The sequence below is a fragment of the Perissodus microlepis genome, chromosome 4, assembly GCF_051167445.1.
Source record: "Perissodus microlepis isolate ML-2025 ecotype Zambia chromosome 4, ASM5116744v1, whole genome shotgun sequence".
NCBI lineage: Eukaryota > Metazoa > Chordata > Actinopteri > Cichliformes > Cichlidae > Perissodus > Perissodus microlepis.
In genome coordinates this window covers 15058735-15201887 of record NC_140464.1, presented here as the reverse complement: position 1 = coordinate 15201887, position 143153 = coordinate 15058735, and the positions used below count along the sequence as shown (strand labels likewise).

The 143153-nt window shown below is 40.8% G+C and overlaps 7 protein-coding genes and 1 long non-coding RNA gene across 18 annotated transcripts; 4 read left to right on the top strand and 4 right to left on the bottom strand.

Moving 5' to 3' along the window:
- Positions 1-1824: 1824 nt before the first annotated feature.
- On the top strand, positions 1825-15136 carry proza (protein Z, vitamin K-dependent plasma glycoprotein a). Its single transcript, XM_084926012.1, has 9 exons — positions 1825-1984; positions 7465-7599; positions 9730-9869; positions 9989-10013; positions 10096-10209; positions 10303-10434; positions 11960-12075; positions 12186-12303; positions 14179-15136. Exons 2-9 carry the CDS (start codon positions 7521-7523, stop codon positions 14709-14711), a joined length of 1257 nt encoding a protein of 418 aa, XP_084782138.1. The 5' UTR covers positions 1825-1984; positions 7465-7520; the 3' UTR covers positions 14712-15136.
- Positions 15137-15141: 5 nt separating this feature from the next.
- Positions 15142-18932, bottom strand: LOC146388603 (uncharacterized). The gene is made up of 3 exons (XR_014800063.1): positions 18013-18932; positions 17750-17829; positions 15142-17316 (listed from the first exon to the last, which is right to left on the bottom strand). It is a non-coding gene; the product is annotated as an uncharacterized LOC146388603 (long non-coding RNA).
- Positions 18933-26936: 8004 nt separating this feature from the next.
- On the top strand, positions 26937-43823 carry gprc5ba (G protein-coupled receptor, class C, group 5, member Ba). Of its 4 annotated transcripts, none has more exons than XM_084926009.1 (4): positions 26937-27804; positions 35904-36923; positions 37127-37263; positions 40384-43823. In XM_084926009.1, the coding sequence occupies exons 2-4, from the start codon at positions 35906-35908 to the stop codon at positions 40426-40428; spliced, it is 1200 nt and encodes a 399-aa protein (XP_084782135.1). In that variant the 5' UTR covers positions 26937-27804; positions 35904-35905; the 3' UTR covers positions 40429-43823. The 4 variants fall into 4 exon arrangements, with proteins under 4 accessions (XP_084782135.1, XP_084782133.1, XP_084782134.1 ...); XM_084926007.1 differs by having other exon boundaries at positions 37127-37287; XM_084926008.1 differs by having other exon boundaries at positions 26938-27804; positions 37142-37287.
- Positions 41899-63476, bottom strand: iqck (IQ motif containing K). The gene is made up of 10 exons (XM_084926011.1): positions 61929-63476; positions 61773-61855; positions 61281-61428; positions 61080-61177; positions 60546-60598; positions 60328-60405; positions 59611-59695; positions 52843-52954; positions 47196-47324; positions 41899-47102 (listed from the first exon to the last, which is right to left on the bottom strand). Exons 1-10 carry the CDS (start codon positions 61936-61938, stop codon positions 47047-47049), a joined length of 852 nt encoding a protein of 283 aa, XP_084782137.1. The 5' UTR covers positions 61939-63476; the 3' UTR covers positions 41899-47046.
- Positions 63477-63599: 123 nt separating this feature from the next.
- Positions 63600-91609, bottom strand: sun1b (Sad1 and UNC84 domain containing 1b). Of its 6 annotated transcripts, none has more exons than XM_084926001.1 (23): positions 87885-88240; positions 85419-85516; positions 76514-76714; positions 74744-74991; positions 73328-73600; positions 73063-73197; positions 72499-72627; positions 71776-71859; positions 70982-71092; positions 70714-70833; positions 70524-70617; positions 69736-69794; positions 69032-69222; positions 68631-68906; positions 68442-68534; positions 67985-68076; positions 67737-67881; positions 67310-67624; positions 67079-67163; positions 65915-66030; positions 65642-65809; positions 65456-65548; positions 63600-65346 (listed from the first exon to the last, which is right to left on the bottom strand). In XM_084926001.1, the coding sequence occupies exons 2-23, from the start codon at positions 85493-85495 to the stop codon at positions 65230-65232; spliced, it is 3222 nt and encodes a 1073-aa protein (XP_084782127.1). In that variant the 5' UTR covers positions 85496-85516; positions 87885-88240; the 3' UTR covers positions 63600-65229. The 6 variants fall into 6 exon arrangements, with proteins under 6 accessions (XP_084782127.1, XP_084782126.1, XP_084782130.1 ...); XM_084926000.1 differs by lacking the exon at positions 87885-88240 and adding an exon at positions 85923-87864; XM_084926004.1 differs by lacking the exons at positions 85419-85516; positions 87885-88240 and adding an exon at positions 91497-91609.
- A 1435-nt stretch (positions 91610-93044) lies between these two features.
- LOC146388599 (uncharacterized) lies at positions 93045-94076 on the top strand. The gene is made up of 5 exons (XM_084924776.1): positions 93045-93168; positions 93271-93306; positions 93468-93617; positions 93688-93806; positions 93902-94076. Exons 1-5 carry the CDS (start codon positions 93099-93101, stop codon positions 94022-94024), a joined length of 498 nt encoding a protein of 165 aa, XP_084780902.1. The 5' UTR covers positions 93045-93098; the 3' UTR covers positions 94025-94076.
- Positions 94077-96337: 2261 nt separating this feature from the next.
- Positions 96338-108723, top strand: ccp110 (centriolar coiled-coil protein 110). Its single transcript, XM_084925999.1, has 14 exons — positions 96338-96544; positions 97261-97471; positions 98089-98217; positions 100585-101746; positions 101907-102028; positions 102285-102462; positions 105485-105594; positions 106254-106370; positions 106508-106609; positions 106689-106805; positions 107148-107221; positions 107304-107369; positions 107489-107548; positions 107693-108723. The coding sequence occupies exons 2-14, from the start codon at positions 97307-97309 to the stop codon at positions 107766-107768; spliced, it is 2478 nt and encodes an 825-aa protein (XP_084782125.1). The 5' UTR covers positions 96338-96544; positions 97261-97306; the 3' UTR covers positions 107769-108723.
- Positions 108724-113580: 4857 nt separating this feature from the next.
- LOC146388597 (nuclear GTPase SLIP-GC-like) lies at positions 113581-133827 on the bottom strand. Of its 3 annotated transcripts, none has more exons than XM_084925997.1 (23): positions 133598-133827; positions 132578-132608; positions 128724-129238; positions 127964-128158; positions 126199-126291; positions 124702-124726; positions 124462-124545; positions 123338-123425; positions 122846-123059; positions 122525-122749; positions 121353-121553; positions 120511-120683; positions 119803-119857; positions 119627-119714; positions 119416-119537; positions 118537-118713; positions 118292-118446; positions 118056-118173; positions 117816-117924; positions 115610-115740; positions 115410-115491; positions 115240-115322; positions 113581-114752 (listed from the first exon to the last, which is right to left on the bottom strand). In XM_084925997.1, the coding sequence occupies exons 3-22, from the start codon at positions 129189-129191 to the stop codon at positions 115249-115251; spliced, it is 2877 nt and encodes a 958-aa protein (XP_084782123.1). In that variant the 5' UTR covers positions 129192-129238; positions 132578-132608; positions 133598-133827; the 3' UTR covers positions 113581-114752; positions 115240-115248. The 3 variants fall into 3 exon arrangements, with proteins under 3 accessions (XP_084782123.1, XP_084782124.1, XP_084782122.1); XM_084925998.1 differs by having other exon boundaries at positions 132578-132605; XM_084925996.1 differs by lacking the exon at positions 133598-133827 and having other exon boundaries at positions 132578-132946.
- Between the last annotated feature and the right edge of the window lie 9326 nt (positions 133828-143153).

Below are 143153 nucleotides of genomic sequence, written 5' to 3'. Positions count from 1 at the left end.
TTCAGCAACTACCACCACTGCCTGTGTGCGTGAGTGTGTTTGATCATCTTCACCAAGTATCGCTAATCACAAAGTTTACCATAAAATATTCAACTGCTCTAAACGCAGGCTCATAACTCTTCGTGAATTAAAGGAATGCCTTTCAAGTCCTTCTGCCGTTGTAATTTGCTGCAGCTATCAAGCATATAAGATTGGGTTTAATTGTGTGCTTTACCTAAAAAAATATTCTCAGCCTCTCTGAAATCGGCTCCTCAAAAGTTTCTGTCTGATCCTCCTGATCAGACACTTCTGTAGCGCCCCAATCTCGACCAGGGCTGTTTGATGTTGTCTGAGCTGATGTGTGTTTGTTTGCAGTTGGACTTCTCCTATTGATCACAGCAGATTGGACCCAGTTTTGTTTGCTCAAGCGTGCAGACATTAGAGGACCTCCTCATTCTGATCACACCGCTGAGAGAAATATGGGCCGTAACAGCAGTAATGATGGGAAAACTCTCCCTTTTGTTTTTAGTCAGTATCAAAGGGATTCTGAAATAGCTCTCAGGTTTCCTTTATACTTTCCGTTTAGCATGGATATAAGCTGACAGCAGTTCAATCAAAGAAACATCACAGAACAAAGATTTACATATATACAAATTCCTATAAATAATTCAGTAACACATATGCTTTAATTAGTTCTATGTATTAGAAATACTAAACTCCTCTAATCTATCACTTTGGCTTGGTTTGAAGCAGGTGATTTACTTTTTTGCTTCACATCCTGCTGAGGAGTCAATCAGGAAAAGGCGTGCACAAGGCATCCTTTTCAGATGTCTGAAACATCTCAACCTGCTGCTTTCAATATGGAGGAGCAGCGGCTGTACCCCGAGTCCCTCTTGATCGGCTGACCTCCTCCTATCTCTAAGGGAGAACCCAGCCACCCTTCAAAGGAAACTCATTTTGGCCACATGTATCCACAACCTCATTCTATCGGTCACTACCCAGAGCTCGTGACTATAGAAGAGGGTCATAGGAATGTAGCTTGACCACAACAGATCTGCCCCAATCCACCTGTCAATCTTACCCCGCACACTCACTTATTAAATAATATTCCCAAAATATCAACTAAGCCCAAAAAAGAAAGAGCAAATCTGTCTTGTTATTTAGCTTCTGGTATCAGTCACTCAAAAACCAAACAAAAAAAGAAAAACATCCATTGTGTGGTTCTTTTGATTGACAGATGGCCCAACACAGGCAGCTGGAGCCTGCTAAGCTTCAGCTCCACTACTTTGAGTCATTCAAAATGGACCTCATCAGAGTGTGTATGTGTGCTGCTGTTGGTGTCTTCTCAAGCATTTCTATTGGATCCTTTGATTACTATCATTGCCTGATGTCAGGTGGAGACTGTCTAAGACACAGACGCTCCACTTCACTTTTGCAGTTGTGTGTTGTCTTAACTTCACCACTCGACGTTGCTGTTTAGGTAGTCAAGCCCCAAAGGTTATGTCACTCATAATATCTTGATGGCAGTGAAACGTGTCTGAAATAAAGCCTTTAAAGAAAAATTCTTGGTATTTCTTATATTCTGTTCAGTATCTCATTTATTAACAGGCATGTGTTTTAAGTTCATCGGCACTATTCACTCTCACTTTGTCTTTCTTCTCCTTTATTTTATTTTTTTAAACTTGAGGCCTGTATTGTCATCGTAGTCGCCTGTGCTTCTGGTGTAGTTTTTGATGGTTTTATCTTCAACTTCATTGCTATCTATCCGCACACCCAGGCTCTGTCTTGTCTCACAGCGCCCTCTGGTGGTTGTTTTCAGTCATCAGACTCGGTACAAGCTGTAAACAGTGAGGGAGTCAGGGAAGGAGTGGGCAGGCGCGGATGTAATCAGGACTCGTTATTTTGGATCGACAGGCCCGATCCGTCTGCGAGGCCGCTGCGTGTCTCAGAACAACCGAGGCGAAGGAGCATCAGCCGGGCCGGCTCCTCCATTCAGTCCGGGGCGGTAAGTACGGAGCAGCACTGCTGCTGTGGTTGTTGTTAATGTTCGTAGAATTTCTCCTTCAGGCCTGCTGAGACACCCCGCCATGAAAACAGTGACTCTGCTACAGTGTAGCATCATGTAGGTGCCCAGCATCCTGTTTACTAAAAGGCGTAGATGCTGCTTTATATCCGTATTTGTTGCAATTCCAACCATGTACCTCTAGAAAGAAGCATAAAAAGCCAAGACTGTACTAATAGAGCCATTAACGTGCTACCGAAAGCATATTGTTGTTTATGTTGGGCAGAGGCAGATGTTTGTTTATAAGTGCATTTTATGGGTTGGGCCCACGTTTGTCTCCAGAGCTGCTTTGATTCTTCGTGTCATAGATTCAACATGTTGACATGATAGCATCACGCATTTGCTGCACATTTGTCAAATGCACATACATGATGTGAGTCGCCTCTTCCACCACATCCCAAAGGTGCTCTATTGGATTGAGATTATTGTGGAGGCCATCAGAGTACAATGAGTACTCATTGTCATGTTCAAGAAACCAGTTTGAGGTAATCAGTGCTTCGTGACGTGGTTTGTTATCCTGCTGGAAGCAGCCATCAGTAGATGGGCACCCCGTGCCATCTACCCCGTGGACATAAAGGGATGAGAAGCAACAATACTTAAGTAGACTGTGGTGTTTAAATGATGCTGGGTTTGTACTTGTGGGCCCAAAGTATGCCTATAAAATATTCCTAACACCATGGCACGATCAGAAGTAGCTGTAAGCTTTGATACAAAGCAGGAGGGATCCATGCTTTCATGTTGTTTCTGGCAAATTCTCACACTACTGTCTGAATGTCGCAGAAGAATCCAGACTCAAACAACCAGGCAATGTTTGTAATGGACAAACTGTAGCCTCAGCTTCCTGTTCTTAGCCAACAGGAGTGACAAACCGCATAGTCTTCTGCAGATGTGCCCAATCAGATACTTCAGAGATACTTTTCTGCATACCTTGATAACAAGTAGTTATGAGTCACTGCTGCATTCCTATCAGCTTGAAGCAGGCTGACATTCTCCTCTGACCTCTGGCATCAACGAGGCATTTTCTCCCAGAGACCTGCTCACTGGATGTTTTCTCTTTCTTGGACTATACTCTATAAACCCTGGAGATGGTTGTGCCTGGCTGTGAGACTTTACAAAATAAGATATGTATTTATTTTTTATTAATGCATCATCACCCAACTGTTTTCCCAATTGTAAAGATCAGACCCTAAATAAAAAGGTTTTTATTCATCCATTTCTTTAATTGTACAACAGATATACTTTATATAGCATCTGCTAAGTTAGATGCTGGCCATATGTGGTCCATTTCTCTACTGCCTCAATTCTCAAAAATTCTAGAAAAACTTTTTAGTTCAAGATTAGAAAAATTCCTTGAAAAACATCAAATAATTAATGTTGGTCAGTATGGCTTCAGAACGCAAAGAACCACTTCAATGGCGATAATTGAGGCAGTAGAAGAAATTACTGATACACTGGATAAAAATAAATATGCAGTTGGTATTTTTGTTGATCTCAAAAAGGCCTTCGACACAATCAATCACTCAATTTTATTGGATAAATTGGAAAGATATGGTATTCGAGGGAAAGCTGGTAACTGGTTAAAAAGTTACCTAACGGGTCGGGAACAATATGTTAGCATAGGGCATTACCATTCAGAAAAACTTGGTATTACATGTGGTGTGTCTGTGAAGGTTCTCAGTCATCCAGGTCATCGTAGTCAAAGGAGCTTGCAAAGAAAAGCGTCTGGACTTCTTTAAGTTACTTGAAGACGTTTCACCTCTCATCCGAGAAGCTTCTTCAGTTCTAAGGTCAAATGGTGGAGAGTCCCAGATATAAACCTAGTGGGAGTTTCCCCCCACAGAGGGACAAAAGGACCCCCTGATGATCCTCTAATCGCCTGAGCCAAGGTGTGAAACTGGGTGTGGGTCCCAATCAGCCAGAGTTTCGGGTGTGTTCATTGTGAAACCTGGCCCCACCTTATCATGCGAATTCCTGAGGTCAGATGGCCCAGGATGTGAGTGGGCGTTAAGGCGTCTGGGAAGGGATCTCAAAACTGGATTATAGATGGCAGAGAGTTGGTGTCGTAAACCCCCGCCTCTGTTCAAAGATGGTCCACAGTGTCCACAGTGGACATAGATGGCTTCTTTCTTTCTTTGAAAGAAGCCATCTATGTCCACTGTGAGCGACCATCTTGGTTTACGACACCAACTGCCAAAATTCTGGCTGATTGGGACCCACACCCAGTTTCACACCTTGGCTCAGGCGATTAGAGGATCATCAGGGGGTCCTTTTGTCCCTCTGTGGGGGGAAACTCCCACTAGGTTTATATCTGGGACTCTCCACCATTTGACCTTAGAACTGAAGAAGCTTCTCGGATGAGAGGTGAAACGTCTTCAAGTAACTTAAAGAAGTCCAGACGCTTTTCTTTGCAAGCTCCTTTGACTATTACATGTGGTGTTCCCCAAGGGTCAGTGTTGGGACCAAAACTTTTCAATGTATACATAAATGATATTTTTGATGTTTCTCAAGTACTTAAACTCATACTGTTCGCAGATGACACCAACATATTTTTCAGTAGCGATGATTATACTGATCTTGTAATGACTGTAAATAGGGAGCTAAAATTAATAAAAAAATGGATGGACATAAATAAATTATCATTAAATATAAATAAAACTAAAGCAATGTTTTTTGGTAATTTAAAATATAATATAGAATTACCAATTGATAATGTGAGTGAAAACAAATTTTTGGGAGTCGTAATTGATAATAAAATTTCATGGAAACCCCACGTCAGACACATAAAAACCAAAATTTCCAGAAGCCTCACAGTTTTGAATAAAGTGAAACAATTCCTTGATAAAGATGCACTTCGTACTCTGTACTGTACCCTGGTTCTTCCATAGCTTACATATTGTGTGGAAGTGTGGGGAAATACATATAAAAATACAACTAATCCATTAGTCACAGTACAGAAACGAGCACTGCGTATTATTCACAAGGCTGGTTATTTAGATCATACTCACAAATTCTTTCTTCAGGCAAAGTTACTTAAATTCCAGGATCTGGTTAATTACAATACATCCATAATTTTGTATAAAGCTTTTACTAAACTTTTACCGGCAAATTTACAAACTAGATTTGAGGCTTTGGAGAATTCAAATTACCCAGAACTCGAACAACCCGTAAAGGTTTTTGTGTGTCTGTATGTGGTGTGAAAATCTGGAACAGTCTGAGTTTACAATTGAAACAATGCAATAATATTCATAGATTTAAATTTCTCTACAAACAGTTGGTCTGGTCACAGTATACTCAATGATGGGTTTTAGTGTGCTCTGTAATGTCTGTTCTCTTACCATTGCTGGTATGGATTCCAAGAGAGGAAAAAAAAAAAAAAAAAAAAGAAGAGTGTGCGTATGTATGTGTATATATACGTGCATGTGTGTGTAGATATATATGTATGTATGTATATGTATGTGTGTTTGTTACTTGTAATTATTACTGCCTGTTACCTGTGGTAATGCAATTTATAATTTATATATTCTGTATTCAGTTATGAAGGCTCTAATTGTTGTTTGCGAGCTGCCGTTTAGATGCTTGTATGTGCCCGGGGCTGTTGATGGGTCTGTATGCAATGATGGGCGTAGCTGCGGGAAGTTTATTGTTTTTTTTTGTTGATGAGTGAGTATAGGGGTGGGTTTTAATAAGTTTTCTTCGTCCCACTCCTTTTTCAGGCAATTTTTGTTTTTTGTTTTGTGCATTTTATGTTCAATATAGGTATTTGTTGTGCCTGAAAATGAACAAATAAATGAATGAAATGAATGAATGAATGAGAGCTCTGAGCCTCTTTTAAAAAAAATAAATAACTATAATAAAAAAGCATAAACTTAAAAGCACATACAAAATAAAATATCTAACAGGAAACAAAAGAACAGAACAAAAAAGCATAAACATTTTCATTATTAATGAAAATGAATGAAGTCCAACCAGATAGTTAGTACCACATAGGGCTGGGCTATATCATACCGTTCACGGTAATACCGGTGTAATTTTGGGCAACGATAGGAAAATGACATTTCGCGATAGAATATGGGTAAAACGCGCATGCGCAGTGCCTATGTTTACATACGCACATGGCGGCGACGCAGAATGAGAAGAGCGAAAGTGGATCGTTAAATGAAACAGATGAACCAGAATTGGTTTGTAAAAATGCTGCAACTTCAGTGGTGTGGAACTGGTTTGGCTTTCGTCCGTCAGATACTCAACAAAGCACTATTTTTGGTAGCGCATGCTAGCGGGCCGTCGTTATTACCGTGTTGTTTGGAAAATACGGCACACTTAAAATCAATCCTTTTGATTTTTCTGAAAATCGACAGTGCCCCTTATAATCCCGTGTGCCTTTATGTATGGATTCTGGTTGTGTTTACTGACCTCGAAAGGATTTTATGTGGTACACGGCGCTCGAAAATCTGTCAAATGTTTTAGTACGACTTTGCTAAGCTATGAACCCACACTGCTTGACGGATTGTCGGAGCATTACGGCTATCGTAGGCAGGAGCCTCGCGGAGTGATACGTACTGTGCTTCAACATAATATTACCGTATTGTGTGTGTATAACCTCTTTTTAAGTTTTGTGGATATTATACATGGTTATGCTGAGGATATGTCGGCCAATTTCCACTGGAAATGCCTTTTGGTTAAACTGTCAGCAAGGAATTTGCACTGCTACATTTTTATATAACTTTAATGCACATAAAAAACAGCTGCTTGTTTAAGTGAAAATACATTGTTGGGGTTTTTGTACTAATAAAGTTGTGGAGTTGTAAAGTATTTTGTCTAGTGTCAATTATATCATCAGTTATATCGTTATCGCAAATTTTCAAATGTATATCGTGATAAATATTTTTGGTCATATCGCCCTGCTCTAGTACCACACACAGCTCCGTGACTGCAGATGTAAATGTTCTTTAACCAGATTTGAAATACATTGTCATATAATGGATATCCAATCAATAATAATTAATAGGATGACTCAATAATAATAGTAGCTGAATAAGGTAACTATATGCAATAGCTTCTCTGTCACAGTGAAAGGAAAGAGAAGCGAGGTACACTGGTTCTTACACGTTATATCTCTAACCAGTTTCTCTAGCAGGTTGGTAGTGCTGTTGTATGCTCGCTTCAGAGAGCTCCCCAAATGAAGTGCTTAACTTTATAAAGAACCAGTGAGCCAGCTGCGGCCACTACTGCGCAATAACTGAGTGAACTACAGCTTCATAACACCCAGGCAGCGATTTTCATTCTTTCTAACTGACTGCGGCCTTCTAAAACATTAAACAGTGCCTACGTCTTTCTCTGCTGCATGTCCTTCTACTGCTTAATGTCTTTTCCCAGAAATCCTCATGCATCAAAAACTCTGCTTGTCTCTGTGTCTTACTGTACAGCGGTCCCTGCATTACTGACACATTGCCTCAGAGCTGGGATACACTTCAGTGACACCATGCACTTCGTGACCACACCTGCTGCGGTGCTGTGTCTGCTGGCTGGGGCATCGGTGGCCATTCACGCCCCTGAGACAGGTAAGGAGGACAGCATGGAGCCAGGGGACTCCACAGAGCTCAACAGCCAGTGGCGGAGCGGGGGGGTGGCTTACTGGGCTTAAGCCCGGGTTGTTTTTTTCAGAAGCCCGGGGTCTTTTGGAGTGTAATTTTTTTCATAGTTAGATGCCTGGCTGACAACTGTATAAAACAAAAAACTACACACAATATTTGAAGCACATAGTGCACACTGTGGGAATTTACGACTGTGCGTAAATCCCCCCCTAATATTGGTATGATCCGAGCTCAGGCACTAAGCGGGGCGGGGCAGGCTGCTGGAGAAACGCAGCCAGGCAGACAGAGGAGAGCTTAAGTTTGACCAGGTACCAAAGCAAATCATTCGTACTGTACAAATAATGTAAATATGACGGTGTATCACGAAAGATTGATATCAAACTGATCACTTGACCCATATTACGTTACTTGCTCTTCAAGTGAATCAACAAATGGCAAAATGAAAAGCCGAACAACAACAATGCTGTTTCTTTAGAGAGTCTTAGCTTACATGTGTGTTTATTTCATATTTTCAGTTGTTACCCTCCACGGCTAAATAAATCGGTTTCAGTAATGCACTGATATACAAGAATGGACATAAGGGGCTTCTTTCAAAGAAAAAACTCTGGTAGTATTTTATATATTATGCTTTGTATGTTGTTCAGTATATTTCTATGCAAAACAAGAGGAACTTCAATACACAGCAGTATATTCACAGTTTAAACCAGATATTTACATACACTTTATGGAAAACACAAGAACATTTTTTTTACTGTACGACATCAATTTAGAGTAAACCTGTTTTGTTTTGGATAAATAAATATTGAAAGATCTTTTGAATTGGTTAAATGTCAGAATAAAGAGAGACAGAGCTGTCTATTTTTTATCACTTTCATCAAATTTAGGAGCACATATACACTAAGTTTATTGTTAATTAATAAGAAAACTGCAGACGATTCCAGTCTGAGCTGAAGAAGCTTCTGATAGGTTAGTAGAGTCCATGTGAGGGTGGCACACCTGTGGATGCATATAAGGCAAAACACAGAGCCTGTTTCTTTGAAATGGGAAAATCAAGAGATATCAACCAAAACACCAGAAAAAGAACTGTGGAGCTCCATAAGTGTGGCTCAATTTTGAATACAATTTGGTGCCATTTACAATTAAGAAATACAGATAGTTTCTCTCTTTACTCTTAAAGTTAACAAATATGTTTTTTTATATTTATCAATCTAAAAAAATAAACATTTAGTCTGATTTGATGTTACAATTAAAAAAGTGTTTGTGTTTTGATCTGAAGAGTATGTAAATATCTGGTTTCAACTGTATATTTGATGATTGTCAGCACAAAGAGGGAGAGAGAGAATGAGGACAGAACAGAGATGGAACAAGAGCAGGTGAGACACACATGTTAGTCAAATGGTTGTTTACCAAAAGTATCACCGTATCATAGGTACTCATGTATCTCGTACCTAGTGTTTCTTTTTAGGTTTGTTATTTTTCAAATTCTATATTTATTAAGTTATGCAGGCTTGTTTGCACAACAAGGCTAAATAATTATATAAACTTTTCTGAATCTAAATAGTGGACTTTGGTAGAATTAAAAAATAAGTGTAGTTCAGGTCTACGATGATTTTTAGTGCTACTATCATCTAGTTCTGATTCTTGTTCTGTCTTGGTTAAGTCCTCAGTAGTCCTGATGTTGAACTGTTGTAGTCCTGTTTTAATTCCAGATCAGTTCTCGGTCTGGGGTTTAGTCCTCGTGTCTTGATACCCCCCCACCACCCCAAAAAAAAAAAAAAAAAATCCCACATGCATACTACCCTTTACGGCTAAGCCCCGGGTGTTTCAAATGTCTGGCTCCGCCTCTGTCAACAGCGGTCAGTTTTAATAAAAAGCAAAGATTTAAAGGTCAGGTTTGTGAGAGCAGACAGCAAATAACATGTCAGAGGGATTCAGTGCTAAGAAAGTCAGGTCAGTCGTTTTATGGAGCACACGTCTTGGCGCTGGGTCAGTGAGATGCTGCTTATTTGGCTTATATTAAGTTAATGGTTAATGGTCTGTTTAGTACTTCTAAGCTATGTTGATTCTTTGATGCTATGACCTTATGTGTCCACTCAGTTTTTTTGGACAAGGAGCAGGCAACCTCCTTAATCTCCCGTCAGAAGAGAAATACACCTTCCACTCTGGAGCAGGCTTGCATGGAGAAGGTGTGCAGCTACGAGGAGGCCAGAAAGGTCTTCCAAGACACATACCGCACGGTGAGCCCACTGTTAATCCCCTCCTCATTTCCTCAAACCTCCTTTGCGCCTCTGTTTGTAAAGAGAAAGCCACTGTGCAGCTCCAGATGTTTACTTATGCCGTGTTATTTCTTCTCCAGGATATCTTCTGGTCAGTCTATGTTGGTAAGTGCATTATTAAAAGGATTGTCCAATACTGCCTATGCATTAGCACTGCATTACAGCTTATTAACTTCTCCGTGTTCAGATGGAGATCAGTGCGCAGAGAAACCCTGCAAGAATGGAGCCATGTGTTCAGACAGCGTTGGAGGCTTTGATTGTGTCTGTAAGTCGGGTTTCACTGGAACCCTCTGCGAGGAAGGTGAGAAGGAGACGTCAGGATTTCGTACATGAACATCATTTTTGATTTGCTTTTCAAGTTCTGCAAGCTTTCCACTTTGTTTTCACAATGCAGACGAGACTCTGTGCACTCTGGAAAAGGACCTGGGCTGCTCGCAGTTCTGTAAACCAGGCTACATATCCTACGAATGCTCCTGCGCCCGCGGGTGGAAGCTCAACACAGACAAGAAACAGTGTGTGCCTCAAGGTACGTCTGTCATGTATCGAAATTACTTTTTTCTGCATGTTCTTTGTTCAAGTTTGAAAAAAAAAAAAAATCTGTGTTTTATGCCTGTGTCTATTATTTACTGAATAACATAGCAGATTACTACATGCCAGTGATTGTGGGTGGTGGAAAACCTTTGGCAGTACATCAAAACAATACATAAAGGTTATCCATCCATCTTCTGCCACTTATGTGGGTCTGCAACAAAAGCAGTCTAAGCATAAATGCACAGACCCATTCAGTGAGCCACCTCCTCCAGCTCTTCCAGGATCACTAAGGCCAGCTGAGATATATATTATAAATAATCTCTCTATTGTGTTCGTCTTTGTAGGAAATAACAGAAATACTTCACCTAGGAAGCACCACAGTAGATATACTAAGGACTCCTCGATGTGGAGTGGTAGTGGCTCCACTCTGTGGCCCTCCTGAATGACAGAGCTCCTCTTGCTGTCTTCAAAGGGAGAACCCAGCCACCCTGCCGAGGAATCGCTTTTCCATTCTTTGCATCCAAAATCTCATTCTTTCTGTGACTACAAAGATTTTGTGGCCGTGTGTGAGGGCGAGAATGTAAATCAATCAACACTTAACTGTGACACTTAGCTCTCTCTTCAGATAAACTCATTTTACTTTCACTGCTGAAACTGCACCAATGCATCTGTCAGTCTCCCCGCTCCACCCTTATGAACAAGACCCTGACATATTTGAACTCCCTCTCTCAGGTACCAGTTTTTCCCTGACCTGAAGTGGGAATCGTGGCCTCAGACTAGGAGGTGCTATCTGTCATTTTTGCTGCTTCACACTTGGCTGCAAACTGCCCCAGTGCGAGATGCATGTCACCTACTAATGAAGCCAGAAGAGAGGTGATGCTGAGGCCACCAAAGGGCAAGTGGTTGAGGGTGGCCTCCACCACTTGGCTGTGTTTAGAAATTCTGTGACCATTTTTACACTGCATAAAAATGAGGTCACACCAGGGTACCGCAGTCGATTTAGCATCTCTGCTTAATCTGACAATCTGTCTTTGGGTTGTGGGAAGAGGCTGGAATACTGGGGAAAACCCACAGGGACAGTAAAAATATGCCACCTTCACACAGCCTCCAACCAACCAGCATTGTTGCCTCAAAGCAACATTGCTGTTATTAGGTACTATGGAGGACCCCTACACCTCCATAGTGCCTCATGAAGAGCTGAATTTATTACAGCACAAGGGTTTGAAGTGAAAATGGCGTTTATAGCAGGAAAAACAGTTTTCTCTTAGAGGGCATGAGACAAGAGACCCATCTGCCCATGTTTGTTTACTTTTTCAGTCATTTTTCTAACATTGTACCGCTTACATGATGCTGTCAAAGATATAATCAAGTCACCCATCCAGCCAGCTCAGATGAAAAGAGGATTTCTGATATTTCCCCACAGACTGCTTTTGACTACAAAAGCTATTGCTAGATATGCCCGTCGTACTTCAAAAATAATGTAGTCAGAAAAAATAATCATAATCATCTCCTTCTGTCAGTCGAGTACCCCTGCGGTAAGGCGGTCCGTCTACAACAGTTGCAAGGCAAATTGTCCAGAATCAGCACCAGCAACCCTGAAGGAATTGCCTGTTCGTCATCAGAATGTCCGTGGCAGGTAGGAGGACACTTGTTAACATAAAGACACAATGATTTCAGTGTATGAGTGTGCGTTTCTCAAAGGTATGAAAAAGAGATGCAGGGTCTTAACTGTCGTGCTGTTTGCAGGCTGTTCTGGTGAGTTCAGAGTCAACAGGTTTCTGTAGCGGCGTCATACTGAAGGAGAACTTTGTCCTGACTACAGCTCAGTGTGCCAAAAAATACCCATCCTTCCAGGTGGTTGTTGGTGAGTAAACAAAGAGTATACAAACATTGGAAGTAGGTAGTGATTGATATGTATTGTACATTTTATAATACATAAATTAGTTTTCTATTGCCCCCCAAAAATGTAATCTAAAATAATAATAAAAAATTGTACATAATATGTATACAAAATGTTTAAGTATAGATTCAAAAGGGGGGTGTTTGCATTTGTAATGATTTCCATTCTGTATGAAGGAAATCAGTAACATATCCTCCTGAGAACCAGCCAATTAGTTTATGTTCTCTGTAATGGACATTTGTTTTCTGTCTTTATATTTTCAGACTCATTTGAGCTATCCTACTAATTCCTGATGTGTTAAATAGAGGACATCTTGGGCTTTCCATTGATATCTCATGTGTTTGGGTGACCTCTTTCAGCTCCAAAGAGGAAGGACATGACATAAAAATTAAATCTGACTATTAATTTTCCCCTCGGTTCTCAGGAGGATAAATAATAACAGTACCATAGATGTTACTGTGTGTGGAGGGACCTATCCAAGCTTTCCTTTCAGATTCAGAACAAATTTGTCTCTTTCTTGGTTTATGTTACTGTGAAATGCACTTCACACACGTACACACACGCACAGTTGTTTGTCGCCAGATGCCACGTTTATTTACAGTTTACATATGTTATGACCGACCACAGTCTGACAGCTCCGGTCTCAGCTGATTTCCAGCCTCCCCTCCGCTCCTCTCCGTCTCACTATAAAAGGGAAGGAAACCATCATCAGTCCAAACGCCATCAGCTGTTCTCACCTGCGTCTCCAGCACCGCCCCGTCGAGCTCACTGCACCACTCCTCCCCTGCAGCCGCGCCCGGGACCACACCTCCGCCACAGTTACATTTCCACCTGTGATGATATATTATCATTTTTTAATGGCATGAAAACACATACATGTCAGCACATTGTATAGGAGCCAGCATGTGCCTTAAAATATAAATATTTAAGTGTCTTTTCAGTCAGCAGACTCAGTATAAGCTGTAAATGGTGGGGGAAAGAGGAGACAGGCATGGATGTAAAAGAGAAGAGTCATCACAAATTAACGATGCAAGCAGTTTTTAATGAGTACAGAAATAATGTAACATTTTAAGAATATAGTCAAGTGAAAAAGAGTTTTCACTGGACTGTGCAGCACTAGGCTGTACTACAGGAATTGAAGGGTCTTTAGTGGCCAGACGCTACTAATAAAATGCATTTGGTTAAATTTTCATCAGTGAGTGCGAGCACCTCTATAAAAGCAGAGGTTTTGGCAGTTTGCTGGTCTGGAGCACTTAGGTATTGTATGTGTTAGCATAATCTGACCAGGAGTGGACGTCAGGGGAAAGCCTGTTCTCTCTAAAAACACAGTGGCAGCACAGTTTATATCTGAAGAAAGCACAAGACTTCTGGAAACAGACTAATAAGATAAAGGTGGAGATAACTGGCCAGAATGCACAGCAAAGACCGACATTTATTTAGCTTACGTTGTCTGCTCAGAACAAATAGCATTTACCTAAATAAACACAAATCCACAAATTGAAAAATTCTACCATTTTATAATCGTTGTTAAATAAAATTACAGAATAAATCGATCAAAAAAAGAAGTTTCCAAAATTGTCACTTTATAAATCATGAATATTACATCAGCAAATTAGTGTGTTTATTTAAATGTGGTTTCTTTTGCTGTTTTAAAATGTAATAAAATAATTATAATCTAATAATTATAATAATAATAATAATAATCAAGCTATTAATATAATTATTGCAACAGCTCTGCACTGAACTCGAGCACAGAAGCGCAGTAAATCTTGTGCTGCATGCCGGTTTTTAGATTTTTAGAACTTTTAACATCATCGCTCTTCCTTATCTCCTGCACAGGTAAAGACAGCAGCAGTAATACTGACCAACAGACGCTGTATGTTAAAGTGATTCATGTCCACCCACGCTATGTGGAAGGTCGCCCTGAAAACGACCTGGCTGTGATTGAGCTCCGTGACCGCATCATCTTTAAAAGACACACGATTGCTGCCTGTCTGCCAGAACGAGACTTTGCTGAGAGCGTTTTGATGGCAGGTGACTACACAACAGTGGTCACTGGCTGGAAGGAACCACAGCAGGGGTCTGCTTTCCAGGGCTCGCTCACTCTTAACACCCTGGTGTACAACAAGCTTCCCATGTGTCTGGAAACTCACGGAAACTTGATGACCAACAAGATGGGCTGCACTGCACCTCGTGAGAACGCCGACTGCACCATGAGCTCCGGCAGCCCCCTGCTCACCCTGTACAGGGACGTGTTCTTCCTCACTGGTGTGGTGAGTCAGCCAACAGGGGCCGACTGCAGCAAAGGATACATCTTCCAGAAGGTGTCGCGCCACCTCGGCTGGCTCCGGCAAAGAATAGGTTCACGTTAGGAGCGGTAGTCAGAGAGCACACTGAGGTTATTGATCATGGAATAGGATAATACAGGTTAATAAATAATAAAACAGGGAAACTGAATATTTTCCTCCTTCTAACTTAGTCTCTTCTTTATCCTTGTCCTTGTGTATTTAAAAAATTTAAATAACTAACATAACATATATGCTGTCATCTCCGTTCCTCTTTGGTGTGTCTCGTTTATCCACAAGGTGGCTCTCTGGTTACATAAAGACAGAAGCGTTCATTACATGTATCCTACAACTACAGCAGAAACGGTGAGAGATGTGTGAATTATTCAGCATGTGTTTTGTGATGTGGACGTACAGTTTTAATAACCTCTGAGCGCTGTACTCGTTGACATGCACCTTATAAGACTATTACTCATCACTGTTGTATGAATGTAATAAAGTGTAACACCACACCTACTGTCAGCTCTGTCATTGTGGTTATAAGAGGTTATAATTATTTCAGAACTTTACATATAAAGGTAAGCTTGAGATGTGCCATAGTTTGTGGGAGATCATCAAACACAAGAACGTGGGCATTACTATTAATGACAATGTCAAATGAATATACAGGACTGTGCAAAAGTCTTGGGCTGATCCCTGTTTCTTTATTATTCTTCAGCACAGTCTGAACTCTCTTATGCTGTTTCTTCTAATTTCTTTAAGGAGTGTTCAGGAATAGGTCTCCAGGTTTCTTGAAGAACATTCAAAGCTCTTCTTTGGATGTTGGATGCCTTTTGTTCCTCTATCTGTTAAGAAGATAGCAGTAATGTCGAGGTCCAGGTTCTGTGGAAGCCAATCCATGACTGATAGTGTTTCAGTGTATGTTTTTTCCATTCAGTTATGCTTTTTACAGCATTGGCAGTGTATTTGGGGTCATTGTCATGTTGAAAAATGAAGTTGTTCCCAATCAGATACTTTCCAGATGGATGCATGATCGTACTTTTCTGTGTTCATAATTCCATCAATTTTGACAGAATCTCCAACAAATGCAGTTCCAAACCACGACAGAGTCTCCCATGTTTTACAGATGGCTGTAGACACTCGCTGTTCTATCTCTGTCCTGACTTCCTCTGTACAAATTGACCAAAAATGTCTAATTTGGATTAATCACACCATAAGACTTGTTGCCACTCATTTACAGTCCAGTTCTCCCCACTTCCCTTTCCTAAGTATCGCTGCTGGAGAGCCATCCTTGCATTGAGACCAACTGAAGGGCCAGATCCATCTCTCAGGTCCTGTTCATGCCTGGACAACTCCTAGGTCAGTGTTAAGAAACACTCCTCTGAAAATTATCAGGTACAACAAGTGCACTGAAAATCTGTAAAAAAGCAGCTAATGTCCAAAGAAAAACTTTGGAAGACCTCCAGAAAGCCTGGAGGATTGTTGCTCTGGCTCCTTGGAAGTAAAATATAAAGAAATGATGGGTGGCTCAAGACTTTTGCCCATTACTCTGTAATACATCAACAACAGCAAATAATCTAAAATTACGAACTAATACTTAAAGTAATTAATTCTTCCACACCAACCACATTTCATATTGAAGCTCTGTGATGCTGTGCTTTGAACACATCTTTACATCAGCATACTAACACGGTAACGGCATGCTGTTTATTATGTAGAACCAAGACTGACATGTTAATTCAGCATATTAGCATACTATTTGCTCATTAGCACTACCCACTCTGGCTGATGGGGGTATCATTAGTTTGTGGCCATTTGGTTAGAAGCCAAAGTGTCATCAGGGTCATCGTCTTCATGGTCTGATGAAGAGCAGGTGTGCTCGAAGCATCGCACCTTTCATGATGCAGAGAACCGGTAAGTGGCTTCTTGCGGTATGCGAGCTTTCAGCCCAACACCTTTTCTGTTTTTTAAACATTAAAGTTGGAAATACAGAAACGCTCAAAATAACAACCACTGCAGCCTGAATTACTTTACTTTGATCAGTGATCAGCACACTATCTCAGAAAACTACTTGACTACATTTATGAAGTCAGATCAAGACTTTTAGTTTCGTTATGAGGGATGATTTACACATTCGCTCGACAACCGAAAGGTCTCTGGATCGACTCCAGCTGGAGATGCAAATCTCTGTTGGGGTTACATCATGAAGGGGATCTGGTGTAAAAACTCATGTCGACCTATGAGACAAGAGGAGAGCTGAAAGTATCTCATTCTTATAAAGAGGAATCATTACCTATCTGTTTGTGTAGCAGGGGAAAACAAGGCGCACATGTGGTCAGGTTGCTTGTCCATCACAGGCTGACAGACAACCACAGAGCTGTATGTATGGTTGTCTGTCAGCCTATGATGGACTAGCATTGCTGGCTGGTGGACCACGGCCCGTTTAGAATCAGCTTGCCTTTGGACTTTAGTTAGGAAGCCAAAGTCCCTGGAGAGAAACCAAGCATGGGAAGGGCACAAAAACATGCATGCTCTGCAAACAACATGCAAACAACCAGATTAGCTATTTAATGCACTACTGTGCCATCCTCAGGGTAGAAGCTCCTCGGGAAGGGAGGAGTGAAGTGCAACATATACTGCTAAAACAGCTCCCAGTCCACACACAGAGTCACCATCTTCCACCATCCGCCATCTGCAAATAAAAAATGCATAAGACACATTAACTGTATGAAAAACAACTTGACAAGCAAAACCAAAATCAAAAGCTCAGAAAGTAGTGAGATTTCAAGACGGGATCTTCCCACGAAATAGCAGGATGTTTAGAAAATTAATTTTTCTAAGGTAAAATATTTAATGGGACCGTGGGGCAAAATTAAAAGTATGTTTGAGAACAAGTACAAAGTCTTGAAGCTGACAGACTTGAGGGAATCAGGGCAGTTATTTTACACGTAAACTAATTTACAGGCATGTTGGTTTGTGTTTAAATATGATGCTCTGGGGTGTGAGTTAAAGCGTTAAATTTGCAGTTTGCATAATTTACATACCACAGTAGCGGACTATTGACAATCTGATAATCTAAACGTCTAATATACCCCTTTCCCCCCACTTAGACAATATTAGCTTACCCTCGCTGTCACATACCCCTGTGTTGTCTGGCAACATTTTCCCACAGAGCCTCTCCCTCTGCAGTCTTCTCACAGCCTCCCTGGTGAACAAGGCCAGGCCCATGTCACAGAGGCAGAGAAAAGGAGAGGCAGAAGAATGGCCAAGAGAGAGGGTAGGAGACGCCACATAACAACAAAAACCTGGCCTGCCACTTTTGATTGGAAGCTTGAAAAGGACAGCTCTGAAAGCTGGGGCCCACGTTGGCTGTTGCTATGGCACTCACCTAGGAGATGGCTCCTTACTCCCAAAAATGGCAGCACTCCTTTTGCTGGGCCGTCCAGCGGAGATTCATGTGAGCGGAGCTCCTTCCTTCCTGAGTCTGGTCCCGCTCTCTCGTTCTGACAGTTCCGTTTATGTGATCGAGCTCACAGAGCCGTTCAAAAACACACACCGAGCAAGGTGTAGGCTAAGGAGTGCAGCTCTCCTCTGAGATGCAGAACTGTGAAGTGTATCAATTACATATCAAACAGTCACTGCATCTTACCCCGAGAATAAAACCTCAAATCTGAGCAAATGGGGAGACGAGGACGTGATGGGAATGCTGAGAGGGAGGAAGATGTTTGAGAAGTGTTGAGGTGCAGAAATGGAGAAGGACTCAAAGATGAAGAGCAGCAGATGAAGAGATTTGCTGTGTTGATACAGAAGAGATGACTGCCATTGTGCTGATGGATTGATGGACTTAAAGTATATTAGATATGAATGAAACATTAACAGGGTTGTTATTACTTAGGGAAGCTTTCACTCTACACAAATCAAACGTTACTTTTATTGGACAGGTTTGCTGTGCACTGTTATTCAGACTACACTGTGTCAGTGGTGTGTGTTTGCATCTGGCCAGGGTACTAAATCAGTAACACCCCCAAACCCAAAGAGCATTTGCATGCTGTGACCCCAAATCCTTGCTAGTGTGTGCAAGAACATGCATGTAAGTATGCATAACACATGGATGCTTTTTTGGGGTTGGGGGGTCGACATCAAATGACAGACTTTAGGAAGGATTATCTGTCTGTGTGGTGTCTGATCCACACACGGGGGGTTAGCATTATGTCTGCACACTGAAGGCAGATTGACTGTGTTAAAATCTGATGGGCTTTGCATGCAATCTGTAAAGGCATCCCTGTGATCTCGTCCAATAATCCCCCACCCCAAAATCCATGTCCCCAATCTTTTCTCACTTCAGGACTTCACACATACGGAGAGCTCTCCAGTCAGATTGGGTGAAAAAAAGGAAAAGAAAAACAAAAGCTTTCCCCCTCCACCCAACCCGCCCCTAACCTACCCCTATGCAAATTCATCCGCACGCCAAACACAGTAGCTTCTACTTCATTGGGTAATTGTGCAGAAGAGTGGAGGTAACGTGAGACCTCGAGAGGTTACAGCTAGGGCTGAAAGAAGTGTTTGAAAGAGAAAATATGAGACAGGCTGTAGACTTTTATATAACTCTGCAGCAGTCTCCCTGATATCAGCTCAGCTGTTTGTCTACAGCCACCCTAGTGCTTCTGTGAGGCTGTTTGTGCTAAATACATCAGCGTGTTCACAGTGACTTTAATGAGGGTATAATGCTTATTATGTTTACCATCATGCTCGCATGCTAACATATGCTGAACAGAAGAAATGCTACAATTATATAGTTACATATACTGGATCTCCCAAATACAAGCAGTTGAATAGGACAAATACTCAAAGCTGAAGATATGTGTAAGGAACCTTCAACAGTTCATAAAAACTACAGAGCTGTCAAGAAATTGCTGAAATATTCCTCAAAATCTAATTTAACTAACAGTCACAGTGAGCCAAAACAAGCAGTGTTATTGGGATTAAAGGGAAAGTGCCAAAAACTGGAATTCCTGTGATGGCCACGCGAGGCTGGATCCAAAACTAAAGACTCATGTTAAAAATGTCCATATTTACAACAGAAATTAACATACATCCAGTTATCAGGGCATCCATCCATTTTTGTTAACTTCTTATCCAATCCATGTTAATCAGTTTAACTTCAGCGGCACACTAAATGGTTTTGGTTACTAGAACTAATTATCCCAGTCACAACATTTGAATCATGGTTAGATTTTAACATTTTGGAGCTGCTACAAGTTTATCTAGGCTTGTAGACATGCCTAATTAAGGATGTGATTGTCTTGATTGACAAGTGGGTGTGATTTCATTTTGTTGACAATATTCGGTTGCACTAAAAAACATTCAAGACGTCTGCTGTTTTCCAGTAAGTGTTTTGGTTTTTTTTCTTTTTTGTTCTTTTTTTCCCAGCTGTCTGAAGGCTTCAACTTAGAGTAATGCCATAATGACAATATCCATCGTTTATATAGAGTCTCTAGATAAACTGTAAACTAAATAGCAACACTAAGAGTCAATTAATAAACTTTTCAGTTCTTATCATTTTGCTAACATTGTCAGATATGTGTCGAACCTCGGATACAGGAGGAACAATGCGGTTTTCGCCCTGGTCGCGGAACACTGGACCAGCTCTTTATCCTCTCGAGGATACTTGAGGGTGCATGGGAGTTTGCCCAACCAGTCTACATGTGTTTTGTGGACTTGGAGAAGGCATTCGACCGTGTCCCTCGGGGTGTCCTGTGGGAGGTGTTGCGGGAGTATGGGGTGTCTGGCCCATTGCTACGGACCATTCGATCCCTATACAACCGTTGCAAGAGCTTGGTTCGCATTGCCGGCAATAAGTCGGACTCGTTCCCGGTGGGTGATGGGCTCCGCCAGTGCTGCCCTTTGTCTCCGGTTCTGTTCACAATTTTTATGGACAGGATTTCTAGGTGCAGCCAAGTGGCGGAGGGCTTTCGCTTTGGTGGCCTCAGAATCTCATCTCTGATTTTTGCGGATGATGTGGTTCTGTTGGCTTCATCGGGTGAGGGCCTCCAGCTCGCACTGGAACGGTTCGCAGCCGAGTGTGAAGCAGCGGGAATGAGGATCAGCACCTCCAAATCTGAGGCCATGGTTCTCAGCCGGAAAAGGGTGGAGTGCCCACTCCGGGTCGGGGATGAGTTCCTGCCCCAAGTGGAGGAGTTCAAGTATCTCGGGGTCTTGTTCGCGAGTGATGGGAGAAGGGAACCGGAGATCGACAGACGGATTGGGGCTGCAGCTGCAGTAATGCAGACGCTGCACCGGTCCGTCGTGGTGAAGAGGGAGCTGAGTGTAAAAGCGAAGCTCTCAATTTACCGGTCGATCTACGTCCCTACCCTCACCTATGGCCACGAGCTGTGGGTAGTGACCGAAAGAACGAGATCGCGGATACAAGCGGCAGAAATGAGCTTCCTCCGAAGGGTGGCTGGCCTCTCCCTTAGAGATAGGGTGAGAAGTTCGGCCATCCGGGAGGGGCTCAGAGTAGAGCCGCTGCTGCTCCACATCGAAAGGAGCCAGCTGAGGTGGTTCGGGCATCTGACAAGGATGCCCCCTGGGCGCCTCCTGGGTGAGGTGTTCCAGGCATGTCCCACCGGGAGGAGGCCCCGGGGCAGACCCAGGACACGCTGGAGAGATTATATCTCTCGGCTGGCCTGGGAACGCCTTGGTGTTCCCCCGGATAAGCTGGAGGAGGTGGCTGGGGAGAGGGAGGTCTGGGCCTCTTTGCTTAGGCTGCTGCCCCCGCGACCCGGCCTCGGATAAAGCGGATGAAGATGGATGGATGGATGTCAGATATGTGAGATAAACTTGGAGCACAGCTGGGGAGGATGGCAGCGTTGCAGGTTTTGTATTGTTTTCATTGTTTTCAGACTGCATGGGTCAACATGCCAAACAAGCACACTCATTTATAGAATACCTCATTCAGCAGTCATTTCCATTGTACCACATATCACACACATACATTACAATATGAATTATTTTTAACATATAAGAGGTAAAAATTTTCAATCCTTTAAACTACTCACAACATCAGACCACCATCCTTTAGTCCCTGTGCTCTGCAAAGTCCTGGCAGTTTTCTCCTCCTGCTATATTCTCTCCTTCCTCTTTTGAGCACTACTTTATTTTTTTCTACTACTCTGTGTTATTTCTGATAATAAAAGATCATCAACTTTAGAACACACCTACAAAAAACAAACAAATTAAGACAAGATCTTAATGAATTTGACAGCACCGGCAATGTTTCTATATTTGCTTTTCTTTTGTCTACTCCCGTGTGCTTCCTGTAGTTGCAGGTCTTCTGAAACCAGACCCAGTCCTTGAAACAGGCTTTAAAAACAATATGTCACTTTCAGCATGTGGGCGCAATGACTGTGGATGATAGAGGAGGAAAGGTAAATCCTGGAGCTGCCTTTATTCCCCTGACCTCACCCTGACCTTGCAAAGGTTAAACCATAAAGCCACTGAGAAACCCGAGGAGCTGAAAGAAAGATCTCCAAAGCTCACTGGGTGAAAACAAGCACACAAAAGTCCCTGTTGTGGTCTTTGAAGAGGTCAGATAAGAAGAGGTGTGTGTGTGTCTTTGTTCAGAGTATCCTGATATCCTGTATTGTTTTAAGATGACATGACTAGTTGACATTTAGATGATTTGCTATTAATCCTCTTTCTTTGGGGCAAGGCTACCTCAGAAGGCCATGACCTCTCAGGTTTAAGGAGGGTTTATGTCAATGTGGTGGACAGATAGGTCTGGATTATGTGCAGAATGTACAACCTTTGGTGATGTAGTTTGCAATTTGCATAAAGTTAAGGCTATGATGAGAGCAGTATTTACAAAATAAATAAATAAAGGAGGGGCTGAGATATCTTAATATTTATTCCAAAGTATTGGTTGAATATGAGTGATGTAATCCAACCGTTAAAAGCCTGTCTTTACAAGGTGCAAAAACCACGCTTCTACAGCAGGCATTCTGTCGAACGTACACATTACAGGAACACTTTTTAATCAGAGTATAGCATCAAGTCAGCTAATCTTCTGGGATATTGATCTGGTTAGTTAAGAAGCAGAGGGGATTGTTAATCAGTTTCAGCTGCTTTGGTGTTAATGAAATTAGCAACAGGTGCACTAGAGGAGCAACAATGACACGACGCCCAAACCAAGAATGGTTGTACAGGTGGAGGCCACTGATATTTTCTCACTGCCCGTGTTTTCTGGCTGTTTCTTCACTAGTATTGCATTTGGAGGTTGCACAGATAGTCCAACTCTTCCACCATGCTGCATTGATTAAGTGCCATTGTCAGAAGGTTTGCTGTGTTTCCCGGCACAGTCTCAAGAGCGTGGAGCTAGGAAACATTATGTTGCCTGTAACATCGGTTTTGTGGTTGGTCGGTGATGGTCTGGGGAGGCTTATTCATGTCGTGATGCACAGACTGCAACAGGCATTTGAAGGGTGAAATCCTTGGACCCAGTGTGCAGTGGGTCCTGGGTTCCAGACTAGCCTGCCTCATCCTTTTTTCACTTATATTTTCATTGTTGTCTTTAAATTCAGCCCTCTGTGGGTTGATAACTTTTATATCTATCAAACTATGTGGCATCCTTTCATTCCATATCAGTACGGATATCCAGCAAGGTTTTCTTTTTCCTACTAAGGTCCGATGTGTTTTCAGGGTGTTCCTTTAATGTTTTTGAGTATATTTTTTGTTAGAAGCATTCAAGGCCAACTCCAAGGATTGGGTGTAGTTATACAGGTAAACCAGAGGAGCAAAACTGTAACAAAACGACACAATATAGATCAACTTCAACATTTCACCTTCTGTTTAGAAGTTATTGAATAAAACCTCATAGATATTTGTAAATATACACAATGTAAGAGTTCAGCCAAGGTTTTTTCCTCACCAGACACCCCACCTAGCACACTTCACATCCTTTGTCCCCGTTTGATATTTTTCAGCCAGTTTAAAATAGGAAGTGAGGCTGGAAACAAAGTGTTCTTTAAAATTAGACTCTTCCCGCTAATTTTGGACACCTGCATCCTGCCATAGTTAATACATCCTGTGTGGTCATGGACTCTCATTTGGACGCTCGTCACTGGAAACAGATGCAACATATGTTCTGTATGTCAGCCACCCTGCTGTCACTGTGAGGCTTATTGTGTGCAACCCAGCGGGGCCTTGACAAGGAAATGCAATCTCTGACCAGCATGGAGGCACTGTAATATACTGTATATGCGATATAATGAACAAACCAATAGGAATTATAACCGGCACAAGGAGGATTATAACTCAGAGTCAGAGCCAAAGTTAGTCTAACTGCCTGTCAGTAATGTTATATCAGAGCACGATTGAGACTCACACTGATCCAGAGTTGCCTTGTCACCCTCTATGAATACTAAAGCAGGAATTTTCCACTGGGTGCTTTCATCTGAGCCTCACTGTAGATGTAACTGCACCTATTCTGTTACAGTCTTTGCTTAATTTATTCAGCAAGTTGTAGATCGAGACTGCGTTTGAAAAAGAGCGACTATAAAGCCTGCACAACATAACGTCAAGACAAATTACTCACACAAAGCACTCACTGTACAACATCAATCACAAACTTAAAGAGATTCAAGGACCTACATACATAACGCAAAAGAATTAACCTAAACTCTTATAATTAGGTGCTATGGTTATTACCTCAGCTGAAAAAAAGATGATAAATAAGTAAATCAGCAACATATAAACCACAACAATTTGAGTTTATAATAAATAATAAATAGACCAAAATCAGGAAATTTAGATTTTGGTTTGAATTTGTTTGAAATGTTGCGTCACATTTGACCTCTGACCTCTCCTTCAAGGTCAACAGTTGGATCTGAAGGGGAATGTGACAATAATGCTATATAGAGCTATTTAAAACTATGTTTCTTACTGCTATTGTTTGTATTGTGAATATATGAGTATACAGGGAATGATATATGGGGATTCTAAATATCACATTACTTATGTATCTATGAAGCGCCTTGAGGCGACTTTTGTTGTGATTTGGCGCTATATAAATAAAATTGAATTGAATTGAATTGAATTGAATTGAATTATGACCTCTGACCTCTTCTTCAAGGTCAAATTAGGTCAAACTTTCATAAAATGCATTTTATCTTTAAAATTTGTCAGGGATTCTAAATATTGTGTCACAGTTTGCATCCGTATCATGTGACATTTGACCTCTGACTTCACTTTTACATTTCATATCTGCCTTTCCTTCAAACTGACCCCAAAATGTGTTATATCTTTAAAAAGTATTGTCAACAGAAACTACTACTTAGGACTTACTAATATTATATAATAAGCTAAAGTTATTAATGTATTCATGTTCTTATTTATCTACTTATCATACAAATCAATTCCTATTATCTGCAATGCCCTAACGCAATCAGCTATCATCTAACGATAATCTTAGTGCACACAACAGGAGGTGCCTCCAGACGCTCCTTATAGCCTTCCTGTTGCTCCCAAAGACTCTCAGCAGCTCCCAGATTATCTTACAGTACTCTAATGAAACTATGTTTAATTTTAGAGTGACAGACAGGTTTATCCCTTGGACTTTTTAGCCTACCACAATTAACGAATTCCTTGAGATCTCCGGTTTTGGCTTGGCAACAAGTTGCCAGAAGATTAGTCACATACATAATTAGTCCCTGTGAGAATAAATCTAAATAGCTGCCTTTTGTGTTGAATAAATAAAAGACTTCTAGCGTGTTAATTACTTAATTTCGGAGTTGATGATAAGTTGATTTCATTCCACATATTTCTGAGGCTGACACGACAGAGGTATCAGTCTTCTCAGCACTCTCTTTTGTGTTTATGAACTCTGCGGCTCAAAATGGTGGCCTAATTACCCATCCCAGGTCCACACTCAGGAATTACATGGTAATAAACCTCTTAATTGGACTATTACTCTAACCAGATAAGGTATTCACATCGGGATGTTCTTTAAAATCCATTTCTTGTGATTAACTAGGTGTGATTATATAACAATTTCCCTGCCTGTTCGCAGTTGTCCATAAAAACAATGAGAATAAAGATGAAATTGATGTTGTCTGCGGATACCGGAGTGAGAGGACCGTTAATCTTCTCAGTCCTTCTGTTTTGAGCTGTGACCCCCTTCCTCTTCCTCCACCCCCTCTTCCCATGCTGTCACTCTCCCAGCCTGCACCTGTCAGATTAGTCTCATATCCTCAGCTGCTACTCCATGTGATACGCCTCCTTACTGCCCAGAGCCTGCATGTCATTTTACTTTGCATGTATTTATGAGTCGGAGTGCATGTGAAAGGAAAAGCGAGGGGGAGAGAGACCAGATAGAGGCCAGTCTCATGGAAAATGTATAAAATCTGAGTGTTGCTGGTTGTTGCTTCCCAGTTTCTTCCTCGTGGTGCAGCAGGATTTGGCTTAGTACCATTAACATGCAGAAGCCAAAATTTAGATGAACACCGCCCCCTAAATTGCTGGATTACCTGCAATCTAATAAAACTAAACCTTTCTCTGTGAACGGATATTTTGCACCAGCTCCACACTGCAAGTATTACAGTCACCTGGTCAGACATGTTAAGCTGCTTGGGGGGGGAATGTTTGTAAAATGGAAATCCTTCCCCATGACTCGCATCTTACAACACTAATAAAACAGGGAATCCAAGAGGAGGATGAGATGGTGGGAGCCAGTGGGGGTGTTCCACCAGTCCAAGCCTCACTGGAAGATGGACTGGAGCAGCTGAGACAACAAGCATGTGATGTGAGCGAGAAATAATAATCACCACAATTTGTTACCGTCAAGATCCCCTAGATAACAAAAGGAATCCCGGAAAGTGGATCGTGTAACTGTAAAAATAAGAGTCACAAAAAACGGTCCACGAGAACAGAAGTCGGAGAGATTTAAAAGTAGTTTTTATATAGGGCTTTTCTACTCTACAAGGAGCACTCGGAGCACTTCGTAAAGCATGCCTCATTTTTACATTTCAATCTGCTTTGATGAATAAATTGAAGAGCAATTTAGGGTTCAAATATCTTTCCCTAGGATACTTTATGGCATGCAATCCCCCAACCTCCCAATTGGTAGATAACCCGGGATACCTAACGAGCTATAGCCATCAACCTAAATGCCATTTCATTCGTCATCCACGTTATTAAGCGTGTTTATTACTACTATTTATTACCTCTATTGGAAGACATAGAGGACATTAGCTTGAGAACTTTATTCTGAAAGGCACAGTCGGAAACGAATTGGATAAGTTGACGTTGCATTGGTGTGTTTTCTGTGAGCGCGGAACAGTGCCGCACCAGCTGGATGTGACAGAGTTGCATGTAGAGGGTCCAATCTGTGCTCACAGGCTGAAACAGTGACAGAGATCTTTGGTGGAGTGGAGTGTGCGCGTGCATGCGCTCGAGTCTCGTTGTGCAGCGTGCTAATAAAGCGTGCACGTGTCAGTGATCAATTAATCTGTCACGGTTACAGTGAACGAGGACAGAGAGGAGACGGCGGGGACTGTGGCGGCTGTGGAGAGCTGTCACTTTCTCTGTGCGCGTAGAAGGATTATCATTACGCACGTTATGCGGAGCGCAGCTTCGGTGATGCGCTGAGTCGGGAGAGGTGCAGCGGGGAGCAGCGAGAGTCAGCCCGGACATTCAGCGGCATAATCAGCGCAGTAACTGGAAGAGGGGGGATCCGTGTTGTTATGGGCATCGCAGGATTCCGACCGGCCGTCTGTTTTATTTATTCCGGTGAACACTCCGACGTTGGTGCCGAATCAAAGTCAAATATGCGCACTGCTAAACAAAGGATTTAAAGGGAAAACGATAAAGAATCTCTTAAATATTTCAACCCTTAAACCCGGTTTGTCTCATCCGCTCTCTTGTTTTTGGACTTCCATTCATGCACATTCTGCCGCTGAGAAAAACAGACACGGGCTGAATAACCGGGTACCTCTGGTGTGGAACCAGGAGCAGGAGGAATCCTCTGGTCTTATCTCATAAGGGTCCATGTGGATGGAGAGAGAATACGCAAACCCAGCGAGCGGAGCTCATTACGAAATGTGACATTTTTATTGTGTTTCCCATCAAACCTGACAACTGTGCACCCGTCTTCATCCTCGAACACCTTTAATTTACGTCGTTCAAGGTACGTGCTGCTCACCATGTCGCCTACAGATACTGATTTTTTAAGGGGAAAAGGGGGGGGGGGGGGCAGGGGGGAGTTATCCTTGTGGAAATGTGTACGCACGACATTTACTGAGGGCTGTTTGGCTGAATACCCTACAGGGAATCACTGTTTATTTGAATGCACCTGCGTCTGTACTGTATTAAGGCCGATTTTTTTTTAAAGGGGGGTTTATCAGCTGAGAAGGAAGTTGCATCACTGACAGCCGTAGAAAAAAAAGGCGATGCACCAAATGCAGGTGTGGGGAGCAGAGGGCAAACATGGGTTGAGCATTTTTGCAGAAATGTATATTCATGCATGATGCTCAGCTCATACTGTCTCGAGCTTAAGGCAAATTAGGTAAAAACTAAAGAAAATGACTGTGAAGCAGTTCGACTGGTGAGACATTTGAGGTTTTTTTCTCACGAGGATAGAAACGCTGCTCTCTTTTAGTGGCAGCGACTCCATTTTCATCCCACAACACACTGGGATATTTTGGGAGTGTCAATCACTCCGCTGTGCTTTAGTTCGGAGGTTAGATGTCATTCTTTTATTTTTGGAATCACACACACATTCCCCCCACCCCCCAGGATAACAATGGCCTTACTTCTGGTCCCTCAAACAAACACACTCTTCTGGAAGCCCCCAGGGATCCTCCCATGTGGTCGTATTGTTAAGAGAGAGGGGGATGCTGAAAAAAAGGAAAAGAAGAAAAGGGCATTCTCTGAATTTGTGTTTGCATTAAGCTGCTTCTTTGGCCAGCTAAAACACAGGGGTGTCCCTTTTAGTAGACTTGAACCTCTCATGCTGGCCTTGCAGACAGGACACAGTGCCCAGGATGTCTAACTTGACAAGAAATCACACTTAAATGACCTCTTGAGCCCAATTAGAAAATGGATCTTTGCATGGAAACTGATGCCAGTTTATGGATTACCCTCCTTATTGATCAGTAGATAGATGATACGCGAGCTCTGAGCGCAGGATCGTGTACCGAGTAAGCTCACTGGCCTGTTTTGGAGTGCTTTGTTTTCTATCATTAATCAATATTCAGCAGGGTGAAGCTGTTTATTGTCAGACTGTGAATTCATGAGTTACTTAGCATCCTCTTGGGGGAAAATAAAGCTACAGTTTGTCCTCCGGGAGGACGCCATATGTGCCGTGTTCAGATGATTGTATACGTGTGTGTGTGTGTTTGTGTGTAGCTTCATGTACACATGAAGCAGCTGACTGTATAAGATGGGGTATTTTTGTCACTTACATGGGAACTCCTTGCTTCTCCTTTTATATGTCCATTTGTGATCATGCACCTCCCACCCTTTCCAACACACACACACACACCCCCACACACGCTCCAGGCAAGAGCCTCGCTCCAATTCTTCCTCCGCATATCCGGCTGTTCCTTCTTCCTCTTGCCTCTCTGATCACTATCACGCTCTCTAACCAAATCTGATCTCCCTGGGCCCCTGTGACCACCCCCACCCTCCAACCCCAGCCTCCTTCATCTCCATCCCGGGTCCCATCAAGTTATCTATAATGGATGCCGCTCATTCGTGTCACACAGAAGCAGAACACGTGACACCAGATGTCCGTGGCTCTAGTTTCAGGGTACACTTTGGGGTTTGGCATGCCTTCACATCTGACCCGTCACCTCACGCTTGTTGTTATTGTCGGAGGGAAAGAGACAAGATAGTCAAGGGAGGGGAGTAAGGGTTGAGATTAAACACTGGCGCTCTTAATTGCCAAGTCAATTAGCATATGGTCTCGCTGCGAGTCCAGTCACATGGTAATGAGGCCTAATTAGGGTGGCCAGGGATGTCTGAAGAGTCTTGGGAGAATACTTACACTGTCAGATTCTTCAGTATGGCACCCAGGAGCTTGGTGTGGCAAATGTATCACGTCTTTTCAGGCTCTTCCTTCGGGTTTTTTTTTTATTCCTAAACCTGTTTATATATGTTGTCTTTGAGGGTTTTTTTCCCTAAACTTTGCCTTTCCAACTTCTTCCCACTGTTTTAGCACCCACATGTACATCACAGTGGAATAACACATTACTTCCCTCATTTTTCTCTTTAAATTTCCATTGTTTTGTCTGTTGCTACCAGCTGGATTATGATCGAGCTCACAAATGTCACAAGACTGTTGACAAACGCAGTCAGATCAGATGATGGAATTCACTTTTGGCTATTTTATGTGAAGTAGGAGGTTGGATGCTTTCCAGCAAATCCACTCCCTCGCATTTGTTTATGATAAACCTTCATCAAAAAAAATGGCGTCATGAATGGGTAACAGTTGACCGGCTACGACAAAAATCTTGTCGGAATAATGAAGAAAGCGTGCTGTACTTGCAGGATCAAAGCTGCTGTAGATGTCTGCAATCCATGCACAGGAAACTCTAGGATGTCTGCTGCTGTGTCGCTGGGATCTCAGGTCTGTTTATTCCAGCAGCCTTGCAGGAAGTACAAAACTTGGAAGTATAGAAATATATATTCATGCACGAGACTCAGCATATAAATTGGCCACATATTGGCGGTTTTCATCATTGAATGTCTGTGACTCTGGTTAAATGCACTGGTAGAGAGGTTGTCTCTGGTCATCTTGTCAAAGTGTTCTCAAGAGAGAAAGAAGACTCTTCGCTATAGGAAATAAAACCAAGTCCAGCCAAGCCAAGTTTAATTTAAAACCCTCTCAGATCCTCTAAAACTGGTTGATGAAAACAGAAAACTGGAAGGAAGAAGATGTTCGAGCCAGCCCTCTCACTCAGAACGTCTTCATCTGTAGACCATTTACAGTCTTAATATACTTTTACACTACAGCACTAGGTCCTTAGAAAGAATAGAATAAAGCTAACTCTCATATTAACTGATTATAATGTACTTCATTTAATAACTGAAAAAGTTACAGGAATAAACACCTGTTATTCAAATGGTCAGTATTCAAGTAATTTATAGATTTTTGTCAATGCACTATCCTGACTTTATTTGGTTTTTTTTTTTTTGCTAGTCAGCTAGTTATTATGTAGCAAAGATTTTTATATAAACAACATTATCATTATTTTAAAAAAGGCCCTGAAAGGATCTAATTGCAACCTTCATAATGTTCTATAAGGATGAATCAGTGGAGAGGGACAAACACGAGTTGCTCTTTCAGACCAGGCTTTCATTCCTGAAGCCACTGCAGGTCTGGGTTCATATTATATATATAATCCCAGCTAATAATGTAAACGTATGCAGTGTTATAAGAAAAGGTGGATAATGCTGGCTTCATTAAGCGGTGTCACCAGCAAGCAGATGCCAGGACAAGACATGCAATTGACCCGCTCACCTCAACAGCTGGATCCGTGCGTTTCCAGATGTATACCTATGCATTTAAGCCCTCGTACAGACACAGATTCATCCCCATTCAGATTCAAATTCTCGGCATAAGACTCAAAAAATGACAATTACTGCGGGTTGTCAAATAGTAATAATCCTCCCAATTATCACAAGGGTAATTAGAAAGCATCTGCTCGTAAGCTACGTCTGATAATTGTTGGAGCTTGTAATTGTACAGGACAGCTTGTTTCTACCCCCCCAACCCCTATCCCCCTCCCACCCCCATCCCTGCCTATCCAGCCTGGGGCAGATCTGAATGACTGCAGTGCTGCACATTTGCACTCTCATGCTTGTATTCCTGTTGCGTTTTAACAGCAACGCTGTAAGGATTTGCATGCTGCATTCTTTCCACAATCAGTGTTGTGTCACAATGTGTTGCCTTCTCACACGCACGCACGCACACACGCACGCACGCACGCACACACGCACGCACACACACACACACACATAGTAAATGCCACCAAGCTGGATGTTGCGTGAACATAATGCCAGTATGTTTATGCGAAAGCAACACATGTAACACTGCTAGATGGGAAATGAAGGGGACTAAGATGGACCTCTGGTTGCCAGCAGGCTTCTTGGCACTGAGGAAGATGAAGCCTGAGAAACAGCAGCCATGCAGCAGAACTGGCAGGAGCTGGATCCTTCCCTCAGTTACATAAGATACACAGTGAAAATAAAAGGAAAGGAAAGCAGGGGGGATGAGGAGGTGGAGTAGGAAGGCGCGAGGGGGCACAAGCAGAAAAGGGGAAATGATGCCAAAATGGAAGCAAGACGGTGCATTAGGGATTAGACACTGGGTAGCAAAAGAGGGGGACTAGTCGAGGTGTACGAGGCGCATCTTTCACAGCACGTCTTCAAATACAGCAAGTCGAGGCTGCTCTGGCTGCTCTGGAGGAGCGGTGGCATTGAAAATCCAACAGAATAGAGGATTTTTTTTTTTAATGGAGGGGAGGGCAGAGATGGCTGTGTGATGAGTGACAGAGAGAGAAACACGTCTAGAGAGCGAGGGGAGGGCAAGACGGCGGCTACATCCTCTGTGCTGCACAAACCAAAAGGCCAGACAGTTTCGCTTCTAAAACCACTCGTGTAAAGCTGAAGTAAAAAAGAGGTGTCTGTAGGTGTGCGGCATATTCTGCGTAGCATTTTGCACATGCACGTCTCGCTGCTTGTGCATGTGTGCAGCCATTCTCTCTGCGCATCCTTCAGCTTTGCAGCTTACCGGTCTGCCAAGCCACTCAAAAAGCAGCCAGAGCAACCATCTGTGCGAGAGGGGGGTGACGAGATGGCGAGCGAGTCAAAAAGTCACGAGTGTGCAGGCCACAAGCTCCAGTCCCTCCGTGTCCTGTTGTGATGTGCACTTGTCTCGAGTGCAAAGCGTTAATGTCCCAGTAATTACAACGTGACAAAGGATGTGTGGAAGAAAGACAAAAAGAAGGAGGAGGAGCAGGCTGCTTGGCTTTTTGAGGATGAGCGAGTGATGTTTTAATTCCTTGGCTGCTCTCCCTTGTTCCTGTAGTTTAGTGACGGAGCATAAAAAGCGGGATGATGTTAGGAGGAAACATGAGTGTTTTTGTGCGTTGAGGCATGCATGATAATGTCAGGTGTTTGTGTATGCACAAAAAGATCCAGCTCTGTATTTTTATGTGTGTGTGTTTTGGTGAGTCATTCCTCTGTAAGCACTGATTGATGTTAATATAGACCAATAATAACCAGCGGCTAAGAGCTGCTGCAGCAAGGAAGGAAGGATGGGATGAGACAACAGGAAATAACAAGCAGGAAATGAGGGAGCCAAGAATTTTATTAATGAGGAGGCATGAAGAAGAATTTTGGAGAGTTTAAATCTCTGAAGGACACATGAAAGGGCTCAAAACACATGAATATGCACAACGCACATATATATGCACACATCTTTCACTGTTATGCCCTCAGGGGAGGGGGGGGGGGGGGGGGGGGGTGAGAAATAAATAATGCTATTTCGCAAACTTGTAAACAACTGCTCTCTTAAAAAATCCATCTTAAATGTATATGAGGCAAGAAACATCAAAAGCTTGTAAATAAATGGATGGTCCAACTATGCAGGCAGGGCGAGAAGGAAGGTCTGGAGAAGAATTATAAAGCAGTACATATTGTGTTTTTCAGTTTCTTATAGAAGATTAATAATGGTTTTTTTAATTTTTTAATTTTTTTACATCTTTATGACCTTTTTTGTGGCAAAATAGGTTTGAACATGGGTGTTATTGGTCTTTTTTAAATTATGTGTAAGGAATCTTAGCTACAGTTTATAATATAATTCAAAGATGTAGAGAATCTGGAGAAATCTCTTTCTGCAAAGGACAAGACAGAAAACTAAAACAGTGGTGACCTTTAGGGCCTCAGCCTGTACTTCATTAAATTTAAACTGCAGTATTAAAAATCACTGCATGGGCAGTAAATATATTTTCTATGGGATGTAAAACTGTACCATTAAAAAAAAAAGACCTTGACTAGTGGGTGCTGGTACAACTCACCAAGCACACCGCATGCCATAGGGCTACTGCCCTTTTTCTCTCTGTCTCAGCCTTAGAGACAGAGTGTCTGTCTGTCCCCCCACGCCCACCCCCATCAAGACCTTGATTAACCACTGGCTCCTCACTGAAGAGAGACCACTTGGCTTGTTATCAGCACACAGTTCAAAAGTCAGCATCCTTGATGGTATGGAGGTACATTAGTGCACATGTCACGGGTGACCTGCACACCTAAGAAGACACCATTAAGACTAAGTGATATATGACGTCCACCCATCCATGTCAAAACACATTCTGCTTGTGTTAGAACAACACGGCTGCATAGGAGAAAAAGAGCGCAGGCAGTTAACCTGACCCATCCTACAGTCCAGCTCTGTAATGCATTGAATTCATTTGGAGCAACACAAGAACTGTTAAGCCTCAGATGATTTATTTGTATTAATACAGCATTTAAATTATTTCAAATCTGCTTGTTTTTATTGAGATTTTAGAGCGCGTCCAATGTTGCGGTCTAAGCTGTGACAAACACGTGAGCAGTCAATTTGAGCTTATTTACACATCCAGCCATTATAAAGCAACTTAATCATTAGTTTAGAGTCAACCTGCTATATTTAAATCTACTGTTGAGTGTCCTTTTGTCAAAGGAGAGTTAGAATGAGCTCTTGTTAGAAGTGTAAAAGTAAATGGCACCGGTAAAGTGGCAGACAGACATCTGAACAATGAGCTGAAAGTCATTATAGAGCAGCAGAGAGCTGCAGGACTCCATGGGAATATGAGCGATGGTTTTTATTTAATGAAAAATATTGATTGTAGCTGGTTTCCTCTTTACTGTCATACCTTACAGGAAAGTCAGAAATGTCACAAAGACAATATGGCCCAAAGCGGGGCTACACTGCTGCTGATTGACTAGACTTCCTCGTATTTTCCAAATGTCTTGAGTCTATTTCTCTCTTCTTCCAGTCTGCTCTATTTAATAACTGGTGTGTTTAAACCTAGTACTCTCCTCTATCGCCCCAACCATATGACTCATCCCAACTTACTTGATATAGAGAGACAGAGGACATGAAGCTGGAAATATCCAGTGTTCACTATGTGGTATGCAAACACTGTCTATTTGTGGACACAGCGAGACGTTCATGGCGGACTCGCACTGTGACTAAAGTTCTCTGAAATAAACAATCCAACGTGCAGCTGTAAGCATGGAGAGGATAGAAAAGAGCAGCGTGCATGAGCCAGCCTGGAAAGAATGCCCGAAAGCTTAGTGACAGCAGCCTGGCAGGAAGATATGTTTGTGCGCGCGGTGTTGTGGCGCCTTTAAATACAGATCAACCTCCTATAAAACACACAGCTTTGTCAGGTGAAACGACAGCGCTGATCATCCCAGCAAAGCCCACAATGAAATGAAAGATTGTGTATTTTTATGTGTGTTTGTGTGGCTGACAGCTGTGATGAATAAAGGAAAAGGGAGACTGAGACGGCATTGATTTTTCAGAGTGCTTATGTGGGTTTTTTTGTTTTTTGTTTTTCCCCTCACTGGGACACTTTTCTCAAAAGTACACAAATGTTTGTACTTGTGCTCGAGGTTCTGTTGCTGTTGTCTACAATAGATTGTCGCCAGGTGCCCTTAGATGCCTGATAGTGAGCCAAACTGAGTGTACACAGTAGTTCCTTTCTCTGTTTCTCTTGTTTTTTTCATAAAAATATGCATGATGCTGCAGCTCCCCTGTCAGCACTCCAAAGGCTAGTGTGCTGGATAAGACTAGACAAATCACACCCCTAAAACTCTGTTGTTGTGTAGGTAGGTTGTGTAGGGCTCTTTTGTATTTTTCATTGCATGGGAGGGTTGCTGTTTTTATTTGAAGCCATTTACCTCAGAAATGAACCCTTTAAAAAACTTCTAAAAAGGTTCAAAAAAGGTCTGGCTAAAGGCTATTATTGGTGAAACAGGACGTGTGTGTGTTAGAAAGGCTTCAGTCATTCACCCTGCATGAACTACTGTCTTTTGTTCCCTCTCTAAAACACAGCAGTGGCCGATTGTCTTTATTGTCACACAAAGGAATGATTGCTGTGGGAATGACTGCTCAGCTCTACAGCTTTTCAAATGTTATTGACCAGAATGACTTACTGACTTTCTCTCCCCTACTTTTCTCCACTCTCGCTCATTGCCCCTTACCTCTGCATCATCTCGCTATCTGTCTTCTCTCAGAGATGGCGTTCCCACCAGTTCTCCTCCTGCTGCTGCTGACTGTTGCTCACAGTGCCAACAGCGAGCCAGAGCCGCTCCCTAGAGGCTGTGGCTGGGGCCTTGTGCGTCCGTACACCCTCCTCTGTGACCTGGACTCCATATGGGGGGTGGCCGTTGAATCTGTGGCCGCCGGTGGGGTGCTGGCTGCCATCTTACTCGCCCTAGTCCTGCTGTGCCGTTTACGCCACATCAGTGAGGGCGAGAAGCGCAGCGGCGTGGGACCTATCCTCCTTCTGCTTCTCGGTATCCTTGGCTTGTTCGGCCTGAGCTTTGCTTACCTGATTGAGCGGGATGAGTCACTGTGTCTTCTCCGCAGGGCCCTATGGGGTCTCCTTTTTGCTGTTTGCTTCTCCTGCTTGCTGGTTCAGGGCGTCCGCCTGCGCAGGCTTGGCAGGGAGCGTCGCAGCCCTGGTGGCTGTGCCCTAACCGGCCTGGCACTGGGTTTGAGTGCCGTACAGGGCATCATTGCTGCAGAGTGGCTGCTTCTGACCGTGCTGAGGGAAGGAAAAGCTGCCTGTCAGTACCTTCCTCTGGACTTCGCACTGGCATGCAGCTACGTGCTAGCCCTCCTACTAGCTGCGCTGACCGCAGCCTCCCTGGCCCTGTGTGGCAAGACACGTCAGTGGCGCTGCAATGCCATCTGGCTGCTGGTCACCTGCCTGATGTCACTGCTGCTGTGGGTGGCCTGGGTGGGCTTCTATCTGTATGGAAACAACTGGCTCGGCAGGTCTCCAGAGTGGGATGACCCAGCGCTGGCTATTGCTTTGGTTGCTCAGGGCTGGCTGCTGCTGATCTTCCATGCCATTCCCGAATCTCACGTCTGCCTGAGACCCCCACCCCAACCCACTGCCCCGGATTATTTCGACACATCCCAGAACTCAACGCGGATGAGGGAGACGAGTTTCGATGATGACACCCCTCTATCTCACAGGCAGTTTGTGGAGAACCAGGGCTATGGATATAACGACGAGAACACTGCAGGTACAGCACAATCTGATACTTTTGAGCAAACAGGTGTAATTTAGCTTTGTAGGAGGAATGTAGGCCAAAGTGACTAATGCAACTCTTGGAAACATTTGTATGCTTGGCTAGTAATAACTGCAGGAGGACATTTCTGCAAGTGTTTCTTTGGTTCCTCCAGACAGTAAGCCGAGTGGTGAGTCAGGGTGAGTAATCTCTGTCAGTCTCTTCCATGCCAGGCTTGAGGAGCGGTGGCGGTGCCGGGCAGCACAGCAGCAACACCGGTGCCAGGCCAAGCGCTCCTTTCCGCAGCAACGTCTACCAGCCCACCGAGATGACCATGATCCTGAACGGGGGAGCGGTGAGTACATCCTCCCAGTCACAGGTACACACCGCTTACACGCCGCTCTCTCATTCGACCACGCCGACAAGACTGCATGCACATTTGTGCGTTCTGGACCATACGTCATTGCACAAGAATGAGGGAGAGGTGTGAGAGTGTGTGCGTGCGTACTCAGTTTGTGTTTGGAAACTCTCAAGCGACTGTGTTTGTTCCACGTGCATGGACGGATTTGTCACAAATGGTCACTCATCTGACATTGATCTGTGTAAGGGTGATTGTAAGGAAGCTTCTGCTTCTTATTCTGCTGTCTGTGTAAAAATATAATACCATTTGTCCACTGAATGATGCCACTGTCAGGTGACCCAGCAAGATTCATTGTGCAGGATGAATGGTCACCATGGCTGGTGCAGGTGAACCGCTTTCCAGCCACTGTGCTATGAATTAAGCCCACCCAACAACACCTCGCATATTACAGAAGTCTAAAAAGCTGAAACGACACTCTGCTGACAGAGATAATTTGTAGTCACTATTCCTAGAAATTGCAGCTGGGCATGCTGATCGAGCTGACAAAGGGAACGGAGAGGCGTCTCCTTAAGCTGCTTTGCATAAAATATCACTAGTCTGCATGAACGGTGTCGTTGTGCACCCCCGTTAAAGGCAGGTAGCGTTTATTTGTACAGCCGGCTCAGGGCGCTCTGAGGGAACCGATTTGCAGAAAGCATGAAATAAAGAACCTTTAACAGCAATTTTAAAGGATACTAAAACAAATACGAGCACAAAGAATTAAATAGAAAACTGCAGGATTGTATTGCAAGGTTGATAATGGTCTAAGTACAGTTTGACATTTTAGGAGACTGGCACATTCCCCATCTTACAGCAAGTAAAACAGGAAAATCAATACCCCTCCATTCTTTACAGTAAATATCAAACATTTGCCAGGCTGAAAGTGGAAACATGGAAACATTTAGCCTTTTTTAATACATTAAATCAGTCTTTGTACTAAATTAATAAGCTCCTGCTTAAACCCACATATTTACACTTAAAATAAGTGTAACTTTAGCTAAAGTGCAAGCTAAGTTGCACTGGCTAAACGTGAAGGTGGCCTGTGCTGGAGGTAAACCTTTATTTCTAATTCTCTCTGTGTGATGAGTCATGTTCGCCCATTTGTCACTGCAGCACTATTTTTGTATAAAGCCTCACTTTCAGATCCACTCCACTTTCTGTTAAGTTACTCCAATGATGAAAACACAGCACTTTCCAAAACCCTTTATGCCTAAATAAGAGTTTTATTGTGAACCATCTGAAGGAGTAGGCAACCATATGTGACGACATCTGGCTGGTATTAATGGATGACAAACCGAAATGGATCAGAATCAACAAATTAAACACGACAAAAAGCAACAATATGATTGTACCGTTGGATTTTTTTTTTTTTTTTTTAAATTGGAATGCACATTTTATGACAGGCACTTCGTTTTTTTTCCCGGAGGCTGGTCATTATTGGAGACCAGGCTATTAACTGACCACAGTGCATTTGGGGAAATATAATAGCTGCTATAATTGGATTCGTGTGGCTTTAAAATTTAATAGCAATACAATAATATGAGCCATTATTTTCCATCAATAAAAACATTATACTTTTTGACGGATAAATATTGCATTTGTTCCCTTACTACAGAGAGCAGTATCATTTACTGCAGTATCTTTGTTAACACTTTCCACAATGACGACCCGTTTCCTTAATGACTAGTTTTGACACCTCAGGATAGATCACTAAAGATGTGGTTTCACAACCATTAGAACAGTTTCTGGGGGGGTTTAAGGGTAGCTGCACAGGCTAACTTCTTCTGATGCGCACCTACTCATTTTGTACTACAAGCAGGCCTGAAAGATGTTCATAAAAGAGCTTCAAAGGTTACTCCTAGTAGGTTTTCAAAGGGTGAAGAGTTAAATAGCATTTTTATAGAGAATATTAACTATGCATTTACAAGAAAAAGAAATGCAGTTTTTAGTTTTTCTGGAGCCCTGAATACAGCCTGCAGGTTTTCCACTCAGGTTTCAGGGTACAGCTAGTCTCCGGCTACGTCCACACTAATGCGTTTTCGTTTGAAAATGCATCGCTTTCTCTTCGTTTTAGCCTCCCGTCCACACTGAGACGGCGTTTTCCCCAAGGAAAAAACGCAGCGTTTTCCCCAAGGAAAAAACGCAGCGTTTTCCCCAAGGGAAAAACGCGGCGCTTTCCCCAAGGAAAAACGCAGCGTTTTCAAAACCCTCTCAAAAACGCATACATGTCAAAATGGAGCTGTCCTGTCGCAGTGTGGGCACTCGAAAACGATGACGCATTTTAGTCATGTGATGCAGTCATGTGACCAATTAAACAAAGATAGCGGAGTGCATTATACAGCAGTTGTTTTGTTTGCTCTCAATTTGACAGCCCTAAAACAGATTAATATCAGTCTGTACATGCTCCAAATAGCTTTTCTTCAAATCCTTTAATTCTCACTCGCTTTGGCAACTTTGTACTTTTGTGTTACTCGCAGCAACAACTCCACCTCATTGTTAGTCCATTTAAAAAACTGGTGGTTTTCCTCGACATTTTCAACGAGCCCGAAAGTAAATAAACGGCAGACAGAAACGAGGCAGGAATCTTCTTGCGCTTCACGCATGCGCAGTACTGGAACGTTAGAGTTTTCTGCCGTTTCAATGTGGACGCACAACTCTGTGAAAACGACTGAAAACGCTAGTGTGGACGCGGAGCGTTTTCAGACGAAAACGCCGTTTTCAAATCTATCCGGGCTAGTGTGGACGTAGTCTCTGTGTCACCTGAGAGGTCAATAACAGGGCAAAAAAGCCAAAGTAGCTTCAATTCTGTGAATGCCATAAGATATTTGCAATTTACCTGGATTGTGGCAGCTCGATAGCCTGAAGAGAGAATTCATATAGACTGGTTTTAGTGTGTAAATACATCTGCAATGGCAAAAACACAGGCATTTTGTTTTAAAACACAGAGAGATGTGCACATAAAGTGTGAATGGAACGTACGCAGACCCTGCAACCATATGAATTAAAATGCATGTCTAAAAATGAGATGCTTTCTCGACTGCTGACGGTTAACAAACGTAACTTTTTCACCTACAGGTGCCCTCTGCCCCTCCTACCTACACGGGGAGGCAGCTGTGGTGAGCGAAAGGTTTGGAAAGAGGCTGTGTGATTTAAAAAGGAAAAAAAAAAGGACGAGATGAAGAGGGTGAGGAGGGAGAATGAGGGGGGTCCAGGACGAAGGGCCCACCTCCCTGTCTGGCTGGACTGGACTAAAAGCACGGATGCCTACATCGACCTTTCACTCTGTGTACAGACTTTAACACTGACTGTGTGCCAATCAACTACTGTTTGAGTGTGTGTGAGATTCAGAGAGAGCAGGATATGGAGGACAGAGCTGAAGGTTTTCTAGAAGAGTGGAAATATGAAAGAAAGTAGCAAAAAAAGAAAAGAAAAAGACTCTGATCTGAAAATGCCGACATGCAGTATTCCTTTTTAGGTATCATTTGCTCCTGTGACACTACAACATTGTAGGCATCCCTGAAAACTGTGAAATAGATTGCTTTTTCCTGCTCACTCTCTCTTTCTGTCAGGCAGGATGTCTTTTCTGCAGCTCCACACAATGAAGGCGTTCGAGTGGAAACATTTGGCTCTGTCCTCCATCCCTCCACACCGTAGGTGTACACAGAGCACATGGGCAAACTGCACAAGTTGAGCAGGGCCCTCCCAAAATAACCCTGCCTCTGTAGGTGTGAATGTACAGCATATAAGAGGAAAGAGTGTGTGTGTGTATGTGTGTGGTCCCTATAACACTCCAGCAAACCTTTCCTCTCCAGACTGTTACCCCCCACCCGACAACTCCCAACACCCCAGACCTGTCTCCTCCCTCTCTCTCACCTCTGTTAGGGTTAGGGTTGCGATCAGAACCATCTGTGAATAAAACACATAACTCTTCTCACCTTCCGCCATCCTCCCACCTGCATGGACACTTTGCAAACACAAACTCGAAGCCTGAACTGTGACTGGAAAGGAAGTTTCCCCAATGACCACAGCTGCACCTGAAGCACCTGAACAGCGCTGCCCACAAACCGCTTTTAGATGTACGATAAAGCAGAGCGGATTATGATTGGACAAAGGGAATGTCAGTCATGACCGGGCGAGGGGGGGGGGAGGCGCCGCTTAATGAATCGAGGTCAGACTGCTGTACGCACCCACATCTCCAGAGCCACTGGCGTTTTGAAGCAGCCAGGAGAAACTGTCACTTTATATCAGCAAGAAACGGAGCGAGGAAATGAAATGGCCTCCCGTTCTCGGTTCCTGTATTTGTGTTTGTGTGTGCGTACGTGAGTGTTGTGATTTCACGAGTGTCGACGGGGGAGAAAAAAGAAAAAAAAAATCAAAGTCCAGGTACATTTCTGGTGCTAAATATTCCTCCACACGACCCTCCAGTGAGGCACGGAACTACAAAAACAACACTTATATTGATACAGTAGTCAAGCTGTGAGTGACAAGACTATATTTAGAGCTGTGGCTGGTGTTTGGAGATATCCTAGAGCCTCAGAAAGATCAGATTAACAGTGCAAGGTAGAAAGAGGGGGATCAAATGGAAAAGGAGGAGGAGGAGGGTGGCGGTGAGTAGGAATGAGATAGCACGAGACGGCCCCAAAGGGAAGTCTGTGTGACAGTGAAATCTCTGAGACTTCCTTCACTCAGCCTCCAATCTGTATGAGAAAATGGCTCCCACGTCTGTCCGTTTGTATCCATGTTCCTCTTCTCTATGTCGTTGTCTTCATTTCTGTTTTCTTTTTTTCTGGTGGAGCGTCTCTTCCTCCTCCTCCTCCTTCCTCTCCTCCTCCGGACTCTTTCTGTGGACAGCTATAGCTCAAGTCTCTGTGCCAAGAAGGACTCTTGTTTCACTGGAGTCTCTGTTTCACGCCCTTTCCCTTCATCATGGCACTGGCTCTCTCTTTCACCCGAGCTGTGTACATAGTAGTGCTGTAAAGCTTTGCTTGCTTGTTTACCTTTTTTTTTTTCTTTTTTTTTAACTGTAGGCTGAGTTTAGATATCAGTGATTCATTGGAGAACTGACTGACCACTGCAAACTGATTTTATCTTCTTTTTTTAACTGGTTTGCTTTGTGTTTATACATTTGCCTGTTTGTTACATTTTTTTAAACTATAGCATTTTGGAGATGTTTCGCCAACACTAGATGTGCTTTTATTTTATTTTATTTCATTTTGATTTTTTTTGTTTGTTTGTTTGATTAAGGAAAAATTGTGAGTTGTCAATTATCAGGATTTATGTTGGTTGTACCTCCCACACTTTGCTGTTACGGGGATGCAAACGTGATTATGTTCAAATTTTCAAAAAGACAACAATGCCTATTGATAATTTTGCCACTTCATGCAGTAAATCATGACTTAGTCTGTGATATATTAGGGAAAGCTATAAAAAAAAAGAAAATGCAAAGCAGGGAGGGCTCAAGCCCACCAATAGTCAGTGTGCTGGCCCCTGATCTTACTAAGAAAAGACAAGGGGTCAATCCTTGACTACTGCTGTATGTTTATGTCTTACACACTGGCTATTCTAAAATAGGACTGCTACTTGCAGGCCAGCTTCATGCCCAAAGACAGCTTGTCCTGTTATACCAGGCTCTGTTTGGGCAGGCCTGTTCTGAAACAGGCTACAAGCCTTATATCCATGCAAGAAGAACTGTCCTCAGGGTTTTAGATGGTCAGCAGCAAAGAAACAAAGCTCCTGAGTATCAGCACTCAGAGCTGAGTGGGAGGGAGGTTTCGATTCTTGTGATGTTTTCACTATGTGGAGTACATAAAAAAAAGAATAACATGATGTGACTTTGTAGACTTTGCACTCGTCAACTACCTATCTGTGCATGCTTATCACCATTTCTACATATATGACCTTTCTCAGACCTACTTTTGAATACTAACTATTTATGTAAAAGGTCATGTGGCAACAATCATACTTTCAGTGTATATCAGATGACACACTTAATGTCTGTGCGAGCTGGTTCTTGAGAAACAAAGGGAAATGGTCCAAAGCAGTACGATTCCCCAAAAGGAACATATGCCATCATCACTGGACCTAATAATAACTTCCTCTGTTAGTTTGAAGAGTTGAGGGTAAAAAAAGAACAAAAAAAAGGAGAATCGTCCGACTGATATTGTCTGTGTTTAAAATCAAATAGACTGTGGTGAGATTTTGCACACAACTTCTATGTTAAGTTTGTCGTCCCTGGGTAGCCCATTTGAAAACCCTTACTCCCTGGGGTTGACATGTCCTTGCCTGTACTCTCCTGATTTGTCTTGCCTTCAGACTGCTCCAGTGGGGCAGCTGACAGGGGTAATATTGGTTTTCACAGCTATGACTGTGCAGTGACGCAGCATGCCTATGTATAGAACTTGATTCCCCTGATTAGAAAAAGACAAAAAAAACCAACAGTTAACTCTCTTGTTTCTGTAACCAATTCAGGACAAAAAAAGTTAAATAAAGGTGTCATATTTGTAGTTAACTTTTAATTGGATGTTGTGTTTTTTTCCTGATGACACATGGTAACAATAACAGCCAGGTATTATGGAAGAATAAAAAACTGCATGTGCTTTTCCCATTTTTGTCAAACCTTCGCAACGTTTCTGTCCATACAGATGAACCATTGAGTCATTGAATGTTTTCACTTCTCATTCTGTAACCTAAAGCAGTTGGTTAGCCTAGCTTAGCTTAGCACAAACATGCGCAAAAAGGATGAAACCATTAGCCTGTACAAAAACGTATTCATGTGAAGTAATTTAATGAGATGCAACATGTTCAATTGTAAGCTTTAAACATGTTTTTTGTTACCTTTGAACATGGACAGGCTAGCATAAAGAATTAGCATAATCTTTATGCTAATTAAGCTAATAGGCATACAGATTCCATCTTTAACAGATAAACTACCCCATCAGACTCTTGACAAAAAATGTTCACTAATGTTCACTAATATCTGTAGCAAATTCTTGAATCACCCCTTGAATTCTTTACATTTTGCTTCCAGGAAGCTACTTTCTTGTAATATTTTAAAATTGTCTTGAGCAATAATTCTCCAAGTTCTTCTTTGGACACTGGTTGCTTTTTCACTCATTTAGTCCAGTCATTGTACCTAACCATTTTCAGAGGAATTTTTTGTTGTTGTTTGTTTTTGTTTGTTAAGCTACTTAACTCAACCTACAAGTAATTAAGCATTACAAAAGGCACCTAACTCAAAGGATGAACCAGAGGTTTGTCTATACATAACAGACAACTTCACAAAGAATTATTTTACAATTTCTTTAGGCATCTTTAGGCACTTTGTTACTATTGCAAAAACACATAATTAGTTTCAATTTCTTTACTTGAATCTAGAAAAAATTGCAAAGACAACACAGTTTGACTGGCATAAAATATTATTTCTCAACCAACAAGGTGACTTACAAAGAGCTGTTAGCTGAACGTTTGGCATATCCCAGTAGTTTGCAGTGTGTCCTCAAAAAAATGAGAAAACTAGAGTGGATAGGAAAAAATCCAGCAAAGACCTCACATGTGAGCAATGCATCTGACCCTTGATCCATCTACCATTCACCAAAGCCTCATCAGAAAAATAAAGTTCCATCAGATTTTGAGCTACAATGCAATGCTATGTGGAAAGCATCTGATTGGCAGCAGCCTCATTTTTTAGCATGACAATGATCCCAAACACAATGCCAGTGCAGTAAAACCATACAAATAGAAAAGCATTGTGGAACACAGTCAGTCATGGATTAGCCTCTCCAGAACAACTTTGTTGAAGCAGTGTGGGGTCATCTTCACAGAGATGATTCTTCAATGTGTTGAAGAATAAAGGGGGTTTTATAAAACACTGACTTTCATGCTCACCCCTATCCTGCACAGATTTCAATAAAATCATAGAATCTACTTCCCATTTTCCCAGCAAAATATAAAGAAATGAGGGGTGGCTTAAGTCTTTTGCACAGTATTGCATTTTCATAAATGCCTACTTTGTCCTTTGATGATAAAGATGGAAATATGAGTCTGTAGTTTAACTTTGGGCTACATGTTCTGGGTATTTGTCTGTCTGACATAGGCTTCTTTAATACATTCAGTGCATTCATAAGATCTTTTTGTTTTTACATTTTAAATGTGTAAACAAAGTTTTAACTAACACATCAGCCTGGAATCACAACCCAGAACCAGTTGTTATCTGTCTATGCTCTGACAGCTTGATGCCGACACTACCTTCTGCTGCTGTGTGATCGGGTTTCAGTCGGGTACAGTTCTGCCAGACTTCATGGAGCTGGCTCCTCTATCAGATGTCCCCAGAATTAAATGGGCCGTTTTATCTCCTCACCCAGTGGCAGCTGTCTTCCAGGCATCCACATACCTGCAAAGGGAGATACATGACCCTCCCCATGACTCACTCTGAGGTGGTATGCTTCACTTGGTCAAGAAGCAGTTCATCATGAAACAGAAGATCAACCATCAGTACCCTCTCAGGTACGCTGGGTTTGTGGCGAGATGGAAAAATGCCAGGAGTGCACTTTATTCTTTCACTTTAATTGACACCCACAGTCAAGAGAAAACAGCTATAACCCAGACAGTCTTACAGGAAGAAGAACTGTAGAGTCACTTGAGCAGCAGTCTTTTTTAATTTTTGCAAATCAAATTTCATGATTTCTGAGGCTGAATCAAGATAAATATTTGAATGCCAACAGCTAGAAAAACAAACAGCTGAAGGTGGCAGACTCAATGGGGATGATGCAAAATGTGCGCCTATTCGACACATTAGGCAAAAGACCAAAACAGCAGTAGGAAAATACTCCTATTAAGTAAGAATAAACAAAAGTTAAATACACCTCATACATCTATTTTTATGGCGTTATTTCATGTCGTGCGTGTAATGAGTAGCCAAACCATCCCATGTTTCTGTGGCAGAAATGTTAAGTGACTTACTGATTAACAGGGTTTTATTTTTTAATCTCCTCAGCTGTGTTATTATATAACTATACATATATATGCACATATTCTCATATGTATTGTTATACAGGGCAAACTTACTTTAACCCTTTAATGTAATAAAAATCTAAGCATAATATTAGAGATTCTTGTTTTTTTGTCAGATAGTTGCCAAATACAAACCAGTGATCTAAGTGATGTTTTTCCAATTCTCTTTTATTCTCAGCTGTCTGACATGTCATTTCCTTTCCTGATAAACAGGATATAAAGCGGTGTGCCGTGTGCCGAGCCACCTTTGACTCTGGCCTCAATTTCTGGCTTGAATGGAAATGCTATGACCTCTTTTGTGGAGTGATGTCTATTGCTAAGGAAAGAGGAAAAGACAGATCAAGGAAATATGGTTCTCTTCCACTGAGCTGTCATCCAGAGGTGCGGAGAGAGAAATTATGACGCCCGTTACAAGAGGTTTCACTCCTGACAGTATAATATGTGAACCGTGCTATATGGTGTTCATTGGCTGGGTGAGACTCGTGAAGGGAAGTGATCCATCAAAAAGGCAATGAAAGCAATAAACTAATTAGACACGGATCTCAGACCATAAATCCTGGCCTGGCCATATCAAATTGGTTACAGGCATCTTTTTTATTCTTTTCTTTTTTTTCTTTAAACAGGGCTTGTTTGACTGATCACTTTAGGTCAATTTGACATCAGCCTAACAGAGTTTAATAGTGTTTAAACAGCAGAAAAAAAGCTTTTACACAAGGCTAATGATTCCAGTTACCAAGTCCCACCAGGGTAGCTCAGGTTGTGAGTTCCTAGTAGCGATGGAGACCCTGCAATTAGTTTGGTGGACACAGACAGGAAATTAGTCAGACATGTAGAGGCTACTTCTTCCTTGACGTGCAGGCTGGGTGTGAGCCACTCACCAGGCTGTGGGCTCATATGGGTGGTGGGTGTGTGGACCGCGGTGCTCTGGGGAGTGGGGGAAACCACCTGGATGGACACATTGTTTCCAGGCTGGGGGCTTTCTGGAAGATCTGTCATAGCGGAACCCACTGGAGACAAACAAGAGATATTTGGATATGTTTTCCAGGCAAAGTATTTAAAAAAGATCCTTACAATCTTTTAGGAATTTGACAGATTAGCTCATTTAAATAACAGGTTAAAAAATCTTGAATGTGTTAGCCTTTAAAGAATTTAGCAGAATTATCTGTTCCTTGCATAAAGGTTTTAATGATATCAAGCGAGTTCTTTTCAAGTGCAGTTTTTTAAGCAGAATAACTTGAAAAATTATGAACAGAACACGACTGAGACAAGTGCTGACACTTTCTCACTTTCACAGCTACAACGCTACTCTGGTTGCCTCTGCTGCTGTTGTTGTTGTTATCAGTCAGTAAAGAGTGACAGCTTTGACACTGTTAAAGTAAGCATATCTATGAAAAACAAAAGCCGGTATCACTTTATAACAAATAATGCTATGAAGCATTATTAACGTATTAGTAAGGTATGTGTAGTTGCTTAATTTATCATTTATATAGCATTACTACTCTTCAGTATGCCATTTATAAATATAGATATATCATTATGACTAAAATTATGATAATTACTAGCAGTGATAGCTGTACACAGTGTAACAGTAACAGATGGATAAACACATCTGTATTTATAAATGTCAAACTAAGGAGGACTAATGATATATAAATGATGAATTAAGCACTCGCTAATACCTTACTAATGCCTAATAGTATGACATTATTATCAAGTGCTACCCAAGAGGCTGTCATGGAGTGCAAATTACGGTATCGTTTGCCCCTCACTCCAACCGGTCATGGCAGATGGCCACCCCTCCCTGAGCCTGGTTCTTCCTGTTAAAAGGGAGTTTTTCCTTCCCACTGTCACCAAAGAGCCTGCACATAGAGGATCATATGATTGTTGGGGTTTTCTCTGTAGTATTATTGTAGGGTCTACCTTACAATATAAAGTGCTTTGAGGTGACACTGTGATTCGGTGCTGTATAAATAAAATGGAATTGAATTGAACTGCTTTATTTACAAGCTAATTATTGAAAAAGTGTGATGGAATTGCGGTTTTGGAAAAAAAATAACTTTTTTTTTTTTTTTTAAGATTTCAAAGTGCATTCATACATATAGAGAATCCAAATATGCAGTGATGGAGCCCTTCAGTATTTTTTTTGTTTTATCATCTGAGAATCATTTCCCTGATTCAGATCCCATGACTTATCTTTTAAAAAGCTGTAGTTTGGCGTGGCGGGTGAAGAAAATCTAACAAAACCAAACCAAACAAAACAAAACAAGGGAGAAGGCCAAAACAATTAACAGATTTCTGTTGCTACTTCATTTCATGTTGATCTATTCAAAACAATGTCACCAACCACGTGATGTCACAAGCTGTTTTAACAGGGCTTAAACTGACGGTAAACAAGCACCAGTCAAGGACAGTCGAGGTGATTCATGAACTGCTGAGAGCGGCACCTGTCTAGTGCGATGTGACCTTTTGACATATCAGTGTGTGACTGCTCTTTGCCTCATTGTTTTTCTCTCCATCTCTGACTAATTCTGATTTCAGACTATGAAGCGGCAGAGGAGGTATTGTACGCCGGCTTTCTCGGGTCAAATGAGATGAGCACAGCTGTTGTGGGACTTAAAGAATGAGCGTACAGTTGGGAGGGGAGCTTCCCTAAATAATTTCTCGCTCTCTTTTTAACTCTGCAAGTGCACCAAACATGGGTCATTTATGTGTCACAGTGCAGGAAGGCGACTTCTATAACATCCAAAAAACAAAAACAGAAGAAGCCGGCAAACAAACTGCAACTTCTGTCACTTTCTGTCTTTCTTGTTCTCTCCTATTTTCATCCATTGTAGACTCAGTTGAAGAGGTTGGAAAATGGTTTCCATGCAGGCCGACAGTCTGGACAGACGCTCACGCACTCTCTTACGCATGCACACCCATCCCCAGGCCCCCAGCTAGAATGTCAGGTCAGCAGTAGCAGCAGCGGCGGCGGTTAGCAGTGGCAGTGTGGCATGGCTGTCACACGCCCGTGGAAGAATGTTCGTCGGCCGCAGAGAGCGCCTTTGTTGTGTGGAATGCGTCTGTGGAAACAACCTGTGCTCATGATGCCACCGTTCTTTGTTTCTGAGCGACAAAAACTGAAACACTACCATGACTAGCGTTATTAGAGGGTGCGTGTGTTTATCATGACACACCGCCACACCCCCGTCAGATGGGCTGAAGCACGCCTCAGTGTGTGAATGCTCCTGTATCTGGGTTAAATGCGAAGAGCAGAATAGATTAAATATAGATGTAATTGCTTCTTGAGGGTTTCTTTTTTAAAAACTATTTTCGTATATTATTATCATTATTATCATATATTATTATTTTACAAAGCTTACATCTGGCGGTTATTTTTATCCTCCCATCTATAAAAAGTTCACCACAAAGTGCAGTAAATTATCAGGCAATTACACAGATTAGAGCACCAAACAGAGTAAAATGTAGAGATTGTAATTATTTATGGATTCATTCAAGAAGACAATTCCCAGTATTGCTCCAAACAGTGTGATGTTGACACACATCCATCCCTATTTATTTGTGGGTAGAAGATGAGTGTTGCCTCGATGAATATATCAGTTCCCTAAGGGGGAGACAATGCGACAACATTACTGTTGAGCTGTCTGTTGTAAGCACGGTGTAATCGGATTTCTTTCCCTCTGTGTCATTAGTCCTATTGTGCATGTAGGAGTTGCACCTTCTGTATCCTTATTATCGAAATGTTTGAAATCATTTACATGGGCCCGCTGGAAAAGTAGACAGCTGCAACAATGCAAAGTAGAGAGAAGCTTCTTTTAGTCATCTTTTGTTCTTTGCCATGTGTTTTGGTTTTCTGTCCACTTGCTAACTCGTTGTGATGCACCATGATGGTACAGCGTTCCAACAGGCGCGTGGAAAAATAAATACAATGTCCCTAAAAAAGACCAAGAATCTACCCCCGCTAGCTGCACAAAGACAGACTATTCGCACACGTTCAATCTGGAAGCGCCAATTAACCTAACTGCACTAAATGTGTATGTCTTTGAGTGTGGGAATAAGCTAGAGTACCCAGAGATAACCCACAAAGACACAGGCAGAACATGCAACTCTGCATGCAACACCCCAACCAGAATGCAGATTCAAACCAAGAACCTTTTTGCTGTGAGGCTAGAATTCTGATCATTGTGCCACCATTGCTGCTCTGCTGTTTGATGCATATATTCAAAAAAATGTGACTTGCTTTGCATTTTTAGTAACTTATGGAATCAGCAGGGGCAGGATGCACCTAAAGGTGTTTTTAGCTATGCTCACATGCTGAAGAAGATGAAGCGAGGACAGCAAAAGCTACACATGGATGATGGTGCATTTAGTGGTCTGCCCCCAGTTGTTTGTGAGAAAGGTCTGGGTCTGCACTGCAGGCAGGCCGTGTTTCTTCTACTACAGTGCTGGCACAGTGCTGTTATAGAGGCAGTATGTGGTTTGGCATTGTTTTGCTGAAATATGCAATGGGAGAATGTGTTGTCTAAAGCCTGTATATACCGTTTAGTATTGATGGTGCCTTTCCAAATGTGCCAGCTGCCAATTCCATACACACTGATGGACCCCCATGCCATCAGAGATGCAGGTTTTTGAACTTAGCACTGGTCTTAAGCCGGGTGGTCCCTCTCATCTTTAGTTCACGGGATGCGCTGTCCATGTTCCACAATAAATGTCCAATTTCAGTTTGTCTGACCACAGAGCAGTTTTCCATTTTTTCTCAGTCCATTTTAAATGAGCTTTGGTCCAAAGAAGACAGCAGCATTGCTGGGTCATGTTCATATGTGGCTTTTTTTTCGATGATGGAGCTTTAACGTTTCTTTCATGTCCATCACAGAATCATGCCTGTTTTTAATGCCTGGGTGACCTGAAGATCACAGGCATCCAATGCTGGTTTTCAGCCTTGTCCCATGTACACGGAGATTTCTCTTGATTAAAGTCTTTACAATTTTACATTTAATAACATTATTCTAAAATTGGTCCACAATTTGTAGAAGCAGTTTTCTGCAGACTGGTGAACCTCTGCCCAACTTTACTTCTGAGAATCTCTGCCTCTCTAATATGTTCTTTTTAGACCCACTCCTGTTACTGACCTGCTGCCAATTAACCTAATTAGTTGCAAAATGTTCCTCCAGCTGTTTTTGTTTAGCACCGCTTACTTTTCCAGTCTTTTTTCCCCAACATCGCCAATGTTTTTAAGATGTGTTGCTGTCATGAAATTCAAAATGAGCTAAGATTTACTTAAAATGGTACATGTTATACCTCATAGGAATGTTAGTAGGTTACTCTGCAACCATCCTGACATGTCCTGTCAAAAAAATACAGCATTAAAATTTGAAATAAACACTCGACCATATCATCTATTTAAAATGACTTTTTGATAAATGAGTTGTTGTTTGAGTCCACTGTATACTTAGTTTGTTTTGGTATCAAATTGGGTATCTGTATTGGTATTGTGGCATCCTCATTGGTGACTATATCAGTGAATTCAGCTCAGTATGCTAATTTGTACAAAGCACAAAGATGATAAGAATTTCATTACACTAGTCAAAGGTATCAAGGGTATGGTGATGTTAGAAGAAAAAAGTTGGAGGTTCTCCAAAGTTCTTTGGCTTCTTATGAAGCCCCCCACAGAAAATCCTGTTTGAGTGCTTTTTTTCTGTTCTTTATTACAAATAAATTTCTTTAGCTGAACTTTGCAACAGTCGTGTTTTTTTTCCCTGCAAGCCTACTTGGATTTAAGAAAGTGCTTGTACAGTGTACCACTCTGTTCTTATGCAAGCTTCCAAAGAGTAGTGTAGTCATCATCCTTTAACTCTAATGCTTGTCAGTCACAGTGGACATGGGTCTGTATTCTCAGCTGCTCTTCCCTGTCCTTCATATGTGCACAGTGCACACACAGACACACACACTCGCCACAGGCAAAGACGTACACATCACTTTACCCTCGTCTCAGACTTCATCCCCTTCCCCTCTACACTCTGTTACTCCGCTCTTTCCACACATGAATCCCCCCCCCCAATCCTCTGCCGTCGCTGTCACACAAGCGTAGCCTGAGCCCTCAAGACATTTTCTTTCTCTTTTTCATTTGCAATCTTCTCTCTCAATTACTTACTTTCTCCCCATGTCTGCTTCTCTTTCTCCGTCACTGCCCTCATTCTCTCTGTGTGTCACTGCTCCCAGAATCCTCATCTTTCAGCTTTAAAAATCAAAGCCCTGTTGGCGTGAATATCTCTGCAGCCGTTTATATGTGTGAAACTCTATTTGTGCACAGGCTGACACACCGCACTGTATGCGTATTTATTTTTGTAAATCTGAATATTGTATGGACTGATTTCTATGTAGTCTAGTACCTTTGTATGAATATCAGCAGCTTTTGTCAGGCACTGAAGAGAATTTGATAGTAGTAGATATAATACTACTAGCAAGCCTGAGGGCTGGCATTCAGTGATATCATGTGAGTGTGTGTGTAAGTGTATGTAGGCTTACCTTGTCTCTCTTGTTTCGCCCAGAACTGCTTGACAGTTTTGCCAATGTCACGGGTCTCTCTCAGTTTTTTCTGCCACTGGCGCATCTCCTGAACATCTGGCTGTGCCCTGATCTATAACAATCAGAGGACACGTGCAAAGGGAGCACATGCATAAATTCACATGAGCAAACATCATCAATAACTTAATTGAGCCACAAGCTAATCAGTGTTAGTAAGCTGTTAGGACTGTTTAAAGAAGGTTATTTAAAAAGTCCGTTACAGTATATGCTTTAGTTACTAACATTAAGAACATTTCCAGGGAGGGTTAAGTAAATAAATGTTATTTTTAAATGATTATTTCATTTATTATTGGAAAAAAATATCCAAACCTACCTGAACTTTTGTGAAAAAGTCGCTCCTTAAACTAGTTGTGCCACACTTGGCAGCAAGAACTACAGTCACACTTTTGCAATAACTGGCAAAGAGTCTTTTTCACTGTGGAGGAATTTTGGCCCACTTTTCTTTACGGAATTGTTTTAATTCAGCCAAACTGGAGGGTTTTCGAGCATGAACGGCCTGTTTAAAGTCATGCCAAAGCATCTCAATCAGATTCAACTCTGGACGTTGACTAGGCCACTCCGGACATTCTACTTCAGGATTTTCTGGTACAGAGCAGAATTCATGGCTCCATCAATTGTGCCAAAACCTGCTTATGTAAGCCATTTGGTCAGATCTCCATGCAAATATGTGGTCCAGTAATACTGATTGCACTGTGGTTGAAACACATACTGCAACTTACACATCTTGCCTACACCATGCTGCAAAAATAAATGAAAACAATAAGCCAAGCAAGTGATAAAATCCTATTTCCTATTTTAAATTAAATTAATTAATTTTAATGCATTTTAAAACGTTAGGCCTTACTATGAGATTAATGAAGAGCTTCTAAGGATTCACAGGAACCCTGATTCAGCCTAATCCAGGCTGTATGAATTATGCTTCTGTTCTTGGATGAAACTACTGCAGCTGTTGTGTTTGGTTTTGTGTGTGTGTGCGTGTGTGTGTGGGCTGCAGGACTTCCTGAAAGATTACCGAGCAAGTTTGATGTTGCAAATGTGAATAAAATATCTGTAAAGGGCTTCACCTCCTGTTCTCATTTATCCCTCCTCCTTCTATTCTTCTCCCACTAACTAGTCCTCCTACTCCTCCTTTTTCTTTCCTCTATGCTCTTTGTACTCAACTATCTCTGACAGGCTTCTTTCTTCCCTGGGTGGTAGATCTCTCCTCAGATACTGTCTTTCATACTAACACATTACTCTCCCTTGATTCCCCAACACATCAGTATTTCTTCCCTCTCCATCCACCTCTCTTCACTCTGAATTCTCTCCCACCTCTCTTCTCACCAGTCTCCTTTCACTCTGCTCCATTCAACCCCAACTTTCTCCTAAGTGCCTGGTTATGTGGCAACAAAAGTGTTGCTATTATACAAAAGTGGGTCTGTTATATAAGCCTGGTGATAGGTTTAGGAATGGGTAAGACTAGAGCGCTCCAATAGTTCATTCACGGGGTGTCACAGTGCTGCAGCAGCCTCTCTGCTGATGGGAGCAAACCATAGAAATGGAAATGAGGGGTGAGGGTCAGAGGGAGGAGGGGTGGTTAAGTCTGTTGTGTTTGCTCACCATCGCTTGTGTGCTTTATTTGTGTCTGTGTGCCATTTCTTCTCTGTCACTCTTCACTGATGTCCTCCATAAATCTTGTATTCTCCCTTTCTGCTTCTGATGCTGTCAGCTTCTCCGAAATGATGGAAATGGAGCAAAAATCAAAGTCAGTTCTTGGAAAGCTGACTTTATGAATACACTAGCTTTCTGCAGGATGCTGACAGCTTGTGTATGACAGCAGGAGACAAAGGGCTGAGTTGTTTGTGTGTGTGTGTGTGTGTGTGTGTGTGTGTGTGTGTGTGTGTGTGTGTGTGTGTGTGTGTGTGTGTGTGTGTGTGCGCCTGAGTTTTCTGAAGCCTGTCTGTGTGCATCAGCACAGCTGATTTGCAGGGCTAAGTTATTTTGACCCTGGGCACGAAGCCTGGTTAAGAATTTTGACGTTTTACTTGTACTGCGTGTTAGAACATATGCATCTCAACTTGATCGTTTTTCACAGTTATTTATACTCATTTGAATTCTTAGTGAAACTTCGCTAACGCATTATCTTCTTGATATAATCATACGTGCTGATGCACTGCTCACGTGGCAGAGTCTGGTTTTGTATGCATGTGACTCAGTCCTCTCATGCTGTATGTTTGCATGAAGGCTGGGATTAGAGTGATTAGAAAAATTACCGAGACACTGCAAGGGCCACTGTTATCACACACCACATTATCCACAATTGCATACAACATTATGGTGTGCACACACACGTTGCAGTCTCGTAACTCAGCCTTTCAAGCTGCATTCCTTTCCAGTGTAAAGCTGACTGTGAGACTGAGCTCCTCACCCGGGGAAGTGGCTGCACGACCAAGTGCATAAAGACACAGCCACAGTCTGCTTTATTTTCCCTTCACACTCCACCCATCCATCATCTTTGTGTTCACCACAGCTTCCTTCAAGGCTTAACCAGCCCAGTGACCTGTGGCCTGTATTCATGCCCCTGTAGACTGAGTCACAATAAGCAGTTGCACTGCCACCCTACTGCCCTAAAGGTAAAAAATACTTACATTTAAATAAGAACTAAGACAAATGTAGGCACAGATAAATGCACAAGTGAAAATATGAGACATCAGCCCATTTACAGGAGGGTAAGCAAGGACCAAGCCTGAGACATATCTTCTGCATGAGTGTCACTGCACGTGGTACATCAAATTGACTTAACAGCGAACCACATTTAAAACCATTCATCTATTGCTGCCCTTGGACCATTGAACTGGAATCATAGACCTACTTCTACTGTTGACTATGCAGTACTCTGGGGAGGGGCAAGTGTGTGTGTGTGTGTGTGTGTGTGTGTGTGTGTGTGTGTGTGTGTGTGTGTGTGTGTGTGTGTGTGTGTGTGTGTGTGTGTGTTTCTTTCAACCAGCTCTATTCGTTTATGTCAGGAGGAATACAACTCAGCACTTGCAGTGCCCCATTTCTTAATATCTGGAGCTGCAGTACAAGAAGGAAGGAAAGGTCTATTAAAAGGCCTATGAGAAAGAAAGCCGATGAAACCCAAGATTTTTGCTATTCTGTTGAATTAATTCTACTTATGTGGTGCCAATTTACAACAACAGTCACCTCAAAGCACTTTGTATAAAAATGTCAAGACCCAAGAGAGAAATAGAGAGAAAACACTTTTGAAAAGTAGCACTCCATTTTCACAAGCAGAGACCTCAGGCAGAACCAGGCTCAGGAAGTGGCAGCCATCGACCGCGACCAGCTGCCGGCTGGGGATAGAGGTGACAGATAGGAGAGGAAAAGTAGAGTAGGAAAAACGACACATTCTGGAAGCAGACAAAAATTAATGCACGAGGAATGTAAAAAAGGGAGTATCAGTGAGAAAAAAGATGTATGAGCCTTTTAAAAAAGTTTTTAAGATGACATCATCAATTGTTAATAAAACCACCCATGCTGCATGTGTTCACACTCTGCATACGGAGTTAGCATCGGCTAAAACAGTGTTGAAACATGCACAAGAAAGAACGTTTTTCACTGTTTGGTTGCAAAGTTGTATAAAGCCTACTATATGTCATATACGTGGTACAGTGTATACACTGCATAATGACACCAACGCTGTCTTGGACTGGACAAAGCTAGAAGTATTCTGGCTGGTTGCAGCTAGCTAACTAACTGCCTTACATCACCCTTCACTAGAAAACATCAAGTTTACTTTTTACACTTTAGCCATTCTAAGTGTCACAAAACCAGATTTATCCAGGAGGTGCTCATTGGGTAACAGGATAGGACTGACAATTAGTTAGCCAATGAATGCCGAATTTCACGGTCAGCTCTGGCCAACGCTTATCACATCTGGTTTCAAAACAACAAAATCATGACAGTGAAAACACTTCGAAGTTTCAAAATAGGACAGGTGATGTCACGGTGGCTACATCCTTGTTTTATACAGTGTGTGGTTGTATCAGACTTTTCATCTACCAAACTCTCCAGTGGAAATCAACTATACTATACTATTTGTTTCAAGTTTTCACTACAGAAAAAGGACCCTCCCCCAAAAAAACTGACTTAAGTTTGATTTTTTTTTTTTTTCCAGTCAGATAAAAGGTGCGCTGCAGCTGAGATAAGGCCAGCCACATAAATAAATCTGCAACTGGAGCCAGTGGAAATGGCAGTGATGATGATAAAGGGCAAAGCTACCAGACCACAACCCACTAATACTGACAGTCTAATTGCAATGGGAATTTATTACACTACAGCCACACTACTCTAGCTCAGCTGACATGAATAATCCTGAGAAGTCTTAGTGATCAGAGGAGACTGTGTGTGTGTCCATGCTTGCACATCAGTGTGCATTAGAGTAGCAGGCATGGATGAATGGATTATAGTTAGGTTAAGGTACACGGTGTAAAGAAGATTATATAATATGTTTAGACCTAGGAGCTCTTAACAGTTATACGTGAGTGAAACAAAAGACAAACGCACTGTCTGGGTCATGAGTTTGCATCTGTGTCTATGTGTGTTTGTGTGTGCGTCTGTGTGCACTCCAGCACTGCTCTGCTTCAGCCCTCAGCGTTTTGATGAAAGAGATTAATAATGGAGGGATAAAATTCCACTCTACAAAAATACGCTCATGCCCCTTCCTAGTCTTCAGTCTGTCTGTCTTTCTTACCAGAACACTCACTCACGCACACACGCGCACACACATACACCCTCTGCAGTCAGCGCTGCGTCAAGCTGGTTATATAACAGCCGAGGGTGTAAGTGTGAGGGGGGGGAATGGGGTGCGTGTGGAGGCAGATGGGGGTGAAGTGAACAGAGTGCACTGATCTTATACTGACTATATATTACAGGAAAATCCCACAATCCTATTATGCTCTAATAAACTATCCTCAAGCACATAAAATCAGACAGAGAGGCAGATTTGAGTCAAAAACATTCCTTGGAATTCTTTACTTAGAAATGAGATTTGTGAGCTACGACATCTTGATTGCACGCTGGTGTAAGAATAATTCTGTAATAGTTATGTTTAATGACCCCAGTAGAAGTTTAACAAGGCACTGGTGCTTTACAGTTCACTCGGTTTGTGCTGACGTGCTCGTCCCTCCTCTGCTGCCCACTCCGCTGTTAACTGCTGTTTTTCTCAAGTCAAAGTGAGAGCAGTCGAAACACACTACAGTGCCTGTCAGGACCAAACAAAAATTCTGCTCCGCTCCATGTAGCCTAAATAAGTCATGATCCTAGAGGCGTCTTCCAAGAGGCCAACGCTCAGCTGCAGACCCTGATTGTGCTGCATCTCTCTCCCTTTTCCCACCCCCTAGAAGAACTGCATCTTCCTACTCTGACACCACTTTGCAACATCAGCTCGCCTCTTTCCTCCCGTTTGCCATCCATGCGAAAGTGTTCCAAACATAGACCAACCATCATCCTTCCTCATAATCCTCCCATTCCCTCACTCTGTCTCTCTTTCCCTGAATCCCTTGGGGTGTTCAGCTGCAGTCCTATCAGTGGCCCTGCTGAACCTCTTATTTCAGGGTAAACATACAGCAAGGAGTGACAGACAGCTGGCTCACTGCTGCCACCACATGTGGGCAGAGATCAATTATATTTTGTTATTCATGGAGAAAATAAAAAAGGCAAATAAGAGGGAGTGCTGCCCTCTGCTGGTGCCCCAGCAGTTCACGACACACATTCGATCCATCTTTTTTATGCCCGCATCCACACTTTTATCTTCAGGCCCACATGTGCAAGCACATTTTCAAATCATTCAAATGTAATGCAATTGTGCACGTCGGTGCAGCTGGCCTCTTTTCCTCTCAGTGGTTTGTGCAGCCACACTAAGGCTGAATCCTCCCACAAGCACATCGGATAAGAAACGCACAAAAGAGGTTCTGTCAAGACAAACAAAACATGACCCTTGCTTATCCTTACTCCACAGGAGCTGGTGTTTATCTGTGTGTGTGTGTGTGTGTGTGTGTGTGTGTGTGTGTGTGTGTGTGTGTGTGTGTGTGTGTGTGTGTGAGGGAGAAAGAGCGACAGAGAGAGATGCTGCTGTTTGCCTCTGGAAGTGTCTGTGCATATCTATTTATATCACAGCACAGAGTGCTTCAGACCACAACACCCACACAGGAGGGAATTAAAGCCTGGCATCACTGATGACATAATCAAGCTGCTGAATGAAACTGCAGCCCCTGTGGAAGAGGGGGCTCGTTAAGGGGATGGGATTATACAACAAGACTGACAACAACAAGGCTGTTGGCCGATGCACGCTTAGCGGGCGCCTATTGTAGCCTAACAGACACGCACACACACAGGGTCGCTGTGTTCTTTTGGGATGATTGCCGGACTCCTACACACTTTCTTCTTCAAAATGTTATCTTATGTCCACCCTGTGAATTCTTTGATGAGTTTGTGAAGTTGGTCAAGCAGGCAAAGCTAAAGTTGTGTGTCAGTGAAATGTAAAATGCATCCAAGACTATGCAATGAAACCTCTTCGTTCCTCGTTTCTTAAAGTTTAGGTTTCCTGTTTATTTTTTCACACTTTTTGGTGCTTTTCAGACCTGTCATTCTGCAAACCCCAGCCCTTTTGTAAATGTTGGGACAGAAAGCCTGTAAACAGCACTCAGCTTCCAGTCATGTCCAACATACCTTGTATCCTCTCCAGAAAGCCTGGATGAGCAGAGCAGCCTCGCACTCAGTGAGCCGCAGAAACAGAGGAGTGGGCGGCCTGGGGCTGGAGGATGGAAGGAAATGGAAAAGAAAGAGTGATGAGACAAGAAAGGAGAGGGTGCATGGAGTTTTTGTGTGTGTGTGTGTGTGTCATAGCTTATAGTTGCTTTGTGCTATAAACCAGAGATGTCAAACATATTTTACATCGTGGGCCCATTACATCCCACTTTGATTTTAAAGTGGTCCAAACCAGTGAAACGTGGTGTTGTAAGATTGGCCATGGGGGAGCTCTTTATCATGCTGCCAAACGTTGGAAGATAAAATTAAAAGTCCTAAATTTATGCTCACCTTCACATTTTCTAGAATTGCCCATTGGGCCAGATTGAAGTCTTTGGAGGGCTGATTCTGGCCCTCGAGCCTTATGTTGGACACCTCTGCTACAGACATTGGATTAAAAACTGTACACTGTATGTTTTTGTACAATAACTTCAGTACATGTTATGAAAATTTTACATTATTTTACAAATACTAAAGCTAAGAATATTCCCTTGAAATGTTTATTCTATTTTAGTTCGTTTTTCAACTTCTAGCATTTTTATTTTATTCTCGTTTACTAAAATGTTTTTTCACACCCAGTTTTAGTTTCGTCTTTGTTAGCTATAATAACCATGGTGTGCAAACTGAAGAGATACTCACTGCATCCCAAGCCAGTCCTTGACAAAGGGGATGTCATGAAAGCTCACTGGTTCCTGTCCACTCCTGCGAGGGTTATGGCTGAGGAAGGATGAAAAACGTGAAACATGCAGTGTTTCACATACGCAGCACTTTCAATGTGACATCAGAGAGAATCTATGTGGTGAGGTGAGGGTAGTACTACAGAGTGCAGAGTGAGGTGTGTGTAGGAGGACTCTTACTTGTAGAGCCACTCAGTCAGAAAGTCACATGGGTTAAACGCTGTTATTTTCCTCTGAAATAAAAAAGAGACTGCCCTACATTCAGCATCTCCCTTGACTATAAAGCACAACTATTTCAGCAGCAAAATGTACAAGAGTTAAAACAACAAAGCTCCCATTTTGGTGTCTGTCAGCACTGAATTGTTTTTTAGATCCCTCTACTGGTTAATTATTCCTGTACAGCATTTAAATTTATCAGACTACCGCCCAATGTCAGGTTCATGGCACAGATGCACTAAACTAATTACTGTTAAATATTAAAATATTATTGTTGTTATCCGTGAACTTTCAAATTTACCATTTTCCTAAAGAAAAGCAGAAAAAAACAATAAAATGAATTATTAGCTTTTGATTAAGATGTCAAATTATGGTTATTTACTTCCTGAACAGAAAAAAAATATTTTAGTGGTTGATTTTTATCCTTGATTAATTTCTGATTTCTCAGAGAAGTCCAATTGTAGGATTACAATTGATTTTTATTAAAGACACTTAGACCTTAAAGCAGCCATTTTTCTGGGCTTCTCTTAGCAAAGCCTCCAGTCCAGGTACCAACACTGGAAACACTTTCTTCTCCAAGAAACGCGTGACAGGATCTGACACAAGCACAACATTTTAAAGACAGAGAATTATAATGATGGCAAATATGTATTAATACTTACAGTTTCACATTACAGGGAGAGCAGCTATGCATCTTACTTTCAGGGACTTGGGGAAAAAGTGTAGTTTCAGCAGTTGGGGGGCGATTCTGCCGTGAAGGATGAGGTCCTTTTAATGCAGAGTATCCAGGAAGAGCACAGCAAACATCGGGCTCAAAGTCTCTGAGAAGATCATCATCCACAAGTACCTAACCAAAGCAATCATTCAACTTTCATGAACAATTTAGACTTCAAAAATAGTTTAAAAAATAATTTATTTTATAGTTTTCTATTATAAGCCATATAAAAAATGGAGGAGCTATTTTGCACTTCAAGTAATATTTAGAACCCCCGCCCCATCAGTTAGGTTCACATTTTGTCTCAGGGCAGCTGTAATTTACACATCACATGTATGTGTTAGTGTTTTGCGCATGACGGAGAATGCATTTGAAGACCCAGCTGGCCCAGTTATCTCAAACGAGGCTGACACAGGATCCAGATTAAACCCCACAGATTTGTATTTGCACACATCACGTCGTCTGTGTGTACTTACGCTGTGCCGGGAGAGCTGGGTGCTCACAGAGCTGGCCTCTGTCCACGCAGGGCTGGGACCGCTGTGCTGTTCGGCCTCAAACTCTACAAAGACACAGTGAACACGTGAACCTTTGTTTTTCTGTTTCACCACAGGGTCAAACAGATCAGGCCGTACCTTCACACATTTTCTGCAAAAATTATTTCTTAGTACAGATGATCTCTGCCATTATCTATGTTAACTCAAGCGGTTGCCATGGAGTCACCGGTAGGTGTGCTCACGTGACTTCCGGTGTAAACAAGTCCGACATAGCGCTTCAGTAATCGATGAAAATATACTGAAACGATGCAATGCATAGAAAATAAACCGAGTCGGGGAGGGGGGTTGGCCCTAAAAATGCTACTGCTGCTTTTGTGGTTCTCATATCTTTGTTTTAAACTTTCAGCTGTTGCAAAATTAGGAAAATGACTTCTAGTTTCCATGTAACCACTGGAGGGCAGCAGATAACTACCCACTTGTATCGATCATATAACTCTTAGATTAATGATAGGAGTTGAGGAGAAATAATCCATAAAGGCGTATTTACCTAACAATACTGCGAGACTCAGAAAGAAATAGCTCAGCAAAGACACACTGAATAATGGCAGTCACTAAAGAGTATGCCGTGTTTTTTAGTTTGTTTCCTAACAATAATAAAGGAGTCAACGTGTGTAAAAAAAAAAAAAGAAGAAGACTGTTTTTGAATAATAAAGTACTATGCAAGTTTTGAGAGACCACTCATTTCTATAAATTTTGCTTCCAAGGAGACAGCCTTTCTTGTACAGGTTATCAGAAAGTCTTTCAAAGCTTTTCTTTAGACACTGGCTGCTTTTTCACTAAACACAGACCTATGATTCATTCACAAACCTAACTCCAGGGATGAACCAGAGTTGTGCCTACAGCTGATTCTAAAAAAAAATGCCAAAGATAATGCAGCTTATAGCATTTTTGCACCAGCAAGGTGACTCCCAAAGAGCAACTGGCCAAAACTTTCTATCTGTAAAATACAGCAGAGGCTCTGCCCCAGTCTGGGGTCAGTTTCAGCCAATGATGTTGAAGATCTTGTCAAAACTGATGGAATTATGAATGCAGAAAAGTACAATCAGATTTTGATCTACAATGCAATACCATCTGGCAAAAACTTGGCAGCAGCTTCATTTTTCAGCATGACAGTGATCCAGAACACACTGCCAATGCAGTACAAGCGTACTTGGATGGACAAAAAAAACAAAAACAAAGACACACAGACACACAATGAAACACTATCAGTCATGGATTGGCCTCCCCAGAGCCCAGAGGTCAACATTATTGAAGCAGTGTGGGATCATGTTGATAGATAACAGAACAAAAGGCAGCCAACATCCAAAGAAAAGCTTTGACTGTCCTTAAAGAAGCCTGGAGAACTATTCCTGAAGACTGATTAAACAAAATTACAAGAAACCTTGGCTCAGAGAGATCAGGTGGTCATACCAAATATTGACGTTCAAGCTCATTAGAACTGTACAAACTCTGTTTTTGCCTCATACTCTATTTTTGCATTTCATCCATTTCTAATTTTCCTCTTAAAATATGAAGAGATGAGCAGTAAAGACTTTTGTACGTGATTATATATGCCTCAAAAGTATTAAGGTAAAACACATGCATATCATTTTTGGTTAACTCAGAATTACTCAGGCCTGTTGATCCTCAGATTTTTGCTTGTAGATGCTGCTGCTAAATGATGATGTAAAAGATCAAACCAACAACAACATATTTACTTAACCGTTTCCGCTGTGAATATAAACGAGGAAAAGTTAGAGCTCATCATAGTAATTTTTAGCCATGATGTATTTATTTCTTCAAAATTAAAGTCTTTATTGGAATATATTCCAAAGCAGTTAAGTCATCTCATGACTGAACAAAAATAGCCATTTATCTTTAAAAAAACAAAACAAACAAACAAACAAAAAAGAACTAAGATGGTTCCAAAATGCACTGAACAGCTTTTAACAAAATATACATTGCAGGAAGTCTTACCTTGCAGCCACTAATTGACTTGTTAATAAATAAGATTGTGAACAAAAGTCTTTTTTTTTTTTTTTCCTTTTTACACATAACAATTTAGACTTTCCCGTATTTTGAATCAAAATTGATGAGAGAACCCTTAATTTTAAAGAAATTGTGAAGACCCGTGCCACAAACATTTGTCTAACAAGTTCTTGCAGAGCATCGTCTAAAATGAACACCCCCAAAAATCAAATCAAAGAAGTAAAACACCACGAGTAACAGAAGAAATAATAGTAGTACAATAATAATGACAGGATGTTGGTTTTTTTTATAAAGCAACACTGATAAAAGGAGATATTATAAAGGATCAGCGCATCAGCTATCAACAATAAAATATACAGATTACATTCCTTCAGGGTTTTCAGAATAGTGGGAGCTCATGTGAGGAGGACGATTAACTGAGCTAGAGGGAGACAGTGAACCTCTTCTTGATAGAAGCAGAACAGAAAAAGCGAAATTATTGACAGGAGTAGTTCAACATTGGTAATTTCATGGTGTAAAAACTACGAGTCTCTACATAATGAGACGTATAGTGAGTATCCTCCTAATACTTTAGTCACATAGAGCTCAAGTCAGTGGTTTTATAATGTTGCTGTGTAGTTAAAGGAAACTTGCATCAAAGCCGCCGCTTCAGAAAACATTCAGCACTTATCCATAGGCAGCATGTTCAGTTCCAAAATAAAAGTCTTAGTTATGGCTATATGGAAGCATGAAGCCAAGATTAGAATGTAGTGGATATAACGCATCGAGTGCAGACCTGCAGACTGCCCAAAACAGTTCTGTAGGAGTCACTGTGGAGACTAGACAACAAATGGAAGTGACATGCCTGGATATCATCTCAGGCAAAGGTGCAGTGGTCTTCATCCTGAAAATAGTAGACTCTGATGTGAAACATTAAAAAATAAAGGTTAAACAGAGATAAGAAGAAAAATCAGACAGATACGGTGTGTGAAGAATTGGTGGAGATGAGTCTGTAACCCCGCCCCCCTCCTTATGTCAAGCATCCACCTTCTTGTCGAAGGTGCTGAGGAGGGACTGGTGGGTTTGTTGGCTCCCGCGAGCCTTGGTGCCCTCAGGGGTGGGGGCTGATTCAGTGCAAGAGGCCTTGAAAAGGGTAGCAGTGGGACTTAGCTTCTTCTGTGGTTCAAATTCTCCCAATCTTTAACAGTCTTCATCCAAACTTTCCTGTGATTCTTTCAAATAACGCAAAAAACTACGTTCATGACTCAGTCCGAGCACAATGCTTTAAACAATCCACATCTTCTTTGCTTTTCATAAAAAAACATCCACAAACTTCCTGCAGAGTCCCTTCAGTTTTACGGGTTTAAGTCAGTGAGAGCTATGTACAGATGGGGTGGTGCATCATATATAAGTGAGTGTGGTGGTGGTTGGTTCAATGAGGTCTAGGTTCTCCATGGACCCTGAAGCGGTACAGGCAGGTGTATTCGGGGTGACCCCAGTTGGACAACACCCTCACTTCGATTATCTGGAACGTCTTGTCATTCTCCTCCTGAGGGGAAAAAAAGTGGAAGATTTCAGGAACTGCTGACAAACACTGAGGTGATTATTATTATTATTTTTACATTTCTAATCATGTTAAGAAATGCCTCTAAAGTTACCATAACTGGGAAGATCTGCAGTGACTCCCCATCGTCCTGGTATGTGTAGTGTCCCAGCAGCTTTCCCTCTTCTTGGTACTCATCCTCTAGACCCTGAACACAAACAAGCAGCCTGTGATCACCTGGGATGTTTGCTTTAGAGTAGAAGGTGTCTCATTACATGGTTTTCGTTGGTGTGTTTCTTACAAAGACGGTGAAGTTGCGTGGGGCGCTGGTGATGTTTCCAGTTGGGGAGAGGGTCTTGGGGATGTGCTCCACAGCAAAGGATGTGGGCAGGATCCTCAGGGACAGCCGGATCACCAGATAGCCCTGAGAGCCTTTAAACGCCCAGCAGTTTCCAGGATACACATCAGGCTAGTGGGGGAGTGAGAGAGACTGGCTTTTAGATCAGCAGATTCTATCTATTTACTGGTTATATTTGGTGCAACGCAACTTTATTCAGCTCATGGCGAGGCTCACCTGAATGACAACACGTGGAGACTGGGAGAAGTACCAGAGTGGCAGGCCAAACAGACTCATGAGGGCCGTCTTGGTTTCATAGGTCTCAGAGCAGCGGGTACTGAGGATGCTGCCACCTTAACACACACACACACACAATCAGAAATTATACTAAACCGGAAGTTTTCGTTCTCAAGTCCACAAAAAAAATCATTAATATTAAAATACACCATACACAGTGCTGTGAAAAACCTAAACCTTTCCAAACCTTGCTGTCAGTTCCTAACAGTTTTTTAGACAGCGTGGAGCTTATTGCAATTAAAATTGTACTTTTAAAAAAATGTCTTGCTACTTTGCTTTAAGGCAAACTAGTGGTGGTGGTAACAATTATTTCAGACATGTCTGAGCTCATTTATGGAACTGATCACAACTTAATATACTGGCATGTTGCAATCCTGGGTAAAAAAAAAAAGGAGATGCCAGTCATGCACATTAAGGAGGCAATGTGTGGCGAGACAACAGGATGAATTTATTGCAGCAATCACCAGCAAACTGTGATGCTCTCTGCAAACTAGTTGCCCGGGGGAACTCTCCAACCACTGATGTTATGTGAACTTTAAATCTTTGCACAGTGTAAGAGCACTATAGTTAAAGTTGAGGACTGCGACTCAGTCTTGGCGATACCGCTTTTAACAGTTAGAACATCAACACAACACCAGGACTGCTTTTACTGATTGCCATTACTTCTATGCAACTAGAGCATTACAATTAAATATTGTGCATTTTTCTTCTATGAAAGTGTTACAATGTTTCAGTGCACACACACACACACACACACACACGCTGAAGTCACCGGCCCATATAGGTCAACACTCTGCTTAGTGGCACATTTCACAATGGAGATTTTGGCATTAATACCCTGGTGTCCTTGAGCTTGCTAATGCTTGCACTCGTATTGCATAAGAGACGTGTAGCAATTGAATATAATGTGATTTATGCAGCATTCAGATTTTACAGTGTACTTTACCTTGCAACCTAAAGTTTTTATAAGAGTAGTCATGTACCAAACATTAGTTTGTTGATACATTACTGCACAGACGTGAGTTATGTAATAACCAGCCTGATAAGCCGCACTGGCTTAGCTACTGACTTGTGTAAAGGATGGAAAGATTTCCTCCTTCTTACCTCCAGACTCCAGGGCATAGTCCACCTGGCCTGTCCGATCCTGGGAGTAGAGCTTCAGAGCATTCTGCACAATCAGCTTCACTTGCTAATAAGAAGCAGAGATAAAAATGACATGTGAGCCTAAAAAAACAAAACAAAAAACCATTGCAAAGTAACAGTCTTCAAGACTGAGCTCAACTAGGATTATGTAAATGCAACTGATGAAGCTGATGGTAAGTGTGCACACATTACCTCTTCTGTCAGTCCCTCGGCAGCAGAAGCGTGCCGGACAGTCCCGGTTACTGTCTGAACAATGCTCTTGGCTCTGGACTCAGCCTCAACCACCGTCTGGGTCCGGCTGACCTCCAGCTGCTGGGATATGTTCCTCAGGATGCTAAGCTCCAGTGAGGCCAGAGAAGCCTGCAGGTCAGGCGTGCTCACGTAGCGCTGGGACAGCCAGTGGATCAGAGACTCGGGCACCTCGCCCTGCTCCTCTCCAGAAGCACCAACACCAAAGAACAGAGCCTGCAACTCCTTACGCAGCTGAGAGGACACCTGGGCTGATATCTGGGAGCGGGACGGGGACAATTTTAAAAACTCATACAAGAGGATTCACAGAACAAGCAGGCTAAGCTTTTATTGTCTTACAAAGCCAAACAAAAGTCAATATTTGACTTACAGTGTCTTGCAGCGTGTCCAGCTGCTCACACCTGCCCTTGCATCCTGCAACGCCCTGCAGGTCCTGTCTGATTTTACTCAGCTCTACTTCAAGTCTCTGTACTTCTGTTAGCAGAGCGTCATGGTCCTCCTGCTTCACGCCCACACTGATCGGGAGACAGAAACTCAAAATGTAAACAGCACAAACAACAAAATAAAGGGGAAAAAAGTGGACTGTAAGGTTTATTTATTCGTCTTTTTTTCTTGTACCTCACAGGAGCCGTGTCTGCAGCTGAAGTGACAGCTTCTTTCTCTCTTTTCTTCTTCTCGTGTTCATACTGCTGCTGCTTCTGCTGCACCTCCTGCCGCACACATATAAAACAGTTATAGAAGCAGTGAAGAAAATATAAAAACAGGAGGATTCGGTTTCCATATTTAAAAAACTGCAAGTGACAAGATACATACTGGATACTATTTTTTCAAGGAGGACATGTGATTTTGTCCTGTTGGCTTTCACAGTGAGAAAGTGCAAGTTTAAATATTTCATGTTGCACCACTGTTCCCTTTATACAGACTTAACACCAGGGCTGCATTCATACCAGCTTGGCTGTCTAACCCATTTTTCCAACACTATACAAATATTATAGTATTTTAACTGTTTGTCACTTAGTGTTTAATGATCTTTTATAAGTTCTCAGTGGCAAAGCAGCAAACCTGCAGTACATACCTCAGTCTTGGCAGACAGAGCTTTGAGCAGTAACTCTAAATCAGCCAGTCGTGCTGCCTGACTCTCTTGCTGTTGTTTTTGCAGCTCTGCACCCTGCAAAAAAATAAAATAAAAAAATGTAACTCTTGTAACTTTGTTCTTGAGCTTTCAGCACTAACTTGCATTTTTGGCACTGTGTCATCCACCTACCTGCGCTCTCTGTGTGTTCTCCTGCTCCAGCTCTCCTCGCAGCACACCGATTCTCTGGTCCAGCAAGGAGGCCACCCACAGTCCTAGGCTGTCCCTGTCAGTCTGCGTATGGAGCTGCTCCCTCAGGGTGCTGTAGAGACCCAAAATGTTATCATGGCGCTGCTCCTGCTTCTGGTCACCCTGCTGGACTCGCTCCCAAAGAAGGGCTAGCTGGCGCTCGACACGTTCAAGACGCTCCATGTCCACACTGGAGACTGCCACAGGGGGAAGGACTGGCTGAGGAGGGAAATAAATCAATGAACATCATGTAAAAAAAGAAAATCAATCAGTGATTATAATCATGTTGTAGTGACATGTATATATATATATATATATATATATATATATTCATTCTCTCTTACTGGTACTTGTGAGACTGGGGTGGCTGGGGTCTGCTCCATGGGAGCCTCTGGTGCAGGGCCAGGTACAGAAGCAGGAACTGGTACCAAGTTTGACAAGAAGGTGAAGGGTGACGCAGGACGCCACTCTGTTAGGTTTATGGCTGGCAGGTAGGCAAACAGGGCAGCAGTGGACGGACCCCACAACCACAAAGCTGCATACAAATCACAGATAACACTGTTAAATCTTATTCAACACACTGACATGAGCCTAAACCCTACAGAGTCAACATATCAACATTGTGGATACAAAATAGTCTAAATTGTGGGTCATGTGTATAATACAAGGCATGAGATATTTGAATATTCATATTTATAAGTGAAGCTGCAAGACTACAGTGGCTAAATGTTTCCTTCCCTCATTTACAGAAGCAGCCGTAAGCAAGCCCATCGTGATGACAATGTAAGGGCTAAGCCATGTACACTAAGGAGTATTTCAGCAAGTAAACAAAGGATTAATAAAATGTGCTTGTGATTTACCGTTATGTGAGTAGAGCTTGTGTGAGCAGAGCTCAACCACAGCACAGCCCTGAAAAGGCTGACCTGAATCTGCTACTTGATTTGTCCCACACTCTGGGGATGCGTGCTGGTTATAACATCTACCGCCACACGATCACTTTTTCTATATGTGCTCGCTAAATAGGTTAGATATTTGATAAGGCACTCACCAAGGAGAAGCAAAAGGGGCAAAAGCAACAACAGGAGCTTCCAGAGTTTGGGAAGGCATCTGAAACACAGAACGTACATACGCGTCAGAGCAACGCACAACTGACAGGAGGACATGTGGCATGAATGCAAAATCCCCGGGTAATAACTCAATATGTTCTCACAGCTCAGGAAATGTGGCTTTACGAGAACTGCAAATGTCTTACTCAGTGCAGTCACTACTGCTTGAAGATTATGAGCTGTGGTCACTCGATGGGAGTGAAAATAACAACATAATAACCTAACTTGGCTTTAGAGAGTTCATAGAGTTTGTTAACAGAACTTCCAGCACTTTCAATTAGATATGCAACGTGTATCTGCACTGCTGAGGAAAGCCTAGGGTAAAGCTGTCACATACTTAATTGCTAGTGGAGGTCAGACCTGATCGTACTCACTATAATGACTCTCAGTTGAGCCTGACAGCTCTTTGTTTGACCAAACTGTGTACACAGCAGTTACAGGGCGTCATTAGCATTTATCTGGTGTCTTGTTTCTGGCTGCATGACGAAAGTCCAGTGTTCACTCTCTTTTAACACCGTGTTTGGCCTCTACTAACTCCTGATGAAAATAAGTTCACCTTTAGCAGCTAAAATGCAGGAATCCATCCCATTATATTATTGCACAGTTTTATCTTAGAAAAATCAAATGTAGATATTTTAGTATTTTGAAAGCTATTCAACAGATTAAATGTTAAACTCTCTTCTATTCCTTGCGAGATTCTGAAAGACAGCTGAGGAGGGACGACTCTTACCGGGTTAGAAAGAAGACGTTGAGCAGAGACATTAGAGACACCAGCTGGTACCATCCTGTTGCAAGAAACCACAGAAGTCCTTTGCCTGCCTTCACTGTTGAGAAAGAAAAACACACAGAATGAGAGGGCAAGAAAGAAGTAGAGGATGAACATTTACTAAAAAGATTAAATAAAAACAAGAGCCACTGACCTGGAGCCGCCAGAAGCATCCAGAACAGTGAGAGCACCCTTTGTGCTGCCGTCCCTACACCTGAACCAAAAGCTTTGCCTGCTCTCATCACACAGTAGCCTGGCTGGAGGAGGCAGTGACCTGGAAAACGGGGTAAAAGAGGGAAATGTTTAATTCACTAAACTCAGCTAAAGCAATAAACTGATCGAGCTGCAACTGAATGATCAAAACATACATGTTCCTGTAAATTTATACGGTGTGATCAACAATAAGAGAAGTGCTGGTTAACCTGCATAAACTAGGACGCTCCACAGTGCTCCCGCCAGTCGGCGGGACCTAGAGGACTGTTTGAGGAGGACGGTGTGTGTCTCAGAGACCTGCTTCCCTTTACAGTCATCACCTGTGTAAGCCCAAATGATGGACAGCAGGCACGCAGAATGAACAGAAAAAAGCATGTGTGAATGAACTCATACAAAAAAAATAAGAAACGCAGTCGGGCAAATTATCAAAGCAAAGCAAATTAAAATAAAGAAAATGAAAAACAAATTATATTATAATTTTTTAAAAAGCCATGAGCATGCATATTCTATATAACTCTGCAATGCATGAGATGCTGCACCGTGCAAAGCTGCGTTTCCTGACTTAAAGGTCGTTTCTAATTATTTAAGAATTTATTCAGACTCAGAAGAACAACTGAAAATGGTATTTGTCATATTTGTTTCTTTTATTCTTAATTTTAAAGACCATTGTGAAATCCAGCAGCTACTTCACCTATTACTAGTCTAAAACAAGATGCTTTTCAACCAGAAATTTGCTTTATTTCTTGGATCATGGTCAGTCGTGTGGAATCTGACGTTTTTGTGTAAACTGATGGCTCGACATTAGTCTGAGGCACACATTTAAGACAAAGAAACATCTGCGGGTCACGTCGGTCAACGGGCTTCAGACCAGCTAAATCAGTTCACACAACCTTTGCTCGCTGATCTAGACACAGGTCACGCATATCATTAACTCTGTCAATCATGCTACGTGTGAGAAAATGAGCACATGCATGTGTGCGAGTGTGTGTGAGTGCCTGCTTACACAGGGAGCCATTGAGATTAAGATGTGACGCATCTTCAGTAACCAGATCCTTCACATTCATGCTTCCACAGTAGCTCGAGTGAGCTGCAATATACACACAAGGCATGTATTAGCAATATTATCAGTTGTGTGAGAAAGTTATGATGAAAAGGAAGGCGGAGTGTGAGGATGGCAAAATGCACGCCACTAATGTGACGATGAGGAGTCCTCGTGAAGGAAATGAAGAGCAGTAGATAGAAGAGTGAGGAGAAAACACATGTAGTGAAAAGGTCACAGTTGATAAAGTTCTGCAGCTGTGAAAAAAAAACAGCTTAAATCAGCAGCAGAGTTGGAAATAATCTTTTTTTTGCTAATTAAAACTTTTGATTGCACATTAAAAAAGTGGCTGGAGTCAAAGAGCCTTGTTAGTTCTGCTTGACCAGCCATATACTCGACACTTGACAATCAGGCGATGGTTGTTTTGATTTTAATTTTGGGTTTAGTTTACTTCCTCCTTCAGAAACAGAAGCCAAAAGTGTGAAAGTGAAGGTTGAGACATAAACACACGAGGAAGAGATTCTTGAACGTCAAAAAAATCTCCATTTGAGGCGCCTTTCTCCTTAAACAAACAAAACAGTAAGAGCTGAAGAAGGAAGGAAGTGATAACAGGAAAGTTTATTAACACAAGAGCAGGTGAAGATGTCAGGAGCTGCGACCTTTGCCCTTAGTAGTAACAGTGGGTACCTTGTCCTTCATATCCATTAGCCCCGTGGCCCATCATCCTGTGGAGAGTGGTCTGCTTTAATAGCCACAGTTGGGATAAACTTGAGGACGCCGCTTGTCTCACCGAGTCCGAAAACGATGTCAAGGCACCTGGTGACACACCGTTCCGCATTCTTAGTGTTAGTCAAAAATGCACACACTCAACAAAAAGCTACAGATAAATATTGGTGATAAGACGAGGAAGAAGTGACATTAATGATAGAGGAGTTTCCCCAAAGATGCACTTGGATAAAAACAAAACAGGAAGCTATGGAAAGAGTCCAGCAAGAGGAAAAGGTAATAAGGTTACACATGAAACACAAAGAGAGTGAGACAGAGTGATGATGACAGGGCTGCTGAGGTAGAAATCACGAGGTTTCAAATTAGCTGCACACATCTCTAAAAGCTCCTGGAGTCAGTTCTCTCTCAAGATCACCAAGAGTCTCACTCTGAGCGGCTCAGGAAGTTGGGACAAACGATGAGAGAGGAAAACGTGGAAATGACGGGAAAAGAATGAAGAACAAAAGAATGTCTCTTTTTGTGTACCTTTTCCTGTTTGGCTCTTGGCCCTTGAACCCAGCCAGACCACACTGTTGAAGAGCACAGTGACTAAGGACACTATGGGGGCCAAGGCTTGTTTGCTGTAGCGTATACACGTGTTAGACATGGAAGCCAGGACACCTGTAGAGAAACACCACTACTGATTACATTCTCATCATTTCACAACTTAGTGAAAACATGCATTTAACCCCCCAGCTCAGTTATCCAAGCAATAAAAACAATGGCTGCATTTAAGTACGACATTTCTCACCCGTCTTGTTCCTTCGACTCCTGTCTCTGCTGTAAATACTGGTGAAAGGTGATGATGTTGACGAGAGGGCATCGGTGGAAGGTTCGGCAGCTTGAAATGTTGACGACGATGATGACGATAATAATGACGATGCGGATTGTGTGACAAAGGAGTCCGTCTTCTGAGAGTGTACAGAGCAGTCTCTGCAAATGTAGCCATTGGAGAGCACGGCGTGGGACTTTGACGTACTGGCATCGCCGTTGACACTTGATAAACTGTGGCTGGGAGTCTGCCCTGCAGGAGGAGAGCGTGTTCACATGTTTATGAATCATTCACACAAAGGAAACCATTAAACCACTAGCTACATATTCTTTTCCTGGTGTTAAGGTAGTTGACTGCACACAGCAACATTAAATACCTACTGTAGCAGAATAAGGATTAAGATCTTTTACTCTCTCTTGCAAGACTGCATAAATCTGCAGTAAGTGTGCTGGAGTACACTGCTGTTAAGATACATTTTTTGGTATGGAGTTCTGGAAAAGTCCTCTTAAAATAAAAACAGGGCTCTCCAGATTACAGGCTTTTGGGCCCCTCAGACTCAGTGATAGTCAACAGTGAATATCTGAAGCTTCAGCGAGCATTAATGATAATGTCTGAAAGTGATTTTACGTCAGATGTCTGAGTGGAAATGATCAGTCAGAGAGAAAGTTAGAAGCAACAGAATGTCTCCTGTTATTCTCTTGCACAGTAAGCGGCCTCCATCTGGATGCTTTAGTTCGCTGAACGATAGAAAGGGAGTTAGAAATGTGCCTCACTCTGTGAGAGACGTTTTTGTAGAAAAATGAAATTTGAAACGATACCATCCATAGATCTGTGTGCAGCTGCTTTTGAGGGAGTTTCAGGGGATCTCATGTGCCCACGTGGAGCAGGTAAACATGTTCACATTCAAAAATAAAACTGATACTCAAATGTCTGAATTAAGTAAAAAATTAATAAAAAACAAACAAAAAACCCTGCAATTACCCAAACATAAATATTTGTTTTATGTATTCTCATTTGTGTTGTAATAACATATCTTTTACTTGACTGAACATTTTGTTTTACCATTACTCCGCCTCATTTTCTCAACCAACTCAGCAGTCACTTCATCCTGTTATATCTCCACTCCTGAGCAATTATTCTGGGTATGCAAGATTATCTAATATAGGGTCAACAAAGAGCAGTTACCCAAGATAAGCCTTAAATTCTTTTTGATAGAGTCTTTAGGAACTAAAAAAAAAAATAACATCTGTCATTTTATTTTTTCAGAGAGGAAGTTCAGTTGTATATTCTGCCCTGTGGAATCAAATTAAAATGCTTAATTAAAGGAGATTTTTCAGAAGTATTCTCTTTCACGATTGAGTCTTTATTGTTATGTAGTTATTTATTCCAACTTACCCCAGTGTCCATCCACACAAGTTGTTGTTGTGGTGGTAGTGACAGTGCGTTGCCTCAGATGGGGCTGTTCAACGATGGCTGTGATCTGAGCGGCATCAGACGCTGTGCTGCTTTGCTGCAAGCTGCTGCTGCTGTTAATGGGGGTATTACCAGCTGAGAAGGTGAGGGTTTTCCTTGGTGTGGCAGCCTGGCTCAGGGATAAAGACAGGGAGTTGGAACTGGACTGTTGCTTTCTGCTCCGCAGCGTCCTGTGTTAGCAGAGAGGGGAAACAGAGCTGTGAGTTTCGCGGTGTAAACAAGTATATGCTGAAAGCACTGTACGCAAGTTATACACAGTAAGAGCCGTCCCAATATGCAGCCTCATCAAGAGAGTGTGCCATGTGATCGGAAAAGGTGCTCGACACACTTAAACCTCATGTAGTTCACGCTTCTCTAAAACGCACTTTAAAGAAGTGGTGACGGCTACTCTGAGTCTACTGCACCACACTAATCCAGGTGGCACTTCGCTCCTGGCTGATTTTGTACCTAGATTTATTTAGTTTATAACACGCTGAATATCATTACAACCAAATCTCCACATTTATCATTTAGAATAATCAATCGCATTGATCAGAATGAGATTTCTGTGTTTCTAGGTGATGCTTATGTGAATATTCGGGAAAGCAGTCTTCAAAGATATCAGAGTAATTAAAATAGCAACCAGCAGAGACCATTATTGTTTCTGTTTTATTTGATCCTTTGTATCACTGAAAGAAACTCTTCTTTAACAAAAACATAAATAAATCATAAAAAGTCTTTCAGCTTGGTCCTTGATACATCTGGTCAGCGATACGACAGATAGACACTGGTGTAAGTGAACCACTGTACCAATGTTCAGCTCATCTAGAATCACTAGTTGTAGCAATGATTTTGAAAACTACAATGCTTCTATAAAAAGTGAAAATAGGTAAATATAGGAAATTCAAACCCGCGGTTTTCTCCTGAAACCTGCTTTTTTGGGGAACCATATTAACAGAACTGTAGCACTGCACGCTTGCTCAATGTTTGGTAATTGCGTGGGAATAAAGAAAACCCGCAACTGAGCTGTGGTTTCTTTTTACAGACATGCAGAACCAAATAAAACTATAAATACCCAGCAATAATCACAAGAGACGTACAATAGAAAATTAAAACACAGCTAATAGCAATACAAAACTGCATTAGAAAACAAATTAAATACAGATAATAAAAATTACGTGATAAGAAAAGTCCACAGAATCAGCTTAATGTAGATGGAGTGGCAGACTACTCCGAAGCTAAGCCATGAGACACAAATCAGTCTGTGTTGGTATTCAGAATGACCAAACGTAAATAAACAACATAAATAAAGCCACGATCGCCACGCTCAAGAGTTGTGTGTTCGTCTTGTAATCAGAAGGTTGCCGTTTCGAGCCCCGGCTCGGACAGTCTCGGTCGTTGTGTCCTTGGGCAAGACACTTCACCTACCGCCTACTGGTGATGGCCAGAGGGGCCGATGGCGCGATATGGCAGCCTCGCCTCTGTCAGTCTGCCCCAGGGCAGCTGTGGCTACAACTGTAGCTCTCCTCCACCAGTGTATGAATGTGAGTGTGAATGAATAGTGGTATTGTAAAGCACTTTGAGGGGTCCCGAAAAGCGCTATATAAATGCAATCCATTATTATCATTATTATTATTATTAAAATTCTTCTTTTACTCTTTGGTAAGTTAAATGTTAGAGTCAAAGAGGAAAAGTGCCCATTTCTGGTCTCACCGTGTCTCTCTCCTGGTGCTGGTGTAGCTGCTGCTGCTGCTGCTGTGGTGGTTCTGGGAGTAATCAGCCAGGTTCTCGTTTCCATAGTGACTGGCACTGGTCTGGAGACGCAGGCTCCGTCGTGACATCCTGGGCGACTCGTATACAGGAGCTATCTGGTGCTCTTTCTCAAACTCTAACGCTGCTGTTGAATAGCTGGAGCTGAGAGTGAGAGCGGACAGAGAAAAGCAGGAAGAACAGAAAGAGCGGGAATGTTGGAAAATTGGGAAGGAAAACAAAACTGTTCTGTGAAAGAAGGCACTGCATGACAGTTAATTACAAAGAGGGCGTTTCTTTTATCCACTGCATGGGAATCCTTTTGGAGACAAACCAGCCTCGAGAGTGCCTTTATGCTTCAAATCAATACTGAATGGGGATATCCTGCCTTTTTACTCATGTCTGTCCCTCAGTTAGTCAACTTAGAGACACTTTTTTAAAAAACAAAAAACAAACCCAGTCCTTTTTACAGAGCTGTGATGCTTTTGTTCCCTGCAACTGGCAGAGCTCCTGACAGGAAGTGACTCACTCACCACGGAGAGAGAAATATAAGAACAGGCACAGAGTGTCTCTGAAAGTAAAATTAGACAAACAAACCCAGTAAACATCCAAAGTATGCGAGAAGGCTAAACACGAGACTCTTACTCCCCTCCCTGTAAAACCAACTGAAAGTCAGAACACACTATGAATGTTGTTTGCCGTGCTTCGCTGTGACTCACAGGGCCACACCCACCTGGAAGAGTAGGCACTGAGCCAGGACAACATTCAAACAACTGCAGACTACACTGGAACACTATGGAACTTGCTAATGCCTCTGGGCTGGTGCGAAAAGAAAATGCCTTAAAGTACAACTGTTCCATCTTTCTCTGTAATAGTAGAGGCACTAATGCTTTACAAGCACCACAAACATGACTGTAGGGTCTGAATGACTCGTCAAGGAACTCGATTATAACAAAACCCTCAATGCAAAGTTTTTGCTACATCTAAAGAAGCGCTGGTGTACTGGACTGGACTCATTTCAAGGTTTAATGACAATATTTTTAAAATTGGCATTAACATAAAATATTGTACTTGTGATTATTTGTTTAGGCATTTAAGAAAATGTTTCCTTCTAAAAAAAATCTAATTTTAATATGACACACAAATGAAATGAAAGGTTTTTTTTGACAGAATGTACAGTATTCAAAATGTGTCTCTTAAATATTTATTATTGCTGATTAATGAGACAAAAGCATTTTATTTCTCCTTTAATTTATGAAATAATCAATTAAATATTTGATTACAGCACGATCTGTAAAGTCTGTCCACAAGTGGGGAGGGTGGAGCTCTGGAGTGAGCCTCTCAATGGAGGACGGGGAATAAACTTCCTGTTACACTTCAACAAGGAAACTCTGTAAATGTGTAAACACGAGTTTTATGGCCTGTCCATATCTCTTGCAGAGCACACGCGGCATATGATTTCAGAGGAGATTGACCAAGCCAGCAGTATGTGCATGCATTTGTGCACGTTTATATCTTGTGCAGGTTGCTCTGTGTCCCTCCCTCGGTCTCTAAAACCCAGAGGATTACACACTCCCACTGAGAGCCAATTAAGTCCTTTCGTCCTCACTCTACCTCCCGCCTGCTGATCCAACTGGCCCTTCTTTGAACACATGACCACCGGGGCAGTATCCTGCTGATCTGAAATTAACCTAGCTTCTACTGCAAAGCATATACACAGGATTGGTAGCAAGGAGAGGTTTCTGTAAAACACCAAAAAGTAAAAAAATGTTACAAATCTTTCAAAGCAAAATAGGTTTTAAAATGCTATAATGAGCACTGTCATTAGTGCACTAATTAGTAGGAGGCAAGAGTAAAATTTGAGTAAAATCCAAACTAGAATCAAAAGTTGGAAACATTTTTGTCTCAAATCATTGTCCACTTATGCCTACAGCACTGATATCCCTGAATAAGCATCTGTGCTGTGAAAATGACCAAACAACAGACCCAACAGAGCTTCAGTAGAGACTATAAGGACTCTGCTGGACACTGTCTAAACAAAGGCCTGAGAAAATAGTGCGTACCGTAACACAGGTAGGCTAAATATCAAAATAACAATCAGTTTTCCATCACACCTGCACCTCTTTTCATCTTATTCAAATTTGAAATTTAAATATTGGGAAACAGCTGCGTGGCAGTCGAGCATTTGCCTTTCCAAATCAACTGCGAGTCCCAAACTCTGACAATTCTCTTTTTTAAAGTGATCCAAAAATGACCGAAAGGAATTAGTCCAGTGATTCCGGTCCACAGCGAGAATGTCTCAATGCCACACTTCAACAGCTGCAACATAGAGTGGATAAAATGTAATAACTGTTGCTTCCAGGTTACATTCTTATCAAAACACAACTTCATTCCTATTTATACAAGAACTCACGCACACACAGAAGTGTGTTTTTCATACCAAAGCATAATGATTCAGGTTTGATTAGTAACGTTTCTGTGGGGTGTGGAAGCAAGTGTTACAGGGCAGATCAGGGTGTGTGCACGAGGAAACTGTCTGCATAGCCTACAGCCAGGTAGAAGCTTCCTAATAACCTTCTGTTCTACCTGGAAACCCCATGTGGGCATATTTTAACAGAACGAACACCATTTGGGTTTTTATAAAAACAAAGCTTTTACCTCCAAACAGAGCTGGTTACCACCCCCTCCTTTAGCAAATTTAAAAAAAAGTTTAAAAACAAGCGATTCGTTTCATCGGGTATCCAAATTCATCCATGTGCCGCTCTCTCCCAGGCGGCTTCCACGGCCCACATCAGTGACAAAAATAGAGGTGGACACAGCAAAGAAGACAAAGATGAAGAGCCATGCAGTACATTACAGAGAGAAGACACTTCCATCCTGACATTCAGCTTCCTGGAATCTCTCCTTACATAACACTAAAGCTTTATCTTCCCACACTCAGTGGGCGCAGCCAAACTTTCTTACAGCGCACAACTGCACATCCAATCTGATCAGACAGGAATCTACATTTAACCAGCTTAAGTTTGCCTTGTTGTTACTTTGGACATTTCTTATGCAGTCGAGCTGTTTATATTTGTTATAGATTACTAAAGCTCAGCCTACGATCAAGTAAAAATCACAAAATATATATTTTATGTCATGACATTCATTCATCCGGGTGTAAATGTAGCTGAGTGAGTCTGTTTACTATGCATGATCAGTGCAAGGAACTTACAGCTCATACAGGAAGCATTTGTCCATGGAACGAAAGACAGGTCTCCACTGATCCCACTTATCAAAATAATCAACTGGAACAGAAAACCAATTGTTTTTTTAGGGTTTTTTGTTTTCTTTTATGACAGTGCAGAAGTTGCAGCAGCTGCCAAAATAACTCAGGAAATTGTCACTTCTGGTTTCATCTTCATCTATCCAGTGACAGATGATCCCTCCACACCAACAGAAAAAAAGTTACTCCTGTGACATCACCACAGGTGAGTCTACACCCCCAGTGCTAGAATTTGTTTCCCATCTCTAAATAGCCTCCCACATGAAGCCTGCTTTGCGTAGTGTATGCAAAAGTATGAAATCCAGTCATACAAAATACAAAAGGAGACACTTTGTTGACACCAAGCAAATAAAATGAGCATATCCATTCAGCTATTATAAAAATAATAATTCTGATATACTGGAATGAATACATAAAATCATTTTTGTGATCGAGCATCATGCATTCACATACAGCAAGTAAATGTCTGTAAGTAAATGTGGCCAACATCACTACTAAAGAAGTTATGAGGGCTCAGAAATGCTGGCAGCAAATAAAAAATGACATAAATAAAACCCCAAAACGTGTAAACCCATTAAAAGCCCCATGTTCTCCAAGGGCCTTTAATCTGGAAAATATTGATACCATCAAAGTCAAATTTTGCATGGTTTCATTAAAAACACTAGAAACTTATTGCACAAAAAAGAAAAAAAAAAAAGATCAGCTGGGGGGCACTAATTAGTTTTTTCCCTTCATTTTTCATTAACCTTGTTTAAAGTCCAGCAATGAATGATTTAGCCCACCTTGTTTAAGGGACATATGTGAACAGATGTAAGATAAGGGCTAAAAGTTGTATTATACTGTAACGTTTGCCTAGTTCCTTTGTCACTTTTTAACTTCTTTATAGTTTTTATGAGCCTTTATAGGAACGGTTAGCTTGTAAGACATTAAAACTATAAAAATGTAACGGTTGTAGTTTTCTAAAAGTAAAAGAAAAATGTCATTTTTACCAATGGCATTCAGACCTCAAAGATATCTCAGTTTCATCTGCAGGAGAAAATGTGAACACAGCATAAAAGAGATCAAAGCAATTGTGATAAGTGCAGGGAAAAAAACAGTTAAACACAGCAGGAAGTCAGCTGAAGTCTGCTGCAATATGTCCAGTTAGTAAGAACCCTGCCCCATGATGGCTACCATTTGCACCCTCTGTGTCTAACACTAACACACTTGCACGCACACACGTTATAAAAACCATTTGGGTTGTAAATCTCAGTGTGGAAACCACAGTTGTGGCTGCAATGCTTTGTCAAAAGCTTGCCAGGAGGTTTATACACCAACACACACGCACATGCGCACACACACAAACACACTATAATAAGAGGGGCATGCTGACCTGATTTAAACTTTCAGAAAAATGAAAAGTCCTAGTTAAAGTCGTCCAAACAAATATTTTGTTAGTTGCCCAGTGCACATCTGAATGTCTTAAGTACTGTCCTACCACGTAAAAGAACCATTTACATAGAACATCACTTTCGAAAGGAAAAAGGTGAATTCAGACATCAGATTTTCTAATTGAATTTGTCCAATTTTCCATCCGCAATCTCATAAACCAAAATTTCTTTGGCTGGCACTTTAATCTAATCACAGCTAAACATTACATCTCTTGTAAATAACACAAAATGTGTTATATGGGAATGCTGCAAGCGCAAGAAAATTGAAACTACTGCAAGTTCTACTACTGAATGTTCATGGGTTATTAGATTGGTACCAACAGCAAACTATTTTAGAGACTTGGGATGCTGTTATTTGGCTGACGCTCGTTTCTATTTCGTTTCCATTATTCAAATCTCCTCCCTGTGATATTACAGGATTGTGTTGATTGTGTTTAAATTGTATTCCTCTCAGTTTTTTCAGTTGGAAATTCAGTTGTGCGAGCCTTCGAAAGTCTGTGGGGAAAATATGAAATCAGAGCACAATTGTGGCCCCCCTCTGTCTTCCTGTTTTGTTCAACTGAGCCCTTTAAGTGCCAAGGCCTATAGTTACCAGAATCCAGGATCTGAGAGTCTTCAAATTTCCATCCAAATATGTTTGGGTGGGTTGGATTTGGCACTGAGATTAGGATCATTTGAGCCCACCCACAGACAGTACCTCCCTCTGCCCTGCTGTGTGGTGTCCTTTTCCTATCCGTGCTATAACACCACAGTGTGCCAATTTATGTTGCTGTTGCTGCCACAGAGACCGTCCTAAACAAATCTCTGGCTGGAGAGAGACTCATCAGAAGCAGAAGCTAGATATTTACCACGTCCACAGACAGATGCTGTGATGCAAAAACACAATACAGGCCAGAAACAGAAGTGCTTCTTTTATGCAGAATCATATTCATCACACACTTAAGATTTAAGGTTCAAATTTCTACTTTTATTCGTTTAAAGAAACAGAAATGTTTGGATAACACTCACAAGAACAGCGGAAAGCTAACTCTTAAACCCTTAAAAATCCAGCTGCTGTCATATACTTGGCACTTGTGCAGCAGTGCACGTAGTAATAAAAAAAAAAAAAAACAGACCACATGTCAAAACAACTGCAGCAGCACGGTGAGCAACAACTGTCCAGCTTACTCTCAGTGCACTCAGCCCCACCCTATTCATGTTGTATCCCTGAATCTGGTCTTGCAGAGCATGACTAGCAGGCACAAATCTGATGAGAAAATGTGCTTTGTATGCTCTTGCAGATTTATGTTTGCATCAATTTGCTTAACCAAATTAATAATAATAAAAAAAATCTGTTTAAATCTGTATTAAAAAAATGTTTCCATGGCTAGAAGGCTGAGTTTCTATCTGTTATTGTCACATTTATTTATTCATTTTTCATCGCTTATGTGTAGCTAATGTTTGCAGATAGCACTATATAGTATCAGAGTACTCAATCAAGCCTGCTGCTTACAGTTTACACAGTTCAACCATCACTTGATGGAGAAAAAGCCCCCAAACAGAAGCCCCAGCCCTACTGACCTACTTCCACTTCTATAAAATATGGAGGGTCTCTAAGAGTCAACACTTGGCAAACACACCTGCTTTCAGTGCATTTTTCTGGAAGTGGTGCAGTTAAATTCTCAGTCACAGCCTGTAAAGTGCAATTGTTCTTGTTTGCCATTTATCAAGTCAAAAGGTTAAAAAATGTGCAAAAACAATCTATGATGTTAAACCTTCAAGCTTAGAATATGCAGTTATCTGAAAAGGCTTCAGAAAAAACAAAGAGGACTGAGTCTACATCACTATTCCTGGGCTAGTCACATAAATATCACCCAACTCTAAACAATATTTCAAGAGAAGACATAACACAAAGTCTGTGGTGTTTTGTACTTCACCCTTGTTCACACATGCAAAAGCTGTTTTTTTAAGCTTACCTTTATCTTTTCCCCTCTTCTCAACAGTTTTAGGACACTGAATACGGACCTTTTAAAAAGTCCTTCAGCTGTGGTTTTGGTTTGCTGTGTCACTCCTAACAGCATGCTCTAAGCTTCAATTGTATTTTTGCATTTTTATATGGATGGATGGTTTTTCTGTTTGTTTTTTGAACAAATGTTTGTTTACATTTTTTAATATTGATGACAACAGGAAAACTCTGGTTAAACTCTCCAGAAAGTTGATTCTGATCATCTAAAACAGTGTCAAAAAGAATGGAACCAATTTTCTGAGCTATCATTATCAGGATTATGGAACATGAATCAAAGTATCCTGGTTTAGAACATAAAAGAAAAGACTGTTGAGAAGTCTCCTTTTACTGGACTGAGGCTCACTCTACATTGTAGCAGCTGTGTAGGCACTGGGGAATTCCCCAACTTAAACCTTGTCTGGTGATAAATTAGATTGTACGAGCATTTCTCTCATTGGGAGCACATACAGTATTACTCAGACTGCTGGGTCCATGTTGTAACAGTCTCTCCCTGGTAAGAGGGAAGCCCGTTCCTCTAGCACTATCAACTGCTACAAAACTTGTCTCTGCTCTTTTGAGTTTTGACAACAGATGGGCCAACGGTTTCTGTCACCTGACCCTGTCCCTCTCTGTGCTACTCTCTTGCATTCACTGTAGACCATGCACACTCAAACACACACACACTGAACACATGAGGGGCTATTTGCAAGCGCCAACATTTAGTGCCTCTGAGCTGCAGTAGACACAGGCTAATAAAAACAACAGATCAGTCAACTAGCTAGTCAAGCAGCATAAACTGTTAGCCTAATCCTGAGATCACGGGCACGGCTTTGACTGGGAGGTTCATTAATAGCTCCCCAGCTGACTGCATTCAAAGGAACATGATTAGCGTGTTTGAGCCTTTCAAGTCTACCTTGCAGACTTGGGTGAGGAGTCAAACAAGCTTTTGTACATTCTTCTTATTTGGCCTCAGTCTAGAGACTGTGACTCATGAGACTTATTACTAGGAAAGGATTTCACACAACTTGAAAACACACCCTGTGTGCCACAATCCTGACCTGAAATCTGAAGAATGTTAATATTTTGTCATTTTCATTATAATACAGCATCAGAGATTACATGCTACTCTAAAAGCTGAACGTGAAAAACATCTAGTCAGCCAACTACCACTGTCCATAAATACCAATCCCACCTGCTGACACATCAAATACATGATGAAAACAACACAACTTAGTGTGACACACATTTACTGAAGCTGCTGTTGACTTTGTCTTGCTGGCTGGGAAAGAGCACATGGATCTGCTTAGTGCACTTCTCACCATGTGATTTGCATTTCTGCAAGAGAAGCTGTAAACCAAATGAGGGGTCTTTGTTCGAACTTGACTTTTTACAAGACTCTCTCATACTCTCATACTCAAATGAGAAGCTCCTAAAAGTCATGCAATCACTCTCCCATTGCCTAAAGCGAGGAAAGGCACAATGAAGTTAAAATTTCTTGCTCTGCAAATGCTCCTCTGTTCTGAAAGCAATGAGGAGCATTGACCACGCCCAAGCCAGGATGACTGACAAGAAACAAGGTGTGGAAGAGAACCACGATGGGAGAGGCTGGTGTTACATGCATGCACACGTATGGACACCATCCTCTCCGACAATAAATTCAAAACACCACGACTTCTTCTCTTTTCTTCTAAAAATCATTGAAAAGTTTTAAACTGCCACGCTGATTTTGCAATATAGCGAAAAGTGCGTACAGACAAGCCTCGGATATATTTCTGCGCAAGGCTTCCCAACTGCTCACCAAGCACGAAATGCACAACTGAACTGTGAGGCTGACTCATCAAAACCACAACCAGATGATATTTTTACATCCACAGATTTACTAAAACCTCAAGTTCAAGAGCAGAAATGTACTGAGGAGCAAATACAATTAAAAATCTCATGCTGTTCTTATAAATGAAAGCATTTCTATTTTAAATGAAAAGCAAATCATGTGCATATTCTCAACTTTCAAACAGCTGAGGGACAGATGGATATTTTCAGTAAGGAAATAAAATGGGAAACAATGCAAGTCATAACCAAGAAGACAGAAAAATTATTACATGAGAATTAGAGTTGCTGTGGGCCTGAATGTTTGATGCTGCAGCGAGAGTACCGCAGCGAGTCTACGGCAGCGCAGCGCTGAAGTCTCACCTGAGAGAGTAAGTATAGCCGGTGTTCTCTGGAGCACACTGTGGTGGCGTGTATGTGTGCAGCTGGGAAAAATCCATGTTCAGACTTCTTTGTTTAGACTGCAAGAGTTAGGATTCAAGGCAAAGGACTATTTTAGCCAAGGACAACAAGAACAGACCAACTTCACAGACACACACAACAAAATGCAAAACGCTTTGTTCAGTTTGTCTCTGGCAGAAATGATGAGCTCGAGTTGCGCCACAGCTTAACTGCATTTCGAGTACAGATTCAGAACTGCATCTACATTTTATAAAATAACACAGCACTAGCAAATGTCCTGCCTCTTCCCAAATCAATTCAAGCTCCATTCACTGGGCTGTTCTCCAAGAAAACACAACCGCCAGTAAGTGCTGTGCTGTACAGCCATGTGCGGGCAAGACCCTAATGAGAGCTGCTGGACATTCCTTTTCCTCTGGAATACAACAATACTACTGTGTTTCTGCCTGTGGTTGAGAGTTGGCCAACCTCTTCCTCCATGCTGGCTCACGCTGGTAGATGACAGAGGCTACGGACACCAGTGAAGCTGTAGCGAATGACTCGTCTCTTCTCCTCCGGACACAAAGAAAACAAGCAGCTGATCGAAAAGGCTGGTAGAGACAGGCCAAAGAATGACAATCCTCTTCCCCTTTGTAATAGGAGGACTCCTCACCAGCACAGCTACAGCTACAGTGAGCACTTGAGTAAGCTGAGTATTATGAAACCCAGTAAAACACAAAGGGGTGGGGCTGATTTATAAGGCAATGGGCGGGAAGTCTAAAGCCAAAAGGCTGGTCTTCTTAGTGAAACCTGCATTGTGTGAACTGCTGTACAAATACTTCGTTCCACATGCTCACAGTTGAAAGTTTCTCAGGTTAACCAAGGTAAGATTAATCCATTCCAACACAGCAGTTCTTCAAATATTCCTACTTTGGTGAACAGTTGGTGAAGAGTTGTGTATTGTTGCGAGCATGTCAATATGAAAGTGGACCCAATGTGTTCATTCCCAGCTCCGTAGCTTAGATTTGCATTATCATGCAGAATTCAAATACTGGGCTGTGATGAAAAGCTGCAGTCCATCCACGGTCTGAAACAAGCCATCTTAGCTCCATTTTTAAGCCTGCTTTCCGTCAACGGCCTCACACTTGCATACGAAAGGTATGACTGGCAAGTGGGTGGGACTGCTGAGTGTCCCTGATTGCTGTAGTAGGGATATGCGCTCTAAATGATATCATACAGAGCCAAGGGTAGAAAAAGCTGCCCGCAACAGAGCATTTAAGCAAGCTGAAGAGTGAGATTTTGGCTCAAATGGATCACTTCCACGACCTCACCACACAAAGCTACATGCAGAGTATACAGTGGTAGACAATATTGCCTCAGGCAGCTTTAAATGAGATAACTGATGCAATAACAGTGTCCGATTGGAGGTTTCTGGCCACAACAGAGCAACTATTCTAGATGCCACTCTGTGCATGTGGCAGTCTGACTCAAACTTCTGTTCAACAACTCAAAGACAGAGCAGCAGAATAAAACAGATGGCCATTACTGAAAACCCAGCACCAAACTCTCAACACCATAATCTTAATCATGATTTCAAATCCACATTCAAGTCTCCAAGCCGAAAAGCGGGATAAAAGGAAACAAATTCCCAAAAGCCAAGGGGACTACTTAAATTCAGCCAGGATTAGTTTTGGGTTGTTTTTTTTTTTTCTTTTTTTGCAACATGTCAGCACTGCGCTGAATCATGACGCAGGCGCTGAATGTGGACACTCCGAAATTAAATACTAATCTCCCCTACGGTGCATTAATCCACCAAGAGACAAGCTGAACAGTAACAAAAGAAACCAGAGACACAAACACATGCAACACAGTGACACCTTTACACCTTTCCCACAGTACTATCGCACATCTCCCTTATTATTTTTTTTGCTACCTCCTTTACGCAAACTGTGTGCGACGAACAGCGCAAACAGCTGAGTCCTGTGACTGCTCCAGCTACTGTCAAAACACAGTAATACACTAATACTGTTTACAGCACATGTGTACTCCTGTTCTAACTGTATTGCGCTCAGGCCCGATGACATATCAGCCCCGTTACATTCGTGCTAAATTTAGAAGCTGGATGTATTTAGACAGCGCCGTCACTGACTTACAGGCTTGTGCAACGACGCGCTAATCACACTGCTCATCGTGCAGGTTAACTTGAGATTTATCTGTAAAAACAACACGCATTTACTGATCACTACTAACCACAGAGAACGCGTCTAACGTTTGATACTGTCGCAGATGTAATAAAACGACCGTAGAAAATCAGGCCTAAAATTGCGCACACTGTCAAAACTGTTGGCAAAGGAGCGCAGCGAAGATCCGAATTAAAAAAAATTGCAAACACACTGTCACTAAAAACAGTTTCTACATTAATATGATTTTCAAAGCAGCTGGTCAACTTGCCCGCGTTGTTAGGCTCCATTTATGCTGTTATTCTTTAAGAGCGTAATCCAAATGAGTAAGATCCACACAGTACTATCAGGGAACATGCGCAAACTTCTGCCAGCATCCCGACGCGCGGAACCCCCAAAAGGCTTATTTATGACTGCGGATCCACAAATCCTTCAACGCTATTTTCTCACAGAAATACGCCAAAGTTTACAAGTGGCGAGAGACTGCTGTGCTAGTGCACAACAAGCAGATTTCCAAAATGGCTTCCCGGGCGTAACAAAGCCAGAAGGATCGCTGCTGAGCTGATCCTCCCACTCTCAGACCATCCATTGTCGGCCAGAGCGCACACTTTAAATCTATTGGAGGAAAAGCGGCGTTGCAACGGCATCTGCTGAGCCACTGCTCGGTGCTCCGTGCACTGACGGAGATCACGCTTTTGTTTCAACTAGAAATCCCTGCATGACACCTGCCGCTTAAAGGAAGCTCGATCCATTCATGACAGCGCTGCTGAGGCTCTCTTTATAATAATTTTGTAATATGAAATATTAAATAAGAAAAATAAGACTCGCTCATTTTCACTGACCTCCATATAAGTTATTGTTTAACATTTTATTCCACCAGTTGTATTTTTTGCTCCATGTGAAGGGTGAAAGAGTGGAGATGAGCAGGTGACAAAAAGTAGGGGGAAAAATAGCCAATCGTGACGAGGCTGGTGAAGGAAGTGAGAAAATGCGGATCTTCACGATTATATTTAAAAGCACCAGACTTTTGAGAAGCCCCGTCTTTTTTTTTTATGCACCATTAACAAACTTGTAAAGGGAAAGGGAAACGCTGGCACTTGCTGCTGTGCTGTTACTACAAACCCTCTAAAGCAGGATTACACCAAAGTTATTAAGGTGTTTTTGTGCATTCAGTCATGTTGAAACAGCACAATGACTAATGCCAACACAAAAAAGTGTTAGTCTGTAAATGATTAAGTGCATAAAGTCACTGCTTATAACAGCCTGCATGTCTGCACGGGTTTTCTATTCAGGATATTTCACCCTGACTAAAAGAAAGAGTCTGTATGGTTGCATATGTGGAGCTGAATTTATCTAATCTATCTATCATTTACACAAACCAATACTATCAAGTGAAGGTCCACTGGTAGCTTGCCTCATAGGCGTAATAAAGACAGTGAGGAAATGCATGACACTTGTAGATGTATGGAAGCAAATAAACTCGTTAAAATACTCATAACTAAACAAAATAACCCAAACACCAGCTTGTAAAGCAAATCCCACACTTTCTACATGCAAAAATCAAAGATCAGCAATTTTTATTACTTTACTGAGCCTCATGAAGCTCAGTGCTTCACAAGTCTCATGCAGTACAGAGTTAAAGTGAAAGGGTGTGGCTCATTTTAGGCACAAGAATAAGAGAAGTGAGAATATGGCAAGAAAACCTACAAACAAGTTGTAGGTTTTCAGAGACATAAGCTTCATCACTACCAATACAGTGACTCACACTGCCAAATCAAACAATCCACTTTACAATTAAATCCGGATCATGAGTAATTACACTGCTAAGAACCTTGTTACCTTTTAATTTAGCATGCAGCAAAGAGAGGAAATAAAACACAGCCCAATTCACAGCAAAATGGAAAGGTTACTGTAAGGGGGATTCCTACAAAGAGTCAGGTTTGCACGATATATATTGTAGGTTCTCAATTTGTATAAAACAAATATCCCCAACCCAACCCCCCTTCAAAAAAATGAACAGGTGAAACCACAAGAAAGAGCAGCAGAGGACAGATCAGCCTTCTACAAAAGGAGATATTAACAATACTCACTACTTTACTACGTAAGGCATTTACTTGAGTTTATCATGTGAAATTTATGCTACATTTTAATTCTACCCCATATCTCAGAGCAGAGTAATGCTTTAGTTTTATTCCAATTCTTGATTATATACACACACACACACACACACATATACATATATATATACATACATACATACATACATACACATATATATATATATATATATATATATATATATATATATACACATATATATATATATATACATATATATATATATATATATATATATATATACATATACATATATATATACATATACATATATATATATATATATATATATATATATATATATATATATATATATATATATATATATATATATATATATATATATATAAATAATACACACACACACACACACACATACACACATACACACCAACCATTATAAGGGTTTTATATATATAACCATTTATAATGTTTGTTAAATAAGTTTTACTCTTCTCAGAGTTGTTCAGAGCCATACTGAGGATTTTGTGTTTCAACATGCCCTAGAATTATTATGTTCCTGTATGAAGCCACCAAAGTTTCCAATCATGTCCAACAGGAGTCTGGGTTAGATAAGAGAAACAGTAGACATAAAGCTAAATAATATACTGTGCAAAAAGAGGGGATTTTGCACGATAATCACTTTTACTTTTGATTTTTTAAAACTAAAACCTACCTGTATAATGCATGTTTTGGAAGCTAGTGGCACTTATCATTCAACATCATAGTCTTATCTCTGCAGACGATAAGCTGAAAGAGAAAGCTCCCACAGAGACATATCAGACACCTAAAATCTCTATCCCATTCTGAACAGGCGTGCTTTAGAGAGGCACCATCTGCTGGACAGTCTGCTGCACAGCAACAGTGTATTCACCTTATGGGAGCTTTCGATACGATCTAATTGTAAGTTTTAGCGTCAAGGGCGACAAAAGGTGGGCTCAAGAACTAAGGAGCAAGCCCACTCACTTCCGGTTTCATCATTAAATATTAATGATTAATTACTATTGCTAATATATATTGTAATATATCTATATCACTAAAGCACTTCTGGATGGATGCAAACTGCATTTCGTTGCCCTGTACCTGTGCATGTGCAATGACAATAAAGTTGAATTCTATTCTATTCTATTCTATTCTATGTCTCGTGCAAGTGCGTTTGAGATCAGGAAATAGAAAACAAAACTTGTAGAAAATGTGAGTGTGGAGGACCCATGAGCAAGTCAGAAGTGGTTGTCGTAAAATAAAAGGGGTTTGACAAAAAAAAAGAAAAAAAAGAAAAGAAAACAAAGTCCGAGTGTCTGGCCACTTCCTACGAAAACGGAAGTGTACACTTGTCAAGTCTCTCGCTTCTTCACATGGACCTTTTTGCTCTGCTAAAGGTTTGTGGAAGTGTTGGTTTAACTACGCCTGCGTGGAAAGCTCCTGATAATATGCAGTTGGTCTGTGTTCAGTTCACGGACCAACTGCCCACAATCACCATTGTGGAAAGAAAAGAAGAAGTTAGCCTCGCTTGTCCTGATGTGAGCCTCTGTAATAGTCAGTCGTGCCCACAGGCGTCATTTACAGTGCATACATTATTTGTATTATTATTTTTCTTTTACGACTAAATATTTCCCACCAGTAAAATTCTCCACAACACAAAACACCAGATAGATGCAACACGGAAGCAAGTTTAATACTAGAGATCATCTGTGTAGCTTCCCATGAGAGCTGAGAACAGCACGCCTAAAAGCAGCACACATCATTAGCAGGGCAGTGTACTCACATGCTGAGAGTGACTGCGGGTTACTGACGGTAAACTCGTGGATGGTCTATTCATGCAGCCGGTTTACAGCTTTCACAGTTGTACCTTCACATTCCCGAAAAGAGGACCCAGCTCTAACGTTCGCCTTTCCCGCACACGGTCACTTTTTCCGTTGCAGCACGCGCGTCACCACCGTCACTCCATATATGGTAAAAATGACCATATACGGGAGCCAGCTCAACCGCCCATTGAATGGGCGGTTGAAAATAGCGTCACTTAGTGGCCACGTGCGTGGATAAGAAAGTTAAAGCTGTAACATACTAGCAAAGATTTGCCCTGTTTAGTTTAAAGGAATTCGCTTGTCAAGCAACTTACTGAGTAACTTATTAACTAAATCGGTGCTTAATACTAACTTTTTCAAGGTGAAGTGTTAGTGATACAGTTGCTTATTTAATCTAAACTGTACAACAGATAACATAAAAAAGGGGGACAAATTTTGGTCCATTAAGTTTTATATTTACTTTTAAATACTGATGAACATTAATCCACAATCTCTCTCTGTGGTCTTCCTCGTTTCTAGCTCCATAGTCAACATCCTTTGTCCTGAATATATCAGATATATTAGTATATATCAGATCTGATATATGCTGATCAGATATATCACATATAGTATATATCTATATATATATACATCTATCTATATCTATATCTATATATATATGTGTGTGTGTGTGTGTGTGTGTGTGTGTATGTATAGATAGATAGCTAGATATATATAGATATATCAGTGTGCAGTAGCTTTTAATCAGACTGTGCAGTGCTCTATGCTCTGTCTTACTATTAACATTCAACCATTGTACTATGCAGTATTCCATCTTGCTGCATATATATATATATATATATATATATATACACACACACACACACACACACACACACACACACACACACACACACATATACATATATATATATATTGTAAAGTGTACATTTGTCTCCACTGAGGTATAGTATTACTCATATAGGTTATTTTTTTATTCCTGCTCTATTCATTTTGCTGCTGTAATAACAGGAATTTCCCAACCATGGGACAAATTTGCTTATCTTATCTTCATTTCTAATCCTGTCTCTGGGTGCAAAGACTTATAATTAGCATTTTCTATCAGTGTTGAAACAAATTTTTTAATAGAGTTTAATTTACTCTTTTTGTTGTAAAAAAAAAAAAAAACATGAATGATGATGAAAACATGAATAGCAAATGATCAATGAACAAATGCACCCAACCCACACCTGTTATTAAAAGTACTGTACCTCTTAATTCATCTTTTGACATTTAATATTGCATGCATTTATCAAGCCTATGCTAAACTGTGTTCTTCACAGACCCCTATCCAGAGCAGAGTGAAGACTCCGGGCAATATTTTTAGAAAAAGAAAACCTGAAAAACAAGACACCTGTCACTTGTGGAATGGTGGTGATGTGATCCCATTGTCTCTAAGATCACGTGACAACATTTTATGAAAGGGAAGACAGCTGGGTGCAGTTGACTTCTTCTTGTCTGTTTCGTAGTGTGCAGATAGCTGCTACAGTGTTCACAGTTTACATGTTTGGTGTACAGTCACCATGAAAATTGCTATTTTTGTGCTGTTTGTGTGCCTTCTTCTTCCTGTGCAGCCTGAAGAGATGGATCACTGTAAGTAAACACTACAGTCACCTTGGTTTCCTCAGTCATCAGATAATATGTAGTTCGGTTTCTGCTGGAGAGTGCCTCTGTTAACTGTTTTATTATTAACAGACACCTACTGTGAGACTTGTTTAACAGTGGCACAAGGTATGTTGGACAATAAATCATTATGGCTAAGAGCTTTTTTATTAATGGTTTCTGATAACCCAGTAGCACAATCTAACAAATGGGATAGCCAGGAATACAAATAGAAAACAAAAGACAAAAGTAAAGGGGAAAGCAAGTCACAGTCTATAAATACCTTACAGAGCTTGAGAAATCCATCAAGGAAGCCCCAGTTAAGAGCAGAAACACAGTTGTTAAACGCCTCATCAGTGGGGTGTTGTGTGAGAAACCTCTGCCTCACAGTCACCATGTCTCTAAGGACAAACTGACATCAGCCTGCAGACACTTGTTAGGTAAGGTAACATCAGATATGTCAAGTAATTTATCTTGTATTCAAGAACTTATTCTGTATTTGCCATTCAGAGTCTCACCGTGGCCAGTTTTATGAAGCTCTGGTGAACAAAGAGCCGAAGAATCTGGATATAGCTCTGTGTTATGAGCAGTCCAACTCATGTGTGGGGGTTAAACGCCAGACTTTTGAGGTAAGCTGTCAGTGAGCGAGTAGCCAGTTGTGAAACGTGAACTTCATGTTTTTCAAGTACACAAATTTACTCTTAACATTTTGCTTTTGTGGCAGGATTCTAAAGGCGCTTTTACTGAAAGTGACATTGATGCTTTACTTCGGGACAACAAGGAAAATGTTCGCATTGCTCAGCCGATACATTCAGGTTCCCCTGTGCACACAGGAGATGAACTCTGAGGACTGCAGCATCATTTACTGTTTACTACTGTAAATTCTGGACATCAGTAAAATAAATAAATCACTAAAAAAACATAAACCAATAATTTTGTCTTTAAATTATACCTTATGCGTTGTTGAGTTGTTACTTTTCTAAAGAATTTATTCAGCCTCAGATAAGGAGTGTATATTCATTAATGAACAAATTATATAATTGATAAAGGGGAAGTTTATATTTCAAGCCTTGGGAAGCCCTCACTTTTCTCTGACAGAAGCAGGAACTTCCAAAGTGCATCTGAAGTGATTTAGCCTGTTTTCCTTTGTCTTTATTAAGATAATACGAGGTCTGTTGCCTGCTGGAAAATGAATCTATTCTTTGCCATTTGCAGTCACCTGTTTACAATAGGAATTATAAAACATTTTTTAGGTGCTCCCACTTGTCTTCATTCTTTTCTTCTTTATTATTCTTCGGGATGTTACTAACCATTAAAACAACAACAATTTCTAATGCACTTCTTTCAGAAAATTCATAGAAAAATGCAAAACTCCAAAAAATAAAAGTGGGACACAAAGGAAGACATAAGGATGTATTATTGCACTATAAGCAAATTCATCACAAGTGTGCAGATTCAATATCTTCTTCAGAAAAGTAGTTTGCCTTTTGGACACCAAAAATCCAGGCCAGGCAAATACAACCACAACAATAAAGACTTCACAGTTACAGAGATTCAAGGTATTAACGATAAGTAATAGTAAAAACAAACCACAGCTGTGTGCAAATCACACCCATGTAATATCAGCTGTGTTCAGCAGGGTTACCTTGGGATGGCTGTAACTCAGGTGGCTCAGGTAACCTACTAACCGGAAGGTTGGTGGTCTGCTCCATGCCAAATATCCTTGGGCAAATACTAACCTCATGGTGCTCTCTGATGCATCTATTGGAGGTGTGAATGTCTGATATGAAGCACTTAGGAACAGCATAGAAAAAAGTGCTTGTGTGAATGTACAAGTTGTATAAAGTGCTTTGAGTGCTAAGATAGAGTAAAAAAGCACTATATAAGAACCAGTCCATTTACCATACTACAAGGTATAAAAGTCCTCTGGGCACACGATACATACAAAAGTGGTACCCTGTACTTCTGTCATGATGTTAGCAAGGTGTCTTCACGATGAAGAAGGTGTGACACATTGCTAAGGATACATCACCCCTTATCCACCACTCAGGACTCCCAAAGGTGAATCGTACTGTGTTTTAGCTGACCTCAAATCTTTCTTTCCATGTTTGTAATCCTACTCAGTTTGTTCTTGTTAACTACAGACAGTGAAAAATACCATGCAATAAAACAAGAAGTTAGAATGCTCTCTGCAAAAAAACAAAACAAAAAAAAAAGAAAAAAAGAACCAGCGTATGTCTGTCTCAAACTCCTCTTGAAGTATAATCATTGTAATCTAGCTTTTGAATCCTGACAGTTTTTCTTCAGTCACTGTCCCTAAGTACTAGTATTCTTTTACATCCTCAGTACAGTCACCGCTAACTGCCATCTGTTGATGAAGGACTCAACTCATCTGATGATTTTGCTGTTTACCTTTAGCTATGACAACCTTTGCAGTCTTACAGTTTTTAATGCATATGTAACATCCATAAACATATTTTATTTTATGTGGTTTGGAGGACAGTGTATTCTGTGTAATACACACAACAGAGCATCTTCTTTGCTCCCACCCCTTTTATATGCGCATAATTGGTTGTAAAATGTGAGAAATTTGTTGTACACATAACTAGAAGGCGCACCTGTTTTGTCACTTCATATTTAGTGGTTGTCTTTCAGAAGAGGACGATTAAAATAGGACTTAAATTACATAAATTCATTAAGTCATAAAGTTTCAGACTACAAAACATGCTGCACAATGTACAGTAAGGAGGGTGGTACATAAATTACATTATTTTCCCCCAAGATCATCCAGTTTTTTTAATACTTGGCACATTAAATAATTCGTCTAATCACTCATAACAATAAATAAATAAATTATATACATTATAAAATTTTAAACTGAGATTTGTTTAACACAGTAGAGAATAGCTGCAAGCAGATCATATTAATGATATTTATGTAGACTCATTTGCCAAGAACTCGTTATCCTCTTGAGCACTATTAACTCGAGGCTATGAGTAGATAACAACATAGTAAAACAAAGAGCGTGTGATAAAGTAGCCCTGCTAGGCTATAGCCTAATTCTATTGCATTCACTGAGAAATGAAGGGGAAAAGAGGGCAGGTGGCATCGAGCTTATTGGAACGAGAGCCTTTGACTTGCTCGGGGGATAAGATTGGAACGTGGCCCGCGTGCTGTTGCTAGGAGGCGCTGTTGGAGCCCGGAAGAGTTGAGCATGGTGATGAAGATGATCGAACCGAGATTGAGGATAGAGACGTGAGTCTCACCGATAAAGCCTCCAGTTTGTGTTTCCCTGCGACATCTGTCCGTGTCTGACAGTCCCTGCTGGAAGACAGGGGGGCGATATTAGTGTTTCTCCACTGAGTAGGTAAGAATAAGCGCCGGGTATCCGCTGTCATTCTGCAGAGGGTATCTGCACTAAGCCGTCTTTTTTAGCTTCCAAAGACAGCAAAACTGGATAATGCTTAAATATTAACATAAAAGCTGCCGAAATTAAGCTTTCTCTGTAATACCAGATACACAAAGAAAACGATCCCCACCTCTGCTCTGCCGGATGGAAGAACAAGCGTGGATTGGCTAGTGTAATTAGGCGTCTGAAGACCAGCAGCAGCATAATTAGGACCTGCTGGTTGAATTCAAACCTGTCCAATAGATTAGATATGCTGCATAGAGCCAGTGACACTCACGCTTATTGCAAAGGCACATTGTTTTAATTGAATCCACACAGGAGCTGTCTGCTTACGCAAACGCCCTACCTGTCTGTGAGTAGTCTGCAGACTACTGTCATTTGCTGACAGACATTTCAGAAATAGAAACGGTATTGATCAGACACACGAGTCCCTTTTGCATTTCCACAAAACGTGGAAATGGAAGACAGGCACCAGCAAAGTATGACAGAAAGCAAAGGAATGGCAGGAATGTGATGAGTGTGATAAAATCACAGAGGACAGACAGACTGGCTATTGTTGTAGGTGATTTGTCACATTTACCCACATGGTTTCGGCTCGTCGGTCAAACCCCAGTGTAGTGCAGCCTCACACGGACCCTCCCTTTTAATCTCTCGCTCTCCATTTAATTTAACAGCTCGGCCACGAGGCTACATGGTGTGTGTGTCCTACTCAGAGTGTGGATGTGCGGGTGTCCAGAGATGGAAAGCTATGAAGAGTTCTGTCTGCGGAGTCTGGCATTATTGCAGGAGGAGGGGAAATTCAAGAAGACTACATGCGAGCCATCATGTTCCCTGAAGGCTCGCTCTGTCATCCACTTCTATGGAAGAGCTGCGCTTTCACCTCTGGTAAGGAAGAGATAGACAGGCTTGGAAGCCCATGCTGAATGGATTACACAAGATGTAGATGCATGTGAGAGTTCACAGTTTAAACTGAATGAAACATCTGTTTGCGAGCAAATCTGATGAATGAATATATGAACTGCTTTATGACAACAGAGCTTCTCACAGCAGACTTTTTGGCTTGCCATAAAACTGTAAAATGCATTCCATTTAGGTAAACTTGCTCGTGCATCCATTTCATTTACTGCTAAGACAAGCCAAAGCCTCTGCTGTGGGAACAGCCTGTTAGGTCAGCAGCTGGCAAAGGGAAACAGTGCGAACGTGGAACATCAGGGCTGTTTGATGTTTGTCAGAAAAATCCATTTGCTTGTGATTGCTGACTAAATAAGTTTGCAGGTTTGCAGGTTACAGTTTGTGTATCTTCTTCCATCCAGAAGAAGATACATAAAATATACTGGAAGAAGGCTGAATTCTTCCAGTATATTTCTCATCTGTAATAACATTTTTAGGTACAAAGTGAAAAACGGTGCCTCTTTTAGCTGAATAAACATGCGTATTTTTGAAAATTAAATGCTGAAAAACAAACAACAAAAGCCGCAACTGCATGTATTTTCATTTTCCAGCTGAATGCAGAGCAGTGGAACGAGATGTGTGGCTACAGACAGAGGGCGGTCCAACTGGAAGTGGACAGACAGAACCAGCAGAGGAACAAGCTTTTGGCCAGGATTCAGGGCATACTGGATCAGGCTCAGGTCAGTTGCACACTATGGTCACAGGTCTGGGTGTCATCTGGTAGGGTGAGAGGCCTACTTAGAATAAGATCAAAACATGCTTTGTGAGTACAAACCCAATTCCACACTTTGTCAAATGTAAATGAAGGTCTACCATTTTAAGCAAAAAAGGAGATTATTTAGATTTTGATGGCAGTAACAAGTCTCAAAAACTGTGAGAGGGCCATGTTTACCACTCTGTAATGTTGTATTATACGCAGCATGCATATTGTCATATTTTCCGGAAACATAAAGTGCCATTCCATCTATACGCAGATGGCTGCCAGCTCTACTTACCTTTTAGTCATTCTGATAGTCTCCCAACTCGACCTCTGCTTGACTGCCTCACTGATGTCAAAGCATGGATGGCAAAAAACATTTTAAATTTTAATGATCGGAAGACAGAAGCAATTTTATTTGGCCCAAATCGTTCTTCTCATACTCCGGATGTTGATCTTGCAGCTTTGACTTCCCAACTAAAGAGGTCGATCACAAAACTCAGAGTTAAAATTGATTCTGCACTTACCTTTGATGACCATGTAAACGGGGTGGTAAAATCAGCATTTTATCACCTCAGACGTTTATCAAAGGTTAAGCCCTTTCTTTCCCAGCGTGACTTGGAAGGTGTTATTCATGCCTTTATTACCTCACGTTTAGATTATTGTAATTCTCTTTTAATAGGGGTTGGGCAGGGCACTTTGTCACGCCTGCAATTAGTGCAAAATGCTGCGGCACGATTTTTAACTGGCAGAAGAAAATTTGATCACATCACTCCGATTTTGGCCTCTTTACACTGGCTTCCAATTGAATTCAGGATCCGTTTTAAAGTCCTTTTATTGGTTTTTAAATCTCTAAATGGTCTGGCACCTGTTTATTTGTCTGACTTGTTGAAGCCCCATGTCCCCACTCGTTCCCTTTGGTCAGCTGAGCAGTTGCTGCTTTCGGTCCCAAAGTCACGGCTGAAACTTAGAGCAGACCGAGCGTTCTCTGTTGCTGCGCTGATGCTTTGGAATAACCTTCCTCTCCATATTAGACAGGCTACATCAGTGCCAGTTTTTAAGTCTTTATTAAAAACCTATTTTTATTCCCTGGCTTTTAACTCTGTGGGTAACTGATATTCTTTTTTTTTTATTTTTTTATTGCTATGTCTGGTTTTATTACTATGTGCATATTAGTATTGTACATCACTTTGGTCTACCAGGTGTGTTTTTAAAGTGCTATATAAATAAATAAATGATGATGATGATGATTGTCTTGCTAAAATATGCAAGAAATATGCAAGACCTTCCCCCAAAATACATAGATAGGAGTGTGTGTTGCTGTAAGAACTGCATACACCATCAGAGATGCAGGCTTTTGAACTGAGTGCTGATAACAAGCCAGATGGTCTCTTGCCTCTTTAGTCCAGGTGTGGCGTCCATGTTTTCCAAGAAGAATTTCAATATGTCTGACCACAGAATTGTTTTCCACTTTGCCTCAGTCTATTTTAAATGACCATGTCCATGTAAAGCTTCTTCTTTGCATACAAGAACTTTAACCTGCTTTTTATGGAAACCGTCCTCTAAACCTTTTAATGTTATTAGTTGTGGTCCCATGTCCCACCTTGTTTTTAGGTGTGGTGCTGCTATCAAATTCAAATTTAGCTAATATTTTTGATTAAATAGTAAATATATTTGATATGTTTTCCATATTCTGTTGACAATGACATATATGAAAATCATTGCATTCTGTTTTATTTACCTTTTACCATCATTCCAACTTTCATGGAATTGGGGTTGTATAATGTTATGTAGGCACTCTGAAAAAGTGCTGGACTCTCGTGCTAATATTATTATGCTGACATCGCGTCCTGCTTTTACTGAATGTAAAATAGTTTTGGGGCTTTTGACCTATAGTATATATTAAATAGGTTTGTGTGCCAGTCCCATAATGGAGCACATAAAGTGAATTACAGTCTGTCCTGGTGTCTCTGGTGACATACTCAGAGTTGAATACAGGTTATTTGGCCTAACATTTTCCCCAGTGTGCCGTGCTATTTTTTACCTGATGACGTGTTTTCATAACAGCTCAAGATCCAAAGCAGTATTGTTCATTTACTCAGTGTCAGATTTGCTCTACTTTCGTAATTCCCAGTCTTTGAACAAATGTGACCTAAAGATTTTGTCTGTTATCATTCACAATGGAACAACCAAAACTCAAGCATGTAATCACATTTTCATTAAAAAACTAACATCAACAAATAAGCTAATTATTTACAGACCATAATTATCACTTGATTTGCCTGTATGCTGAGCTTACATGCGTTTTAATGAAATTCTTTGGTGAAATACTCCTTTTTATGTTTCACAGGTGCTTAAAGTACCAGATGAAGAGGTTGACAAGTTGCCAGTTTCTGCAACAGTTTCTGCAACAGTCAACGGCTACACTCTGGTCACTGACTCGCCTGGGCTCCCCAAAGATGCTGGATTTGGGGTTCAGACAAATAGTCATTGTGCTGCTCCATGCTCTGCGATTCCTGTGCTTAATGATTATAAGGCAGTGGAGGAAGTGAAGGTGGATGCCCAAGAGAAGAGTGAGGAGGATGAGGACGAGGAAGAGGACATTAGTTTGGACAGCCTTCTTAAGAGATCAAGGGAGTATGTGAAGAAAGAGCAGAGTCAGCAGGGATCAAAAGCTGTCCGCGCAATGACCCAGTCTCCCCCACCTGAGGCTGACTCTGTCAGTGAAGAGACGAGCTGCAGCCCTGTGACGGACACAGGCATTCAGTTTGGATTCAGTCTGCACCACAGCCCTGTCGGCCCGCCTCAAATCCAGCATCAAGTACTGCGTGACTCTAGTCCTCAAAAGTCCATCTGCCTCTCACCTAGTCTACCAGAACCATTTTCTTGTCTCCCCAATCCAGAGACCAGCATAAGTCCTCGTCCACAGAGACGCAAACCACGCCCAGTTTCCACAGGCAACATCCATTTTTCATTTCCCATCGGCCCAGCAGACCTTATCGCTCGAAGCCCAGGACGGTCAGAGGAAGCCATTGGTGTGGCAGACTGGGGAGATGCTTCAACGTCTCCATCTCACTGGAGCTCAGTGGGAATAGAGGGCGTCAGCCGGAGTGGCATTCGTCGATCCAGCCACTGTGGAACCAGTCCAGTGAAGGAGAACTGTAACCCTGTCAGTGCCTCGGTGCCCAGCTCAATGGGTGATCACCTGGCTGCAGGTTTTCGCCGGCGCTGCCACACTATGGACAGCCAGCTGCATACCTACCATTCTGGAGTGGAGCGCATAGACCGCAGCCAGGAACGCCTCCCTCGCTTCATGGCAGGAGTTACACTGTTTGCTCCCAGTCGGCGCACACCTGCAGCCCCTTTAAACCAGTCGTATGATGTAGAGAATCCTTCACTGCCTCTGCTGAGGCCCTGTGTGACTCCTGTAGACGAATCTCCGGGGCCAAACAATGGCAGGAAAACACCGACTGTCCTCAGACATGCAGCTGAAGCACAGGCCCGCAAGACAGGTGAGTGCCTTTGATGTAAGCTATTTTTTTTTTTATGTTTACAACTGTGTAACTCCCACTGAGATTTCTGATTCCCACATTTATATATTTTATGTTAAGTGAGTAAAACTCTGACATGGTAAAAGATGATTTATTTGTATGCATTTGTGCTTATTAACAGATGAGACCCAGTGGCGAGCGCAGGCTCTGGAGGACATGCAAAGACGTCTTGAGAAGGAGCATGCTTTGCAGATGTCTCTGCTCCTCGCTGAGCAGGAGAAAGAGCAACAGCGCCTCCACCTGGTCAGCACATGGAATTTAACAGTGACCATTTTATATAGAAGTAGATCAGAAAAAAAGTGTTCTTTTTTTAAATGACCATGAAAAGCTACACCAAAACCTAATATGTTTAACTACAATGCCAAACTTTATTTTCTTTATTTTATTTTGCTTTCTTTGTGTGTGTGTGCTTGTACATCTGAGTTTTATATGCCTTTTTAAAAAGATTATGAGCAGAGCATTAGTGAAATACAAATAATGTTGTGTGCGGTGTGTTTAGGAGCTTGAGGAGACAGAGAGAAGGCTGAAGGAGCAGGGGTCTGTGCGTCCTCTAAGTGCAGATGCTTGTGGCTGGAATCGTAGGTCTGTGAACGACTGCCATCCTATCATGAGCCCCTCGTGCCCGGGACTAAGTCCTGTCCACACACCATCAGAACGATCACCTGGACACAGCATAGGTATCGTTTTAATAAACTTCTGTGCTCAGGATTGTAAAAAGTGTTCACAAAAGACACATGAATGTCATGGTTCATTTTCACCCACCCCTTGCTGAAACAAAATGTTTAGATTATAATTGTTAAAAGTTAACTGCATTAAGCTAAAGTTAGCTCAAATTCAGTACATTGACATATTAGATGAAGTAAATTAGGACAATATTTAAACTGATGAAGTGCATAGAGGCACTTGACATGTTTGAAAGAGATATAAAGCACACCTATACAAACAACTAATATGCTAAACCCTGTATGCAACAGCTAAAATTACAAGATGGAGAAGCTGAATTAAATATGAAAGTCACTGTGCAAGTGTTTGCCACTGTGTGCAGCAAAGCACGCAACCACTGTGTGAGGTTGCGTTGCGGTCACTTCTGAGCTGATGAGCAGGCTACACATTATCAGAGCAGGAGCTGGCTGAGAACGCATCAGAGGGAGGCAAACAGAGCTATGATAACTCGAGCATGCAGCTATCTGAGAGTTCAGTTTCTTCCTCACACCTCAGATGCGCAGCAGTTTTCTTGCATCTAGATTCATGTGTGTAGAGCCTTCATAGCATCAGCATCAGCATCATGTTTTTGCTTATTTGTTTTGTTGGGTTGAAAAATAACTAAATAAACTTGTGATCATACTTATGGATCACCATGGCGCATACCATTGGCCATGTGAGTTATTTATGCAGATGAAAAAAGTGAGTGTGAATGTGCCTGACGTCGCTGTGTGTGTGTGCGCTGTGTAAAAGTAATTGTCTCCAACTATGAGAGGTGATTCTGCAGGTCACCAGCTATCGTAGTGGGGAAAAAAAAGAAAAAAAATTTACATTGTAGATGAAAAATAATAATAGGAAAAGTATGGGCTCAAAATGTGGTCATAAATATTTTGTACTTGTAAAAACGATTTGTATGTGTAAAAAAGATTTGTGTGTGCGTAAAAAAGATTTGTATGTGTAAAAAGAATTTGTGTGTGCGTAAAAAAGATTCGTATGTGTAAAAAGAATTTGTGTGTGCGTAAAAAAGATTCGTATGTGTAAAAAGAATTTGTGTGTGCGTAAAAAAGATTTGTATGTGTAAAAAAGATTTGTGTGTGCGTAAAAAAGATTTGTGTGTGGACTTAGCCAAAAAAAACCCCCTGCAAGTTACAAGTACAAATTTTGACCCTAATTTTCTTCCTTTCATCTGATTGGTCAATGTCATGTCAATCACAAATGTAACAATCCAATCAGAGAACAGATGGGTTTGGCTGTCGGAGGGGCGCTTTTTTGAACTGCAGGTCCTTGAAGGGTGATACAGTTTGAAGCTGGAGGATCTCTATATAAATATCCGATAGCAGCTAGGTCCCCTAACTTTCAGTAGCTGTTGAAAGGAAAAAGTTGTGCTATATCAGTGGTTAGAAATACCATTATTACTTTAGGATTAGTTTAACACAAAGTCAGGGCTGACCCGGGACCATTGCTGTGAGTCACAGTGCTCAGCATAAAAGTCCTTTCACATCAGACGCAGGATGTGCTGCTAATGCTAACTAAAAGCAAAGGATCCAGAATTTGTTGCGCTGGCTGCTGAGCTCTGTGGGTTTTTGCAGCAGCTCTACCTGTACTAGATGCACCTGCTCCTTGTCTTTTCTATCTCTGACTTTATGTCCTCTACAAGAGTTTCTGTTTTTTTTTGCTGGTTCTTCAAATGTTCAATAAAAACATGTATGCTAATTCATAACGAAGAAAGCTTTGTAATGAAGACTGTCATTTCCACAACACTGCCCGCCCCCACCCCGCGGTCCGCAGCGCTGCTGAAAAGGCTGTGGAAGTCCCTGTATTAAACACGTAGACCTGTGACACAAAAATCACCAAACTCGGACGACCACAGACTGTTTTCCTTTGTGGTGATGAAGGAAAACGCTGGGTTGGCATGTAAAAGGGCATTTATTCCCTTCAAAGACCTGCAGTTCAAAAAAAAGCGCCCCTCCCACAGCCAAACCCATCTGTTCTCTGATTGGATTGTTACATTTGTGATTGACATGACATTGACCAATCAGATGAAAGGAAGAAAAATAGGGTCAAAATTCGTACTTGTAACTTGCAGGGTTTTTTTTGGCTAAGTCCGCACACACAAATCATTTTTACACATACAAATCTTTTTTACGCACACACAAATCATTTTTACACATACAAATCTTTTTTACACACACACAAATCTTTTTTACACATACAAATCTTTTTTACAAGTACAAAATATTTATGACCACATTTTGAGCCCATAGAAAATGGCTTTGTGTTTCTCAGCCAAGAACAACTACAATCTCATTTTCTGTTTTTAAGAAATGAGAGTTTAAAACACAGAGAGAGAGATGTGTGTTGTTTAGGCAGTAATGAGAATAATGAAAATGTCTTAGTTTTGTCACTTTTAGGTGAAAAGCAGACCTGGATCAATTTTCCACATGCAGCGGTCGGAAGAAAATTATAGGTTAACATCATTGGAAGTGATCAGGCCAAGTTTCTGGCTGAATTGTTTACAGCGTCATGTGTCCCTCAACCTAACAGTTACTACCATAGGCTACCAGAAAAAGGGTGGTGAAATGACCTTTTAAATGAACCAGAACTGTCCCTTAATTATATACAAGACAGTAAGAGACACAATTGTTTTTATTAATATAAGGATGGTGTTTTCCTCACTAAACTGGAAGTGCATTTTGTTGTTAGAGCTTTTGTTTTTCATACAAACAGCATTTCACACATCAGCACAAATATAGCTTAGAGGTGATATCAACTTATGAAGTCAGGGAGTAGAGAAACAGATCAGACACACTGACTAGTCGCTGAAGAACAACAGTGATTACTTTTTAATGTTTTCGATCACTGTTATTGTCTGTTATTTGCCTTCTAAATTCTGTGTCCTATAATATCAGAAAAAAAAATAAACTGCTACTGTTTGTTGATGGGATATGCTGCTCGTTTCAGCTGCGTCTTTAAAATATCCGCTGTTTCTTTCTCCAGGTTTGCCCAGTCCTGTCCCTTCTAGCGCATCCTCTCCATGTCTTCAGCCTCCTCTTTATCTGTGGGGTTCCACGTGGGGGGCTAACAAACCTCGGGCGAGGCAAAGTCTGGTGTGTAAACACTGCAAAACAGGAATAGCATTTGCAGCCAAATCCAAACTTCAGCACACTGGCTGAGCTCATTAAACCTTTAAGTACATGTAGTATATATACTGTAAAGTGTTGATTATCACTATCAGTCTGTAACAGTTCTGAGCTGTGGCAAAATAAAACATTGTTTCTGACCTCACATGCTTCGATGAACATGGAATGTTCCTAACAGCTATTAATATCACCAGCACAAACAATATGTGATTAATGTGCAGCCACATTATGTACTGTGCGTGTTCACCAGCTGTGTGCTCTTGAAAACTATGATATAATTTCACTGTGTATGTGGAGTGTTCACCTTTACCACAAAAATAAATAATTACAATAAAAGTATGAATTGCAGTTTGTAGATAATCTTATATAAATCTGATTTATATTGTAAGTACCATTGTTTCTTTTACTCTGTTACATCCATAACGCTGTGAACTGTTGTAAATCTTCAAAGCAAAGACCAAATAGAAGCTAAAAGTCTTCTTGGTATGCAGTCTTGCAGCAACCTTTTATTGTAATTGAGTCTATTTTTTGTCCATTAAATCAGAAAACGTGTATGTATGTGCAGACTGATATCATTTATCTTAATATCTCACATTTTCTCCATGTTCTTCTTTACTTTCTCCCAGGTTCTGACAGCTGATCAGCAGAAAGCATTTTGCAGAATTGGTGCTATCACTCGCGGCTTCCTCACACGCAGACTGCTTAAAACGGAGAAAGTCAAACACCTCCGCCAAACCATTATGGTGAGTTCAATTTCATGCCTTCATACACAATAAAAGAGTTACAGGAGTGTAATAAAGTTTCATTTTAGATTATGACGTTAGTGACTGATTGTGTCTAACTGTGCACTCTCCCTCTGTATTTATATGTGTGCCTTAAGGATACGCAGGAGTTCATCCGTTCATTTCAAACTGAAGCTCTACAGAAGAGAAGCACCTACACAGCACAAGATCTCGCCCTGCAGGAGAGAGTTAGAGCCCAGGTATGACTGTGTACTAAACCTCTATAGCCAGCAGAGGGCCATCTTTATTCATGTTTCTCCTTGTCTGTTGTTCCCTCAGTTACGTGCAGCCCTGTATGACATCCATGACATCTTCTTTGAAATGCCTTTGGAGGATCGCTTAGCATTACTGCAGCAGGACAGAGAGCTCCGTGTGGAGAGGAAGCTACGAGACATGGTAACATGAACACAGTCAAGTAAATAATCAAGTATCCAGATTTAATCAAGAGAAGGTGACCGTTATTGTCACTGAAAATATCCCTCTGTCCTTCTAGAGCCTATAAACTAAGCTTTAGTTTGTTCAAACACTGGAGAAAGTTTTATGAAGCCATGCATTCTGTGTCTGGAAAGGTTCATCCAGACACTCGTGGCTTATCTTGTTGTTATTAATTCATTGTTTGTAATATAGCACCTTCTCACAAAAGCAATTGTAAGAAATTGGTTTGTGACTGTCTTTGACTTTTTCAGTATTCTGAGTTGTTTTTTTTTAATAAACTATAAACTACATTCACTCCAACAGGAGAAAGCCAAGTGCCCCAAAGAGAGAGTGGCTCTTTCTGCTGCCACACAGAGGTCTCTGGACAGGAAAAAGAAGTAAGACAAGAAATGAAAACACCTGTTTTACGTTCATGCTGTTGATATCCAGTGATCAGTGGTGTATGTGGTGCTTCTTTAGGGTTGGTGAATCTCCAGCACAGACTAGGAAGATGCAGCAGAAGCCAAAAAGCCCCACTATCAACAGGTGTGAGACACAGTTGTGGAATTTTATTACTTTTTAATTCATTTTGTGTTTCCCTCGATGTAATTTATAGATTTTTGTCCCCAGACGTTGTTTAGATAAATTCATTGTTCCTTTCCTAGAGTCTTGAAGCCAAGCCAAGGACAAAATGCCTCTGTCCCAGGACAGCTTAACCGTCAGGGGTGAGTCTGTACTGGTACAGATTGTAAAACACTTTTTATAAAACACCAATTGCCTGAATCGCATATTCATGAAAACAGCAGTCTTCAGACACACCCTGCTTTTGACGTATTTAAAGTCACCACAGTGTGACTTTTTTCTCTTAGGAGTTGGTACAGAAAGACCCCAGAGGAGAGGGTGAAGCGCTCGGAGAACCTGAAGAAGCAACACTCGCTGGGCTAATTCATGACACAACATGCCCCGACCTGTGAACTTGAATATTTAGTCTTTTAATACAAACCTTGTACCACTGAACTTTAGTCAGCGCTGCTAATCACATGATTGTCCTTCAGTTAGCTTTGGAAATTCACATGAATGTATTCACACACAAAAACACGATCACAGCGCTGTTGGTTTCTGTTGGTCACTGTTGCTACTCGCCGAAATAATTAGTTTCAACAGCTGATTGTTATGATGAAGGAAAGAATAAGTAGCTGTAGTTAAATGTAAGCCACAAGAAGCTCAATTGAAAACATGTAAAAACATTTCTGTGCCTAAGTACTCTGCCTTTGTGGTCTGTCATGTTTTAGCATGCATATATTTAATATCAAGTGCTTATAGCTGTAAGTTGCACACAAACAGTCACATAATGTAGTTGTTCTGAAAATACAATATTTTAATGTATATGATTTATTCCTTCAAGGGCTTTAATTACCTATTTGTGCATTGTTTTGTTCTTTATGCTTAGTGTACTATAAAATGTATAGTACTCTGAGTCTGACTCTGAGTCGTATCAGGGTGTTTTAGTATTTGGTTTAAATGCCTAATGAAACGGAAAAAAGATAAATATCTGTGTTTACACTCTGGCATGCTGTTACATTAATGTAGCTTCACACGACCACAGATGCACAGCCGGCATTCAGTGTGGACTTTGTTTCAGAAATGACTGAAGAAAAATAAATTTACAAGACCAAGAAACAATATAAGACATTTTAATGAAATAGTATTTCTGAAATATTGTGTGAACTGATGTGTTCACTGCAGCACCATGCTGACTTCATATGCACTTGTAGCATTCAGCATTGATGTTTTTCTCCCACATTGCTGTGTGTGTCTTTTAAAGGATGATTTATTTCATTTAAAATGTCAGATTGTCTTTTTTCTTCAATGTCCAGAATAAAATCTGAAATTATTTAAATTTTCATGGAATTTAATTCACGATACAGTTAAATTATAACCTAGCTAAACTAACCTAACTATAACTTAGCCATAAGTTTTTGACATGAGCTTCTTTTCTGTTGTTTGCTTTACCGATGTTAAATACCCAGTAAATACGTTCAACATGGTTCCAAACAAGGATCCTACTTAGATATTAAATTCTGGCCTATGATAAGGTAATAAAGCCACATATTAACAGTGGTTATGTTTATTTTTCAAAAATCTCTAAAAATAATTTACTGTATTTACACATCCTTTTTTTTTTTTTATGAAATTGACTGTTTTTTAATCTACTCTGAATACCACTACAAATCCAGAGTGAAGAAGGAGACCAAACAGATTTTTCCAGGCATATTTACAGCAATAAGACTTTAATTATAATAATTTTTATGTAGCAGGATACAAACATTCTTGAGCAAATCAATTTGTATTATATTCAACAGACTTGCACACATTCCAACATTAAACAGAATAAGTCTCATCAGCCATTAGACAATAAAATGAGGTAATAAGAAGCTTTGTGATCCATTTTCTCAGTAATAATAATCTGTGTCAGGATGCAGCTAAACCATATTCATCCAGTTGGCCTGGATTTTTAGCCTGCATGCAAAAAATGTTTTTAGGTCACAATAACATGAATTTCATTTCGAAAAGAGGCACAACTGCTATATATTATAAATACATGGTGAATACAAAGTTAAAAAAGGCAAGCTTGTGGCTGTTTACAAATAATTGCATAATCTACGTCTGTCTCCTCTATATGCAAAAAATACGCATATAGTAATGAGTGATATAATCCTACATTGCACTGACTACATTATCTCCACACTGTCACACCAAAAGAAAATGTAAGCCACAGATCTCGCACACATTTGAACAAAATGGCTCCAAACTGCTTTAAAAAAGTTAAATATCTGTCATTTGTCTAAGATTGTGCAAGAAATTTTGTTTTTCATTTTTTCTACTGTCGTCAACATAAATAAAGGTTTTTAGTTTCCTGTAGTTAAAACAGCCATTTGCCATGACAAACAGCGACATAGCTGTGCTGGAACTAGAATACCTCTCATATGAGTTTGGTAAAGACACCAGCCGACCATCCACATATATGCATTTACACCTAACATCTTTCAAGAAGAAGGCTTTGAGTTGAGTTTTCACTTCCACAAAGATATTCTGTGATGCACTGTCAGGAATCATCTAGCTGCCCTCTGCATCATCCGTCCGTCCGTCCATCCATCTTTTTTCACTTATGCGGGGCTGGGTTGTGGGGTCAGCAGCCCAAGCAGAGAAGACCAGACCTCCCTCTCCCCAGCCACCTCCTCCAGCTTGTCTGTGGTAAGACCAAGGCGTACTCAGGCTAGCCAAGAGATACAATCTCTCCAGCGTGTCCTGGATCTGTCCCGGGGCCTCCTCCTGGTGGGACATGCCCAGAACACCTCACCCAGACTTGCACACATCCTTGTAAGATGCCCGAACCACATCATCTGGCTCCTTTCGAGGTGAAGGAGCAGCGGCTCCACTCTGAGCCCCTCCTGGAAGGGAGAGGCCAGCCACCCTTCGGAGGAAGCTTATTTCCGCCTCTGGTATCCACAGTCTTGTTCTTCAGTCATAACCCACAGCTTGTGACCATAGGTGAGGGTAGGGACATGGATCGACCGTTTGAGAGCAATTGAGAACTTCGCTTTTACACTTAGGAATAAAATTATTAAATAAAGTTGTCATTGTGATTCTTATATACACATTGCAATTCTGCTCATTAATTAGTTGGCACTCTGTGTAATGAGGGTCAAAAGCATCAATTCAGTGCTAAGATTGAATTGAATTATTGAGACTGACATAAAGAGCTGTAGAGGGATTTGCAAACATGCAAAAATTCTGGGCCAAGCGAGTCTGAACAGAATGTCCCGGACTTAGATAATAATAAGAATCAATAGGCAGCGAATTGCCAGCTAATATTAATACAGCAAGACTAGAGAGCGAGGTGTTTTTCTTTCTCTATTTTGTTTCTAGGAAAAGGAGCAGATGCAAACAAGGTCAGATGTGGATACAGTGGGGGAGAAGATCCACTCGGGAGACAACAGAACCGGACACGTTGTTTCCCAGAAGAAGTAGTCATAATAAGACTTGTTTTTGTTGTGGTATAAAATTGTAATACCTGCTTACAGGCTCATCATTTTTGTGAAGCAGACCTCTGGTTCACATTGAGGTCTAGTATGCTGTAACTTCAAGTGCTGAAATGAATTTAATCTTTTAAAAGACCGTTTCTCTTTCTTTAAGGAAGCAGAGGAGAAAGACTAACACCAATACACTCAGCTCTCTCTTCACCAAGATGGATTGGTACAGCTTCTGCATCACTGCAGCCGCAGCACCAATCCGTCTGTCAGTCTCCCGCTCCCCTCTCCTATCACTCGCAAACAAGATACTTAAATTCCTCCACTTGGGCCAAGAACTTGTCCCTGATCTGGAGTGGGCACTCCACCCTTTTCCAGCTGAGGACCATGGCCTCAGATTTGGAGGTGCTGTTTCTTATTCCCACCACTTCACAGTCAGCTGCAAACTGTTCCAGTGTGAGCTGGAGGCCATCACTTGATGAAGCCAACAGAACCACATCATCTGCGAAAAGCAGAGATGAGGTTCTGAGACCATCCAAGTGAAAGTCTTCCATCACTTAGCTACGACTAGAAATCATGTCCATAAAAATTCCGAACAGAATCGGTGACAAAGGGCAGCCCTCGTGGAGTCCCTCATCCACCGGAAACAAGTCTGACTTATTCCTGGCTATGTGGACCAAGCTCTTGCAACAGTTCTACAGTATAAAGATTGAATGGCCCGTAGCAATGGGCCAGACACCCCATACTCCCGAAGCACCTCCCACAGGACACTCTGAGGGACACAGTCGAATGCCTTCTCCAGGTCCACAAAACACATGTAGACTGGTTGGGCAAACTCCCATGCATCCTCCTCAAATATCATTACTTGGATAATTCTGTTAATTTATGTTGATTTGAAGAAATGTTAAAAAAAAGGTTTCCAGCAACATTGTGTGATGAAATTGTGCAAAGAATATCTCAGTTATCATAGTTTTTGAAGGAAAGATTTAAAAATTATTTGAAATAACAGTTGTTGTGTCATCTTTGGAGTTGCTTTACACAACAAGTAAACTGGAGTTTATTTTGTTGATGATGTAGTCATCATCTGCCTTAGACTGGCCTCTCGCCCAATGGTAGCTGCTATAGGTTTCTGAAACCCTTGATAAAGATAAGCGTCAGAGGATGGACATAGTTATCATTAACTGATTAGGCCTGTGGTAAAAAGGCTGCTTCCCTGATAGACGACAGAAGAACTTGTGATGAAGTGAAAAGCCTACTTACTCTAAAGTGAGAGGCCATTCCTGTCTGAAAGGTTTACAAGATAAATCTTAAGGGTCAAGAGATGATTAGTTTTTCTTAACTGGCTTGGCACATTTCTCCAAATATTTTTAGCTCCCTCAACTGGTCATCCATGCAGTAAAACATGTTTAGAAACACAATAAGACTCCAACTTAAATAAGCAATGTTTTCATGTCAAATAATAAGTAAATGTCACAAAAACAAGAGGCTAATCTGTGACTATGTCCATCCATCCATCCATCCGCTTATCCTTTTCAGGGTCGCGGGGGGCGCTGGAGCCTATCCCAGCTGTCATAGGGCGAGAGGCGGGGTACACCCTGGACAGGTTGCCAGTCTGTCGCAGGGCCAACACACAGAGACAAACAACCATTCGCACTCACATTCATTCGCACATTCACACCTAGTGACAATTTGGATTATCCAATTAACCTATCCCCACAAGCTGCATGTCTTTGGACGGTGGGAGGAAGCCGGAGTACCCAGAGGGAACCCACGCAAACACGGGGAGAACATGCAAACTCCACACAGAAAGACCCCGGCCTGATGTTGGAATTGAACTCAGGACCGTCTTGCTGTGCGGCAACAGTGCTAACCACCGTGCCACAGTGCTGCCTCTGTGACTATGTAAAACATCATAAATAAAATATAATAAGGACAAAAATAAAATACTGATATACAGAAAATGTCTTTAGTTTTAGATTGTAGAGTAATTTTTGTGTAGTGTTTAAAACTATAGTGTGAAAACGTATTTCTCCCTGACCTGATTTTCTTTTTTGTTTTCTTGTATGTTTGTCACATTTTAATGTTTCAAATCCTCAAACAGGGCATTTAGGAAGGAACGCTGGTTTGAATGGGGAGTCGAGGAGGACATTTACGTGAAAAGGCAAAGATCATCTCTGAATTGAGGAGGGGGAATAAGGGTACATCTTTCGCCATCTTACAATGCTGTGATTGTAGACATTCCCAAACTCTGTGATTGGTACTCAAGGCAACTAATCAATGGTCATGACAATTTGCATATTAATGATCAAGGAACTGACCTCGCAGTCCATTGTTTATTCAGTGGGCTAGTTTCAGTCCTTGTGCAAATGTACTGTTTATAAGGTTGGAGAAACCTGCAGTCAGCTGAGACTGAAGAAGTCACTTGGATAAGGATGTTTCTCCCTCTGACGCTACGTCCAGATGAACAGAATCCACCTTTTGGGACCTTCATTTAGAAACTCCATTTTTGTTTACTAGTATTATTTTTGTTTGATTTTTAAATTTGTTTGCTGTTCTCAAACACTGAAGTGTGACAAACAAGAAAATAGGAAATCAGGAAAGGAGTAAACACTTTTTCACACCACTGTATGTTGCTCACGCAATGCAATTTTTTGGTGATTTTAGGGTAAAAAGATCTGGGTTAAAAAAACTGTTTCTATCTAATGATTACAATAAATATTTGCTTGCACGTAAGATTTATTGAACAGTATACAATATCAAATACATGCATTCTTTTAGAATCAGTACAGATAAGGAAACAAGAAAGCTAAATGATATACTAGCTGCATCACAGTGTGCTGGATTAATTAACATTTAAATGCTCTATGCAACAATCTCAGTTTTGTTAATCTTTTTCTTCAACAACTGCATGGTCACTTAAAATTATGAGATGTAAATATCTGTGTTTCACCAGTGTAATAAAGGAAGCACCTTAGTACCTTTTTGTAATGACATTACTAAGGTTACAGGAAACATGACAGTAAATGCTAAACGTGAATGAACTGTTTCAGGAAGAAATAAAGTATGGTGGGTGGAAGAAACACGAGAGAATTACTGAAGACAAAAATCAAAACAGGAATTTAACAATATGCACAGAAGTAATTAAAATTTTCAACATTTAACGTAAGAAAAAATAACAAAGAAACAACCTGAACCTAAACTCAAACTGTAACATATTCACCAATAATTCCAAACCCAGAAAAAGCAAAATGGCAGGGAGATGACAGAAGTAGCTGATGATTTCCTACAGCTTTACTTACAGCCATTTCTTACTATTTGTCATGTACACATATTGTATAACTGCAACAAACAAGTATTTGTCATTAGAACTGTGATGTAAAATTGGTACCTTTTCAGTGCTGGATACGGCTCAATGTTTAACTGATAAGCACTTACATTAAAATAAATGTTCCCCTCCAAATGAACCAACAGTATACTCATCAACTTAAAACATTAAATTATGATATTTAAAACAAGGAACAAAATCAAAATGCTTTTGGAAACTGTAATCTCAGACTCTTACAATTAAAACCATAAATCTCAGGTTTAAATGGGGAATGCATTACATGTCTTCACGCTCTGCTATAAGGGATTAAAAACTACTACAAATTTTTAAAAAGAAAGAAATCAAAACATGATTTAGACCCTCGTGATTAACACCTTAATATTAGCAGTTTTAATTGATATCTATAATATTCAAGATGCTTTTTGTATAAAATTCATTAAAAAGTCAAAAGTACACATCAACACAACATTAAGAGAGCAAAACAAATATTACTGTGATAATATGTAAAGACCTCGTGTCTCTAATCAGTGTTTCCTCAGGGATGTCCTGTGGGTTATCAGGCCTCAGCTGTTTCTGTAGAGCAAAGGAAAAATGGGTGCTGGATGGATCAGTTAAATTTAAATAAAAACCAGTGCTGTCACCGTTAATCTTGTTAACGTGAACCGATCCATGTTAACATGTCAAAACTGGCAAATCCCTGTTAACGAGTTAACGAAGATTAGTCCTTGTGAGGGGTTACTCGGCATTAGCGCGTTAATGCAGCTTAAACGCTTTAACGCCGTCATCACGACTAACACGATTAATAATTAACTCATCTGGAGAACAGACTGACTCAAAATCCTCTGAATGTCTCCGTCAACGCATTTCGGGCAGTTTGTCCGAAGTTTGTCTATTCTGCACTACAGATGGGTTGAGTGCATTAAAATGTTTATCGTGTTAACTTTGATGACGCGTATCAACGTGATTAATGCTAACAGCACTAAAAACATTGTTCAAAATAATCAGAAAAATAGTTCATGATCACAGCCTTTTAAACAATTTGTGACATTTTAAGATTTACCCAGTGTGGTTACTTTTTTTCATCTTGATCGCCATTAAGTTCATCACAGTGTTTCTTCACCATCTCAAGATGTTCCAAAACATCTAAAAACAAAGTATTTGTATTTATTAAATATTTATTGTTAGTGTTTGTATTGAGAGGATTCCTAATACTTTATATATTCTGTTTACCTGGCAGTGAGCAGGCCTCAGTCTTGAATGAGTGTTCAATGGAATCCTCCATGGTTTTCTTCAGTGTCCTCAGGACAGTTTCCTAATTTATCATCAAAACCTTTGTTACTTTTTAAATAGGCAACTATTGAATCCAAGAATAACTGGACAAGAGATAAATTATTGGTTTGATATGTTTCAAGACTGCTTGAAAAAAAAACCTTCAAATCGTTCAACTGCTCCAACATGGCATTTTTTGCCTCTTCAAACATGTACTTCTTTGACTCCACATGTCTCTCAATAGTGTCCCTCATCCTCTTCAGGGTGCCTGGTCCTTCAAATGCTGCTGCTTCTACAGACAATCATTTTCATGCACAGTTGAATAGAAATACCTTACCGAATTTTTCTAACCATAAGGCGCATCGGCTCATAAGGCGCATTAAGCAAAACAAAACAGTAAGATAAGTCAAACTTTACTCAACTCATTCTTCTTGCTTCCTCCACTTCCGTATGTGAAATGTGAAAATGAAAATTACCTGAAGCGCCTCAATGCTATGCTTTATATTAACCAAAATGTCATATGACTGTATAGTGTAGTATTAAGTGGACACGGCCCTGATAATAAAGGCATTAGACTACGTGTCCTTTAGTGGTAGAATGTTGGAGACTCTCGCCCACACTTGTCTGTAGAAGTAGATAACAGGGAATCATCTCTCAGTGGAAATGTACTAGAATACTGTGGTTTAGACTAGAGTGAGACAGCTTGTAATAAAACTGTTAAGCGCACACTGCCATTTGGAGATTCACTGCAGTGTCATGTAGGACGCATCTCCCTTCTGGAAGTAATAAAAGTGTAAAATGGTCTACTGAGCAGTGTGTTGTCTTCCATTAGATGCCTATGAGGAATCGAAAGAACTCGGTGAAGTGTTGATATTTAACACGTTGATTCATTATTGTTGAATTCTCTCACAGCTGCTCTATTCCCATGTTGTTGCACTATATTAATGACTAACCTCGTATTGTGGATGGATTATCTCAGCTGTTCTCCTGACTGAAGTTTGGTCTGTTTACAGCATCTTGACATGCGAATGCATTTGTCCCTAATCATCGGGAACCCCCACATTAACTTTCATCGAGCGGAAAAAAGTTAGCATTCATCCTCCAGCTTCACTGTGTTTATGTTATGCAAACATAGGTGTGTTCCTAGCGATTATGTAGCACATCATTATATACCAGCTAGTCCAACTTCAGTGTATAAAAGGCTCTGAGATTTTATGTCCTGCAATATTGTTTGGGGTGGAGTTGTGGGAAATGACGTAGGCAGAGGTTTGAGGTACTGCACTGCTGCTCCAGAAGGGAAGATTGTATTTCTGAGTTAGTTCTGTTACCTCCTCGTGTAAGTTGTGTTCCTGTTTGCCATTCTTCACCGTGATGCTCCGAGTGTTAAGTTCATGACTAGAAGTAAATTTCCTTAAATATGTTATTTGGCATGTGCCACTGGCTGCTGCCATTATGTAGTAGTTTATTTGGCCACACAATGGCACCAAAGTTCCTTGTCAATGGTTAGAGTGAATGTTTCTGCTTATAGTATCGCATTACCGCTGTGCTTAATTGGAGTTATTATATATTATATATTATGTCATGGATATATTTATATGGATGTGTTGGTTTATTTCATTGGATATTTTTGAGTTTATATTAGTTTAGCTGCTGCTGTAATATATTCGGTCTCATGGCAATTTATTTGTTACTACAGACTGCTGGCAACACTGAGCATCTAGTTGGCAATAAAACGGCCGGCGGTGACAATCCAGCAAAGTGGAAGCGTCTTGTCCTCCTTCCTGTATCCTGACCGATACACTATCTTGTTAGCTGTTGAACCTAAAAGAACTAGCTCTCACCTAACACTTCTCAACATTCAGTAACCCTACAAAAGTCACTGCTGTTTAGTTTTCTCTCTTCATTTATGTCTGAAGTGATAGCAGAGCTGTATGTTTCGATTTTTTCAAAAATCTCTCAGTCAGAATATATATGTGGTATATCGTATTTAGGTGGAAACTAGTGAGCTAACTTCCTGCTAACTTCTAACTCGGTTAAATTTAATAAATTTTGTTTTCATGGATGTCTGGATGTTAAACGGATTACGACTGGGATTATTCCGCGAGGCTGCTGATTATGGTAGCCGTAATGTTCCGACAATCCATCAAGCGATGTGGCTTCGTAGCTTACCAAAGTAGTACTAAAATATTTTTGACAGATTTTTGAACGCTGTGTACCACTTAAAATCAATTCGAGGTCAGTAGGCATAACCAGAATTCATACATAGAGCGCACCGGATTATAAGGCCCACTGTTGATTTTTGAGAAACTAAAGGATTGTAAGTGTGCCTTATAGTGCGAAAAATAAGGTAATTCACCTCTTTCTTACCTTCGTAGCATCCTTTCATGTTACTCCTGATTGTCTCTGTCAGACTGTTGTAGATCCATTTCTTTTGTGTGAGGATGGTTTTGTTGAGCTTTGTCTTCATTTTTTTTTCCTTAGAAACATGAAATACGGATTAACATTATTTAAAACAACATCAAGGTAAAATAACTACAAGTTCAGTGTTTGAATTACTTTCTAATAATAGCTAAGCTAACAGGTTCATGGATAGGGAAGTTCTTTTACCTCGGTCTGGAGAAATGTCAGTTGCAATTTGACATTTTTGTACTTTTCAATCAGTGAATCAGTGTTGAGTGAAAACGCATCAATGGCCCCATTGAAATTTCCACGTTTTAGGTCGTTTCTGAATGGGGCAAAGATGTGGTTTATAATAGCAGTATTAGCAAGTTTATAATATAGTGCGATTTGGATACATGTATTGTTGTACATATTGGTGCTGTTCAGAATTCAATTATTCTCACGGGAAGGTCTTTCTGAATTTTTCATCAATGCTTTCAGTCAAATAAGACGCTAATATCATGTTGAGGTCTTTTCGCTTCCCTTTTTTTGGTTTCTGGATGCCAACATTCCTAACTGCAGACTTTAGCGTCTTGTGAAAAGATCTGCCACTTGTTTTCTGAAACAAAACAGAATTTTTATTTAATTTTTTTTAAACACATGATCACAAAGTATCCTGAGGTTTTGATCCTGTAATTAAAACACATACACTGGGGTGTAAGAAGGACCTTAGTTTTCTTTCACATAAATTTTGGGATTTTTCAACTCCGTCCCGTAGGTGTTGTTCAAAAGCTTTTGTAATGTCTTCAATTGCTTTTTTGACTCGATTATGTTGGATGCTCAAGTTTCCCTCAAGGACTGCACACACCTCGTTTTTTTGTTCAACCTGAAAAAAAGAAAGATCATTATTTAAAGCAATAAAACATCACATAATGGTTCTTTACTCATTTTTGAGGCGGTCTTGAGAAACCCAGGCTTTTAACGGGAATCTCATGCATAAGTTCAGTCAGATAGGTCTGTCATCATTTGTCTGCCTCTGTCTATTCGTTATGTCACTTCCATTTTTCCACACTATTGAACTCATTACTCTAGTCTGATCATTTTTTGCCTTCAGCAAATCAATCATCCTCTGTTCTCTGTGCTTTTATATGATCTTTTGTCATTCTGCCTTTCAGACTCTCATTCATGCAACTTGCCCCCTCCCCAACTTCACCTCAACCTTCCTGCGGTCACTCAGAGCCCCATCCAAACTACTATTTTCACTACCCCAAGAATCTAGACTCTCGGGGTCCTGTCCTAACTCCCATCATTTCTGTGCTCTCATTGGTAAATAACTATTTAATCAAATTCTGTATCTCAATAAATAATATTCAGTTCTTCCAAATAATCTCTCCCCTTTCGATCACTAATAATAAATTACCACATATAGATTTATGATGTCCAGTATCCCACATTTTCAGTGAAGGTCAGCATGTCTTACAATATATGTTAGTAAACTTTAGTGAACATTTTATGAACATTTTTATTTTATGCATTTTCTTATTACCTTTAAGAAGATTATGAATGAGGCTTTATTGCCTGATCTTACCACTTCTCTGCTTTTGGCCCCTTGAATCAAAGACAGAATCCCATGAGCTCCAGACACATAGTTTGAGGTCTCTGAATGAGCGTCATTTAGATTTTTCAAAATTTCCTTGAGTTTCAGTAGTTCTGTTAGAAATTGAAAAAGAAATATAAATCTGAGCAATACATTTTCTGTTACACAAAAACATACCATCACTGGTAGTGACTTCACCTACCATTGACATCTGGATTTACATTCTCCCCTTTGAGGAACTCTTTGGAGCTCACTGTGAAGACTTGGAAACTATCCTCACTGAAGTAATTCTGAGAACATTTTTGTTAGTCAGTTTTTACTCTTGGACCGTTTAAGAAGATAATTGTTTTAGATTTTGCTGTCAGATTATAAATTTACCGTAATCGTTTCCCGCTTTTTAAATTCCTTCATCACTGCATTCTTGACTTTGTTTCTTTTAGAAAGGAAATAAAAATTGGATGTAAAAGTAATTTATTGTTAGTATTGTAATGGAAAATTTCAATTATTCTTATTTAAGGTTCGAGCATTTGTGTGCATACTTAGTTGTGGCACTGTAATGAAAACTTCCACTGAGCAGTCTAAAACTAGATGAACTTATTTCAGCCTCAGTAGTTGAAAAAATAACTCCTTTTGCAGGTGGTGAAAACGCCAAGAGCATGAAACAGGATACGCATTGTTCAGTTAGGTTTCAGAGCGAGCTGCGTCATGTGCTGTATGATCACTTTCGGACTTCCTCACTTTTTTGGGGAATAAATAAAGGTGTGAGAGCTGCACTTCTGTTTCAGAGACTGCATGACTGCGTGTGCTCTCTCTCATGCGCATGATAATAACGAATGTTCATTACAGCCGAATGTGTCTGTGGACTTTGTTAATTAAATTTCCACAACAGTATTTATCTAATTAGAAACTTATTAAAACACATATACATAGATTTTTTTTAAATGTATATCTTTTAATAATGACTTTTAAACAAAGTCTTTTAAACTTTTAAAGCAACAAAAAAGTGAATCATATGGTCACCATGTGTATCTGTAACTATCTGTGTAACTTTCTTTGTAATTTGATTTTTTTGTATATTTGACTTACATATCATCTGGTTTTTCATGATCTGACTTGGTGCAGATAAAATGAATTTGCTGACACTCGCCACCATTTCCCAGCGGGCTGCTGGCACCTTCCAGGATGTCCCAGGCTTCTCTTTCTGATGCTGCTCGAGTCATTTCAGTCACAATCCAAACTGTAGAACAACTGGCAATAAACTGAAAAGGAAATGAATGTATGTAAATTATAAATAACTAATGCTTTTGTCAATGGAAAATTGTACTTAGTAGTCAGTATAATCTTTAATGATATAAGTTTGCATATGGTAGAATACTGCATGTAATCATTTGTGTTTAGAAGTATATAGTTGGTGGCATATTGAAAGAATGTCTCATCCTAGGAGGTCTGTAACATTCCAGGGTGTTCTGGCGTTCACCCCCACATCCTAGGAGCATGGGAGAGGTCGTACCTTGTTTTACGGTAGGATTAACGTAGCTATGTCTGTTTTAGTCTAAGTGCCTTTTGTTTAGATGAACTGCTGGACTTCTTCACTGTGTTATCTAGGGTGAATCATCTAGGGTGAGGGGGAGACTACCCTCTTTATGACCAAGGATGTTCCTCTTGTGCTTTTCAGCAGGCTCACACACACACACACACACACACACACACACACGTACACCTCCACATTCTAATGTAAGGAACAAACGCTCACTGAAGCATATAAATAAAGACCAGGGCAGTCCTCAGTGCGAGTCTCAGTTCTGGAGGCTGCCCTTGCTAGCAAGAAGTTCTGTGTGTTTCTCTTCTCTGAGTCTTTACTGAAGAAGTGTTTTAGAGTATATCTCTTAACAGCTTTGAAGAAAGATGAAATGACTTCTGTGAATTACCTCTGTCCACATTTGATCTCTGCTTCTGTTAGAGTCACCGTTTCCAGGAAGGTCCACGAGTGTGACATGATCAAGAAAATCATTGTCTGGCACTTTGACAGTCACACACTTCACAAGTGGCCAGTACCACCTCTTTACTTCTTCTGTCTCATTTGACTCACTTCTTGTATATCTCACAAATTTTTCAGACAACCCTTCAGCCTGCAAAAACAAACAAAGAAGATAAATATAAGCCAATTGAATGTATGTGCTCATAACAAAGATTTTAATGATTGCATGAAAAAGAAGACGGGAAATTAAAATAAGACATCCTATCTCAAAGATCTGAAATGAAAACCAGGAAAATAAATCCAAAGTAATTAGATTTTTTTTTATTTAAAAAAAAGAAACCTTTTTCATATTTTACTGTGGATCATAGTAAGTGGCCTGGTTCTTATATAGTGATTTATTTTACTGCATGTAAACATTTGAAGCACTTTATAAAACTTGCCTCATTACCCCAAGCACTTTTTTCTGGGTATGTTATTTCTAGCTAACACTTACAAACATTCATTCTCTGATGGATGCATCAAAGATCAACTGGGGGTTTGTAGATATTTGGCATGCAGACTTGAGGGAGCCAGGGATTAAACCCCCAACCCTCCGATTAGTAGGTGACCTGCTCGACTTTCTGAGCAGGAGTTTTACAAATGTGAAACTCTTCAACACCTCCACAAAGAAAACTGCAAGCTCCATAGTAACAGGATAATCAGACAGCAACAGGATAGTAAACCATAAAATTTTAACCACCACAATTTCACTTGTTTTTTTGTTTCTTGTTTGATGGATGTCAAACATTCTGGAAATGAGGCACATTAACATATTGCCGACATATATCTGCTCAGCAATAAACTGCAGCAACATCTGCTTCACCAGTGCTTTGTCTCTGTCTGAACTCTCCATTAGGGTGGCATTACATAGCGTGGACATCTTCCTGCTGCAAAGGTGCAGCATCAGGGTAGCTTAACGCTGCTTGGGTAACTATTGACTGCTCACTATGTGATGTTCATAAGCCACACACTGCTATGTATCTCACCCAAACTGTGGTCTAATATATGCTTTAAACTGCAAGTATTCCTTTGTTCTAGAAGAAGAACCAGATTTTATTTTGGTCTGTATTACTGCACACTTACTGAGTCACTTTCCAAAATTTTTATCTTGGGCTTCAGAAACTCTGGAATATCTCTGAAATATTTGTTGTCCATGAGGCTGTGAGTGGATCTTTCTTTCCACTCTTCTCCATACAGCGCTGATAACTTTCCATCAGGGTCAAGAAAATCATCATTACCACCATCATCATCATCATCATCATCTTCTTCAAGAGCCAGTTTTAGGGACTGCACCTCATTTTTCCAATCCTAAAAAAGATTATATCTTAATTTTAGTAAAGCAGTTTTTGTATCTACATTGTAACACATTACTTCAAAAATCACAAAATTCATATTTCATTCTACCTCTTTTGTAATGAACTCGATGTGTGCCTCATACTTTGATCCATTGGTAGCCTCCACCTTTATCATTACTGAGGTACATGCACTGATACTTCCAGAAGGCAACAGGCCCTCCTTATTTATGATGGCATTGATTAAAGAGCTCTTTCCAGCCCCGGTTTTACCAAAGACACCAACCAGGTGTCTCTTTTCTGTCTCCAAATCTTTGATTTTATCCCTGTTGAACGAGTTTAAATATGGATTAACTGACCCATTCTCAGAAATATCAAACTGAAAATGCAGTAAAATCAGAAACATTTGTTTTTAAAAATGTGTTGAAAAAAATTCAACTTACTACTGGAACAAACTACACAGCTCCACGTTGAGCTCTGACCGAGTTTAAATCTTTAGTATGTTTATTATACCAAATGCCAGCAAAATGTTACAGACTGTCCCAACTTCCTGGGAAATGGTTGGAAGAACATCCAACAAAAATAGAAAATCTTTATTACTCACTTTAGGAAAGCGCTGAGCTTGTCACGGCCATGTAGTCTTTCACTGACGCGTCTCATTATGTCTTTGACGTCAGACAGTATTTCTGTTTCTGTCAGAGAAACAGAAAAAAAACCCTAATACGTAGGAACCTGGAACCAGTGTAATGCGAATATGGTCCACTGATGTGCCAATGGAACCCATGGTTATTTTATTGCTAATTGTATTCTATTTTTATTCTAATTTTAAGTGTTACTGTTTTGTTAAGTGTTGAGTTTTCCCATGTACCATGAATGCACCATAGCGCTGTGCGTGGTGACTTTTTTTCACTGCATCCGCCTGCACGGAGCTAGATGCGCAAAGCTGTGTGGAGATTCAGTCCTGCAACGTGTTGCGCTACAGAATTAATGTTTTCTTTGAAGAATATCCTGGCTGGTTTTTTTAAGTGGTAGAAATCTGCTGCAAGGACCGAGCTGTGCCATCTAAGGACTGGATGCCACTAGAGGTGCCTAGAAAGGACGTTCTCAATCTGAAGGCCACCTGTTTCCTTGGAGGGTGGTAGGATACAACGATTTGTAATTTTTTTTAAGGATTAACGTTTTTTAATGAGATCTCAGGACACTTTATGTTGCTACTTTTTTCCTTTTTGGGTCAGATCTGATTCCACTTAACACAAAACCTGATGCACCAAAAAGCAAAACAGTGACTAAAGACAATTCAAATAACTTGAACACTTACCAAATACTGAATACAAAGTGTACTGAACTGAAATGGACAGCATGCCTGACACATTTATGGACACTTGAAGTGATATGTTGTACATTGTTGAAGATTACACGTTTGAAATTATTTAAAGGTTTGTTCATGTCTATGTTTTGGACCATTTAAATGTTGAATACACTCAAATCACTTTTTTCCTTAAGTTGTTGTCAGTGTCTCATTCTGAGTGGAGGGTTTTTCCTTCTTTAAGTTGAGTTACCACTGCCAGTCTCCTTACGATCCTAAGTGAACCCAACAAGAGGAGATTCTGAAATATTGTTTTTTCCTTGACCTTGGATGACAGTGGATTTGACTGATTTTGACTACTCAGTTAAAAATGGTGACACAAAGCAGGAATAAGTGTGAGGATTTCATATATGTGTGTGTACCTGACTGTGATCCTGCTGCACAGTTGTCTTGTCGTTTAGGAGATGGTTGCCATTCGCCGAACTCAAGTTCTGACTTTCTTTTTCCTTTTTGGATTTAAACAAAATAATAAAATTTAAAAAGAAAATCTGAATATTGAAACTTCTGATTATGGTGTATTTTAGATATTGCAAAAATAATACTGTGAAAATAAATAAATAAATTAGATGTATTAAAATGAGAGTGAGATACATTTTTCTCACCTTTTTCACTTATGGATGGCAAATCCTGTGGAAGCATATAAATATTCAACTTTCACATTTAAAGTTAAATTATTATAAATTGTACATGTATGCATAATTGAATTTATAGAAGAAATCATTGCTCCTGTACAGAAACAATTTGTTCTTTAACAAACTGTCAAAAACATTCACATGCACTTTTTAAAATGTACACACTTATATGTACATATATTCTCAGCTAGCACAGTGATTAAAAAAAAATGGAAAACTTTTGCATTCTTGCCTCTCAGTAAACATGATCCCATGAGTCAATGTTTCTGCCTAATTCAGCACCGGTGACACAGACCTAGAGACCAGTTGGTGACCACCCCATCCCTGGCAACCACCAGCTGTTAGGGTAAAATGTGTATTCCAACATCAGGCAACTACATCAGTTGTTTAGTGGTTGGTGGAGGTTGTAAGAACTTTAAGTCGCAGGGTGGTCAGGCTTGTGTGACTGGGGCTTTGCTTTGACTCAGGTCACCTTAGTGTATATTTATGAAGAATGAAGGCATGCCGCTTCATTATCTGATTTCCAATAACCCTTACCTGATCCAAATCAGCTGTTGCTATCACTATGTAGCAGGGTGTGGTTTTTGCAGGGTGACACAATAGGACTTTCATGAATTTCCCCCATGCACATTAGTGGTGTGAGATACTGCTGGATTTGGTATTCCTTTTATACTAAGTAAATAAAGGCCCAGTATCAACGATTTTGATACAGATACTGATGCTTTTTAATAATTATGGTGGATGGTGGATCAAACTGCTAAATCAGAATGAATTTTCATGACCTGTAAGTGTTTGGGGGATTTTCTTTTCTTTGGATTATTAATTAAACCCAAGGACAGAAAACATATAATGAGAAGTCTGTATCACATCTACTTGTAGTTTAAATATAGTAACTGCACAGTATCCCTTTTACAGTTAACACAAAGGGGTTATGATATATTCGGGATATTTGTTTCAATTACAATAAATGTTATTATGACACTTGAAAGCAGCAGCACTTAGATAGACGGCCAGGTTGCCTCTTTGATGATTCTAGGAGTAACAAAGAAACAGAAACCAGTATCCCAAAAAGTTTATTCTGTTCATCTGGACTGTTTTCAGTGGGAGAAACGTTTCATCGCTCATCCAAGTGACTTCTTCAGTCTCAGCTAACTGCAGGTTTCCCCAACCTTATAAACATTTGCACTTTATATAGTTGGGAAAACTTGGGATTTACTTACCTGGATGATTGAGCATGTATCAAGACAGAAACTAATATCAATCTCATTATGCTCCTATTTATCAATATCAAAACAAACTTTGGCATCTATATTTTGGTTTGATCTGCCCACCACCAGGGCCATGCAGAGATGTTTAAAGGGGCGGGTGTTAAAAGTTAAAAACAGGCACATAGAACCAGGCTGAACAACAACACACATTCTTTAAGAATCTAATACGGAATCGCATCATACTATATCACTGTTTTACCTGATGGGGTACAATGTTGCTGTTGAGGAGTTTCTGCTGATCCTGCTCCTGATAGTGCAGGAGGAACGGGCTGTGTTGAGCTGCAACTGGAGACTGTAAAAAGTCCATAGGAGAGATGGTAGCTGATTAAACAAGTGCTATGAGATAATAATAAAAAGATTGGTGAAAGTGCCATGTCAGCAACCATAAGGCAACAAAACTGTGAGAAACAAACTAGGCTCTGCCTATGAATCACTCTTTGCCTCTCTTCTTCCTCCCATCTCCTCATCTCATTTATCACTCTCCACTTGCTGTCCATCTGAGGCACAATTTACTATTGCAATAAACTATTATTTAATTATCCACACTTAAAAACTCATCCATCTATTCTATAATAAAACAATAAGAGAAAAATGTTATAGAACCAAAACATTGCAGGTGTGTTTATCATTGTTTTATACTGGAATACCTCTGCAATGCAACAACTGGTACATGTGTTCTTGTGACCTGTGCTGTTTTTTTTATTCCAGCCAGAGAGGGATCCACTGCGTTTAGCCTCAAAAAGCTCCCTTTGTCACTGTTTCCTTACAGGGCATGTCTGGACAATGTCATATCATGAGTAAAAATGATAAAAAAAATCTATATACATAAAATATGCACACATACATACAGGTACACAGGCACATACAGTGATATTTTATACCTTCTCCAGAATACTGCATATATCCTACTATGGCCCCATGTTTGCATCATGGTCCTGATCAAGAATCCTTATTGTTTATTCCTAGCGCTATAATAATAAAGTAATTAAAATTTAAAAAATTAAGTAATAAATATATAATAAAGTATTTATGATGATTCAGTTTGTTTGACTATCTACTCTGTGCAGGCAGAAAGCCTATTAAATGCTTAAACTGTAGAGATACAATAATGTTGCTGCTGTAAAATCAGCATTTTGTCATATTTGAAATATAAATCTAATATATTCCGTTTAATATCTTTTCTTTAAAACAGTGTTTTTCCATAATACTGTAATTATAATGAACCATAATTATGTGGACATGCATATTAGATAGTTTTTAGTGAAATATAAGCCCTCCAGAAAGGCAGGGAAACGCCCTGTAACTTACTTTAATACAAAACACGTTCCCTAAAACGGTGGACAGAGCTACAGACCCAATACAGCGTTACCCAGTTAGCTGGTGGCTAAAACCAGCACTACTTGTGCAGTTAATAAAAGGACAGGTAATGTTTGTCCCGCTGTTACACACACAACACGCTCATTTGTTTCAATTCGTCAGTTGTCACAAGACAGTTTACCAACGTGTATAAAATAAGCTAATACTGCTGTGTGCTGTAGACTAAAGAGTACGCTGTACACCTACTTACTGGCTTTTGTTGCATCAGTCTCCTACAGCTCTGCACCGCTCAGACGGCAAAAAGTGCGCGTGCTCTTTGCGAGTTCGCTCCCGGTTCGTAACCAGCGCGCTCTGCCATCAAGGGCGATCATTGGTTAATGGTAGTCATGTGACTGATGCAAACCACATCCTTTTATTTAGCAAAAAAAAAAATAGTAATAAAAATAAAAAATAAATAAAAATTATACTCAAGAAAAGGGCACTTGGGGCACCCATCAGGAAAGGGGCAGGTGCTCAAGCCCCCCCCCCCCCCCCCGCACGTGCCTGCCCACCACTAATACACACATCTAACCTTCACCAACTCCTCCAACAATGAGTAGTCTGCGTGCAACCCCAATTCCCTGTCGTACAATCCCTTGGCACCTTACCAGAACGCTGTACATCCCTCCTCGACCAGAGTTGGGTGTAGACATCCCGGTAACACTGTACACCTGCTGCACCTCCATGGCGTCCTCCTGGCATTCCTGTTGAAAATGTCCCAGGTCCCCACACTGCTCACACACCTGTCCCTGTGTCTGTGCAGCCACCAATGAGCCAGGTACAGCGCCTGTCGCTGCCAGGACCTGGGGATAGAAAGCAGAGAGGAAATGGTTGTTGGAGCGTAGCCAGTGGTCCTCGATGGTCAGTGTCGCTGGCACAGGCACGGAAAGTTTGCTCCTTGGGGCCAGTAGGGTACCAAAAAGTGATCATCTGCCAAAAAGGGGTTTCCAGCATTTGCCAAAAAATTTACTGCAGGAATTTAAGCTGTTATAAATTACTTGTTGACTTAAAATCTGTCAAAAATATCGCTCATGACGAATATCAAGTAACTTAGAGAACATTTCTATCAAATCAAGGTAAAACGTAATTGACAATAACAATGTTTTTTTCAAGAGAGAGCTAGCCAAGAGGGCATCAGAAATAACAAATATAACATCACAGTTCTATAATCAAAAAGAACTGGATTGATGACAATATGGGTACAAATACGCATAAAGTCATAAAGATACTCGGAAGACAGATCATTTCTTTATTTTATATACAACCCCTTCATAAACCCTGTTGACTAAAGTGTATTTACTAACATAAGTAAAGATATTAGACTTAAAAAACCAAAACATCAAAAATCACTCTTTTGCAGATGCTCACCTCCCCTGGCTGCGATCTTCTGGGGTTTTCCGTCCGCGCCGCCAGGTGTTCTTCAGCCAGCCTCACTGCCGCCTCCAGATTGGGTGGCTTGCGACACTTGACCCAGTCCGCCATTTCCCTTGGGAGCCCCTCCACAAACTGCTCCAGAACGACAGCCTCCAGCAGCTGCGCCTCCCCTTGTGTCGGGCCAGGATGCAGCCACCTCCCCGCGTCGTACAGGAGCTGCTGGGCAAAAGCCGAAGGCCCTTCTTGTGGTCCCATGCGGCAACCACGGAAGCGGCGACGATGGTCTTCTGGAGAGAGTTCCAGGTGGAGCGGATTCGCAGCGGCCCCGGACTGAGGCAAAAGGTTTAGTAGCATCTGCGTCTGCCGCTGGTGCAGTACTGCCTGCTGCTGCTGCAAGTCCGCCATGTCGGCCAACATTTGAGCCAGTGCGCGACCTTGCTGTAGATTCTGTGGGTTTGACATGTCGTAGCGGCAAGCTGGGCACCACTGTATCACTCTGTTACTGATCTCTGTTATGACACACACAAGGAGACAGTTCTGCGTCACGTTTCACTAATAGTTTTTATTTAGTTCACAACTCGAAGCCACTTGTTTCACACCGTGGCAGGCATCAGCTCTTTCTCCCAGCCTCCCATGCCGCTGTCACCTGAACTCGCTCTACCCCTCACCTGATGCTAAACCACAACCTGCCACAAAATGATATGTTGAAATTTAATGTAATTAGCGCACCATAAAAGTTCTAAAACAAACTCACCTGTATGTATTAACGTAAGTGACACTTTTCAGATGAAAGGTAAGAAATAACAAATTAATTTCACTCTGGGTCCAGCCAGGCATGGACTGGGTCAAAAAATCCGCCCGGGCATTTTGACTAGAGACCGGCCCACCAGGTTATATAGGAAAAACCATAAAGCCTTTGAATGAAAACAAACACTGTTGTGACAGTGATGTACACTGTCTTGTTGGTATATATGTATCAATCTAATAAACTTAAACCTACACCATCCTCCCTATTCTGGTATTCGAAACAGTACTTAACGGAAATATTAAACAACCTAACTAATAGGGTTGACAAATCCTACCCCCCCAAAAAAAACAAAAATAGGGAACCACCCCCCACCCTCCGCCTCGTGATGCTTAATTGACATAATCGTCTTTAATTTAACAAACAAATACACAGAAATCAATTTTTAACACACTACAATAATTAAATAATAATTTCTTCAACATAATTGTAGACTGCACAGATGATACCTTCAGAAAGGAAAAACTACCATAGCTTAGAGTATATATTAGACTTAATATTTACTAGATACAATAATGGATTTTTATACATTTTACATCAGATGAAAACTTTGTTTGTAAGATTCAGATAATTATTTATTAAAAACCAGACATTTTAAATGAGAATTTCCCTGTTAATGCCCTACCTGGCCCCCTGGCAAAACTTTGCTAGACCCGCCCCTGCACAGTTACCAGCTGTCAGCTACATAAAAAAGGATCCTGGTGTTATTTGTCTCTCAGAAACAGTTCATAACTTCCCTTCAACTCATTCATGTCACCTAAAAGGTAAACCTGTTTCTCCATCACCAGTTCAGCTCTGATGATTCAGTAAGGACATCTCCTGGTTTCATCTTCATGTTTCCCTCTCACCACATATCCAAACTGATATCATGACCAGCAGCTTTTACAGCTGTGGCTCCAGCAAACATCAGCTGATACTACAAAGTAATATTAAATCAATTCTAACAACAGCTGATCAAGCTTAAACGTGCTGCTATTGTTTAGCTCGACATCCGCTGGTTTCCTCTTTCTGGCGCAAAGTGGGCAAGCGAGAGAGACGGGACAGAAAAGACGATCAGCTGATCATTGATCAGTTTCATGACTGAAGTGCCAAACAGGAGAGGGAGAGAGAGAAGGAGAGAAGAAGAGGCAGCTGTGCAGCATAAAGACGCAGAATAACTCCAGCTTTCTGTCTTTTTTTTTATTCTAGCTGAAGTACGGGACAAATCGTGTTCCTTTTCACCTCAGTACCATTTTCTTATATTTGTCTGCAATAAGACTGCTTTCAGAGCCATTGCCCAAGCAAGGGGGAGGGTGCATCTGACCACCTCGCCTGTAATTGGTCCAGCCCAGAGTTTATCATGACACTTTGGCCAATCCATGAACTTTCATTGTTTATACCGTTACAGAACAAAACAAAACAAACAAACAAAAAACCATCTGCCCATCAAAAAACGAAAAATCACCGCCTACTGGGCAAATGCCCGGTATGCCCAATGGCCAGTCCAGCTATGGTCAGAAACCAAGTAAAACCTGATCTGCCGATCAGGGAATGAAAAAAGCAGGAAGGGCTGACGAGAGTGGCTGGATGTTTGTCAAATGTAGAAACTGTCTTGGTTCATTGTTGTCTCTATGTCAAAGTTCAAATGAGTTAAAGGGGTCAAGTAGAAAAAGAAAGAAAAACAAAAAAACTTTGCAAAAATGAATAATAATAAATTAAATGAAAATAACAAAGAAGAAAAAGTTACATCACTTACAACAGCAACAATGAGTTTGGTGACAAACAGAGGTGCTGTTTCAACTTATTCAGATTATTCTCATGTACTATTTCATCAGAAACACACATTGTTGACAAAGCAGAACAACAGGATCTGACTATCCTTCTTCTTCTGACAATAAGAGAAGTAAAAAAAAAAAAAAAAAAAAAAAGTAAAGTAATGCAGAAAAAGACAGTTGACAATAAGAGAAGTAAAAAAAAAATGCAGGGAGGCACACACTGGAACAGGGTGAAAAGAAAAATCTAGCTAAAAGCAAAAGACCAAAAACAAAACTGAGACTCGGTTTTGCAAAAAGGTGTAGTTGACTGTTTGGCAAAAGGCAAGTGAAAGTGGATCTCTACATATAATACAACGCTAAACCTAGACAGAGTAAAGTGGGTGTGCAGGGAAAAGCAGAGCTCAGAAAACAAAAAAGGGGGTGGGGGAGATGAAGAAGTGGTGTTGATGCATGACTATCCTTCTTCCAGAGCTGTTTAGATAGATAGGCATAGTCAAAAGATGCTTATATTTAACTCTGTGACGATTAAACACATAAAATATGTAATAAAATAGCCTTGTCCAGATAACAGAAAAATAACTGCTATGGAAAGTCACACGTAAAGCAAGGTCAGGAAGCCTGCTGGAGGCAAAAAGTGTCATGTTCTTAATGAAAGAGTACGACAATAAGACTCACTTTCAGTTTCTGATAAAAAGGAAATGAAACTGAACTAAAGATTAAATCCTGCCATCTTTCCATTTACAGGTTTTCATACACAAATCTCCCTAATGCAAAACTTCCCAAAACCTAAATGCATTCACCAAATTGTTTCTGGTTTTCTTTATTACCAGTGTTGGGGAGTAACGGAATACATGTACCGGCGTTACGTATTTTAAATGTTATACCTCTGAAAACAGTCGTTTATTGCAAGTGAACATAAATATTTCACATTCTGTACTGCTCAATGTCACAGAGTGGAAGGAAAAGATAAATAATAAACCAAAAATAATAAAGCGCTAACTATATATATATATCTGAGCACGTTTCCTCACAAAATGGATGATGATAGCCACCTTTCTAGCTCCTGTCGTTTGCTTAACGGCCATTATATAGTACAAAACTGAGGCTTAAAATTACTTTGTCTGTCTACTAAAAAAAACTATAATAAAATGCTTCAAGTTTGTTAGGATAAATTGAAATATTTAACCAGACAGTGCTGCTTTACAGATTTGACATTTGTGACCAACTTTAATGCATATAAAATCAGAGACACTGATATTAAATTCAGATTAAAAATTCAAACTGCTCACCTTTTGTTGAAAGTAATGCTGGAAAAGGCTGCTGAGGGAGATGTGAAGTAAGCAGTGGGACACAAACAGGACACATTAATTATTATTATTTAAGTCATCCTTTGCTTTGCTCCTGCTAAATAGCTTTAATAAAATACCCTGCATTCAGAAAGACTAAAGTAAAGAGCACAGAAAAAGTGGTTGTATGAATGGGCGTGAAAGGGTGAATGAGGCAAGTTGTCTAAACCCCAATTTAAGATGGGCAGCAATACCTCAACTGAACATAATGTCACTGGACACAGAATAAAAAATATTTCTGACAAAATACTTAAAGACTTTTGCACTTTAAGAACGGAAGGAGAGGAGAGTACTTTTTCTCAGACTTAAGCTGAGTTTGATAGAAAAGTTCTAACGGTCTTAAGTTCTCCGTTCTAAGACCTCCACCCATTTTGTGGATGAAAAAGTTATTTTAGCCACAGAACATCTGATATGATTTTCTTGGCTGTGCGGACCAATCAGTTTCAGTTTATACTGTTTATTCTTGTGCTCTGTGTGCAGCTGGGTTTGCTTGTTCACAGACTTTATAGAGCGTATTAGATCGTGACAAGAGCAATGCAATGTACATTTTATCTCTTACACCCTAAACTTCCCCACCCCCAACTTCCTGGCGCAACCCACGGCTCTGGAGAATGTACAAAATGTTTACATTGGACTGCAGAACAATGTTGCAGCACTTTTAGTAAAAGATTTTATGTTTCACAGTTAACATATCACATCAGTATCAATATCTGTACCCATCAGGGACACATTTCAATACTTCACCTTCAAATCTCTCCAGCCACTTACTTAGGCCCAATTTTTTCGCACAAAATTATCCATATGCAAGAAACTAAAACTAAAAAATAAACTGTAATATTTAATTTTAAAAGTACTGTTTGAAAATGAGGCCTTTGTAATCAACTGCTCCTTAAATGCATTGTCTCTGATTCTATATTCAGATAAACTTTTATTCAATTCAGATTAAAAGTTTAAACTACTTACCTTTGGTTTAAAGTAATGCAGAAAAAGACAGTTGACAATAAGAGAAGTAAATAAAAAAATGCAGGGAGGCACACACTGGAACAGGGTGAAAAGAAAAATCTAGCAAAAAGTAAAAGTCCAAAAACAAAACTGAGACTCGGTTTTGCAAAAGGTATAGTTCACTGTTTGGCAAAAGGCAAGTGAAATTGGATCTCTACATATAACACAACGCTAAACCTAGACAGAGTAAAGTGGGTGTGCAGGGAAAAGCAGAGCTCAGAAAACAAAAAAGGGGGTGGGGGAGATGAAGAAGTGGTGTTGATGCATGACTATCCTTCTTCCAGAGCTGTTTAGATAGATAGGCATAGTCAAAAGATGCTTATATTTAACTCTGTGAAGATTAAACACATAAAATATGTAATAAAATAGCCTTGTCCAGATAACAGAAAAATAACTGCTATGGAAAGTCACACGTAAAGCAAGGTCAGGAAGCCTGCTGGAGGCAAAAAGTGTCATGTTCTTAATGAAAGAGTACGACAATAAGACTCACTTTCAGTTTCTGATAAAAAGGAAATGAAACTGAACTAAAGATTAAATCCTGCCATCTTTCCATTTACAGGTTTTCATACACAAATCTCCCTAATGCAAAACTTCCCAAAACCTAAATGCATTCACCAAATTGTTTCTGGTTTTCTTTATTACCAGTGTTGGGGAGTAACGGAATACATGTACCGGCGTTACGTATTTTAAATGTTATACCTCTGAAAACAGTCGTTTATTGCAAGTGAACATAAATATTTCACATTCTGTACTGCTCAATGTCACAGAGTGGAAGGAAAAGATAAATAATAAACCAAAAATAATAAAGCGCTAACTATATATATATATCTGAGCACGTTTCCTCACAAAATGGATGATGATAGCCACCTTTCTAGCTCCTGTCGTTTGCTTAACGGCCATTATATAGTACAAAACTGAGGCTTAAAATTACTTTGTCTGTCTACTAAAAAAAACTATAATAAAATGCTTCAAGTTTGTTAGGATAAATTGAAATATTTAACCAGACAGTGCTGCTTTACAGATTTGACATTTGTGACCAACTTTAATGCATATAAAATCAGAGACACTGATATTAAATTCAGATTAAAAATTCAAACTGCTCACCTTTTGTTGAAAGTAATGCTGGAAAAGGCTGCTGAGGGAGATGTGAAGTAAGCAGTGGGACACAAACTGTCACGGACCCGGCTCTGGAGGACTCGGGGGTCCATGAGCAGGATGGATTATTATTATTATTAATGTTGTAAATGGCCTGTATTTATATAGCGCTTTACTAGTCCCTAAGGACCCCAAAGCGCTTTACATATCCAGTCATCCACCCATTCACACACAGGTAGCCACAGCCACCCTGGGGCGCACTGACAGAGGCAAGGCTGCCGGACACTGGCGCCACCGGGCTCTCTGACCACTACCAGTAGGCAACGGGGTGAAGTGTCTTGCCTAAGGACACAACGACCGAGACTGTCCAAGCCGGGGATCGAACCGGCAATCTTCCGATTACAAGGCGAACTCCCAACTCTTGAGCCACGATCGCCACGATGTGTGTTTTTCTGCACTATGCTGTGTTCGGTATTCCACTCATATGTAGAGGCAGGGTGTGTACATGTGTGGCTGGAGGATGGAGAACAGCCACATGCAGGCCTGATGGGTGTGGCCCTGCAGGAGGACTGGCCACACCTGAAGTTCCTGCCACACACCTGTTGGTGATCAGGGCTCGTCGGGGGAGCTACTTAGGAGAGTGCTGGAGCTCCCACCGGCGCAGGATCATTAAGCTAAGACTCCAAGTGGAACGAGGGACCAGAAGGGCAGCGCGCACAGTGTGTGCAGAAACACAACTGCCGGGAGCACGAGCACGGACGTCGGAGGGGAACACACACATGGGAGTCTAGGGAGCAAAGGGGATTTATTGTGCATCTTTTACCTTCACTGTAAATAAAGTGCACTGTTTGCATCGCAGAACCATGCGTTTTGGGTCCTCATTCCCCCATATCCCCACGGTCTGCCAGCCAGACCGTGACACAAACAGGACACATTAATTATTATTATTTAAGTCATCCTTTGCTTTGCTCCCGCTAAATAGCTTTAATAAAATATCCTGCATTCAGAAAGACTAAAGTAAAGAGCACAGAAAAAGTGGTTGTATGAATGGGCGTAAATGGGTGAATGAGGCAAGTTGTCTAAACCCCAATTTAAGATGGGCAGCAACAGTACCTCAACTGAACATAATGTCACTGGACACAGAATAAAAATTTTTCTGACAAAATACTTAAAGACTATTGCACTTTAAGAACGGAAGGAGAGGAGAGTACTTTTTCTCAGACTTAAGCTGAGTTTGATAGAAAAATATTTACAGTTTAAAAACCAAATATAAACAGTTCAGCTAATATGACACTTTTGGTTCAATCCTTTTTTCTTCCGTTCTAAGACCTCCACCCATTTTGTGGATGAAAAAGTTATTTTTGATCTGATATGATTTTCTTGGCTGTGCGGACCAATCAGTTTCAGTTTATACTGTTTATTCTTGTGCTCTGTGTGCAGCTGGGTTTGCTAGTTCACAGACTTTATAGAGCATATTAGATCGTGACAAGAGGAATGCAATGTACATTTTATCTCTTACACCCTAAACCTCCCCACCCCCAACTTCCTGGCGCGTCCCACGGCTCTGGAGAATGTACAAAATGTTTACATTGGACTGCAGAACAATGTTGCAGCACTTTTAGTAAAAGATTTTATGTTTCACAGTTAACATATCACATCAGTATCAATATCTGTACCCATCAGGGACACATTTCAATACTTCACCTTCAAATCTCTCCAGCCACTTACTTAGGCCCAATTTTTTCGCACAAAATTATCCATATGCAAGAAACTAAAACTAAAAGATAAACTGTAATATTTAATTGTAAAAGTACTGCTTGAAAATGAGGCCTTTGTAATCAACTGCTCCTTAAATGCATTGGCTCTGATTCTATATTCAGATAAACTTTTATTCAATTCAGATTAAAAGTTTAAACTACTCACAACGCTAAACCTAGACAGAGTAAAGTGGGTGTGCAGGGAAAAGCAGAGCTGAGAAAACAAAAAAGGGGGTGGGGGAGATGAAGAAGTGGTGTTGATGCATGTAGAAAGCGGTTTTGTTTGGTGACAAACAAATCGAATGGATTAAAGTTTACAGATTATTACAGATTAAAAACAAAAGACAAGAAATAAGAACACTGTCTTATATATGTATATAGCAAAAATAGTGATAAAATCGCACAATTATGTCCCGTTTTCTAAGCTTCATTCCGTACTAACAAACAGAGGCGTCATAAGGATGAGAAAAGTTATAACATGAGCGCTAGAAAAATAGTAAACCGTCAATTACTTTTAGTTTTAAAAAATATTATTAACCTATTAGAATAAAGGCATGTTTGTTTCATAAGGTACGTGTTGGGGGCGTTACAGGAGTCAATTTCGTTTTGTTCTGGCAGCAAATAATGAAATCGAGTCAGCGTCTAACATTGTCCCCCCTCCTTATTTCATGATTTGGTTCGGTCCAGTGCGCCAGGCTGAGCGCCAGAGCACTAACGGATCCGGTGTTTCATAAGAGTGAGAGAGAGAGAGCGAGCGATGGAAATAATAAGAAGATAGCGAAGTCCATATGAATGAAACTGCTCGACATTCCTGGTATTTGTAATGTGTTGTATTGTCGGTTTATTTTGGTTTTCCAAAACAAAAGGAAAACCAAACAATAATGATTATTTAAAAAAAAGAAAAAAAAAAGCATAGCATAAGCATAAGCTTTTTTAATCCCACCCTCTTTCCACTAGTTGGTGTCGTGGAAAATTTAACAATAACCTGCAACACACCCAGTGAGCTTGATTTGAAGTGGGTTTAATAAACACATTGCAATGTGGAGAGAGCATCCCAGTGAAACACCAGGACCATCTCTGAATTGTGGCCACCGCCCTTACATCTTATATACAGGGAGTGCAGAATTATTAGGCAAATGAGTATTTTGTCCACATCATCCTCTTCATGCATGTTGTCTTACTCCAAGCTGTATAGGCTCGAAAGCCTACTACCAATTAAGCATATTAGGTGATGTGCATCTCTGTAATGAGAAGGGGTGTGGTCTAATGACATCAACACCCTATATCAGGTGTGCATAATTATTAGGCAACGTCCTTTCCTTTGGCAAAATGGGTCAAAAGAAGGACTTGACAGGCTCAGAAAAGTCAAAAATAGTGAGATATCTTGCAGAGGGATGCAGCAGTCTCAAAATTGCAAAGCTTCTGAAGCGTGATCATCGAACAATCAAGCGTTTCATTCAAAATAGTCAACAGGGTCACAAGAAGCGTGTGGAAAAACCAAGGCGCAAAATAACTGCCCATGAACTGAGAAAAGTCAAGCGTGCAGCTGCCAAGATGCCACTTGCCACCAGTTTGGCCATATTTCAGGGCTGCAACATCACTGGAGTGCCCAAAAGCACAAGGTGTGCAATACTCAGAGACATGGCCAAGGTAAGAAAGGCTGAAAGACGACCACCACTGAACAAGACACACAAGCTGAAACGTCAAGACTGGGCCAAGAAATATCTCAAGACGGATTTTTCTAAGGTTTTATGGACTGATGAAATGAGAGTGAGTCTTGATGGGCCAGATGGATGGGCCCGTGGCTGGATTGGTAAAGGGCAGAGAGCTCCAGTCCGACTCAGACGCCAGCAAGGTGGAGGTGGAGTACTGGTTTGGGCTGGTATCATCAAAGATGAGCTTGTGGGGCCTTTTCGGGTTGAGGATGGAGTCAAGCTCAACTCCCAGTCCTACTGGGGGTTGAGGATGGAGTCAAGCTCAACTCCCAGTCCTACTGCCAGTTTCTGGAAGACACCTTCTTCAAGCAGTGGTACAGGAAGAAGTCTGCATCCTTCAAGAAAAACATGATTTTCATGCAGGACAATGCTCCATCACACGCGTCCAAGTACTCCACAGCGTGGCTGGCAAGAAAGGGTATAAAAGAAGAAAAACTAATGACATGGCCTCCTTGTTCACCTGATCTGAACCCCATTGAGAACCTGTGGTCCATCATCAAATGTGAGATTTACAAGGAGGGAAAACAGTACACCTCTCTGAACAGTGTCTGGGAGGCTGTGGTTGCTGCTGCACGCAATGTTGATGGTGAACAGATCAAAACACTGACAGAATCCATGGATGGCAGGCTTTTGAGTGTCCTTGCAAAGAAAGGTGGCTATATTGGTCGCTGATTTGTTTTTGTTTTGTTTTTGAATGTCAGAAATGTATATTTGTGAATGTGGAGATGTTATATTGGTTTCACTGGTAAAAATAAATAATTGAAATGGGTATATATTTGTTTTCTGTTAAGTTGCCTAATAATTATGCACAGTAATAGTCACCTGCACACACAGATATCCCCCTAAAATAGCTAAAACTAAAAACTACTTCCAAAAACATTCAGCTTTGATATTAATGAGTTTTTTGGGTTCATTGAGAACATGGTTGTTGTTCAATAATAACATTATTCCTCAAAAATACAACTTGCCTAATAATTCTGCACTCCCTGTACAGACACACAGACAAAGAACATTCCACAAACTCTTACATGTTGGTATAGCCCCCCCTCTCACGGGGGGCTATACCTTCTCTCTCACAGAGAGAATTATGACCTTGTTTTCTGCTTGGCCGTCACCTAAAGATTTACATCCCTGATAAGCAGAAGGAGTCTCACTATCTGTTTAACGTCTCCCATTACAACGGCCTCACTGTGTTAACTTTTCACATGCATGTAAACTAGTGACAGGAGTGCTCTTACTATAGTAAAGTGAGAAAGTGATATTACTATAACTGATGTAATATGATTAAATATGTGATTAATATATGAGAAAAGAAATCTGCCACCACATTGGTTACTAACAGTCAGCACTTTTTCTTCCTGTTTATCAATCATAAATTCTTCCTTACAATTTGTTACATGTATTTGCTTTTATAACCCCAGTAACGCATGTAAAATCTAAAAAATACAAAGCAATGATAGGAACAAAGCATGATGATAACAACAACAACAAACTTTATTTATAGAGCACATTTAAAAACCAGCGGTATACCAAAGTGCTTAACATAAGAGACAGAGAAGTAACACGAGTATTATAAGGCTTTAGCAAAGTATCAAATATACTCACAGGTCAATGCCACTAATACACAGGGGTAATATAAAATGCATATCAAAATAAAAACATAATAAAAGCACAAGCCATAAAAAAATATGTATAAGAAAAAATAGAGTAAGTCTAAAAGTCAGGTGCGAGCATTAACAAGCAGGAAAGGCGAGATTAAACAAATAGGTTTTTAACCGTGATTTAAAAGATTGGATGGAATCAGACGCCCGGATCACAATCGGAAGGTTATTCCACAACTCTGGTGCAGCCAGGGCAAACGCCCGGTCACCTCTAGACTTCAGCCGAGATCTAGGCTGCACCAAGAGTAACCGAATAGATGATCTTAATGCTCTGGCAGGAACATACGATTTAAGGAGTTCTAAAGAGAAAGAGAAAAGTAAGGAAGCATAATTAAACAACTGGAACTACTGTAATCACAGGAAACTATTCTGTTTACCTGGGAGTAAGCACTCCTCAGCCTTGAATGTTCAGTGGATTCCATCATGGTTTTCTCCGGCGACTTCAGGATGTGTACCTAATTTAAAACTGTAATCATTTATCATAGATCAAAATATTGCTCTTGAGTCAAACATGACTTCTTCAGATGTGTATTTAGAAGCTTCTCATACTGAATACTGAAATATTAATAGTAACGTACAGTTTCGTATAGACCTATTCCACTAACACAGAGTAAAATGGGTTTAAGTGAAATTGTGGCTAAAAAGCACATGTGTAACAAAATAATGATAATATTTCTTTATAAAACATGACAAACCATCAAATCAGGCAACTCTGCCAACATGGTGTTTTTTTGCCTCTTCAAACATGTCCTTCTTTGAGTGCACATGGAATTTAATAGTCTCCCTCATGTTGTCCAGCACGCCTTCTCCACTAAATACAGCAACATCTACAATAACACATAAAGCTCCAATCAGATTTCTCTTGGTGAATAATGATAAATGTGGCACACCCAAAATACATGGCCAGATTTGTGTTAATCATTTAATGTAATTTATTTAATTTGTTTATTTGTGATTTTCTGTGAATATTCACAATGACTTTGGAAACATGACCAATTTATGCAGTATATTATTTTGTCACATGGACTGTACAGAAGGACAGAAAAATGGAGCAACACCTCAGGTGGAACTATTATGTCAAGGCAGGTGCACCCCAGTTGCTTTAGGGGGATGGACGTCCACCCACTATTCAGATGTATTTGCAAGTTAGTACTTTGTAAAAAAAAATACTACCACTATGTATGTATATATATATATGTGTGTGTGTGTGTGTGTGTGTGTGTGTGTGTGTGTATGATGTATGTATACATCTCACTTACACCCTGAGCTGTTTCCTGTTGTTTTCGTTATAAGGCCAATGATCATGAGTTTCACATCCTGAGCACATCCTGTACCATATGCAGTTACAAGCAGAAAACTTCTTTTAATACCCTATGATTTGCACATTTATTAACTTCTGGATTACTATGTATGTATTATATTACTATGTACTATATATCTATATATCTATATATATATATATCTATATATATATTGCAATCAAATTCTGAATATATAGAATGATCTTCTGAATGTATGGAATGAAACTTGATGTCAAGGAGGCGCTTGGGCCATCTAGTGTTTTCCTTGTTTGTACCTGCGAGGAATGGCACTATGAGCCAGTCCGCACGGAATCTTGTGGCTCAAATTCTAAGTAATGAGGAGCTAATTAACAACCTGGCAAATGCATGTTCTGGACAACCTAATATTTGTACTAGTATGCCGCACCGTACTACTTATGAAGAAATTTATTCACTTTTTCATCGTGGAAGACCAAATGCAGTGAACCTCTCCGGGCAGATAATCTCTGGTTATCCAGCTAACGTTATGGAGAAGGTGCCTTCCACATCACAGCAGTCCCCCACAACGGGTCCCATCTACAATCTTAGACCTTTCACTCGAAAGGGCCCAGGGCAGAAGAGGTAAGAACAGAACTAAATGCACTGAACTGACTAGTGGAAGGTTAGTAATTGCCCGTAGGTTTCAACTGCTCAACGATGCTAAGTAAACAATAATATCACAAAAAAACAAAACAAAAAAATTGTGCGATAGACTGACATCGTGTGGATGTGGAGACTAAACTGTGCACAAGTCATTGGTGCACAACAGTTAATTTGTTTAATTGTAGAAACAAGCAATTTCTATAATATTTCACGTCCTGTAAGCTTAATCTGCAAACATTGTGTAAAAGCAAAGCACATCATTCAGTTGTTACAATACATAGTTTTTGGCAGTATTTAATTTAATGAAACTTTTTTTAAAGCAACAAAAGGACTCCGTGAATTCAAGAACTTTTTTTTATGTGATTGTTAAGTTTCTCCACCCACCCATCCCACTATCTTCCATCATCTATCCACCCATTCATCCATCCATTCTCTTTCACTTATCCAATTCAGGATTCCAAGAGCCTATCCTACCATGGGGCTAGAGGGTGTTTATTAATGCAAATTGGACATGTGTACAGCATGGTGTATTTTTTTTAAATCAAATATACTTCATTGATCGGAGGAGTGTGAGTATATTACATGCAGAAATGTTTACTTTGCCTTTATCCTCTATTAGGTTTCCAGCACAGCTAAACAGGTCACATTCTTTCACCAAAGAAGTGATTGTCTTGCAGGACCATCTAACTGCACATGTGCCAAGGTGTAACAAAAAAACTTGGCTTTTTGAAAATGGAAATTTAAAATCTGCACTGGAGTTTAGCTGTGACTGTGACTAATTATTAATGCAGGCAATAAGGACTGCCTTTCAGCCAGTTGTTGTAGGATGCAGGCAAGCTTTAGATCCTTTTTCATAAAAAGATTTTTTTTGTTACTTAGATTATTATACTATTAAAGGTCAACTTTGGGTATTTCCAAAAAGGATCTGGGAGCACTGGTCGGATGACTGGATTTATATCTTTTAGAAACCTTTTAATGTACTGTATTGTATTGTAGTCTGTTAGCCTTAACAAAAATTTCAAATACACTGTTTTTTTCCTCCCCCAGGCTACAGATTTTCCGGCATGCCACACCAAACTTGTTGAGCCATCACTCACTTCCAAACAGACTTTGAATGGAGACCTTGTGAAAAAACTGTTTCATCAGAAGTCAATTTATGTCAGACCTGACAAGGTCATCTTATGTGAGGACAGTGAATCAGTAAGTAATCCTGAGCATTTCAGCAAATGTATGAATGTTCATAAAATGAGAGTGAAAAAGGCAAAGATGGATTTTAAACTCCCTTAAACATGGTCACTTGTGTTATGTTTTAATACATAATACATAAACATAATACGAATGTTTACTATGCCATTTTGTTGTCAGTA

Excerpts from the sequence above, each read along its gene's own strand:
- proza (XM_084926012.1), top strand. The coding sequence starts at position 7,521 with ATGCACTTCGTGACCACACCTGCTGCGGTGCTGTGTCTGCTGGCTGGG. Across the intron at positions 7,600-9,729 it reads CATTCACGCCCCTGAGACAG|TTTTTTTGGACAAGGAGCAG; the intron begins GTAAGGAGGACA and ends GTGTCCACTCAG. Across the intron at positions 9,870-9,988 it reads TCCAAGACACATACCGCACG|GATATCTTCTGGTCAGTCTA; the intron begins GTGAGCCCACTG and ends TTTCTTCTCCAG.
- gprc5ba (XM_084926007.1), top strand. The coding sequence starts at position 35,906 with ATGGCGTTCCCACCAGTTCTCCTCCTGCTGCTGCTGACTGTTGCTCAC. Across the intron at positions 36,924-37,126 it reads TAACGACGAGAACACTGCAG|TCTCTTCCATGCCAGGCTTG; the intron begins GTACAGCACAAT and ends AATCTCTGTCAG. Across the intron at positions 37,288-40,383 it reads GTACATCCTCCCAGTCACAG|GTGCCCTCTGCCCCTCCTAC; the intron begins GTACACACCGCT and ends TTTCACCTACAG.
- iqck (XM_084926011.1), bottom strand. Across the intron at positions 61,178-61,280 it reads TTTTCCCCAAGTCCCTGAAA|ATCCTGTCACGCGTTTCTTG; the intron begins GTAAGATGCATA and ends TGCTTGTGTCAG. Across the intron at positions 59,696-60,327 it reads AAGGACTGGCTTGGGATGCA|CCCCAGGCCGCCCACTCCTC; the intron begins GTGAGTATCTCT and ends TCCATCCTCCAG.
- sun1b (XM_084926000.1), bottom strand. Across the intron at positions 70,618-70,713 it reads GATGCTTCTGGCGGCTCCAG|TGAAGGCAGGCAAAGGACTT; the intron begins GTCAGTGGCTCT and ends CTTTCTCAACAG. Across the intron at positions 68,535-68,630 it reads AGAACACACAGAGAGCGCAG|GGTGCAGAGCTGCAAAAACA; the intron begins GTAGGTGGATGA and ends ATTTTTTTGCAG.
- LOC146388599 (XM_084924776.1), top strand. The coding sequence starts at position 93,099 with ATGAAAATTGCTATTTTTGTGCTGTTTGTGTGCCTTCTTCTTCCTGTG. Across the intron at positions 93,307-93,467 it reads TTGTTTAACAGTGGCACAAG|AGCTTGAGAAATCCATCAAG; the intron begins GTATGTTGGACA and ends AATACCTTACAG. Across the intron at positions 93,618-93,687 it reads AGCCTGCAGACACTTGTTAG|AGTCTCACCGTGGCCAGTTT; the intron begins GTAAGGTAACAT and ends TTTGCCATTCAG.
- ccp110 (XM_084925999.1), top strand. The coding sequence starts at position 97,307 with ATGTGCGGGTGTCCAGAGATGGAAAGCTATGAAGAGTTCTGTCTGCGG. Across the intron at positions 102,463-105,484 it reads ATCACCTGGACACAGCATAG|GTTTGCCCAGTCCTGTCCCT; the intron begins GTATCGTTTTAA and ends TTCTTTCTCCAG. Across the intron at positions 107,222-107,303 it reads TCTCTGGACAGGAAAAAGAA|GGTTGGTGAATCTCCAGCAC; the intron begins GTAAGACAAGAA and ends GTGCTTCTTTAG.
- LOC146388597 (XM_084925996.1), bottom strand. The coding sequence starts at position 132,653 with ATGTGTCCTGTTTGTGTCCCACTGCTTACTTCACATCTCCCTCAGCAG. Across the intron at positions 129,239-132,577 it reads AGCATTACTTTCAACAAAAG|AGATCAGTAACAGAGTGATA; the intron begins GTGAGCAGTTTG and ends GTGTCATAACAG. Across the intron at positions 118,447-118,536 it reads GGTCCTTCTTACACCCCAGT|AAAACAAGTGGCAGATCTTT; the intron begins GTATGTGTTTTA and ends GTTTTGTTTCAG.